Source organism: Melanotaenia boesemani, chromosome 8, assembly GCF_017639745.1.
Source record: "Melanotaenia boesemani isolate fMelBoe1 chromosome 8, fMelBoe1.pri, whole genome shotgun sequence".
Classification (NCBI taxonomy): Eukaryota; Metazoa; Chordata; class Actinopteri; order Atheriniformes; family Melanotaeniidae; genus Melanotaenia; species Melanotaenia boesemani.
Window position 1 is genome coordinate 5140576 of NC_055689.1, and position 141325 is coordinate 5281900.

The following is a 141325-nucleotide window of genomic DNA, read 5'->3' on the forward strand; positions in this document are numbered from 1 at the left end:
GCTAAGAGAGGGATTTAAGTGTGTGTGGATGCTGTGTGTATCTGTCACATTTACCTGTGGTACTGAGCAGGTGGGAAGAGTGTGAGAGCTGCACAAACACTTGTCCCATTTTCTGATTGGCCAGCTGCCTGCTGACGTTAGCGCACAGATGCTCCGTCCCTGACCAAACACAGAACCAATCATGTGCCCCCCTGGATTTTTCAGTCATCGTGGTTTCTTCATCATCGCTGATGTCCAAACCTTCTGCAGTTTCTTGCTGATGTCTCAGCTCCACACTGTGTATAGTGTCCATCATCCTGATTCTCAGCTGTCCTGCAACAACACACATACAAACGAGGAGATTCTGTCATCTGCTATCAAACTTTTTTTTTGTACTTTCAGTCCAAATTTAATCTACTTTTACTTTTTAGAGTTATTTCACTTGAGTAATTCCTAAAATTACAGAAGTATGTTGCATTTATGTGTTTAAAACTCCTTTTTTTATGGATTAATGAGATAATTTAGCAAAAAAAAAAAAAAAAAATCCGCCCTTCTGAAAAAAAAGTAGAATTTGGAGAATTATCTCATTAAACAAAACAAAACAAAATAAAACTCATTGCAGACTAAAAGACTGACAGGGATAGTAAAGCCAGGAAGATATAGAGGAGCTGGAACACGACTGATAAGGGACTGGGGATGAGTAAAGGAAATCAGGGAGCTAATGATTAAACAAGGAAAAGGTAATTTAGCAACTAAGGTGAAACAAGGAAGCAGGAGGTCAAGTAAACATAGTAAAAAGATCACTTGAATCAGGAATCAAACAACTAATCAAACAAAAAACCAAAAACCCAGAAACCATGACATTAGAGATGTCTCACAATGTTTTATCAGCCTCTTTGTTTCCTCACATAAATTTCCCCCAAATCTTGTGGTAACGCCTCTGTTTTTTACAGTTCTTCCACCCACCTCAACCCTCTGAAAATTGTTCAGAACATAATTTAGTTTAATTTGTTAGAGATGAGGTGAAATCGGGAGGGATTTGTTCACTTTGATACTTGTTTTTTTGTTTTGGTTAGGTTTTTCTCTGTTAGCATTTTGAAAAGCAGTTTGTCCAACATTCAGTTTTGTATGAAAAATGCCACAAAGACTAATAATAATTGAATTTGACATTTATTAATAACTGTTTGCATATGTAGATCTACCTTTGATTAAAGCGTCCGACTGCCACAGTACCCCATCCAGCCCCACGACTGGAGGCAAAACACTTAAACTGCTCATGGAGTGCCTCAAGTCCCCCAACACAGCAAGCTGGAGACCCTGGAAGTTTTTAAGAGACCCGGTGACCTGAGCCATCAGAGCTTCCTGTTCCTGCGTTAAAGAGCCATGTAGAAATACTCTACAGGACATAAGAGGGAAACAAAAAGGCAAAAGATTTAAAAACATCATAAAGGAACTATCCAGGATTATTTGTACTGTAGTTAGTATACAGCTAACAAGTAAATAATGATGGACAAACCTGTCTGAGGACATGTTGGCAGCAATGTTTACATGCAGGTCAGTGGATGTGGGCAGCAGGTTCTGGGATAGGTTCATTCTGAGTCCCATGGCTCTCTCTCCCCTCCAGAAGGAGTGGGATATCTGGGTATTCAGCATCACTCTGTCCTTCCCATCAGCCTGCACATGTACCGAGCTGCTGCCTTTTCCAGGCACCGAGATGTCTGCAGCGGCCTTTACCTGAACAGACCAACAACATCATATACAGTTAAGATGCTGCAAATATTATCTGCAAAGTTTTAAATCCGAGGTTTCTATTGTGGGAAGAAGGCTGCCCACCTGTAGTTTTTTGGGAATCTTTGATTTAAAGGGATGACTGAGAGACGACTGCAGTCCGATTCCATGTGACGTCCCGTTCAGCTGTACTGAAAGCTGAACAGAAATTCATCAGAAACATTAAAGAATCAGCCATTTTAAAACGAGTTGTTTATGTTTCACTCACTAGGCATTCTTGTCGCTCTATCCTCAGCTTCCCTCTGGCCTGATAATCAAACTCGTTGTTTTTTGGGTTCCAACATACTTCTCCCTCCATTATAGCCGAGGAGGGGAGCTGCAGCTGTAAAAGCAATAACAGATGACCTGGTCACAAGTCAGTCCTTATCTGCTGTAAACTGTTTCGCTCGCAGTTGGAGGAGATCTGCATCACTTTTTAAAACGCAGGCAGAAGTCACCACACAGTGAATCATGCACATCAGCATGTTGTGCTACTTAAGCATGAAATATGAAAGCACATTGCTACATCATGTAAATAATTGTTGTACAGGCTGACCTGGAGCTGATGGATGAAGCTGGCTTTAAGTTTTACAGCTTGATGAGTTGAATGAGAAGGGTTCAGCTGAACCTGCCCAAAGAAAGTCATTCTCTCGTTGCTCCCCACCCGTAACCTCCCTCCTACACCTTTATGGGTCTGAAGGACAAAATAGAATATAGAGAGGAAAATCTTAATAAAAGGAACGTTTCCCAAAGGTTTTAACCAGCATTTTTGTCTAAGTTTTGTTCTTGTTTGTGTTGTATTGTTTCCTCAGACTTTTCCAAAGTTTTCAGTTTAGACTGTTTTGAGATTTAGGTTGAGGTTTCTGAGTATTAGTTCTGCTTCCGGTTATATGTGGTGGACTTGCTCTTCTTGTGTACTCTGGTGTGTTCACTTCTTGCTCCAGTGTTTCCCCTGGTTCTCAGTCACTGATCGACACACCTGCTCCTCGTTCCTGTTTCCTTTGTTTTCTGTCAGTTCTGCTGCATTTGTCAATTTGGTCCTGATTTTGAGGGTTTACTTCTTTTTTTTTTTCTTTTTTTTTCACAAACTTCCTGCTTCTGCAGCACTGTTTCTTCATTATTCAATAAAATATAAGTTCTTGGCTTCATGTGCCTCTTGCCTCATAGTTCTGTATTTGAGTCCTTCCTCCTCACCTTTTTGCCATGAATAATGGTAGCTTTTCCTCTATTTTCTCTCACAGTTCAAAAATATGCATGTTAGGTTGATTAGTCCTACTAAATTCTCCTCAGGAGTGAGTGTGTGGTTGTTTGACTCTCTGTGTTGGTTCTGTGATGGACTGGCAACCTGTCAGGGAGGCAACTCACCTCCTCTGCATGCACAAGGCGAAGGGAGAGTAAAAAGAGAAGAAAAACCTCTAGCCCAGTCAGACTCAGGAGTGGTGGACCTTTCAGCTGCCCTTTACATTCATTAGCGTCTTTCCTGTAAACTGTATATTCATAGACCTGAATTCCCATTATGTTTTTACTTTTGTTTTTGTTGTTTTTAATCTGAATCTATTCTTTTAAATATAATATTAATTAATTTTCTCTACTGCTTAGTTCAATTAAGGGTTGCAGGAAGCTGGAGTCCCAGCAATTAGCAGGTGAGAGGCAGATACACTTGGAAAGGTCGCCAGTCCATCGCAGGGCCAAACAACCACTGACACTCACACCTATGGAGAATTTAGAGCGACCAGTTAACCTTACATCATGTCTTTGGACGGTGGGAGTAGGCCAGATTACCCGGAGAGAACCCACACATACACGGGGACAACATGGAAATTTCCCACAGAAAGGCTGCTGTTCAAATTTCCCCCCAGCCAAGGCTCGAACCTCACGTAAACTTTTTGCTGTGAGTAAAAAAGGTCAATATTTATTTATTTAGGGTTGTTGAAAGTAGTGTTTTTCTTTATATATGATTAGAAATCATAAACAGCCATATTGATAAGATTTCATAGAGATTTTAAATATATATGAAAAAAACACCCCTTACAACAAACTGCAATAGTTTAATGTATTACACTTTCCTTCAGGGATTAATAAAATGTGTTTTGTCAGACAAAACATCTATCTAAACCATTTTTCAACTTAGTCCATACCCTCTGAACACAACACAAATACACAGAAACTCTGTAGATGTGCAAGCTGCTCTGTTCAACTGACCAGACGGAAAAAGGTTTTCCTGTAAGGAAGTAAAGTTTATTTAAAGTTTATTTTTATTTTATTTAAACTGGTCTGAGATCTGTCAGTCAGCATCTCTGAACAGACAACTCTGCACATTTTCTAGTGATTTCAAAACCAATTTTGTCCTTTTTTTTAAATAGTACAGAAAGTTTACCTGGTTTCTGGTAACAGTGACGCAGATTTCTGAGTCGGATGGAATCAAGTCAGAGCTAAACGTGTGGATCAGTGCAGAACAAACCTAAATAATAATAAATAATAATTAAAAAACTTTAATTTTATCATCAAAACAATTTTTCCACTGTCCCTTTGGTAAGGAAATGAGTTGACATGCACTTAGCTTACAAATGGACTTGGTGGTTTATAGCCCAGAGTCAGGGTGTGGATGATTTCTCTGTTGTCATAGATACCAGCTTTAGTCTCCAGGATGTAGAGGCCTTTGAGCAAGTCAACAGTGAAGGTTTCCCGCAGGAGGATGGTCTGAGGAAAGATCTGGAGGGGCTGTCTGTGTGTGAAAGTTGCAGCAATGATCAACACTGTTCTCACTGCTAGATTTAACAAATAAATAAATAACTGCTTTTAACCAGCATATTCCTTTCAGGTGAGTCAGTTTGGGACACAGACCTAAGCTGTAGCATTGCAGTTTTCTGATACGTGTTCTTGTCCTTCCTCAGCTCCTCCACCACTCCCTCCAACATCACTTCAGTAGCTAAACTCTGGGGCTTCGATAAGCTCATCTTCAGAATCACCTGCCTCTTTTTCAAACCCTTAAATGGGTCCATAAGCAGACATGAGCCAAAACATTTAACAAAAAAATTAACATACAACAAAAGAATGACACCTTAACTCTATAAATAAATTAGCATTCAACACACAGATGGAGCGCAGTGCCCCCACCCACCTTATCAGAGGTGTTCAGTGCAGCAGCAAAGCTGGCATTTTGTTTGCCGTAGGTGGTGCTCATGTGCAGGGTGTGGCTAAATTTAGAGGCCTCCAGAGACATGTTTCCTCTCAGAGGAAGGGTCCAGAGTGAGCTCAAGGAGCCAGAGGCCTTTACACTCCACTTCCCCACCACACCGCGCAATCCTACCTGCCAACAGACACGGGGTGAATTTTGGGATGCATCCACAAGTTCAGTTGTGACGTTTGCTGAAAGAAATTATATCTGATTTTATATTGATAATAATATACTGATACTTAGGTTTTGACTTCAGTGTGTGTAGATAATATATTATAAATATACTGTCCATAAATATTTTTAAAAATGTGTATAAAGCAAATACTTCCTTTCCATAAAACGAGGACACTATCAAAATTGTAAATAAAAACAGAATGCAAAGATCTGCAAAGCTCATGAAAAATTACTTAAAACATTAGCACATAAAAACATTTTAACCCCTTAACACCTGAATTTTTTTGCATACATAATTAACACAGTAAGAAATAAGTAAAAAATAACAAACACACTAGAGTAAAAAGTCCAATTAAATAGCAAATTAATTATTAACAATGAAAAGTAGTAACAAATAATAAATTAACTATATGAAAATAAATACAATAAATTATTTAGAATAAGAGATTTTTTTTAAAGACCAGAAGCAGTTTGGAGAAAATTTGTGACAATCAATGCTGAAAATCAGATATTTTGCTATTTCATGGAAAATATTAGCAAATCATACTTTTAAAAAAGTTGGACAAAAAGAACTAAAATGCTGACAAAGTAAAGTTACTAACAAGTGAAAACTAACCAGGGTAATTGGCAACAGGAAGGTTACATGTTTAGGTCTAAAATGAGCACCTTCAAGAGGCAGAGCCTCACAAAAGTAAGATGGGCTTAAAAAAATCTTCTGTACATATTTTCATCAAAACAAGTCAGAGAATCTGTTGACTTCACTGTGCAGGCCCTCAGGCACTGCTGCATTAAAAACAGGATGTTGTGTTTTCTGGACTTAAGTGGAGAGCTGAAAGATAGACATAGGTTTTAGAGGAACATCTGCTCCCATAGGGAAGCGAGATGATGTTAAACCGCATACTGCCTCCATTACAACAGCATGGATTCTGGCCTGCCTGCAGTCCGGACCTTTCACCAGTTATAACTTAACTTAACTTATATTAAACAAAAAAGACCCAGGACAGATTATTAGCTAAATTCATGCAAGAATGGGACCTCCCCCAAAGGTCCAGGAGTTAGACTACAGTGAACATGCTCCTGTCCCAACTTTTTTGAGGCATGCTGATGTCATCAAATATTGTAAGCTAATATTGTATATGTGATAGTAACTTTTAACACATGGTATGTTTTGTTGTGAGTGAAAGATGGTTTTTCAAATGATTTTTCAAATGATTTACAATCATTGTATTCGGTTTTTATATACTTTTTCACAGTGTACCAACAAAAATAAAATGTTTTCAAGGAAAATTAAATGATACTTCTTTGACTGTTCAGACTAAGCAAACTATTTGCTCCTTACTTGGAGAAAGGTGGCAGCTGGTGTGTAAAGCTCCAGACGGGCCTCCTTCTCTTTGTCCCTGTCCTTGTACAAACCCTCCAGGATGAGGTTACGGATGACCAGCCACTTGCTGGCTGTCAGCTCTGATGTGAGCTGCAAGGTGTGGCGGTGCAGCCGGCTCAGCTTGTGGGTGGTGTAAATGTACTGCCATGGTGTGTCCATGTTAAATGTAGCTGGATGACAATAAGGGATCATCATTAGTGCTCCTGTGCAAATACTTAACTGTTTCAATTTATACATCCTAATATTTATGCAAAGATGACATGGAGGTAGGTATACCTTCCCATTTTTTTTGCACAGAGTCTTTAGGAGAGCTTTTCCAGTGTAATCCAGCCACAAGTGGCATCAAGTCATTGTAGTTGATTTTTAAGTGCGTGCTACTCTCAGATCCTAACTGCTTCAGGTGAGAGTGCATTAGCTGAGTCCTGTAGTTTAAATTTTTCTCTGGTACCTGGAGATTGAACTGGAAAACATAGAGAGAGAGTGAGTTATTTCTAGACATAAAAAAAATCTATGATACAACTTGTATAATACAATGTTTGAAAATGTTCAAAAAAAAAAATTTTGCAGGTAGATTTACCTCCATGGTGTAGCTGGTGTGATTTTGTGTAGACTGGTTTTTGAAGGACTGGCTGAGGAGAAGTATGTTTTTGTTGTTTATCTCATCCCAGTGTTTGCCATAGCTCATATCCAAGACAGATTTGATGTGCCTGGAGCTTTCTTCATGCCTAAGGTGGATCTGAGAAGTATTCATCATATCGTATCACATCGTATTTTATTGTACCGTATCATATTGTATTGTAATGTAAAAGCAAAAGATTTTTTTTTTGAATAATTGAAAATGCAAAACATTCTGAGTTTTGTTAAATTTTTACATGAAAGCTGCCAGAATTTTCCCTCTTTTTTTACACACTTGCATCGTGCCTGCAGTCACCTTATGGTTGACAGGAGCAGTGTTGGTGCAGTAGAATTCATGATCAGCTCTCATGATGTACGTGAGGTTGGAGTCCCTCTCACTCCTCAGTCTCTGGGATGTGTAGCACTCCTGTCGCAGGTACTTAACATTAGCTGTGAACGGGTGAAACATTAAAAAAAGGTGTAATAAAACTGAATACTTTCTCATTACGTTTGCATTAATACTCATTGAAAATTGCTGTGGAACTTGTGTTTCTCCTGAGCCATCATAAGGTTCTATTCAAATTGGCTTTTCTAAATTGCAGAGAAAGGTGATGCTTCATTGTTGGAACATTTGTAATTAAAGCTTTGCCGGTTGATGATTTGACAGTCTGTCTTGTACAGTCCTCTACTAATGACTGGCTTCATGCTCTTGACTCCTCCCTCCTGGTACCTCAGATTAGACTGATCATTGTGATCTTCCATCTATCATCAAGGAAGGCCTGGTCTCAGTGTTATATAGGTACGGTAATTATGAGATTTGTATGATAATTTAGCCCTCTGTGCGATGTGCAATCAATAATGCCAAAAATTCCATAATGTGCAAAAATTTAACCCTGTCATGTCAAAACGTACTTTCTCATCAATCACTATGAGGATATGAATCCTGTGGCTGCACACAGCATCCACCTCATACGGCTCTACAACCAAATGATGCTTGACATAGCATGTGGTGATGTGAAATAATATGGCTGTGGTGGTGGGCGTGGCTCCGGCTCAGCTGTGGGGAGGAGGGGTGAAGCTGTGGTTCAGGGAGCAGCAGCAGGTAAGGCAGATTAGCACAGCTTTACTGCTTGTCTAATTATGATCTACATCTGCAGAAGTGTGCTGAGGCTTCAAGGGAAGACACAGATCTGGGAGCAGGCAGCCAGGCTAGCTGTCCTGGTCTTTCTTCCATACAATGAAATAAACCACATACAAATCTGTGCTGTATCTGTATCTTACAACGGCTTATAGCTTATATAACAACAATGCAATGAGAGCCCCAGACCATTTTGTGAATGTTTTTGTTGAGAGGACTTTTTTCATGTTAAAAGCAATTGTAGCAAAATGTTTTAGAGCCTGTTTTGCACCTCAGCACAGGTTTTCAGGTAATTTTGAAATGGTTAAATATAGGCTGTGATGTTTTATATATGTAATTTTCTTTGTATGTTTGAGCTTGATATTTAGTGGGAGAAATGTGTTCTGTTATGATGAGACCAAGGTTGAACTTTAAGGCCACAAACAATTCAAAACACTCACATCCCTTAATGAGCAGCATACCCACAGTGAAGCATGGTGATGGCTGTATCATGCTTTGGGATTGCTTTTCTTTAGTTGGAACTGGGGCTTTAGTCAAGGTGGAGGGAATTATGAACATTTCCAAATACCAGATTTACTTTTGGACCAAAATCTTCAGACGTCTGCGTGAAAGTCGAAGATGAAGAGGAATTTCATCTTTCAACATGACAATGATCCCAAACAAATGTTCAGATCAAGAACATCAGAAATCAAAGTTCTGAAACGGCCCAGCAAGAGCCCTGAACCTAAATATAACAGAAAACCAGTGTCGTGACCTAAAGAGGACTAAGAACAAGAGATGTCCCCATTATCGGACAGATTTGGAGCTAGTTTGTGAGGAAGAGTGGGAAATATTACCAAGTCAAGATGTTCCATGATGATAAGACTCTGACCAAGGAGATTGAATGCTGGGATTAAATAAATTGATGGTTCAACATAGTTTTAGTTTAAGGGTGTCCACATTAATGCAACCAGCTTATTGTACATTTTTATTTATTATACTTTTTTATCCTAACAGATTTACCTTACACAACTGAGCTTTACTCCTCAAACCAGTTTATTCTCACCTCCAAGGCCATATTTGAGTCTAAGTATGGAGTTCCATAGTGACCCCCTCTGCTCCATCAGTCCCAGCATCCTGCTGCCAACCACCCCAGGTAAGAGGAGCTCCGCCTCCACGGAGTACTGCCTGCTGCTGCTGTCCTGTCGGCGCTCCAGAGACACTGAACACAAATAACTGCAGGTTTACTGGAGGTGTAAAAATACATCGATACAATGATCAATGAGCAAACAACATCCATCCAATGGAAACATTGATCAAAAATTGATACAGTAATAATCTTTAAGATGTATTTAAGCAAGAACATATAGTTTCTATTTTCTTTTATCTAACAAACAAAATTTCTTATTTTAATCTGACTATGAAAATACTGAAATCCAAAGGTGTGGGGAAAAGTTATTGTTATTGGTTATTGTAACATCAAAGTCGATACTTTAATTTCTGCAAGTTAAAATATCATTTGATACTTTTTTTGCTATTGATATGACACTAGACTGATTAAAAATATGCAATTTATTTTCACTTTTGAGAGTTTTAAAAAATAAAATTAGGTGTGAAACCCAGCCAGGATGTATTCCTTCTGTGTCACATGATTATGGGAGCCTATCAAAGGCCATGATGATGCTGCCAGTATTAGTGATGATAAATCTGTGTTTTAATATTTAAGTAGTTCATGCAGGTTCTTGTGTTTTATTACATTTATTTTATTTCTATTATAAATTATATTTTATTTATTCAATTTCACAAATTTAAATAATTTTACATTGTATTCTTATTATATTATAATTTCAGAAAGATCTATTTATATTTTTTATGCAATTTATTCATTATGTTTTTTATCATTCACAAACTTTTTAAATTATTTATTTTAATGTATTATTCAAATTCCATATTGCTCTTGCAATAAAGATATTAATGCAAATTGTACAATAGAATAATTTTGCTTTAATGAGCAAAAAGGATTGGTATCGGTGTCAGTGTCGGTATTGATGAAAAAGTACCATGAACTAAAGGTATTGCATCGACAGGAAAACTTGTGGTATCACCCTTCCCTATTAATATTAAGTGATGAATATTTGGTTTGAGACTCTAAACAGAAGTTAATTTTACACTATGCTCTGCTTTAATGTCTACAAATAAAACTGTATTCTTTCAGTTTTCTTTTACATGATGTGAACAAATGTTTCTCATTTAAATGTCTGATTGAGTTTAGGAAGAAAATTAGATTTTGATATTTTAGGTCCTTTTGGGAACTTATAGCGATTTGATCAACTGTATCGGGGGCATCTGCATCTGTGACACCCGCAGACATTAAATCATTATCCACTGAAATAATATAACATCTCACTGTGATCATATTGTTATTTACACCGTTAATGTCTACTGATGTCTGAAAAAACTCATGTTTTGTAAATAATTCCATAGTAAAATAAAGTCACCTGAGAATGATGCAGTTTCTCTGAACACGTTCTTCACAGTGGCAGAAAAGCTGGTCCTTCTGCCCAGTCCACGAGTCACATTTACAGACAGGATCATTGGATGTTCATCAGAAGCCGTCTTAGCTTCAAAGTGGTAGCGTGTCCTCTGCTCAGACAGGACCGTTTGGGTGCTGGCTAAACCCTGTAAGGGATAAAAGTCAGATTAAGTCTATCCAGGATGAACAACCTCAAAAAGTTCCATTATAGAAATCTTCATTGGAGCACTCACCATGATGTAATAGTGAACGCTGTCAATAACAAGTTCTAGCTTCCCTGATTTAATATTCCTTTCTTGTTCAAGTTCTCCTGAGAAAACAAAAAGGTTTTGAAAATTAAATCTCAGTTATTTGAAAGATATACTCTTGTCAACAGGGTTCCTCTGGAAACAACCTTGGATGAGAATGGTTTTCAGAGGATGGGTGATCCTAAGCAGCACTCTATGAGGACTGAAGGCCAGGTCCACAGACATGTCCCTGGGGATGGAGGACTGAGGAGTGGCTAGTAGGAGGTGGATGGAGGCCTGCTTGGGCAGCCAGGTGCCTCTCTGAAACACAACACATGAGACTTATTGAGGCACAATATGAAATTTCAAATAACTAAATTGCTGTGGGTACATCTTCTAATAGTCAACCACCTGATGGTGTAATGAGTAAGCAGCCTCCAGTAGATAATAACGCAGGCCTCGATCCAGCTTCAGCAGCCTGAGGTTGAAATGGACCGGTCCAGAAGGAGGGAACGTCAGACCAGAGTTGGGTGATGGGTAGGAGGCATTGGAGCATAACTGCCAGCCAATCAATTTAGACCCTGCAAAGAAGCATGGATCAATGAGAGTGTTAAAAAATAAATAAATAAATGAATCCACCGGCCAGTTAAATCTTTTATATACACATCCACAACATGATGAAGAAATACTACACAGGAATCTTGTCAGCTTTGATATGTAGAAAAATGTCAAAATATATTAATTGTAATTATGGTTCAGTTCACATTTGGAAAGATGGAGCACAAATGCCCCATTCACATCACACTTTACTTCATTTTCTTATTCATTACTTTATGAGCTCTGTCTTTTCTTTTGTAGTTTTTATGTATTATGTCTTGCGGTCAGACCAACAAACTCAGTAAAAAACAAAAAGCAGAAACTGCCAAAGCAGAACCTTAAAAGAACATAAATGTCACATCTTATCAATGTTTAGTTTCTCTCAACAAACTCAACATGTAGCATCAACAGTGGGGTAGAGCTCACAGGTTTTTGGTGTGCAGGTAGTCTGTTGGACTCGACTCTTTGGCCCCTTTATCTCCTCCCTGTGGTCTCCACTGAGCTGAAACACTCTGGAGCTGGGGATCACAAAATAACTTTTGAGAAACCATCATTCATATCTAAAACATTCTAAATTTATATAATTATCTAGGTACTTCGTTTGACTCTAAATTGACATTTAATGTAAACACTGAGGTAGTTGGACTCTTTTACTGTTTCTATTTTATGCACTTTTTATAGTTTGTTTATTTAAAGTCTTTTTACTTTTTATTTATCTATTCGTTTTATGGACTCTGTTAAAAGTCCTTTCATTTCAGGCAAGTCCGTGTCTTGCCTGAAATGAACAGCAGTCCTCTGGAGTGCTCTCTGCTCCAAGAGTTAGCTTTTAGCATTTAGCTTTAGCTTAACGCTACTCAGAACAGGACCACCAAATCATGCAAGTTGCATCACCCTGTGGCAACACAGACCTTGCAACCATCTAATGCAGAAATAATACTGTCTAACAGTCCACATTGCAGCACTCAACTAAAATGTTCTTTGTTTGTTTGTTTGTTTTCTAAATGGCAAAAGCTTGTATCTTCTGGTCACTCCTTTCCTAATTACATTTGGTTTTAACTTGCATGATAGGAAAGCTTTGTTTCATGCTCTAAACTTAGAGGGCTCTTGCCACTGTTTACTACAAGCAAGGGACTACTTAGAAGTACTACACACAACTCTTAAACAGAAACAAAGCCTAAATTATGATTAAATGTCTTCTTGACTAGGCCTAATTTTTCTGCCTCCAGTCTGAAATGACAAACCCAAAATATAGTATAGTATAGTATAAAAGTATAGTAAAATTTCAAAGTTGTCCTACGAATGAGTAAAGTAATGTTTGATGAGGAACTGTGCAAACGTAGAAGCTAAAAAGTGAAACCGAGCCATTTTACACCTGTTTTAATAGAGGTATTAGCAGGTAAATATTTCAGGAAGCCATTGGTTGATGTTGATGATGAAGACCCCCATCAATGGTCAGGGTCAGGAGAATCCAGGGATAGCCCCTACGTTTACCTAAGAAACACCATGAGAACCCAGAAAGACATGAAGCCCAAGATAGTCCATGATAGGAAGAGTGAATACTTCACTATAAAACCTCCTTCATCTCCATGGAAACTTCCAGGACCTTCACATTAACAGAGGTTTTAGAGCTGGAATAAAACTCTTGATCACAAAACAGCATCAGTAAGACATGATTTCTGATTCTGGCTGCTAGCTCCCAGAGTTTTTGTCCTGCAGTGATGAGACAGTCATCTTTGTAATCATCAGCGTCTCTGCTTTCAGATGACAACTTGAGAAATTAGCAGAAGCTCTAAAGTGGGCCAAACTGGGCTCTAGTCAAGGAAAGGTTAAACATCAGCTAGAATGATGGTGTCAGAGCGTCACTGGTTTTGGACCAGACCCAGTGGAAGGAGGGAAATCACACAAATTAACTCACAGAGGGGATTTTGTATTTAGGTATGTTTGGAGATGATATTATTAGATTATTTACCCACACTTACCTGAGAGAGATGATGTCCATTACATCCTCCGGTGTGTTCAATGCAACCCTGACGTCCCGCCCTTCCTGCAACTGAATGCTACCATCCAGACTGGTGGAGCTCTTCATCTCAGCAACCCACTCCACTGCAGCCTGACCCAAAGCACCTTCGACTCCCATCCTGGCTGACAGGGCAACATATGCACTGAGAGCAAAGACACCAGTTACACTCTAACGCACCAACCATCCTGGACACAGATGGACATGAAACATTGAAGCTGTGCACACGGTTACGTTTGAAAACCAAAACGTACTTGGGTTTGATGTATCCATTCAGGAAGAAGTGAGATAAATCTCTGTAATTAATGTTGCCCTTCAGATTCAGAGAAAGAAGGAAGGTCATGTTGATGCCCAGTTTGATGGGTCCACCAGACAGAGACGGTAAAACCAGCTCCTCTGTCATTAATACAGCCCTGTGGCTCAGCTGAACCTCATAACCCTGAAGGACAAAGAGGGAGGAGGGGAGAAGGTTACAGGAGAGTAAACAGAAGTAAGACTCAAAATCTTAACAACTGCCATCTTACCTTAAGCAGTTTCACAACCAGTTCAGCCATGCTGAGTGACAACTGGTCAATTTGATTGTAGAGATCATCACAAGTAAACACACTCAGCTCGTTCCCAAACACCTTCACACCAACCCAACATTTGGGCCTGTCCTCCATTTTCCTTCTTCCAAACAGCTGCAAAAACCCATAACTAAATAAAACATCCAGCAATCCCTGCAGTTTGCACAGTGCTTTATATTTCTGCATAAATATAAATTAATCATTAATAATAACCATTTAATTAACCCTTAATTAATTTAGGTGCATTAATAACAACCCTTAAACTTTTCAAATAATTGCTTGGAGAAATTTTAGCCTGTTCTCTCTGGGTTGTTGGTTGGTTTCGTCACATGAACCATTTCTTTTAGGTCCTTCTTCAACATTTCTATTGGATTAAGGTCAGGATGTTGGTCACTGACTCGGCCATTCCACAAGATTAACTTTATTCTTCTCTGGCCATTCTTTGGTTGAACGCCTTGTGTGCTTAGGGTCATTGTGTGACCCACTTTCTCTTGTGATTAAGCTCAGACAGATGTCCTGGAGGTTTTCTTTAAAACGGCTAGTATCATGTTACATTTATTGCTCCTTAACAATGCTGACTGTTCTGGCCCTGAATGCAGCAAAAACTGGCCCAAACTATATGGCCTCCACTGTGCTTCATACAAGAATAAAGTGCTTTCTTCTCCAAACATAATAATAATAATAATAATGGATTAGATTTATATATATATATAACATTCCTCAGCAAAACCCAAAGAAGAAACCTACTTTGGTATCATGACACAATATACCAAAGCTGGTCCTGAACACCAGTGTATATTATCATGGTTGTTGTGGCTCAAAAAATTTGGAAACTACTGAACTTGAGAAATTAGGCTGTGGAAATTGCTGTGCTCTGCATGTTGAGGATGGCAGATCCACAACAGGACCAAGTGAACTCAGCATATGAGTCAGCAGAATGATAAACAAAGGTCCAGTTCTTACCAGCATGCACACATGGGCAGTAAATGTGCCACAATATTTGCTGCATGCACACAAATGATGCATGTGTGAAATTGGCTTTCCTGTGTTATTAATAGTGTATAATGTGAAAGACAACAGTACAGCTCAATGTCTCAGCTTACCACATTCATATGTTCAAATGAATGCCCCAATTTCCTGTGATAATGAGCTGTTGACTGTTTTATAACATCCACAGAAACCTTACCATGGCCCTGGCCTGGGTCAGGTAACTGTTGGTGGTAGACAAACACTTTTCTTTTTCTCTCTTGTTTTCAACATCTGCTTTTTTTCTGCTCCTGTTTGCTTCATGTTTTCCATCATGATTGGTAGGCTCACTCTCTTTCTGATGACCAAAAAAGTTCCTCAGAAGTGGTTCAGCATTCTCAACATGAAGGCCCACCTGAGTTAAGGAACAACAGTGTGTTTATTCAGCAGAAGCTTTCAGCTTATTCTGTTTAGGATTCACATACTGTCATGAACAGAAATCCATCAGATATCAAACTCACTTCCAGAAGGTTGTGGGCTCTACCATGAAAATACATTGTCAAGTTAGCAGAGGCAGATCTGGGTAGAAATGATTTTGGAGAGAAAATCAGTGATGTTTCCACATTTTTGAGTCCAATACCTGAAAAATAAATAGAGCAGAATAGAAACGTGGCTGTGGGATGCTTCTAGTACACCTACTACACACTAGCACCACCACCGTAATCTCATTATCTTCACAAGAGCATCAGCTTTAATTATAATTTCTGTAACTATGGGCTGAAGTTATTTTTACCTGAGGCATAGGTGTGATCTGAATAGGAGGAGTATTTTAAAAACTCTGCTTCAAAATCTCTGCTGATAATGTCATCAGGCAGTGACTGGATTAAGGCCTGCTTCATGGGGTCCTCACTCCTCAGGACATTAGTCAGATGGCTCCACACAAATGAACCCACTACATAAACATAAGAAGAAAAAGCACTCAGATTATGCATGTAGATTAAGAAATCTTGTCTTGCTTCAGCATCCTTAGTCACCTCCATGTAACATTTTGACAGGTGGAACATGTTATGGCAAACTTTCTAACAACATAAAGGTCCAAATCATCAAACCTTGGCTGGATGTCTCGCTCCTCAGTGTCGCCTTCACCACTTCAAACACTTGCTGGTCAGGGCAGAGCATGAGCTGCTGGTATGCAGCGATTCTGACCTCAGTATCCTCCTGGGAAGAGCTGAACAGCTGCAACAGCACAGACCGCTGCTGGAAGGAAACTGCTGTCAGTAACCGATGCAAGACTTCTACTCATCTCCTCACCTCTTCACCTCTAATCATCATGTACCAATTATCACTTCATTTAGACATTCAGTTTTTGAAGAATTGTCAACATTAAATCTCAACTTGAACGATTAAGTTCATGCTTGTATATGTCATTTTCCTCAGAACAGTAATTACAGTGTATCCAACAAATCAATTTACTACCAGCCTGGCGATTATTTTCATAATCAACTCACTTCAGAAGAGCAGGGGAAGCGTCTGAAAGCCTGAATGGCAGCAAGTCTCAGCTCCAGTGAAGATGTAAAGCCCAGTATGCACCGTTTTAGCAGAGGAATGAAGATTGAAGCAGATAAACCAGTGTTTCCCACTGATTTCAGCACATAAAAAAGCTGTTGGGAAACATACAGTAATAAATTAGGCATAAAATGCTGATGAGGAAGTGTTTCTGTGTCAACTGATCTATGTCAATTAAAATATATGCACAGCAAAAACAAGAAAACAAAAAACGTTAATATTCTGGCAGCCCTGGTGCCAGAAAAATACTGTGAAAAAAAAAGAAAACGGGGAAAAAAAACAAATTGTAAAATTTAAAGTTTAAAGTTTCATAATAAAATACCATTTATACCTTTTCTTTTACAGGGGGTCTTTTGTTTTACTTTTTCTCATGTTTTTATGTTTAATGTATATATATATATGTATATATATATATATATATATATATACATATTAGGGGTGGGACTTTAGGGGTGGATTGAAAGTTATCTTGGTAATTGTGAGTACACAGTCTATTTTAATGGTAGATTTTCTGAGGTTGAAGAGATGAGTTGTGGGGTGCATCAGAGCAGCTGTTTAGGACCCCTTTTATTTTTTGGTTTTTACAAATGATTTTTCACTTATAATTAAATGTACAACCAATGTCCATATATGCAGATGACACAGCATTATATTTATTGGCAAAAAATGTAGATCAACTTAATATCTTCTTAAATCAGAAGTTGGACTTCGCCACACAATGGATTACTAATAATAAATTAGTTATAAATGCAGGTAAAACTAAATGTATGGTAGTTGGGTCAAAATATGTTTTTAAGGTGTCACCAACATTGCACTTGACTATAGGGGAAAACATAATTGAACAAGTAAAAGTAGCTAACTTATTGGATGTAATTGTGACTAGCACACTGTCTTAGAACAGTCAAATAAATTGCATATTGCGAAAAAATGGGTCGTAGTGTGGGCATAATCAGACACTGCAAGAAATTCATTCCCCAATGATTGACCAAACAATTAGCTAAATCAGTAGTATTATCTTATCTAGATTCTGCATCAGTTGTTTGGTCAAGTACTAATAAATAAATCATTTGTGTGTAAATAATTGTAATGTAATGTAGAGGAGACCCAGGGAAGAATAGCAACTGTTTCAGTCGCTAATGGGTATCTTCAAAAATAAATGAAAAAATAATAATAAATAAAATCTAGTAACTGTACTTCAAAGAAGTGACTAGCCATTAATCTAGCAACTTTTTCTAATGTTATTGGAGACTTTTGGAAATTTACTTGAAAGTATGTTTACTTCTTCTCAATGAGCAGTGCTTCCACAGGCCTCTCCCCATCCATTGGTGCTTACAGCTGCAGTCAGAGCAGAAGACATTCACCTCTGCTCCTCTACCAGACTGCAAATAACATGCAAAGCTGCTGCTGACTGATGCCACCCTGGCTTACTGTCAGACATTGATGCCTGTTAACGAAGATTGTGGATGAAAACATTTAAAAAGTTAAAAGTACTGTATCACCTTGTAGACTCTTAATCAAAGAACAAGTGAAGCTGCTAGTTAAAGTAATTAAAATGGCACTTTAACTTTAGGTCTGTTCATTTTGGGCCAGGGATATTTTCTATTTCTTTTTCTACTTTTTGTAATTGAAATGCAATTAAATGCATTTTATCAGATATTAGGGCTTGAGTTTACAATATTAACGTGTCTATTATTTGATTCAGTCATCCACTAAAATCCATTTAAATAAAAAATATTTGCTTTTTTGGGCAAATATTGTTATGTGATTAAAATGTAATTAATCAAGATGGATTAATTACAAAGCCTAATTTATTAGATTAATTTTTTAATCAAGTCCCACCCCTAATACATACATACATTACAGTACAATATATTGCATGATCACTGACTCCAGATAAAAATACTGTACCTCCTTGACTTGACTGTGTTCTTCAACCTCACATCCGGCGTTCAGGGTTTTCTCAAGTGTCTGCATGAAGATCTGTACCTGAGGTATGTCTCTACAGGAAGTTGGAGACCTTTGGCATAACTGATAGGTTAGAGATGATGCCACCAGCAGCGCCTTGGACTGCAGCTCTGGGTTCTGCAACAAGGCCTAACAGATACACAACAGATATGACCAGTTTGACCACAATAACTTATTAGTGAATACTGGAGTTTTGATGAGAATAAGTAAGTGATCGTCAATGTCACCCAGAGGTTCCTACAGTGATGGCACCAATGATCTGTGGGGATGGATGAGGGATGAGGGCTATGCTGGTAAGGAAAGAGTAAGCCTGCCCCTCCTCCAGTTCTTTGTTCCTAATCAGGTCAGTCAGTAGTATAATGCAGTTTTCAGATCCACATGCTGGTAATGCATCCACTAGTGGTTGCCTATAAAAACAATTCATCACAATCAATCATAGATATTCTGTAACCTCTGTTGTTTTTAGTGTAAAAAAATGGTAGTTTAACGTTGATATAATTCACTGCAAAAAGAAAATGGTTTTGGAGCAGCTTTACATTGACAGCATATTTTCCACTGATTTCGCAGAGGACATTTTAGAAGAAACAAACAACTTTAAATAACTAACACACTCACAGAATTGCTTGATATTTTAGAAAATAAGCTGTTTTTTTTTTTCTTCTAAAAGTTACCAGTCTCATGTCTGTGCAGTAATTGACTGTTTTGTATTAAACTGTATAGGCCTACATTGTGTTGACATTTGATTATATTTTCAACATTTATCTATTCTATAGTCATTCTATTCTACAGTAATTTGGCAGATGCTTTTATCCAAAGTGACTTACATCTGAGAGTAAGAACAACATAAGCAAAAAATAAAACAGGATGGGACATCATAATTAAGTAGTAGTCAGACTGAGAGTTCAGTTGGACCCAGGTGCTGTCATGTAATAATAGATTTTTTTTTTATCTTACACAGAACAGGGAAGTTACAGTGTCATTTAATTGCTACTGTGGGGTCATTGGGCATTTGCAAGATCTTGAATTTTGAATCTTAAATATGAAACTATAGAAAGCTGAAAATTAGCTTAGCTTATTTAGCTTGATATATTAAAATAAACGCAGAGCGATAGCAGTATGTGAGCCTCGGTGCTTATAGCATTGGCACCCAGAATAAAGGGAAATGGATAGCTTAGCTCTGTCTAAAATCATTGGAAGTAGCTAACAGCACTGCCATTTTACTTATAGTGTAGGCTGCTTGTACAATTGTATCTAACAAATGACTTTGTAACAAAGGACCCAGGACTTTGAATCTTAAATCCTAAATTTGATGCTACAGCCAACTGAAAATTGGCTTAACTAGCTCAAAAGTTAAAAACAAAGGGAAAGAGCTAGCTTATCTCTATTTAAAAGCTTGAAAAGTAGCTAACAGCACTGTCATTTCACTGAGAGTGTAAGCCACTTGTACTCTGGCATGTGGTAAATAAATTTGACAATTAACCATAATGTTACAGTCAGTTGAAAATTAAGTTTGCTTACTTAGCTAAACAGCGGCAGTGCGCAAACAAAAGCTCACAAGGCAATTGTTCATAAGACAAATGCTCACAAATGGTTTTACATATTGTTTTTCAAATAATAAAAAGCAACTTAACATTCTGTTATATGTCACACAGGCCTAAGCATGTGAGAGGGGTCATATCTTCCTGACAAATTAAATGGTGGTTTTAAAGATAATCATCAATGTGACTGACTACCTGTAAGTCCTGTTATCCTAATATATGGACACATCCTAATTTATCATATACCGGAACTATTTAAAAGTACTCAACACACTGAGTATCCAAAACTGCTTTAATGACTCAGTAGGTGTTTTTCTTCTGAAGAACTCATCTATAAAGAGACCAAAGCCTTGTGATGATGTCATGGCAATACTCAAAACAATAGGTGTGATATGTGATGAATAAAGTGTGAAATGGGGTAGATAAGGCAACCCTAAGAAGTATAAAAGCAACATCCATAAAGGGGTCAAAGCCTTGTTAACTTTATTTTACCCATGTGTGAAATAAAGTGTGACCCTAGGTGTGCTAGAACTATAAAAGAAATCACTTACATACATGTATACTAGTGCTTTGGGTTTTGAAAGTGTTTGTACACTTTTTCATAATTAAATCAATATGTGAACATATTTCATATTTTCATACTGCAAATATAGATTTTAAAACTATTTGTGAGCATTTGTCCCTTTTTCTTTTAGTGGTGTGAGCAGCTTGGGAGCATATCTCATGGAATCTGGGAGACAGGTAGCCAAGATCTGTGTAAAAGCCTGAAAAAGTGCCCAGCAGTACCTCAGCTAGGGCTAGAGCTTCCTGTAGAGGGTACAATATTTACTGTTAGTGTGTGTCAAAATGTAACTTAAAGTGTAAACTGTACACCCCTTACTTTTTGCGCAACTCCACCCACTACCAGATTTTGAAAAATGCCAGAAACGGCAAGTGTTGTGTTGCATCCGTAATCAGGGGGCAGAAAATGGGCATGCTGGAAATACACAGGCAGAATGAGTGACAGCAGCTCAGCACCTGCTAGCAAGATGGAAAGCTAAAGCCTTTAAAGTTACACTTTAAAGGGTAGTTAGGTTTCTAACTAAGTTAAATGCATCATGAAAATAAGACACATTAAGGAAAAAAAGAGAACCAAAACCTGGAGCCATAAACTGTCCATATTGTTTCAAAAGTAGAAAAAACTGAGCTAAGCTAATGATTACTAATCCACTTTTTTATGCATATTAGGCTGTAGTTTAATGCCAAGTTATGTGTGTGATTATTTTCTTGCTGGTCCATCTTCCTGTATCCTCAGATGTTTATATATATATATATATATATATATATATATATATATATATATATATATATATATATATATATATATATATATATATATATATATATATATATATTGTTAACACATGAGAGCCTTGTCTGGGCTTTGTCTTAAAGACAGTCTCCATCCTTTTTAGTTATGCAAGAAGATTGTGCACTGAACCAACTAAATTGCTTGTCACATATTTTTAGAAAGTTGCAGTTGCTGATGTAATTTTTTAAGCTTTCTTGTACTTGCATTTGACAAGTAAAACATGTCAATTTTTGTGGACAAATGACACAACCATGTCTTCTCTGGCAAGCTGTGTCATCTGTGTCTGACTAGTTTCTGATTAGACTGGTTTCTGTCCAACAACTGGCCTTTCTTTTACTTATTGACTTTTATTAATGGAAACCTATACATTTCCCAATTTATTTGTAGCAAAACACATTTTAATTAATTATGATATACAGTATGAAGACATGTTAGAGATTAATACTGAAGGCCCACCCAAAAACTAATAATTCATTATAAGACATTGGGGAAATACTTGCCAGTCATTGCGGCACTTGTAAGATGCCTCTTGCCAAAGTGTCTTGAGTTGAGACAGAGTCATAGCTTTAAGTTTGAAAACCAGCTGAAGGAACTCTTGTGATACCTTTGAGAAGATACAGTAAAATCCAAGAACATAAATGAACTTGTGCTGTCAGCATCATTCAATGCAAGTTATACTTAAGTACTCAGCCAGAACTAATCAGGTCCTGACAGACTGCAAATACAGTTGGGTTCTGGGTCTGGTACCTTTGAAATCCATCCCATGTATGGTAAATAGACTATGATTAAAGTTGCCAGATTGGGTTTGACTAACCTTTCCAAGAGGCTCGGGAGCCTCAGAAAAACTCAGGACATGACTCTAAATACAAACAAGCAATCAGTGGTCTGGCGGAGTAAAAGCAATGTTAATATATTCATATTCTGAAAGTAACTTGAAGTATGAGGTAGGTAAAGCGAAACACAAAAAGCCTCACAGTTAAATAAAGTTAAAAGCAGAGTAAAGCACATCAAGGACTGATGCATTTGTGGCCTACCAGCTGAGGGTCTGCGGTGAGGCTGCATAGCAATCTGACAGTCTGACCAACTTCTTGTGGTGTTGATGCTCTGGTTTTTCCCAGCCTTGAAGCCCCTTCATCCTCAAACTGCAGGTCAGTCAGCACACCAGTACTTACGGACTCTGCTGGAGTAATAAGGAATGAAGGCATTGAGGTCTATGGCTGTCAAAGGGGGGTGTTAGTAAGGGGAATGAAAAAGTTCTGATGAACAGTAAGCTAACCTTCTGCTGAAGAAGCTCCTGGCTGGGCTCTGAGTAAGAGTAATGTGGACATGATCTGGGTCTTCACTAGCCCGGAAGTGCCAGACCAAGTTTCCAAAGACACAGCTTCAGTACAGTTAACCTCTTCCATCACTGTCACTCCATGACGCTGAACACAGTGTAGCTCCATCTGCACTGACTGGAAACAGAAAATAGGGGGAAAAAAAACTATGTTTTTCATATACAAATTTGACATAAAAACAGTTGCTTGAACTATTGCAATCAACCCATAATAATGTCCTCAATCAAACCTACCACTGTAACGCCTCCAAACCTTTAATGAAGACAGAAAATGCACAAACTTACTGTGTCTTCAGTTATAGGAACTGAGTGAGGCCAGAAGTTGGCCAGCCTGGGCTGATGGCACTTTTTCAGATCCCTGGTCTTCAGCAGATAAAGTTCCTGCCTCTCATACCTAGTGCTGCAAGTACCATAAATGTCAGTCTGAGGAAGAAACACAAGAAAAGTCTATTAAAAAAAACTTTGATAATCCGTGAGTCTGATTTACAGTGGCAAACTGAAATTAGTAGAAATAACTGTTTGTAACTCAAGTGAAATTATTTAATTAAATGAGTTGCTGTGCATAATCTCATCTATATATATATATGTATATATATATATATACATATATATATATAATTGATTTGAGACCCTGTGGTTTTTATCTGTATATTTTACCTATATTTTTACCCTTCACTGATTGAGTATGTTTACTTTTCATTACTTTTCATGAAGCTTCATGAGCCCAAAGCCAAAAAGGAGCATCCAGAATGTTGTCAGGAAAAGTCTAAAATCCAGGTTTTGTGGTGGTATGGGATTTTATCAGTGCTCTTCCAAAGCTCATTTATGCTTACTTGATTGGCAGCAATAATACAGAAAAGATACAGAGATTTTATAGCGAGACATAACCATGCATGTTTTAAACAAAACAATGCAAAGATGCATTGAAGGCATAGCTGAGCTTGAGGAGAATTTGAGTACTGGTCTGGCCTGCCTCCTGTGTTGATGCAGAAAAATATTTATCAAAATATGCAACAATAACAACCCCTGTTCAACACCTTAAGATATTTATGTATGAATTTTAAAAAATTATAATTTCTTCCTCATTGTCAGATTTTTTCAAAATGTTGGTAAATAGGAAGACAGCATTAGAAAGTAGTAAAAACTCCATTGTCCAAAGCTATTTTACCTTTTTGCAGGCCTGAAATGAAAAAACTGTCCATCAACCCACCTCCTTTTCTTCTTTCAGTGCAGTGACCATGGGGGAGGTCTGGAGCATGCTCAGTAGAGCCCGTTTAACGTTAAGAGCCCACACCTGCTCCCCCTCCTGGAGACAGAGGGCCGTGACCTTTCCCCCCTGGAGGGAGAACTTGAGGCGCGTTCTCTCCAGCGACTCCCTGGGAAACAAAAACACCAGATGAGCCACCCCCCTGCCAAAAACCAGACAGCACACACAAGTGGAGCATCTGACCAAAGTTCCTCATTCACAAGAATAATAGATGTAGCATTCCAAGATGATCCAGCATTCCAACGTTCCAACAGAGCACAGACACAACTAAAACAATGGAAGCAAAATAAGATAAAATGGATAAAAAAAAAAACAACAAGCCAAGTGAAATCTATAGGGTGTTACCTCAAACTCTTCAAACGCAGCACAGAGTGTTCCCTCTGAGGGGAGAGCCGCTTTATCTGTGGATTCCTTATCTGTAGGATAAGCATGCACATTAAACCACAGCATAATTTGTTTATTAGATAAACAACTTATAAACAAGTTAATTAAAGTTGACCTGCATCGTTAGGTGACACTTGGAGACCACTTCAATATCAACCACGCAGTCCAGAGCCAGTCCATTCCTGCCACCACCAGAACCATGAAGGGTGGTGGCAACTGTTGTCCTATACCTGTAAGTGTACCTTACATTCTTTTGATACAGCAAGTCAGATACAGGAAACCCTGAGGATACAGAATAGTTCACATTTAAAATGTAAAACTGCTTGAGAGTAAAAAAGAAGATTACAACTTGTCTGTTTATCTATGACAGGGGTCTGCAACCTTTACAATCCAAAGAGCCATATTTCCCTCAGCTAGCTAAATGAAGCTCATTTACAGCCGCAAATTTTACCTAACCTTTTGAAAAAAGACAACTTAAAATTTTTTATAAATATTCACTATATGACATTTGTTGTCATTTTTGAAGAATCACATTTTTATTTCTATTTTTAGGTTTTAAAACAAAGAAAAACACAAAACTTGCAAAAAGAGGATAGACAGACTTTCTTCTTTGGACGGAGTATATAATTAAAAAAAAATTAAAATAGTTTCATAACCATAGTTTCCAACCTAATGGCAAGAAAAAAAGATACAACAAGATACAAAATATTACTGATACTTTTAGTGCCACTATCTTACGGAAATTCAATGCAATTATTATATGAAAAAAAAGAATTGTAAAAACCTGCATGTGTTATTATATCTAGATTTAAAAACATTAGTTAGTTCTTAAGCATTTGTAGCCATGTATTAAGAGCCATTGTGGAAGGTCCAGAGAGCCACTTGCTGCTCCGGAGCCACAGGTATCGGACCCCTGGTCTATGAACATTAATCAAGTGTGTGATGCATTACACTATACAACAGATGAAATTCTTACCAGCACAACTTGGATCACAGAGATCTGGTTCCACTTCAAGGCCTACGCCTCCTGAACAGAAGATCCAGTTAGAAAAAATAATTGCAAGTCTTCTTAAGGAAAGCTTATTAATCATCTGTGCTGAACATCTACACACCTACAGATGTATAAACTGTGATTAAAGGGCACACTGAGATTTCTCAGCACAGATTACCATAAAACAACAGTTTAAATCTTACCACGAAGCAGGAGAAAAGTTAATATCACACGTGCATAACCAAGCAGCAACACAGCCATGACAACCTAGAATCACTGCAGGTTCGGCTTCCTCAGAACCTCCACATGCATGAAAGAGATGAAAGCCAAGCACTGTTCACAGCCACTGAATGACCAGGCTTGTATGGGGGCTTTTCACAGCGTCCCACTCTGCTCACAGCAACCAATCAGGAAATACCTTCTAAACTGGAGCTACAAACATTCACTGAGCCAATCACTGGACACGCTGGGTCTCAGAAAACATTAAGGTTTTCTTATGAAAGTGAAGACTTGTACTGACATCAGACATGAGTCATTTATTTGTTTATTGCAAAGATGTTTAACAGTTTGAAAGCTAGCAGGCTACTGGATGATGGCTGAGATATGGACAAAATACTCTCTGGCTCCGACCTGTTAGACGTGGCAGCTGACATTAGGAGGGGCACCGGTAGCTTACAGAGCATCCCCCTTCAACTCAGAAACGATGTGTATGCTTCACAGACTGAAGTCACTTTTGTTTTCATGTCTTTTCTATGTTTTGAGTGAATTGGCAGACAGTTGTGTGAATGTTGAGGCCGTGCAGAGTTTTATACGAGATATGAACATTTCACTGTGTTATAACTTAAAATGTCTGATCAACAAAACAAAACTGTCACCGTGAATGTTAACGAGTTACGTAATACTATTAAAAAGAGTAAAGTAACTTTTAAAATGAAAAAAGAAAACCAAGATAACATTTTTTCAAGAAACGCATTTCAGTGACCTTGAACATGAGAAGTTGAAGAAATTTGAATTTTAACATATACATTATATATAATGTATATATAAAAAGGGAAAGATCAGGGGATTGATTTAAAATAGAATGAATTTACAGTTTTGTACACAAAGTAGTGATAAGGATGTACGTTATGTAACAGTAAGAAGCTTTATGGTCGGTGTTGGCCACCAGGAAATTAAAACAATCTGATTAAGAAAGTGTTTGATTTAATGTCTTTAAGTGTAGATGGAGTATTGATATGTGTGGATGATTGGAAAGTCAATTTTCACACTATTTTGGATTTGTTTTAAGGGAAAAAGAAATTAAACCCTCAAACAAATTGGGCAGCATAGAAGAGAAAGGAGAAAGATAAACAAATCCAAGATCTGACTTAGTGACTAAAATATATAGAAATGCTCTATGTTGAACAAAATAATGCAAACATATTTAAACAGACTCAAGATACACAACAAACTTTGAATGCAATACATGAAATACAGCTAGAAAAAAAGGCAAAAACATTAAAACAGACATTTCATGAAAATTGTCCCCAAATTAAAAAATGGAGAAGACTTAAACTTCAAGTAGTGAGAAATATTTAAGAAAGAAGACATAAGAAAAATGAGAGGCACTATAAATTAAAAGAGATTCAAAACATATTTGAAGTATATTATATATTACTACTTTCAGTCTACAGCAGCTGAACTACCAGTAGTGTCTAACTTTTTAACATCTTTAGATTTACCCTCAATAGGAATGTTGCAGAATAAAATACTATTAGCCAAAACAAGAGAGGATGAAACAGACCAAGCTATCTCAAGATTAAAACGAATAAAATATGAGAATATGGTTATTCTGCTGAATGGTATAAAATATATAGAGAAATTATTATACTACTGCTTAATGATTGTTTTATATGTTATATTCTTGAAGACATCCTGAAGACAGGCATTAATTTCAGTTATCTCTAAACCATGTAAGGATAAGACAGAATGCAGCTCATAAAGGCCTATTTAAGTTTTAAACCAACTATTTGCTTTCATTATGGCTAAAAGATTGTAAAATATTATCCCGAAGCTTATAGATTTAGATCAGACAGGCTCTGTATTAAAAAAAATTAAAAAAAATGTAGATTTAACAAAACCAATAGCCCTGCAGATGGGTTGTAAACAAGGGAGCCCACTCAGCCCCACACAGTCTGCTCTTTGAATAGAGCCTTTGGCACAAGCTATTAGAAAAGATCATGATGTAAACAGAATTGTGGCAGGAAAAACAGAAAATAAAGATTAAAAATAACATTTATTTATATGCAGATGACCCTTCTGACCCTCACCAATGTGAATAGAAGTTTGTCCAAACTTCTATCCTGATTAGTTTGGGTCATACACCGGCAATAAACCTGTATAAAATCCAAACTTTGTCATTTACTTATGAACTGTCAAAGGATATTTATAAAGTGTGCCAATTTAAATGAAGAGATAAATCAATTAAATACTTGGGAATACTAATACCTAATTATGTAACCACAATTATTTAACCAAATTGTGTCCCTATAAAAGAATTATAATGAGATCCAAACAGATGGTCACTACTCCTCTGAATATGCATAATCATACCAGACAAATATATTACATTGATTATTTTTTCAGTCATTACCTGTTGTTTTACCACTTACGCAATTTAGTGAGTGGAATAAAAAAATTTATCTTTTATTTGGGGAAAACAACAAACAAGAGTGAAATTCCAGACATAAACAATCAGGCTAAAGATGAAGGCTTTACCCTCGCTAAAGGGTTATCACCAAGCTGCACAACTGAGAGTTTTGCTACACTGGTATGAAGCTAAATGGAAAACTTTGGAGGAGAATTTGTTGAAGGTACCTCCATCCACATTACTGGGAGATAAATCTCTTATGAAGATAAGATAAGTAATGGGATCTCAGTAACTTTAGGCATCTCGTACGAGACACTAAAAGAGCTCAAGTTTGAGAGAAAGACACAAATGTTGGGTTGGCCAGGACATGCAGATTTCCCACCTTCCAAAATTGACAACAGATTTAAGTAATGAGCAAGAAATATATCATATTTTATAACATCATCAGAAACAGCAATAAAGACTTACACAACTTATATGACATTTTCACAAAAATATAAAATCCAAAGATGATTCAGAATCTGAAATGGCCCTTACAGAGTTATTAGTTAGCTCATACAAAAGTTCATCTAGAAATAAGTTTATTTCAAAGATTTATTTGGCCTTGCAATCTGAGGAAGGACGTTGCACAAGTCACATCAAATAAAAATGGGAGAAAGGGGCCAAGGTGATGTTATCTAATGAAGACTGGACAAATATTTGGAAATCCAAATTCACTACTTTAAACTCAGATCTATGGGAGGAATTTGGTTAGAAGAAAATTATTAGATATTTCCTGAATCCTGAAGAAGGAAAAAAATGATAGAAAATGGTTAGTGTTGGAAAAAATATGGTAATTTATCAGCAAACCATTTTCATATATTTGGGAATGTCCAACCGTTATAAGATACTGGGTGCAGGTGGTGGGGGAAATTAACGAAGTTATAGGATCTGAATTGGATCTGACCTTAAGTATTATTCATTTGGGTAAGTTACCTGAAAACATGATAGGAAGGAAAAGATACTTAAAACAAATACTGCTGATGGCCAGTAAAAAAAATCATTAATCTGGTCGTATAAAGAGATCCCAGTCATGAATGGTTGGAAATAGTTAACAAAATTCATGTAATGGAAGAAAATGACATTTTCTCTTCAACATATAAGTGCAAAATTTGAAAGATACTGGAGTGATTGGAGTAATTATGCAGGAAAAGAGAAGAAGAAAATTCTGGTTTGGAATTTAGGGGTTATGTCCCAAATATTAAAAATAAATGGATTAAAAAAGGACGTTTTACTTTGGGAAAGACTGAACAATGAGACGACGTTAGGTCTATTATGAAAATGGACACTTATTTAGGGACTGTGTCTTTGAGAAATAAGGAGGTTGGTAGGCTCCATTTATTTTTACAGCTGTCACCCCTGGTTTATGTTTTCTGTTTTCTCTTTGTTGTTTGTTTGGTTTTTTTTTTGTTTTGTTTTGTTTTGTTTGTTTGTTTGTTTATTTTTACTTTCCCTTTTGTCTCTGTTTTTGTTGATGTAATCAATGTGGTTGTTTTTATGAACATATAATCTGAAAAGATTAATGAAAATAAGTTTAAAAAATAATAATGAGAACACCTTGAACGGGTGTTCACATCAAAACAGGTACTGTATATAGCTGCATGCAACTCCTGCAAAGCAGGATAAACAACCACACACATACACAACGCCCATTTAAAGAATAACCACAATACTATACAATCTTCTAATGAGTTGAAAGCTGATTCATACACTTTCCAAAATAGTACAAATAGAGTGTGTATTGTTTAATTGTTATGGATTTAAAAACCCATTTAAAATGTAAAGAAAAGCAGAATGCTGTGATTTGTAAATCTCATCAAGTCCTATTTTATTCCCAATAGATCATAAACAATATATCAGATATTAAAACTGAAACATTTTACCATCTGATGGAGAAAAAATAGAAATATTCAAGCGAACGCAGACCTCTGTCAAGCCATTGTAACTGATTGCGGGCAAGCGTTTTTGAGTTAGAAGCTCTGAAGGCAAAATAATTCCTGTCCCCCCATGAGCAGGCGCAAATATCATAAACTGCTTGCCGGTGAAAACAGACCCCGAATCATCCCAGCATCCGTGTTGAATTGTGCAACTTGTTCTTATAGTTTTAAGTCTTCTCCATCGGTTTTTGATTGAAAATGATCCATATCTTCATCCAGTTATATTGATCCCCTCAGTGTCAAGACTAGCAAAAGATATGAGGTGAAGCTAGTGGCCGTAGGACTGAACGAATGTCCTGATGTCCCTCTGATGGCACATTGTGAAGGAGCTGCTAACAAGAAACATTAAGAACTTCACAAAAACCACCGGATGTTTGTCATTGTTACTGTAACAATTATTGGCATCTATACAAAACAACCATAGGTTTTAAACTGTGATAAATGTTTCACTCACCAGTCACAAAATGATCTGAACACACTGTCGGATATTTTGAAGAACTCCAAGGATGTCGGCATTAACAGGCTTGATAGCCGGTGGATAGTTGTCACATCTTTCTGGGCTTCTGTGTCTTTCTGATAGTTTGAAGAACAATCTCTTGTCATCTGTGGAACAATTACGTTTATGGCAGCCAACCACAATGCAGCAGGAAACTATGAAAATCAAAGAAAAGTTTTTGAGGGGTGACAGTGAAAATCCAGTCTTACACTGCAGCAACCTTTTGTTTTCACTGGTGAAAGACCCGGATATGACAAAGTTCAGCAATGTTCGCAGATGTTTGCACCTGCCCTGCACCTGTAAAGAATCCCTTTGAAAAAGCCTGGATCAAGGCAGTGATCCAGATCATCCCCAAAACGGAATCACTTGTTTCTTAGATTTCATGAAAATTGAATCAAAATCTGCCCCTAACTTTTTGAGTTATGTTGTTAAGAGACAGACAAACCAAAACCAATCAAAACCAAACCTCTGCCTTGACGGCGGTAATTAGCTCATTTTTAAGGCAGCAACACATCTCTACAAAGTTGGAACAGGGGCAACAAAAAGCTACAAAAGTAGCAAAAGCAAAAACTGGAGGAGCATTTGACAACTCATTCATTCATTCATTCATTCATTCATTCATTCATTCATTCATTCATTTATTCATCCTCTATACACTTAGTCCAATAGTCATGGGGAATCTGGAGCCTATCTCAGCAGTTAGCTGGCTAAAGGAAGGTACAACTTGGACAGTCCATTACGTCATTTGACAACTAATAAGGTTAATTGCCAACAGGTCAGTAATATGACTGGGTATAAAAGGAGGATTTCAGAGAGGCAGAGTCTGTCAGATGGGCAGGCATTCACCAAAACATCGAAAGATTCAGAAAATTAGGATGAATCTCTGTGTGCTTTGGACAAAATCAAAGGTCAAACTGGATGCTGGTGATCTTGGGGCCCTCAGGCAGCACTGCATTAACCTGAAATGTTTCTCTATTGAAAATCACTACGTGGACTCAGGAAGACTTCCAGAAATCATTGTCTGTGAACACAGTTCACCCTGAAATCCACAAATGCAGGTTAAATCATGCAAAGAAGAAGCCATGTGTGAACAGGATCCAGAAACACCACCATCTTCTCTGGAACAAAGCTCATTAAAACGATCTGAGAAAAAGAGGAAAACCATTCTGTGGTCAGATGGATGAAAATGTGAAATTCCTTCTGCAAAGCATGGACACTGTGTCCTGCAGACTAAAGAGGAGAGGGAGCATCCAGCTTGTTATCAGTGGACAGGTGAAAAGCTGCATCTCTGATGGGATGGGGCTGCATTAGTGTCTATGGCGTGGGCAGCTTCCACATCTGTGAAGCTCCATCAATGCTGAAAAGTACATGGAGGTTTTAGGGCAACATCTGCTCCCATCCAGACAACGTCTCTTTCAGGGAAGACCTTGCAGATTTCAGCAAGACGATACTGAACCACATCCTGCATCCATCACAACAGCATGGCTTCACAGGAGAAGAGTCCAGTTGCTGAACTGGCCTGCCTGCAGTCCAGACCTTTCACCAGTACACAACATCTGGAGCATCATGGAAGCAAGAATCCAGCAACCAAGGTCCAGGACTGTAGAGCAGCTAGAATCCTGCATCAGACCAGAATGGGACAACATTCCTCTCCTAAAACTCCAGCAGCTGGTCTCCTCACTTTCCAGACATTTACAGACAGATGTTAAAAGAAGAGGAGATGCTACACCAAGCTAAAAAATCATCCTGTTCCAACATCTGCTATATTGTTAATGTTCTATTGGGAATAAAATATGAGTTAAGAGACTGACAATTAACTGTATTCAGTTTTTATTTACATTTTACACAGCATCCGGGCTTTTTGGAGTTGGGTTGTAGAATAAAAAATAGATAAATATAAAGAATAAAGGATGTGAAAAAAGCTGATTTCACGTAATGATTTTATTATTATTATGTTATTTGGATCCCACCACTCAGCCACGTCCTCCAGTCTCCGGCTGTGCAGACTAAACTAAACTACCCATCAGGCCTTTCATCCTCATCTCTTCCCCCCCATCATTAACTTGCCGCACAGTGCCACCTACTTTCCACGATTCACCCGCCACCGTGGTCCACGCCCGTGCTTTCCTTGCGCCTGCTTCAAGCTGCCTTCACGTAACAGGGAAATATCGCCTTCAGAGATTTCCATTTTGTAAAAACAAATATATAAATAAAATTAAAAAGACCATTAGTTTATTTTATTCCATCATGTAGTGCATAAAATAGTCTCGGTTGATTGTTTGATACCCTTGTTACGCTAAATATCATTAAGAATGCAGAAATATAAGTGTTCATATATCTAAAGTACAGATTGTATCCGATGTTTAATCAGAGAACGTATTTCTGTTGGATTCATATCTACTGTTTAAAATTTAAGTTATATGTATCCCATTCCGGATTAAATGGTAATACCAATAATAATAAAAGCATAAAATATAAATGGTACATTTAAGAACATTTGGAATTATAGATGTGACATTGCTTTTTCCGATTGCTTTTGAATGCATCTTTAGTCCGGACCAGGGGGCGTGGGTTTGACCGGCTTTCTCGAGGCTCAGACACAATGAACCGTCAGACAGAGAGGGGCATGCACGTTGGGCCCGTGGTATTAGCCTGATATTAGCATATAATTATTCAGATTTGTGCCTTTTCTCCGATTTAGTAAGTATTTTTTAAACTACTGAAACGTTTTATGGCGGTTACGAAACTCAACTGGAAACAGCTTGTTCGTCGAGTTTGATGAAAAGGAGGTCCGGTTCAGAAAAACCTTGTCGTTAGCCCCAACTGTCGTAATTTTATTTTTTCAAGTTGGAAACTACGAAACTGAGTAGTCAACAATGTCTTTGACTGCTTCGTCTGATTATTTTGCTGCGGAGTGTTTGGTTTCGATATCTAGCGGTCCCGTTCTGCACAAACCCACCCCGGTCGCCCCCGCCAGCCAGCCTGCCATGGTGGGCCTTCTCCCCGGGGATCCCGACGGGTCGAGCGAGGACAGGGAAGTGCGAGAGACGATGAGGCTGGAAGGGACGAACATGATGACGGTGGCTGGCATCCTCACCGACTTGCACAGCAAGTTCCGTCCCATGTCGACCTACTCGGAGAGCAGCAACTCCTCATGCGGCGGTGAGAGCGGTTACACCACGTTGTCCGACCCAACCACCCCTACCATCACCCCCTCCGCTACGCCGGTGCCCGGACAACAGCAGCCGTTCAGGGGGGCAAGAGCAGTTGGGTCCCCCGTGAAGCGGCACCAGTGCACTTTTGACGGATGCGACAGAGTTTACGGGAAATCATCCCACCTGAAAGCACACATCCGGACACACACAGGTACGACAACTGTGAACGTACACAGTTAGCTAGCTTCAGACAAAACTAAACGTTGCTCCCTCTTTGTTTTTTTTCTGTATTTTGTCACTGCATATATACACATTTTATATATATATATATATATATATATATATATATATATATATATATATATAAAAATTGGGTGTTATTGCTGGGTTAAACAAACGTTAAAACGTTAAATGGCAGTTTTTGCCTCTTTTACCAGCGGTTTGGTGCAACAATGTGTCCACACAAAAAGTGGAAAAACAAAAAAACACGGAGTGACTCTGACAAAGAAGTAAACTAACAAAAGAACTGGGCTGGACGTTAAAACCTGTGACGAAGGTCTTCCTTCCCGCTGGATTTGCATATGAAATGAACGTAAGACGAAACCTTAACGTCGGGAGCGTTGAGTTCACAGTTGGACAGATTTGAGGCAGCAACAAGTGTGGGGGTGCTGGTTATTTCTTCTCAAGACACAACCCTTTACTCCTAGTTATCCTGTGAAAAGACATTATTATTGGAAGATGTTGTGAGGATGATATTTGCGTCACTTCCATGTATAATCAACGCATTTCTCGCCACAATGGTTGTTGGCTCAACAAATACTCTGCTGCACCTTAATTTACCCAACCCTTAAGGCAACTTCAACTCGCATCTAGACCGTGCAAAGCTTACTAAAAATCTATATTTGATCTTAAATGGGCGGGTCCATGCTGGAAAGTTGGAGCTGTACCGCTCCAGCTGAATTGTGCATGTTATTTTTAAATTAGGGGGGGTTATCAGCGTGTCACTGAGCAGGCGCAAATGGATTAAGGGCAGGAAACGGCTGAAAAGAAACTGTGATGGGAACGCCCACGGGGAGTTCTGTATCAACAACGTGGCCATGCTTTGTGATCCTGAAAATGGCACCGAGCATCCTATTTATTCACTTATCCTGGGTTTGACTTGTGTGGCCTGCAGGGCATCAAAGCTAAGACTAATCTAGAGTTTTTAACTTCTAGATGTGCTTAATTTAACTTTTAAATTGTTGACCTAAGAATGCAAGCTGAGATTTTTTTAACCAATAATTTGACAGAAACCTTTAAAAATCTTTATTAATTTAAAAATATGTGTATTATATTTGCTTCAAGCCACAAGCTTTTTTTTTTTTTTTTTATCCGTTCAGTTTTGTCCATGTAAAAAATGCCTGTATAAACTAAACATTTTTCACCCTAGTGAACCCAGTCCCAGAGATTATTTTTTAGGATGGTCTCAGTTGTCAGATTTTGAGGCTACAATTATGTGAAATTAATGTATCAATAGGTAAAGCACCATAAAACTTAATTTTTGTCTGCATATCATTTTCTCAAATCTTGGCTTTCAGGTGAAAAAAAATTACTGGCATCAAAACAAACACAACAGAAACTATTTACATATTTACACTTTTTCCTCCAGCTTTTATTGTATTTATGCTATTATTTACCTACTATTCTCACTAAAGCAACTCAGATAAATTTTTGCCCACTGCATCAAAAATGTCTTTTTGGCTTTATTCAAGCCATAGAGGACCATTATTTTTCTTCTTTTCAGACACACTTAAGTCCCGTTTCTACAGAGCAGTTTGGGCCCGTACGGTTTGGAAGATTTAGAATGGTCCAGTCAACGCAGGTGAGCGTTCCTGCTTTAAGTCGGACCGCCACTGGGCATGCGGTGTTGTTCCACGCACTTGTCGTGGGCAGTGGTGTTTTTTTTGTCCACCAATTGATGGGTTTTATGGTCAGAGAGCTGTAGCTCTGCCTTAACCGTACGCTAGCATTTTCCTGTGGATCTACTACTGATGGGGGTCCATAAAAGGTGCGGTATGGTTCAGTTGTATAGGCCTTTATAATGGAAACACAACAAAAAGCGTATTGGACCACACCGGCCCGAACTGAACCAGGCTGCTCAGTGGAAACGTGACTACAGAACTACCAACTTGTTGATCTTTTGCTGCTCCTGATTGGACGTTACTGTAAATTTAAGTTCTCCGATTTGTGGAAAGTTCGACAGGAAGTGATGTCATCATAATTTCCATGGCAAAATAAAGGTCTTCTAGATTTATAATAGTGACAGTGATCTTTTCTATTATGAAAATGGGATAAATAATGATGTTGTCATGGATCACTCATTGTAGATTTACAATATAGTCTCAGAATAAACACTGCAAACACTGGATTGTAAAGTTCCTTGAAGGGATGTCATTCCTGGAAAACCTCACAGAGTTACTACTAATTTTGATAATTGTTGACAATATAAGTGACAGCGCTCAGGGATCCCAGGGATCTAGTGGAGTTTAAAGAGTTAAGACTACTCTGGTGCTGTTCCTTTGATCATGTCACTAAAATGTCTAAATTAAGCTACATTAATGTAAAAGCTGTTGTGTACAATAGTCTAATTAAACTGGAGTTTCACTCAAATGCTTTCAGCTTCTCAAATAAAAGGGTTTGTTGCTTTTATTTTAAGTCACTGTGAAGTGAATATTTTTGCAGTTTTACTAAGATGTGTGTTGTGTGCTAAGCGTGGTGTTTCAGGCTGAATGAAGCAGTTGTTAACAGATCTCGCTTCGCTGCAGGTGAGAGGCCCTTCCCCTGCGCCTGGCCCAGCTGCGAGAAGAAGTTCGCCCGCTCCGATGAGCTTGCACGCCACACCCGCACCCACACGGGGGAGAAACGCTTCCTGTGCCCGCTGTGTGACAAGCGCTTCATGCGCAGCGACCACCTGATCAAGCACGCCCGCCGCCACCCCGACTTCCAGCCCTCCATGCTGAGACGCAGCAAGGTTGCATCTTCAGCTTCGGATCAAACCATGTGTAATTAATAGGGTTTGAGTCGCAGGTGTCTGACCTACTAAGATTGAGAGAATTAGGGGAGGTCAGACTGGTATTTAGTTAACCAGCTACATTTAAATCCAAACGATTGTGATTTCAGCCTTGCTGTGTTCTACTCCAACATGTGCATATACGCAAACCAGTTCTCACATGGCAAGATTTTACACAAATGACTAATTAGACTACCTTCTCCCCTGGTCGGAGCAACAAGGGTTGGGGTTAGACAATGTTCCCTTTTTCATTCCAGTCATTGTTTCCTGAAGGCAACACTTTTTGGACCTATCACACGTCCGCTTGCATCCCTGGTAGCACGCGTCAAAGCGTGTAGTGTTTATAAAATGTTGAACTGAAGCGAACCCTGAAAACTGTTGCATAGCTTCACAAAAGCCCAGCATAAAACACGATTAAACTAACATGCAAGGGAAAGTGACAAAATAATAAATGTGAGGATCGTTATACCCCATAGACGTAGAAGAATGCATTTAAATATAAGAATGTATTAACACTGAATCTAAACTTTTTTTTGTTGTTAATTTGTTGAATTAGAAAAGCCTAGCTTATCATTCAAGATACTTCATGCAAAATCTCTATAATAAACATTTATGTCCAAAACAACAGCCCTAAAATTTGCTTTGTACCACAATATTATTATATTTACAAGAAAACACAGCTGGCATATAAAATAAATTATTTTTTTAACCAAAATAAATCACAAAATACCTCATTTTTTATTACAGGTTTATGGCAGCACCGTTTTTTCTTTCTATTACTACTTACTCATTTCAGGATGTGATAAGTAAAATCACAAAACAGATTTCATGCAACCACATAACCTCGTTGTGAAACACTTTCACAAGTACCAGGGATATTTCTTTTTTCTTTTTTAAATCTGCACATTCATCATCAGCCAAAAGTCCTCCGGTTTCTTGTGATCATTTCATTTTATAGATCGTTTTTGTGCTGTTTAGTACCATTTATTTACTTTAAGTAATGTTGTGTTATTAGGTAGCTTGGCAAAGACTAGAAGCTTTTTCTTTTATTATTTAAGTTGTTTATTTTTAGGATTTAGTTGTGACACATTCCTTTAATTAATTTTAATATAGTTTTTCCATTTTTATTTCCAATTAAACTATAGATCAAACATTGTTTTTGCCAGAAAGTGGATCAAATTTCACTGTAGAAGAGCAGTTTGCACGGGGCTCTGAAGGCTAGGTTAGTGATCATCCACAAAATTCTCACACATAATATGCAGCAGTATTATGTCTAATCTTGATGCAAATGTATATAAGCTTTAAGCTTTTCAGTGTAGAGAAATGGTAATGCTACTAGCAGCAGAAGTAACGTGTGATGAATCGTAGTCTTTATATTAGGGGTAAGAAATGCTTGATAGGATGGCATTGCCTGTGTGAGTTGGTGTGTATGTTAGAGATAGAACTGGGGAAAGTGTGTACGCAGTGGAATTAAAATGTCTTTTTCTTTGTTTTTTAGAGGGGGGGTGACATGAGGTGAGCTCAGTTTTCAGCCTGCTGCCTTCATAAGTGAAAGCATTCACTTCACTGTTCTGGGATGTGGGGTCAGATGGGAGAATGTGGGAACGTTTCTCTTATTTCTTCTAACGGCAGAGTGACGACTTTTACAAGCTGAATTTCTAAAAACCCTTTACAATAAGATGGTTTTTGAGGAAAACTAAATTAGGCCAAAACTTTGTTTATGGACATTTTAATCACCAACAAGATGGTTATCAATGTTATCACTTCTATCTGAGGAAAATATTATGAACAAAAGAGGATTTATTTGACAATAATTTGTCATGTTTACCAAAATATTCTTGTTTTTAAGACCACATTCATACTGCAGGCAAAATTTACCTAAGTCTGACTTTTTACTTTTTTTCTTCTTTTCTTTTTTTGATAGTCTGAATAGTACAGTTTTTTTTTTTTTTTGTCCTTCACATTCAGCCCAGTTCACTTTCATGTGTGGTTGAAAATCAGATCCATATCTGATGTCTTTCAAAGCATCCTCAATCTGAAATATTGTCTATTTCATCCAAGTTTTACATCGTCAAAGCGAGACAGACATCACATTTCCGCGCCAGAAGAAGCGGAAACGTGGCATGCTGGGTCACGCGGGAGTCTGATGGCAGATGCACCTGTTAAAGACTGATCCAAGAAATAATGGGCAAAAAAAATTTAGGTCTTAATTAGACCCCTTTTAACTAAGTGTTAAAATACAAAATTAATTAAAACAAAAATCATCTCCCTATATGCTCCAGTTGTTACCATGTGATGTCAGATTTATTGCAATGCAAAAGGTATCCACCAGGGGGCAGAAGACAGGTCTCAGATTGGATACAACAGGGTTTCAAACAAAGTTTTTACCACAAAGTGATGGAAAAGGCCTCAAATATGATATGCAACAACTTAAAGGGTTAAGTTATAATGAAACAACCACGTATTGAGTTGTAAGACTTGCAGTGTGAATGTAGCCTAATTTGAGTGCATGTACTGTATAGTCCAGGTCTGATTTCTCTTAACTGGTACCCACACCGTTTGGCCCACTCATGGATATATTCCTTTTATCTCAGTGGCAACACTTCAGGAAATTCTAAAAGCCTTAATCTCACATCAGAACTGCTTTGCACCATGTTTACAGTCAGACCTTTTGTGAGTGTATCACAGAAACTCATGCAATATGGCACTTTTTTTCCAAAAGGTGTGTTTGGCTGAAGAGTGTAAAGGTTACTGTTTCTACATGCAAGCACTGTGGACCTTTGCTTATATGTTTATAACCAATGGTTTGTTTAAAAAAAAAGAAAAAATGTTTTGTTTAGTTTCGTTGTTTACTTTAATGTTTGCTTAGTTATCCAGGACATCTTTTGATTTTTAGCGTTTTTATTTTTATTTTTTTCCTAGATTGACCATGTTTCATTGTTGTTCCAGATCTATTGACTGTCTCTTCCAAACTAAGATCAAAGACAGAAACTGCAGATGTCTTCCTCTTTTATGTCTAACCATTTTGGTATACAGCCGCAGTTCATCATTGCTTCCATTTTAATGGGAGCTGCTCTCATTCAAGCGAATGCAGCGCTTTGAAGTTTTCTACACAACTTTTCTCTGGAAGTTCAAACGTTTTTGGTTGCTGCTGGCAGTGGCCTTCAACACCTGGACTGTTTTTCACTAAAGGACAAATGCAGTAATCTCGTGTATTTGTTTTCATATGGAAATCTTTACTTTCGTCTGATCACAGATGGAAGCAGCGCCGGATTCTTTCAAAGCTAAATCACAAAATACCTCACTTTTTTCTTTTTTTTTACAGTAGCTACAGATTCCATCCAACCTGTCTGACAGAAATGTTTCTTTTCAATGGTGAGATGCTCTGTAATTAACTATATGCAACATTTTTACTACCTGTGTAGCAACAGATCTCCGTAGTAAATGGATATATCCTCTACTTGCTACTTTATTTAGTCTATTTTTTCAAAAATAGAGGGTTAAACCCAACTGCTGGCTGGGGTACAGGCTGAAAAGGGGCATTTAAATACAAAGTATAAATAAATACATGTAGACTGTCATTTAATTAAACATGCTGGTTGAAAAGTTCAGTCAAAATCTATTTCTTCATATCATCAAATGTGGCTTGTAACAGCAGAGCATTATTTTTTTGTTTTTGCTAAGCTGCCCCATTAAGTGGAGGGAAAAGCCACACTAATTCAGATATGCACACTGTACAGATGTGGATGTTTTTTCTTAATCAATGGCTAATTTTTTATAAAATTTTATGTAATTTTTAAACTCCTCTTATCAAAGCTTTAGTTCAGAGAAATAGGAGGAACTGTGGAACTAAGTAATTGCTGCATCATGCTGTTTTTTATATTTATATTCTCAGGCGTCTTAAAATTTGAGCATTGGAGTTTCAGCATTTCCTGTGTGACAGCGACATATAAGCGTGTTCTTATTTCTTTATTTTGCTGATTAATTTATTATGTATCACAACCGTATCATTTGTGTGGTTCAGTTGTTATTTTCAGAACCTTTTTTTGTGATATGAAACAGTACTAATATTAAATGGATCCAATGTCTGCTGGAGTATTGCTTTTTTTTCCCTTTTTGTCAAAATAAAAATTCTCAAGTTGATAGCTTAAATTTTATGTGTTTCTTCTTATGCTTGAAATGTAAACTGGTGTTACAAAAAAAAGGAAGTGTGGAAATGTACTAAAAGTGACTCCAGTCAGAAAGCATCAAACATGGTTTTTCTTCTCTTACTGAAAAATTAAACAAAAGATGAGTTCATGTATGTAACAGAATTGTTTGATCAAATCTGCCTTCATGGACCAGAAGCTAGCTCTGCTCTTAAATGGTTACTCCTCTAGTGGGCCTTCCACCGGCCACAGCTTCACCTTAACACAAACATCTAATCAGCCAATCACAGGGAAGCAACTTGGCTACCTGGATGAGCTGCACTACCTGAGCCAGTTGTGTGGTTGTAGACTCCGTCTCATGCTACCACTAGAGTGAAAGCACGGCCAGCATTCAAAAGTGACCAAAACATCAGCCAGAAAGCAGAACTGAGAAGGTGTCTGTGGTCACCACCTGCAGAACCACTACTTTATTAGGGGTGTCTTGCTAATTGCCTTTAATTTCCACCTGTTGTCTGTTCCATTTACACAACAACATGTGGAACTGATGGTCAGTCAGTGTTGCATCCTAAGTGGACAGTTTGATTTCACACAAGTCTGACTGACTTGGAATTACACCGTGTTGTTTAAGTGTTCCCTTTATTTTTTTTATTTTATTTTATTTTATTTTATTTGAGCAGTGTATATGGAAAATATTGGGAATATACCAGTATGTATATATATATATATGTATACATACATATATATATATATACATATATATATATATATATATGTGTGTGTGTGTGTTATTGTTTTTTTTTTTTGTTTGTTTTGTTTTGTTTTTATTATGTTTTTTTGTAAAATGAAAAAGACTGAATTAAATAAATAGTAAGAAAAGTCAATTCAAAGCAATTCAAAACATCAAAAATTTTAACTGCACATGTGAGACACTGACTTGCACAAAAAAGAGGAAAATAAAGTGAATAACGTTTGAATGAAATCATTGTGACTTACATTCCACCTTATCACACAGTATCACTCCTTAAGTCAATGCATGCACAGTTTGAACAAACTTTATGTATAACTTTGTATGTAGTTGGTTTTCTCTCTTCTGGTCTTTTACCCTCAATCTGTTTTATGTGCTTACTGCTTATATTGTTTAACCTAAATTATACAGCATAACCCTGAACAGTCTTCAAGGTTGGTTTTCTAAAATTAAAAGCTCCGTTACCCTCCTCCTTTATCCGGCTTGGGACCGGCAAAGTGACACAAATGAGACACTTTGGCAGAGTTACTTAGTTTTTTTTTTATTTTATTATTTTTTTTAATAGTTTTTTTCTTTTATTTAGTTTTTTTATTCTTTTTTAAATTATTGATTTTATTGTAGTATAGATTTGAGTTTGTTTAGTTTTCTGTTTCCTTCTGTTTCTTTCCAAGTTGCTGGAGAAAGCTGTTTTATCCAACTTCAGGCATTTTTAAATGATCTTAACAATGTCTGCTAGACAGGTTTTTAAAAAAACCATGGCATCTCGTATCACTGCAGACAATATACTGATATACATCCCTCTGAAGCGAATCAGCCAGACTCCTAAAAACTCCTTGTTAAACTGTTTAGAAGATGTTAAGTCCTGGATGGTTAAAATGTCTTTTTAAATGAGGAAAAGACTGAAGTCCTGTTGCTTGGGACTCCAGGCTACCACACTGTTGATCTTGATATTGGGCCTTTATACCAGTATACACTGCAATGGCTAACTGTTTCTTTAGAGTTGAGTTTAAGATTGTGTTGTTTGTTTTTAGATCTTTAAATCTTGTTTGAAGACTTATTTTTACTCATGTTCTTCAGCATTGGCCCCCATTTTAAGGATTAAATGTAATTTATTTAGTCCTAGGAGGCCAACAAGAGCTTGACAGTTTTCGACGTCTCGGTGGTGTGATGCTGGGTGGGATGACTCCTGTTGTCGTTTTATTGACAGTTTTCCCTGGTTAGTGTAAGCTTTTGGGAGAGTGGTGTAATGGTTGCTTGGCTGTGGTTGTCCTGCTGTTCAAAGTGTTTGTATTCCTTGTAACAAGGTTGGGGAGAGGACTGTAAGGATTCCGTTCTTTGGCGGTTTTTGGGACAGTTGTCCTGTCATTTGCACCTGCAACTATATCCCTTACTGTAACTATGTGTCTGGCTTGTCTTTTAACAGCAGGCAACATGGCGGTGTTTTTGTTTGGCAGTGGGACAGACATGTTCCTAACTGCCTGCAACCGTTTCACGGCACGCGTCTCGGGAGTATCATACCGGCCTAATGGTTTTCCTCTCGGAAGTGAACTAAGATGCATATTTGGCTTGATGTTATCATTTAGAAGACGTTCAACATTAAGCCCATTCTGTACAGCCTTGACAAAATCAGCAGTTATATAATCCTTACGTTCTCTTTCCATTTCCTCACGCTCTTTTTCAGCTATCTGAATACGTTTTTCTTTTTCAATTCTATTCTGATTTTCTATAAATGTGCATCTTTCTTTATGAAGTGTCATATTTTCTAGACAATATGAATCACTAGTTTCTTTTTCAACTCGACGCTTCTTCTCTTGTTCAAGATTATATAATCTATCAGATTAAAATACCCTTAGACCTTCTAGGTATTAGTTTGTACAATATATATATGGAGAAATAAACAGAATGAAGAGGAAAAAATATAAAATAAAATACAGTATATATACTAAACAAATATAAATTAAGAAAAAACTGGCGTGACAGACTTCATAATATTGAATATATAATAACAATAGTATTTGTGACAGTTTATTGGTTGAAAACCTCTGAATGAATATCAGTGATATAAATTTGCCTTGCCTTGCCTTGCCTTCCCACCAAGTTTGGAGTCACTCGCACAAATCCCCTCAGACTAGTTCGTTCAAATACCATGCGTATAAAGTGAAAAAAAGGGGAAAAAAATGGACATACACTCCAAGATGGCGGGCACCCTGTTGCCATGGCAACATGTCTTCAATTGACTTTTTTGCTTGACTTGGGGTCCTACACCTGTGTGCCGAGTTCTGTCTTCCTAGTTCGAAGTAGACGTTCAGGACCCCATTCATTTTGGGATTTTTTCGCCGGGCTTGACGTGTGTGCCAAATTTCACAATTTTTCATGGGTGTTTAGGAGGTCATATTTGGCCTCAAAGCTCTCAGAAAAATAATTCCATACTTCGTATGGCTCGGACCCTAATAAACATTTCAACAACAATAGGGTCCTTCCGTACTTCGGTTGGTTGGGTGTGGGGGCACTGATGGGTGGTTTGTCCCTAGCCAGGACCGCCTCTGGGCAAACAACAGTGAAGAACAGGTCGGGAGGCCTCTCCATCAGCATCAGCCCCATTGAATCATATGCTGCAGATGGAGAGCCAACGGCTTTGGTCAGAAGAACAGTGACGAGTCACATACAGAGCTTCTTCTGTTCCGTCACTCCTGACATGATTCAAACTATTCGGGGATTTTGAAACATCTTTTTCACAGTAATGGCAAAATCTTTCCATTCGTTTCCTTTTCCTTTCCCCCTCCGACATACTGCTTTTTAAGGCAAAAAAATTGAGCAAAAAAATAAATAAATAAAAATAAAATAAAATAAAATAAATAAATAAATAAATAAACAATCAAATTACTCCAAACTTAGGCTATTAATTCTCTGCAGAAGAAATCCTGAACCACTTTCTTAAAGGTCTGGGGAATAAGATGTTTAATGGGAGGGAAGGAGGTAGTGTCACTGAGTACTTGAAATGACTGCAATGCTGTGACCAAAAAAGGACAAAAGAAGTTAAATATGTTAACTATATTTATACATATGTTAACTGTATAAAGAGTGGTTTACTCAGTGGGGTCACTCTAAATGTAACCTCATTATTATTATTTGTAATTGTTATCCTTTTCAAACAATTCTGAATATTTAAAAAACCTTTTTTTGAACAGTGAACAGTAAATCCAGAATAAGTACAACAAGTACACAATGTCATAAAAATTCTTAAATTCATGAAAATTCCTGACATGGACTGCAGGCCTTTAGATGGCATGAAATAATTCACACACACTGTAGCCACAATGACAAAAAAGAGCCAATTTTTCTGAAAAGAACTGCACAAAATATAGTCATTATATTAAGAAAGTAATTTGTTTGGAAACTGACGATGACCGTCATTATCTCGAGATTATAGGAATTGTTTTCTTAAGATAACAGAATCATTTATGTTGTACAGTTTAGTTCTTTTTACAAATTAGGACAAAACAAGGAGTCTGTTTTTTAGAATTCATAAAGCCATTGGTCAGATTAGAATAAAACATTTATGTTTCAATTCACTATTATATATTCCGAGCACCTGAAAGCAAATAAAATCAAATTAAAATGAAAACTATTTATCCCAGAAGAAAATTGCAAATAGGGACCATTACCACTTAAATTAGGTGCTAACTGTATATTTTTGAGCTCACCCTGATCTTGAGAAAACAAAACTTGTTATGTCGGTGGTCCTCTTGAGAACATTTCTCTACACAATGATGAAATATGAACTAATCAAGAGAAACAAGCTAAACAAACTCAAAATGACAAAACAATTAAATTGTGATCTGGAGATAAAGACATTAAGAATAAATAAATACAGTCCTGACTTTTCTAGGCTTCAATCAATTTCAGTGTAACCACGTGACTAAAGACAATCCAGACAATTTTTCCAAAAAAAAAAAGAAAAAGTATGTTTTGTAGAATGGGATATTAGTAGAATTTAATAGTAACTCAGTCCAGATGTGTCATGTGACATGGCACAGTCCGACTACTGTCCATCCACTTCAGATTTTACTGTTACTGCCAACAGAGAGAGAGTGGGGCCCAGGCTGACACCTTACGTCCTCAGACTGGGGTTCACGGCTGTGCTTAGCTGTGCGTCTGTCCCAGTCTGTCATCCCAGATGTTTGACATCTCCGTGTCGCTGAAGTATCCGGGCTCACCGGTGTAGTGTGTGGGGAAGAGCAACAGAGGCTCCACTGAAAATGCTTTCACGTCCCTTTGCTTATAATACTGCATGTACTCGTCTCTGATGGGACACAAGGGTGGACATATTACGTCTTATACAAAAACCTTAGACTGGTATTCAGGGCATCATAGTTAAAGATTTCATAGGTGAGACTCACTTGGGGTGTTTGTTGAACATGATCGGTAGGAACTCATCGACAGGCAGCATCTTATTCAGGGGTTCAGCCTGCAACAGCTTCTTGGCTCCGCTCAGGGACAGGCTGTAACCCAGTGTCCAGTAGGAGTAGCCAGGGTGCACCAGGTTTCTGACTCCCTTCACCCAGTGCTCTGGCTCCTTTATCTGCAGCCGCTTACGACCCACATAACTACAGGAAGACATGACAAATCAGCACTAAATCTTAAGGTGGAGGTGAAATTAGGAAAATGAGAAGAAAAACCTTGCTGACATCAGATCCCAGTCAAGCCCCACTCTCTGCACATTGTCCATTACAGCAGCCAACCGCCTGTAAAACCTAGGCTCAAATCTGACGTCATCCTCCAGGACAAACACCTGCTGTAGTTCCTGCTGCACCACCTAGGGGGCGACACACGGCAGCCTCAAGAGTCACTGAATCATTTCTGCAAAACTGAAAAGTGGCCCATGCACCACTCAAGTTTATACCTGCTTCCAGATGTTGAAGTGGCTGAGGAAGCAGCCGATCTCCCCTTTGGTCAGCACACGGTCTGAATAAAGGTCTTTGTAGCCGGGCAGCATGTCTATACCCATGGCCTGCAGCTGAGAGGAGTTCAAGGCTCTGTGGAAAAATGAGACAACAAATACATTTTTGTTTTCTTCATTAAATGTTTGTTTATTTCAGTCAGTTATTCCTACAGTTTTACAGCTCAAGAATGATTGTGGAAACATTAAAGGTACTGTGATTAAAACCAAAAAAAAAGGAGTTTTGTATTTCTTAATAGAGATTGTTAAGAAAACCTCAGTTTCTAACTGACTATAATGCATAGAATAAGTTACACAAGCATATTAGAGTTCAGACGATATGCCAAATGCCAAAAAATGCAGAATCTTAACTTTACTTCAACTTCAATATCCAATTAACCAATCACATGACAGCAACTCAACACATTTAGTCATGTAGACATGGTGAAGAGGACTTGCTGAAGTTCAAATTGAACATCAGAATGAGTAAGAAAGGGGATTAAAGGGACTTTGAACGTGGCATGGCTCCTGGTCTGAATGTTTCAGAAACTGACCAGGAGATTCTCATCATGGATGCAGCCAACAAACCTGCAACAACTGTGTGAAGCTGTCATGTCAATATGAAACAAAACCTCTGAGGACTGTTTCAAACACCTTGTTGAATCTATGACACCAAGAATTAAGGCAGTTCTGAAGGGAAAAGGGGGTCCAACCCGGTACTAGCAAGATGGACCTGATAAAGTGACAGACTAGTGACATGCAGCAGTTTGAACTGATGAATTAAAAAGATTCTACCAGTTTTCATCATTTAGATTAAAATATTTTGTTTGTAATAAATTAAAATCCAAGCTAAATGTGCATATCTTTTTCATTTCACCATTTTAACTTTTACTTCTAAAGCTTGAGTTTATCGAGGTGTTTAGACCACTGAATGCCCTACTTGCCATCCACGGCTTCAGTTAGCGTAACATTAATTCCAAGGACAGCCAGAGAACTCAGCATCCTCTCCCTCCGGTTGGCACGCCGCTTCAAATTAATCAGAAATATCTGAAAAGGGGAGAACAGCTGCTCACTGAGACACTTCATGTCTGGAAAAGAGTCACAAACTGTATCTTGTATCTGTACCTCATCAAATCCCATCTTCCGAGCTTCTTTAGCTGTAGTGTGCAAGTACTTTGAAGGCTCCATCATGTAGTCGACTGGAAATAAAGATTTTATATTCAGATTTTACGTGAGAAAAGTCATTTTCTCTTACAGTCTTTTCTTAAGGAATTGGTTGCATATGTTCAGCACAAACAGATGTTAGATGTTAAGATCTCAAATTTCAGAACAGACGGGTGAAGTGAGGGGCGGTTTTTGTCAGAGGAGTGAGGCATGTGTCATGGCTGCGAGAGCTGAACAGGACAAACATGCAACCATTGAGAAAAGACTGATGTTAAAAAGAGCTGTGGAGATGTCAGTCATAGGGTCAATCATGTTATTATATACACAGAATAAATACTTACTGAGAGCCTCTGTCAGTGTGTGGGTGAAACTCTCCTTTTCTTCCTCCAGAGTCTGGTCTTGTCTAAGGGGAACTGGTAAATATCCATAATGGTCTTTGTTGCACACATACATCTGAACGCCTGCAGCGGTGCACAGGAATGAAGACTTGTTGCATTTTTTCTCCCCAAATAATAGAATTTCAGAAATAATCTAGCTAGAGTGTTCTAATTTTATGTAAGAAACATCATCAGATGAACAATGACATAAAAATGCAAAAGCAGTGCATCTTCTTTTCAACTTTGCTTCAGTTCATGAGATTTATGGGTTTTTATTTATGTACAGTTCTCTTAAGGTCTTACTGTGGCTTTTCTGATGGGCTGACATCATGTCAATAGTTTGATTCATTTCTTTTTCGGCCATTCTGCTGTGTTTGGTTTATTGTCCTGCTTCATGAGCCAGATGGACTCACATTTGACTCTATAATACTTTGGTATCCAGAGGAGTTCATGGTCCACTCAATGGGCTTCATTTACTAACCGTTAGGAAAATATTGGCTCTGAAGTCCAGACTTGTTCTTAGAACAAATCTTACAAACTCTCAGGAATACTCTTAGGAACATTTTCTGTTCTGAAGCGTGAACAAAGTCAGAGTTTGTATTGTTTTCTGCTCTTCAGTTCATTAGATACAACAATAAATTTACAATAATGTTTCTTGTCAGCTGCGATGGACTGGTGGCCTGTCCAGTGTGGGATAGGCTCCAGCTTCCCTGCAACCCTTAACTGGACAAAGCAGTACAGAAAGTAGATGGATGGAGGGTCAAATATATACCTAGATATCATAGATCATGTTCTAACGTCAAAATTTCCCTCAGTGGAAAAATAAACAATTTTTTATTGATTTGATTAATATTTTAAAAAAGTTGCAATCCAGAGGGGATTCATTTCTATTCCTGGTCTTCCTGAAACCATCAATGCAACAGACTGTGAACAAGCCAGATCCATTCCTTCAAGAATATCACCCCAGAAATCTCCAAGTCACCTGAGATTCCCACATCCCACATGAATGTGGTTTTTGATAATTAAAAATAACTACAATAGTGTTATTTTATTATACTGGTTAGGTTTCTCAGAAATGTCCTGACCTCTTTTTTCAGAACAACTTAAGAACAAATTTAAGAGGGTTTGTAAAAAGATCTTGGAGAATGAGGTCCTGTAGCTACAGAACAAGCCCAGATCATCATCCCTCCACCACTGTGCTGACTGCTAGTATGAGATGTTTGTGCTGATAAGCTGTTTGTTTTTTTCTGCATTCTGATCAAACATCTCTACTTTAACTTCTTCTGTCCAAAGGACATTGTTCCAGAAGTCTTGTATTTTGTTCAGATGCAGCTTTGCAAACTTAAGCCGCGCTGTCATGTTCTTTTTAGATAGAAGCAGCTTTCCCCTCTGACCTTTTAAACAAGCCATACTTGTTCAGTCTTCTAAGTGGATTATTATGAACTTAAACATTTACATGCCAACGGAGGTCTGGAGAGTCTGAGATGTACTGAAGCTCTTGGATATGCAATTGCAATGCAATTTCTCTGATTATTGCATGGTCTGACTTTAGACTGAACTTGCTGGGACGTCCACTGCGTGGTTCATTGGCAGCTGTCTTGGATGTTTTCCATTTGTGAATAATCTGCTCTTTGTAGAATATTGGACTCCAAATAGTTTGGATTTCGGATGTATTTCCTCCTTAGTATTGTGTCAACAGAAACCCAAAAGCTCCAGATCAGCAAACTCTCAAAGCCTCTGCTCTAGCAAATAGTTTACACTGATGATGATCAATTAATCAAGTGCATTGATCAGCAGCACCTGGCTGCTTCTCTTTAGTCCTGTGGAAGAAGTAAAGGGTAGACTTGTTGGGGCTCTTGCACTGCTTCTGCATTTTTGGCTTAACTTTTGTTCAGTAAATACTGACATAATGTCATCATTTCTTGTTCTTCTGATGCTGCATTCAACACATTTCAGGACCTGATAAGGACCTGATGAGCTTTTAATATTTACTGATATGAAAAACATTAGAATTGTGTAAATCTAATTGAGGATTTATTTGAATCTGTGGAGTATTTCCTGCTGATTTCCAGTGACTGCCACTTGACCAGTATTGTTAAAGTCACATAGGAAAAAATCTGACCTGCTTTCCTTGCAGAGAAAGCAAAGGCTATGATGTCATCTAAATGGTAAGGGTACTCAGGATGAGGAGGGTAGAAGGCCAGATCTCGGCTGGCTTTGCGTCTCAGATCCAGCAGGTAGGTGGAGTGCACCATGGGGACAGCAAAGCAACCCTGTTGCTCCCTCTTATGGATGGGAATATACTCCGGAGTTCGTCTGTAGTAGCCCTTTGTGTTCATTCAAATAATAATAATAAAAAAGATTTTTCAAAGGTTTTCATTGAACATTCTGCACAACCAGCTTATTCAGTAGACTGTGTTTACCTGGGGAGTTATGCCACACCAGAAATTGGAGTAAAGGCTTTTTGATTCCAACATGGGTGCCACGATGGTTAAGTTCTCTGAGATCAGGTCAGTTAGGACATGGCGGTTTGTTAGTAAGTTGTCGCTGTCCACAAACTGACAACAAACAGGTAACATAAACAGATTAGTTTAAATCTGACACACAGTAACTCAATAAAACAATCAGACTTATCTTCATCTTTGACTGTCTCACCAGTATATAGTCTGTCCAAAGATGCTTGGCAGCTTTTAGAGCCGCCTGCTTTATCTTCATCACATGGGTGAACCGGGAGCTGGACCAGTGTTTTGGTCCCTCCTCATCTTCATAGGAGCTGAGGATGAAACAAAGGAACAGTCCTATTACTCAGGTACAGGGGTGTACATCACAAGTTTGATCAGGATGCAACATTATAGTTATTCAATGGAAGGCCACTTTATGTTTGCCAATATAAATTCTGCCATGATACCATTTGGATGTCATTCAGGATCTAGTGATCAATGTGGGATGATGTCACATGCTGATTTAATTCAGTAGTGATAGTGATCTTTTTATTACAAAAATGTGATAAATAATGGCGTTACTATGCCTCACTCATTGTGGATTAACCATATAGTGTCTCTGAATAAACATTACATTTTGTGGCTGGACGGGATATAAATACCTGGAAAATTTCCATAGATTGCCTAAAGGGTAAGTTATCCATCACAATTTACCATACAGAGTTACACACCACCGTTTCTGAGAAACTGTTGCCAATGTAAGTGATAGCGCTGGGTGTACAGTGTGTGAAATTACTTGCATCTAGCAGTAAAGATGGACTTTAAATTCCAAACAAAGTTGTGATCAGTGGCCCTCAGTGGCCAAACTTCCAGACATAAACATGTTTTCATCTGTGAGTGGATCTAGTGGCCTCAGGTGCAGCGATGACTGCACTGCAGGTAATTACTTCCCAACTGTGTACGCTGTCTTCTTCTATGATCCTTATATGGTGTTACTTATCCCAAACGGTGTTCTAGGATCTATTAAATAAATCTGCAGTTTTAAAGCTTAGAGAGTTCTCACGTCACACAGTTGTTTGTCCATTCAGAGACACTGTAGAAAAAATGGTTGCACAAATATGGCAGCTTTAATAGTTTATTCTAAGAGAATAAAAGACAAGTTATTTTAGTAAAGTGATTAGAAAACACACCAATAGAAACACAGTTTTTAATGATGTATTAAAATTTTCTGTCATTGACCTTTGACTTGATTACACACTGCATCTTTGAAATATTCACATCACATAAAATAAAAGTGTGTATCGATGTTCGAGATCGTTTGTTTGGATCAATTCTATTAGTTTATCACTGAATTGATGTATTATTACTAGGGCAGGCAACTGATTAAGATTTTTCATCAGATTAATCACAGTTTATAAATTAATTAATCATGATAAATCATCATTCGTGTCTTTGCCTGAAATCTGCCCATTTTTACTGTATTGTATCAACAGAAAGAGCCAATGCTCGCTTGGGTTTTTCTTCACATTTTTACATTAGATGATCACTTTAGTTGTAATGACCCTTAAAAGAAATATATCTCATTTGTGCCAGCCTTTTCCTGGTCAGTGCCCCTGTCTGGCCCTCCACCGGTCAGCTAGTTTGTTAGTGAAGGGTCCTGCTCTGATTGTATTTTAGAACCTGATCAATTTCTCTCACCGCAACCATGGCCCATAAACAATCAGACCTGTGTCTCCAACATGATTTAGAGAAGACGTCCCCTTGTTTCCTTTTGCTGTTTTACTCTCACTAGATATCTGAACTTGTTCTATCTTCATAGATGTGCATGGCTGTATTATCACTAGTAGATTTTACAGCTGTGTCACTAAAACCTCATTAATACTGAAAAGTTATATGAAATAAATGCAAACAACATCTAAATGAAATAGGTTGTTATCAACATTTTTCATTCTTCAGCTTCATGTGACAGTGACATGAATCTGATTGACACGAGACTGACGTGTCCAAGAACAATACTTTTGGTTAAATATGTGCTGGTGTGAACTATGAATCGCTAGTTATCTACTTCTCAGCTAAACGATAAACAAACGCAAAAAGAGAGATGGTGCTAACTACAGAAAAGCTGATTAGCTGATCACGACAGTCGTGGTATTTGCAGCAAGAGATGGAGGAGGAGGAGGAGGAGGAGGCAGCACTGGGCAGACACAGAGAGGACCAGGACAGTGACGTTTGTTCAAAACCACATGAAAAGTAAATAAATAAATAAATATGGGAAAAGTACAGGTGTTGAACTGTCTCACCAGGAAAAGTGTGGGTGTTAAAACATCCTCATCCCCCACGAGTGTGATGCCCTCGAATCCATCCATAGAGCAAGCTAGCTCACCGCCTCCATGTCTCGCCATCATAAATTACGGATGCTGCGCATGCATCAATGCATTAAACTTTTAATGTAATTAACTACATAAATTAGTTATCGCCATTAACGTGATATTTTTTTTAAATCATTAATTCTTACGTCTCCAAAAACAACTTCAGTTACGCATCCAGTGGAAAGACTTAGGGTCCAAAATGCAGGATGACAAGGCAGGAAGCAGGTGGGTGTAGGACAAGATAATTTAGCAAACGGTGCAGCAGTGGCAGAATAAAGACCAACAAGAACCAATGTCTAACCATAATAAACTTAAAATGGACTACGAGAAAAACTGTCAGGCTGCATGGACAGGTGAACGAGGATGGCTGAAGATCTGGCAAGGAACTAGAGAACCCAAGGAGCAAGTGAGACAATAAACAATGGTGAACAGAAATTAAATAAATAAATCAAGAGAAACCTAACAAGAACCAAACCAAAAACAAAAGCACACCCCACAGATCATGACAATAGCTTTGATTTTAGAGGCTTTATTTAGCTAAACTCACCTGGGTTGCTCCGTGGGTCTCCACTCCACAGAGTGATACAGGTGCTGAACTCCTCTGAGCCACTCCTGGAGGACGGCTGTGCTGTTGTCCACGCTGTGATCAGATGCTGCCCTGAGATCACACAGAACAGATCTTATTTGTCCAGTTCTTTCTTCCATTTATTAACCGATATAAAGCCTGACCTAGACGCTGAAGTTAAACATGCCTCAAAATTGTGCTGTCTTATATCAGCAACTTCCCATAAGTCTAAATTTTATTAAATATGCTATACATTTATTTTTTAAAACAAATCCAGAAAGATAAACACGTTTGTAAATTAAACAGCTACTACAAATAAATCTACCAGATGGCAATGCGGTTCTTTGGATAGTCCAGCCTTTCGATGCATCCCAAGAAGTAAGGCAGGCTGTGCTGTGCGTTGCGTGCGAGGATGGTGATCATTACTGTGGGCTTCAGAAAGGAGGACTCCCCCCGCGGAGCTGGTGGAAGGAGCCGATCAGCTGGCAGCTCTTCTGAGCTGCTGCTCAGGAACAAACATCCAGCCAAAAGCATAAAATAAAAACTGAGCACCTTGAAATCAAAATCCATATTTCCACCAGTAGAAAACTGCGTCTGTGAAGTCAAACTGGTATGTTTGAGGACGAGAGGTAGCCTCACACACACATGATAAAACACACATGAGAGACAGAAGAGAAATTACACAGATATGAGGAAGGTTAGTCTTTAAATAATAAAAGAAAAGCAGAGAAAATCTACTTATCATGACCTTATCTTTCATGTAATCTAACCTAATATTAACATTGATATTGTAATGGTTGGTTACATTCTGAGGTGTTTTATCTCTGATACGAATGTTTATAACTTTTGTTTTAACAGAACTCATCTGAATCAGTGTGTCCTTCAGCTAAGAACATCCAGCACATGGTGACAGATAAGATGGTGACTATGATGTGACACAAGCAAGAACCAGATGTGATTAAGAATAATAAGTTATCAGTCAGGTCTGTTGCATGAGATACACGCCTAAATACAATATTCACACACATTGTACAGCACACCCTAATCTACTGTGTGAGCAGTGGGTGGCCTGCTTACGTCTATCACTGGCCAATTACGAAGTTGCGTGTCAAGCCATCCCATTGCACGAGGCAATCTCCTGGCCTAAGAAGACAAAATGTGATGACATCCATTGTTCGGGGCTCAGCTGGATGACCAGTCTTCTGAGCCCAGCGCTGCATTGCTTTACCTGAATTAAAACAAATCTTTGCTGAATTATCAAGAGATTCTCTCTTGTCTCTTCTCTATCTATCTATCTATCTATCTATCTATCTATCTATCTATCTATCTATCTATCTATCTATCTATCTATCTATCTATCTATCTATCTATCTATCTGTCTGTCTGTCTGTCTGTCTGTCTGTCTGTCTGTCTATCTGTATAAATAGATTGGTTTATTTATCCATGTTAATATTAGATTAGATTACGTGAAAGGGGCTGAGTGTGGACTTAAATGTATATTAGAAATTTTAAAAGAAACTGAAAAGTTTTATATCTAACTTTTATTCGCCCTTTTGATGCCCTGACTTCAGGCTGAGCGGGAAAAAAATTTCCATGTTTCCACCCGGACGACCTTTAATGCAGCACGCCGGCAAACCTGAAAAACAGCCCAGCCAGGACGCGTTAACAGCTGTAGTCGCCGTGGTTTAAGGGGCTGATGCAGATGAAATGAATGAAAATGTCTTCATCGCCGGATGGAGCGGAAGTGTCCAAGAAAGCGTCACCTGCGAACTGGATCCTGCAGCATCCGGTGGTGAGTGGAACACCACGAGCAGCAGCCTGACGTGATGGAGGAAAGTTAGCAGCGTTTCTTCTCTTTTCTAGCAAAGAGTACACATCAACCATGTGGGTTTACTTGTTCATGAAGTTATGGAGGAAATTATCTGAAAGTCCTCTGATTGGCTCATCTGGAGTCTCATAAACAGAAAGATGGAGACTCTGGGTAGGAGTTCTGTTTCAGGATGTCAGTGATCCCAGCTGACTAAAGACCCCCTCCAGATGGTACCTGGGGGGGTTATATGAAGAAAAAGTTGAGATGGGGTAAAGAATGAGGGATGAAGAGGATGAGGGAGAGAGGAGGATGGACGGACAAGGGAGGGGTTGATGGTTTAGAGGTTAGTGGAGGAAGGACGGAAGTGTGAATTGGGGAAAGGGAGCGGGAGGAATGATGGAAGGATTTAGGAGGGAGGGCCAGGATGGACAGTGAGGGATGATGTAATGCTAAAAGGGTGAGGGAGATGGGAGACAATCAACAAGAGACAATGAGGGGAAGGATGAAGGGATGAAGAATGAAAGGCAAGGGAGCAAGAGGAAGCATGGAAAGGATATATGAAGGAGGACAAATGGGAAGGGTGGATGGAAGAATGAAGGTATAAGAAAGGGGGAAGATCAACGAAATTGAAAAGGATGGATGGCAGATGGGAGAAGGATGGAAAGAAGAAAGGGAAAGGGAGGGAGAACAAACAGATAAATTAATGAGAGAAGATATTGACTGATGAATGAATGAGAGGGTGAAGCTGGATGAGTGAGGGGGAAAGGAGGGATGATGGAAGGATGGACTGAAAAATGGACCTGAGTTAACAACTTCCTGTATTAGTACCAACAGATGAAAGAGCTGGAGATCGGAGATGGCGCACAGCTGCACGCAGCTTTCCTGGTGTACATGGACCTCACTGAGGGTGAGTATCATCATCATCATCATCATATCAGGGTCATTTAAGGGGGTCTAGAGCTCTACTTAAATCGTTCATATTATTAACCTGTGTTAAACATGGATGAGGGTAAAAACAATAACTTCACTTCAACATTCTGCCTTTAGTACACTATAAAAAATGCCTCCACCTTCACCAACACGTCGATTTGAAGCTAAAATCATTAAAAACCTTCTGAAAACCTGGAGAACTGCTTCACAGGACCTCTTCAAAGGTTACAATAAAGTACCACGGTGACTGTTGCGTTTCCTGCAGTGCGTCGGTGGACAGAGGTGTCATGTGTCAAAAGTCCTGAACTACAGGCTGTTCTGCTGGAGGGGAGGGAGAAGGAAGGAGCTCCCGTACAGACCGTCCTTCCTCTTCCTGTTCAGCAATCTCTGAGCCACAAAAGGTGATCAGACTTTTTCCTTAAAGGGTGCTTTCCCCACATTTCTGTAAAATTACACCTTCTCCATCTCTGCTGCTGCAGCATTCGCCACGGGCTGGACAGAGGCTTTCCCATGCTGTTGTGCGCTGTGGCATCTGACTCCACCTTGGTCTATCAGAGGATGACGGATGGGTTGGTGACACCAGACCCACCTGTGGGCCCTTTTAAGGACGTGGGACGCCGGCAGCACCGGAAGAGACGGCAGCAGCACTGAGAGGACGATGAACCAGAGAGGAAAAGCTGGAAGCCAGCTGGTTGATCTGTGCTTCTAGAAGAGCTACAGGCAGCATCAAACAATCCCAGTAAACATCTTGAAGCCTCTTAAACCAACAGATGATGGATGATGGGTGGAAATGGAGTTCAGGAAGATTTCTGGTTTCTGTTTGTAGCCTGAGCTGCATCAACCAGTCACACTGAAGGGTTTTTATGGTTGCTTGCAGGTAAAAAAATCCACAAATGAGCTGATGTTTTATCATTTTATTAAATTTTTTATTCATCTGCATCATGTCATTTCTTGGCCTGGGTCTCAGATGGATGGTAACTAAATCCTTGATAGATTTGTTATTCTTTTTTGATGTTAGCTAATCAGCTGCCTTTTTGTGGCATCACTGTTTTTGTTGTATAAAAATAAAAAAAACAATGTCATCTTTCATGTTTGGGAAGTTTGTTGTTGTGTGTGGGCCCTACAATTTGGATCAGGTGTGTTTTCAGTGCAGCCAGCAGTGATGAAACTGATCACACATCTTCATCAGAACATGTGAGACATGAACCAGCACGATGTGGTTGAAGTTATGAGATTTGAAAGTAATAAAATGGTACCTGAATTAGAGAAATAGATTAAACGAGGGATGAGAAAGTTGAGATGGGGTAAAAGATGAAGAGGATGATGATGGATGGAGGGAGGGATGAGGGGAGGATGAAGAGATTAAAGCATGGTGGGGTTAGCAGGGAGGGAGGGTGAATGATGAATAATAGATGAATGAGAGGGAAGGTGATAAACATGGCAGAGAGAGGAAGGATGGATGGATGAGTGAGAGAATGTGAGTGAGGAAAGGGATGAAGAGGGTGTGGTGAAGAGAATATGGAAAGCTTGTTAAAGTCTTCCCAGGTTAATTATTAAACAGGTTATTAATCTAAACAGAAAAACAGACGGTATTAATCCCCCTCATGACTGGTAGGCAGTCCTGTATATTAACCATAATAATTGCTTATTTTTTTGTTTTTATATTTCTTTACTTACTTTTGCTCAACAAATGGAAGTGTCCAAAATTCAGATTTCCTAATTAAATTTAATCATAATTTTTTTTAAAAAACTACCAACTTGGTGTCATATGACAGAAAACATATTTTATAATTAGATGTGAGCATATGAAGACATCAGCGTTGATGTGTGAGAGTAAAAATAGATCTAAACACAGTAACTCTGGTCTGGCTGCAGACGTCCACCGTGGAACGAGTTACAGAAAACCTCAGTGTTTCTTTGGCTGCTCCCATCATGCATCTGGCCTCCAAAATAAACTGAAACTTCATTCTGGATTGATTTTCATGGCATTTTTTTGGTTAAACACAGCAAACTTATGTCAGTTACTCAGTGGAGCTATAGATGGGGGATATAATGTATCCTGAGACATGGCTTTGTGTGACTTCACCTTCACATTTACTTAGTGTTTTATCCTCTGAATATTCCTGCTTTATAATCGATTTAAAGTCTCACTTGTTTGTTTTGAAGTTCCTCCACAGTTTCACCCCACAGTATCAGATTCAGAAAACTTTATTTATCCTGTAGGGGCAATCCATTTGCAGCTTGCCACAGACACCAGTCAGCATTCAAAGTGCAAAGTGTCCGAGATAATTAGCACAGAGTACCTATAAGGTCGTTGGAAGGCATGACAAATAAATACATTAAAGAATCAACAATAAGACAATAAATATTAATACAGGCTAAGAAACCTGTTAGCTCAGCTAAAATAAAGCAATGACAGAATAAAAGATGTAGAATATTGGTTCTCCTTTGAGGAGCATGGTGGTGCTGGCCTGATTGCATCAAAGCGAACTCATTGGACAACACATGGTGAGGATGATGATGATGGTCTTTGCTTTCTTAATAACCTGAAGCTCCCAGAGGGAAGAAAAGTCTCTTTGTCTGACTCCAATAGTCTTAGACCAAGTTTTTACAATGAAGGTTGTTCCTTCAGAGTTAAACCACTGAACCAACAGATAAAGAGAAATGTTAAGATGCTTTTAACATAAAACTACCCACTACAACTACTGCTGGTCTTGCCAGGTGACTGAGCGACTGTTTACCATAAGTGTCATTTCCCGCCTGTGGACAGCAGAGTTTTTTTTGTTCCTTGGATATTATGTTTTGTCTGCAGTGTAGCAGTTTGTTGGTCATGGTTGGGCCGGCCTGCATCAACTCTGCCTTTTCCAGGCGAACCGGCTCTCTCAATTCCTGCAGTAGCTTGGCATCAGGCCAAATTGCCTTCCTCTTCATCCTCCAGGAGTTTGGTGTCTGGCTGCAGTTCCTTTCCTCCTTCTGGTGGGGGAGGCTTCACTCACCAGTAGGACACCTAACCCTTCATACCACATAGTTTAAATATGAATGAACTCACCTAATTTTGTGCTTTTGTAGGCACATTTTATATCCTCTCACTCATCCCTCACACCACACATGTTCACAGAAGCAAAAATGATAAGAGTTTGTTTCAGGGTTTCTGTCTTTTCTTTGGTTTCAAACCTAATGTAGTTTTCACAAGAATCTGTCTGGTATGAGCAGCAGGAGAGGCAGCGAGCTATCCAGCATGTTGCTCCACATCACTTCTCTCTTTGGTTCACTGGATATTCTGTTTGCATTCGCACAGTAAGCAACCAAGTTTCAACCCTGCTCCCATTTCACCACAAAGGGGGTCATTACTGCTGTCGAAGCACTGATCCCCCATTCTGCCGTTACCTGTAAACAAGATCCTGACGTGGAGGGAGCATTCCAGCCTTTTCCCAGTTCAGAGCCGTGGTGTAGGATTATGAGGGGTTGTCATTCATCCCAGCGTGTGTCATCTAGTGTGTACTGAAGGTCGTAGCTCTAAACGCCAATGAAACCACATCTGTAATAAAAAAGTAGAGCAGCAGTCCTGACACTTCCAAACCAGATGCTCATCTCTACCCAGCTATAACTCCAAGTGCACGGGGAGATGTCCTCTATTGTTTTTTATCACCCAGAGGAATCTTTTCCATCGTCTCCAGTACAAGTTTTATGTTTATAATTAGTATTTATAGTAAAACCATAGCTGTAATAACTGGACACAATTATTCCATTTATTGCTTGCAATCGTCTCGCAGGCTGTGGCCTTACGACTGTTTTTTCAGTTCTATTCAAAACAAGAGTGTAACTTAGTGGGACAAATTACTGGAAACCAGTTTAATGTTTCTAATAAAAAAAAAACAGAAAACAGAACACAATGACATAACACTGGTGAATAAAATACATAATCAGACATATGTGGCTTTGCAGCGCCCACCTCGTAGGGTTACATGGAGCAGATACTGAAACAGGGATCATCAGTAACCCCGATGTGTGAGTGCATGAGTATTGTTTGTGGTGCAACAGTGTCTTAATGAGAGGAAGAACTAGACTACATGAGACAGAGATTACAACACTTAAACCCTGAGCCTTATTCAACGTAAATAGAATACATCTTAACAGAAACAGACATGGACAGACAAACACGCTGCACTGGCCCACTTTCTGTAGGAAAAGAGGTTCATATGTGTCTTGGAATGCAGGAGGTTTCCAACCCGATGACTTGTCAGGGAGGCATTCAAGGATGAAATCTTCTAGATAATGAAGATGTTCCTCTCATGATGAGTCGGTTCCTACTGCTGCATGAAATTTCTACAGACAGTAGTTCACATTTCAGATGTCTACAACAAGTCTCTGCCACGTATATGGAAAGAAAAACTCCTGCTTCGTTCAGGACGTAAACCTAAAACATCTCCCCCTCTGGAGCGCTTGCCATTGATTTCAGTTCTAATCTGTCTGAGTTGATTCAACAAACTGGTTGTGAGCAGGGGGGCAAAAAAAGGTGCTTGTTTCAAGCCAGAGATCCATTCTTCTCAGGTGTGTTTTATAAAGGGGACAATCAAAACAATATGGACGCTCCCTGAACATGGTGTTCAGTCCCCATCGTCCTAGGACTGTTGGATCCACGGCCACGGGGCTATGTCACGTCCTCCTCCTCTGAGCAGTAGTCCCGGCCCTGGATACAACACACACATCGTCAATCACTAAAGGTTGATGAGCAGGTAGAGCTGAAACTTTTTTTCCTTACTGTCTAAAGTTAAATCAGACTAAATTTTTCCTCTTTTAGGTCAGTTAGTGAAGTGTCTGATCCTCAGCATTGCATGGGTTTATAACTGTATTTTCTAAACATTGCGTAGGTTATTGCTATATTTGGGTGCAGCTGTAAGCAGACTACCTTTTGCTAAGTCTTTGAATTCTGGGCTGCATGTATGGACAGGGTTATAAGTTCCTAGTATGGGTCCATAAATAGCATTTTGTGTTTCTATTTGTAAACCATTTTAAAGGAAGGCTGATACAGACAGCCAGGGGCATTGGCTTTAGAGACCTCACAGATGCTGCAGAAGAGTTTAAGAAGCCACTTTTTGTAATAAAAGCTTTATTATCATTATTATTATTATACATCAAGCTGGTGTCCAGAGCTTGTTTTACCTCCAATTAATTTTTGTCACATCATCTGTTTAAAATAATTCACATCAAAACGGCATAACGAACCAGAAAAGTCACCACACAATGGTGTCACGAAGAGTGACCACATTAGGATAACCTAAATTATTTCTGTTTGCTAAAAGATTACAAAGATGCTCCAGGACAACAAAATCCGTGCTTTGGCATGGCCACCACAAAGCTCTGATATCAGTCCCGATAAAATTTGTTGTCAGAACTAAAAAGACGTGTGCAAGAGAGACCTGACCAGGTTTAACCGGTTCTGTCTGGAGGAATGGGCCAGAAGTCAAGCAAACTATTGTAAGAAGATTTTGAAAGGAAACTCAAAACATTTGACCCAGTTCAATTAGTTTAAAGGCAATTCTACCAAATAAAGGCGTATGCTCATTTTCTGGGAAAGCTGAACAGAACGCAACGCATTTGTAATTAAAAAACTTTTAACTTGTTAAGATTATGTGAGGTCCTGTAACAGCGACTGTTTAGATTTTCACTGACGCTACGCCGATACTACCTTACCCACCACGCATTGCGCACTCTGGCATAACAAACCTGTATCGGTGCAGTCCCGCTCTGAAATGGCAAGCGGGAGTGAAAGGAGAGAAGTGGTGGTCATCACACGCTTTGTGTGCTTATGATTACTTACGGGAATATGACGACCTGTCTGCAGAAGATTCAGACAGTAAAAATCCATAATTTCTGAGCAGGTTAGGTCTGCCTGCGCTTAGAAAGCAAGCTAGAACATCAGCATTTCATTCTAATTAAAAAGATAAGTTGTCTTCGCCATTAAAAAAAAAAAAACATTAGGGAAGGGCAAGACCGCCTGCCAACAGCTCCAAACAACCCCGATCACACCGCCTGCCAGTGACGTGCGGTCAGGAGAGGCAGGTGAGGCAGTGCCTCACCTGTCATGATAAAGAAAAAAACATACAATAAATATTAATGTTTTCCACTGGTCTGTGTTAAAAATGCATTTTCAGTATGACTGTAACACGTTTTTGATAGTTTATTTAGTAAAAATTGCCAAATTTAAGTATTTCCCGATCAAATCCAGTGCAGAAACCCCGGTGGAGGCAGGGCGAGCTGTGCCTCAGCTCTGACTGTGCCATCCAAAAAAAAACTGGGTTGCATGACACGTGCTGTTTTCTGTTCCTCAGCATATCGCCAATATGAACTTTACAGAAATATTTGTTATGTACAATGACTCTATACGGTCTGTGTAATGTATTTAATGTATTTGTGAGAGAAATATTCCCGTTTATCGTACAATAAAGTGCAGAGAAAAGTCAGCAGGTGAGGCAAACAGTACTCTGCCTCACCTCAAGGGGGCGCACTGAGTGTTGCCAACTTAGCGACCTTTTTTTTGTTTCTTTTTTTAAAGCGACCAGCGACAAATCTGGTGACTTTTTCAGTTTTGGAGACTTTTGTAGACGGACGTATATGAAAGTAGTTTATTCTTCTCAGTGAGGAGGGGGTGCTGCTGTGCAGGCCCCTCCCTGTCCAAAAGCAACCAGAAGAGGCTTCATGCAGCAGCAGCAGCTGCATTCAGAGCAGGAGATGATCACCTGTTCCATGACCTGAAAATGAAACGTTCAAAGCTGCTGCAGGATGATCTCGAGCTGGCTTACCGTCTGATATTAATGTCTATTAATGAAGAGTGTGGAGGAAAACAAGTGTTGTGAAATGTTGCAGCCTCCTAATTAGAAAACAACCTACACTTAATAAAATTAAACTAGAATAAAAGAAAAAAGTAACCAAAGAATTTGTTTTATTTTTATTAGTTTTGCCTTTTTAAACATTTTTAGCTTGTCTTTTCATCCATCTTTGCCTTTCCCATGACATTCCTCTCCACAGCAGCCTCCATTACTATGTCTATTTGCACATTAGATGATGTCATTTAGTGATTTCTAGCGACTTTGAGGACAGCCAGTAGCTACTTTTCTCACAGATGAGTTAGTAACAGTGGGTGTGTGAGTGTAATTAAAATGGTAAATGGTAATTAAAAGATGATAGGATATGAAGCAATATCAGTAGTTGCATGCTGTTGAATGAATGCTGAAATAAGATGCTCTTTTCAGTTCTTACAATTGTAAATTAGTGCCTCACCAACCATAAACTTCACCGCACGTCTGCCTGCAGCCTTCAGGGTTAGTTGGTTAGTTACGGGTTTCTCATCTTTAGTCTTTCATACTCACTTCTAATTTAAAACAACTGAAATAAACTGAACTTTGAACTAGTTTTAACATTAAAATGGTGAACTATGAACATGAACTATTCATTTTAAACTGAATGAACTGAACTTTGAGAAGCATGAACTTTAACACTGTACTAAAGGAATGTATGAAAACTTCTGACTGAAGGAAGTAATAAAAAATATACTGAAATATTATCTCTGCTTATTGTGGCTTTTATTAAATAGAAATAATTTTAGTCCTAACTGACCTTTAAACAGGAGAAATTTAGTCTGATTTACCTTCAGACAGTGAGAAAAATAGACCTTTTAATGTAAACCTCTGGCTTTAACCCCTTAATGCTTGAATTTATTTACAATATACTATAAATCCAGAAAAAATCAGGAAAAATAATTTAAGAAAAATACTGTAATAGAATAAAGTACAATGAAATAGTACATAATTTAAAAACAATTAATATATAAAGATGTGTTGGTTCTGCGATGGTTTGGTGACCCGCCTCTAGCCTGCTACAGACTCCAGATAGACTCCAGCTTCCCCTGTGACCCTGAACAGGACTAAACGGTATAGAAAATGAATGAATAAATATAAAGATAAGGAATAAATTATATAAAATAATTGCATGAGATTGAATCAATTCAAATAAAATAAATTAGTTTGATTAAAAAAAAACAGACATAAAAAAAGTGGTTTGTCGCAAAATGGGGTAACCAGTCATCAAGAGGTTAATTATATGTTATCCCTTTAACACTGAGTATCATATTTAACACATACATTTTCTGACACCTATTGCATCACTTTATGGTAAAAACAAAACAGCTTAAAACCTGGGTGTTTACCATCTGATACTTCTGACATATCACCAAGTAATAAATGGTACATATAGCAAGTTACTTTTATTTACTTTTTTGACATATTGTTTAAAGGTCGAATAAAGACTTCAGATTTAAAAATGACTTTCTTATTGCTTGGGTCAGGCTTTTAAGCGTAAAGCTGTCTCAAAGTAGTTAACTCTTGTTGTGTTTAAGTTTAAAGAGGCTGAGCCACAGTTGCTGGAAATGTCTTTAAGCATTTGGAAAGACTGTGAAGGTTTATTATTTATTTAGTTATTTATCAACCTTCCAAGTAGTCCCACGAAGACGTGCAATCTTATGTACAAGAGAGACCTGTTCATCCAGCCTAACATGCGTGTCTTTATCTGAACATACTTCTTAATCAATCATTTATATCAGTTTCTAAATCTCTTAATTTTATATTTGTTTTTTAGTTGTTAGGATTTTTATAGCTTTCATACTTTTTACAGCTTTTAGTACTTTTTTTTTTTTTTTTTATCTTTTCTAATTTTCTAATTTTACTTTAACTTAAGTAACTTGGAGTGTTGGTCTGGGATGGATTTTAAAGGTGCACTGTGCAACAAAATCAAAGGTCAGTGACAGAAACATGTGTAAACTATTTAATCACTTTACTAAAATAACTTATGGTTTTATCCCCATAGAATGAACCATTTATATCTACTTAAAGTGGGTCCACACACATGGCAGCTGCAATATTTGTGCCACCATTTTTACTATGGTGTCTCTGAATGGACAAATAACTGTGTATGAAATGAGAACACTCTGAGCTCTAAAACTGCAGTACCAGCTTTGTTTGATAGGAGCTAGAGCACCGTTAGGGATAAGTAGCAGTAAGACGACTGTACAAATAAACAGTGTTGAAGTAGTTACCTGAAGTGTAGTCACAGCTGCACCTGCAGCCACTGGATACACTCAGATGAAAACATGTTTATGTCTTGAGGAATTTTGGCCACTGATGGCCACCATACTTTCACAACCTCGCTTGGTATTTGAAGTTATTACTATGTCCATGTTTACAACTAGGTGTCAGTAATTATAACACAGTGTACCTTTAAAATGTGAGACATGAATCCTTCATCAGATAGTTTGGATAAAACACCACACTAACTCCACTTTTCATTTTAGGTTTGCTCATTTCCTGGAATGCATGTGGGATTATTTTTATGTCGTTTTATTCCCAACTTCATCCCCCCCTCACCTCAACTCAGATGAGTTTATCTACTTTTTATTCAGGCCTGTGAGAATTAATGCTTAGAGTTGATGTATTTGACTGATGAGTTGGTTTTCTTTTATTGTTGTTTGTATTTTGTTTGTATTTTTGTCTGTTTAATCTTTAAGGCATATTCCTGGAAGTTTTGTGGAGAAAGTGATGAAGTCGACAAGCCACAATATGTTGGACAAGCCAAGAAAAACTGTTCTATCCTCTACAAATATCTACATATATAAAGTATATAACCAAAATGAAAGTGTGTAGTATAACTTACCATACTGCTCCTAGATTTGACTTGTAAGTTATTTCAGAATAATAACAGAGAATAAAAACTTCCTTCTTATTTTTGTTTACCTGCCATTCATAAAATCCCAGATTGGTCAGAGTTGATGGCAGCTGCATGGAAATTAACCAGCATGTAACACCAACATGTGGTATGTTTATCACATAACACTTATTACTTATTATTCAGTTCACCAAGAATATTGCAAATATCTCCATGTATTCCCTGTTCTCCTTCTGGACTCTCCTTTATTTTGCATGTTGATGCATAGGCACAGGGAAGGTAGCGCCATCAAAGGGTGCTTTTTAGGAGGAGAGGAGGATCATCACACCTCAACATCCATGATAGACCAAGTCTGTTATTCAGCCTCATTACATCAACTGCTGTTTCCTCCCTGAATGCACATCTACTGCAGCAGTAGGATTAATCTACATTATGTCATTGAGACGAGGCTTTTTGCACAGAAAAGTGACGCCTCGCTGACGGTTTGTCATTATTTACCTTTTCAATTTTCTCATCCAGCATCCGGAAGAATTCCTGCTGGCTCTCTGAGGAGTGGATGCTCCTGGGAGGAAAGTCAGACTGCTGGTTAGAGTCACACTGAACAACTTGGGACAAAAACTTGTTAAAGATTTATCAATTACAGACACTTACAGAATCTTTCCGTTTGGTCCAGACTCATTCGTGTGTTGGCCTTTACCAAGAAGTGCACTTTTCTCCTGCGGGACAACAAACACAAATGAGCAAATCAAGATGGACAAACTGTCTTCTGGCTTTTTGATGTCACAGTTCTTTATTAGAGAAATAAGAGAATTTCCTGTTTGGATTGATGCTACTGGCTCATAATCATTTCAGGCTCAGTAAGAATGGACACAAATCTTTTGAATAACTTCCTCTATTACACTCACTGGCCACTTTATTAGTTCCATCTGTTCAATTACTTGTTAACACAAATATCTAATCAGCCAATCACATGGCAGCAACTCAACTCATCTAGTCATGTAGACGTGGTGGAGACGACTTGCTGGAGTTCAAACTGAGCATCAGAATGAGGAAGAAAGGAGATTTAAGGGACTTTGAATGTGACATGGTTGTTGGTCTGAGTATTTACTGGGATTTTCACACACAACCATCTCTAGGGTTTACAGAGAATGGTCTGAAGAAGAGAAAATATCCAGCAAGCAGCGGTTGTCTGGACCAGAATGTCTTGTTGATGTCAGAGGTCAGAGGAGAATGGACAGACTGGTTGGAGATGATAGAAAGACAACAGGAAGTCAAATAAGCACTGGTTCCTACCAAGGTCTGCAGACCAGCATCTCTGAACACACAACACGTCCAACCTTGAAGCAGATGGGCTACAGCAGCAGAAGACACACCGGGTGCCTCCTGTCCGCTAAGAACAGGAAACTGAGGCTACAATTCACACACACTCACCAACACTGGAAACAGAAGATGGAGAAACGTTGCTGGTCTGATGAGTCTCCATTTCAGCTCCACATTCAGATGCTAGGATCAGAATTTGGTGGAAACATCATGAAAACATGGATCCGTCTTGGATCAAAGCTTCAGGCTGCTGCTGGTGTAATAGTGGGGGGATATTTTCTTGGCCCACTTTGGGCTCCTTAGTACCAACATGTCCTGGTTTAACCAGCACAGCCTCCCTGAGTATTGTTACTGACCATGTCCATCCCTTTATGACCACAGTGGAGCATCTTCTGATGCTACTTCCAGCAGGATAATGCACCATGTCACAAAGCTCAGATCATCTCTACTTGCTTTCTAGAACATGACGATGAGTTCACTGGACTCCAACGGCCTCCACAGCCACCAGATCTCAGTCCAGTAGAGCAGCTTTGGGATGTGGTGGAACGGGAGATTCTCATCAAGGATGCAGCCGACAAACCTGCAGCAACTGTGTGATGCTGTCATGTTAATATGGAGAAAACCTCTGAGGAAGGTTTCCACCACCTGCTTCCATCTATGACACCAAGAATTAAAGTAGTTCTGTAGGAAAAAGTGGATCCAACCCGGTCCTAGAAGGTGGACTTGATAAAGTAGCCAGTGAGTATATATATCTATATTAATCTAAACTACATATGGCAGATTTATTCAATCGACATATTATTTTTTAGACAAATAATAAAATGAAACCAATAACTAAAGTAAATGTTCTTCAAATACATGAAACACAAATAGAAAAAAAAAATATCAGAAGAGGAATTACGCACTGTGCCATCATGTCCATCCACCCCAGCATCTTCTCCGCAGATGTACTTGACTTTCTCCACTTCTTTCATCTTGTACTCATCTGTAACAGAGTGGAGACACAGAGGAGCACATCTCTTCCTATTAAACTCACGACACAGATCAAGGAGGAGCCACTCGCTGCCGCCCTGATCAGCATCAGCCCTCTGAGGTTAAGAGTTCTCACAGTTCAGTTCTTGGCAAAGTAATTATGTGCTCGAGATCTCACGCTGCAGACTAAATCCTCTTGTAACAATGGTTGGCAAGCAGCGAAACACATGAGCTGACAGCCTCATTCTCCTCTTTACCCAGGCCTCTCATTTCCCTCCTTCACCCTTCTCCCACGCTTTTAGAAAAAGAGGAAATGAAAGTAGAGATATTATGTATAGAAATGACATCAGGTTAATGTGTACAGCATTATTTTGCTGGTTATTATTTCTACTTAGCATGCCATTAAGCTGGTAATAAGTGAGCAGTTTATTAGGAACACCTGTGCACCTTCTTTTTTTTAATTATCCAGACAACCAATCACGTGGCATTAGATTGAGAGATGTTCTCGTGCAGATACACATAAGCAGAACCAGTTTGTCCAAAAAGAAGGAAAAAAACAGTGAGATGATTATTAGAGGCAGTTGGGAAGGTTTGTGTTTGATCTCCGGTAATTTTCACCTCCACAGCTTCAGAGAAAACCAAACTCATTCATGAAAATGAGTTGCTGTTGGGAGGTTAAAGGAGAACGATGAGGATGGCTGAAACAAATGTGGAGCTCCAGCGTGACGGACATTTTTTTCAGAGCAGTATAGGTTGAGATGCCGACATGTAAAACAGTTTAAAGCTCAGCATGTTTAAAGATGAATATGTGCAAAGACAACTTCCACTTTACGGTTACAGCAAAAGCAGATTTGACTTCTGCACCAGGGAAACTATTTCTGCTCGCACATAGCAGTTCTCATCACTTGTACCGAAATATTCAAGCGGCACCTGCTTGCACAAGCAACCTTGAACACAGAAGTTTCAGTCCCCCCCTCCTGTGCGTAACGTTGTTTGTCTTTCCTGTGCTTTGTGGATAACAAGTGTAGACACATCTTTGTTAGTCCGAGTTTTCATTGTGATGTCCTGTGACTGTGTGGAGACTCTCCTTATGCATAAGATTTTTCATAAACTCATGAATGGATCCTTTTCATCAAGACTCTTTGTTAATTAGTGCTTCCCCTACCATTAAACGGGGAGGGGGGGTTATCAGTATTTTGAAACATCATACTCTACTGAAACCTAACATTCACCGACCGCTTATTAAAATGTTTTTAAGAAACGCAGTGTTACATTTATTGTGCTGAAGATCACGACGTTTTTCCTTCTTCCTATTAAAAATGGACAACTTGCCAGGACCAATATGGCGGCTCCATCGACATACAAAGCGGGGACCAATGCGGTGTCTATGTATATATGTCTATGGGGATTTACACCCTGTTCATTAAGCCTGTTACACGTATGAAACTAACAAGTCAAAACAGAATAATTGTTATTTGCCGATGGATGGATGTGGGTAAGTGTAGCCTCTGAAACACCCCCTTCCCCAAAAAAATCATGTCTGAAAAGAATTACATTATATTACAAAATAATAAATAGATAGATAGATAGATAGATAGATAGATAGATAGATAGATAGATAGATAGATAGATAGATAGATAGATAGATAGATAGATAGATAGATAGATAGATAGATAGATAAAATCTATGTGAAAACAGACATAAGGAGCCTATGTAATAACATCAATAGAAACTAGTGTTTGGTAGATTATTCCTTTGTTGTAACAATATATCTTATACTGTTGAGAAGTCTGTTCATTTGTTTTTAAATTAAGCCACATTTGTAAGGAAAATGCATTTGTGGGATGAGCAGCAGAGTTGAGGATGTGGGTTTTGTCCATGAAAAACTGAAAAACTGTTCAATTGCCAGACTTCAATTATGCAATATAATTAATGACACCAAACAAGAATCAGCTGTTTATCAGATGTATTTATATATACATATATATATATATATATATATATATATATATATATATATATATATAACAGGCAGACCAAAAATAGCAAAAAAGGCTAAAATGGATTACAAGTGAATAAGTACAGGATGAATTTTGTACATCTATTCATACCTGGGGACTGCATTTCCTTAAACCCTCCTTCCTTTATTAGCAAAAGGTCACAGAATTTCATCGAAAGGTAGCTGCACATAGAAAATGTGAATCAGGACTGACCAGAGAGAAGGTCCCCGTTGCTGTAGGCTTTATTCTGGCCCTCCTCGCCGTTGGGCACGGCAGACACCTGCTTAGCAGAGGTGCAGCCCATCTCCTTCTCCTCTGCTGCTCTCCCCTTCAGCCCAGAGCATGACAAGCACACCTGGGGACAAGTAAGAGGGTGTATGCAGAAGTTCAGAATCTTTAAATATGAGCAGACCTCAGATCTCTGTAAGACATTAATGTGGCCTCCAGTACTACAGAAAGAAACCTTGGAGTTATTTTGGACCAGGATCCATCCATTGGCTTGAATATATGACAGGTTTCTAGGACCGCCTTCTTTCACCTACAAATTAGTAACGAGGACTCTCTGGTCCTCAAGGACCGCTGTCCTGCAGTTAGATAACTGGACTTCAATAAAAATGGATTCAATTGAACTGTGTCTGTAAAAGTGCCCTGAGATGAATTTGTTGTGAATTTGTGCTATGTGAAATAGATCTTGGTTTAATTAGATCCCACACAGGTCTCTGAAAAAAGTCTTGCTCTTCAAGGGATCTACATGGGTTCAGGGATCACTTTATTACCAGAGGGCCAAATCCCTTATGTATGTATATATATATATATGTATATATATGTGTGTGTGTGTGTGTGTGTGTGTGTGTGTGTGTGTGTGTGTGTGTGTGTGTGTGTGTGTGTGTGAACGAGGATAAATTCCTAATTATGAGTTAGCATGGGGATTTTTATTTACACAATCAATTAGTCATGAAGGGCCCCGCCCTGGAATTAAGACACGCAGGCCTCATAACCTATTCTTGACTGGACAATAAAGTAGATGTTTGAGTCTGGCTGGGTAGTCACGCACGAGTCGGTGCTGGGGAAAGCACCAATCACAACGAGCGCGTGGTGGTGCCTGCTGCAGCGCAACAATGAGGCCTTTCAGGATGTTGGGATGCCACCGTGCCAAGTCGCCGGGTCATTTTACCAGAGAGTGGGGGGTTTCTGTGGAGCTCAGGGGATTAAACCGACTGCACACGAGTGCTGCCATCTCCACGTTATAGGGCTGCAGCAATATGACTAAAACAGTGGCGACAGACCCAAATGATTGAAAAGCAGGGGGAATGTTTTGGATTAGAGTTCATATTTATCTGTAATCCATCCCCATGTCGTGTGGTTGATCCTGAGCAGCGGAGTCCAGCTGCGGAGTCAGCTGCTACATTACCTCCCCCCTACCGTTGGCTTTAATTATACCTATCTACCCCTATAATAGCTAAATACTGAAAACGAAGCGATGTTGTATCATGCAGATGTGGACAATATAATACAGTTCCCTTTAAAATTGGGGTGTTGGGATAAAGGTTCCTACAGTAGTAACAAAAGATGCGAAAAACCAAAGCAAGCTGGGAATCCTGTTAAGGTATTACACAGGCGAAGACAAAGTATTTGTTAAAAAATAAAAGTATGATTACTGAATCATATTTACCTCTCCGGTGAGTCCATTTTCAGGGATTCTTCCTCTGCTTTTAGTCCAGACGGAGGACCCGCTCAGGCAGCATCTGCATGTCTCGGCTCGATCAGCAGCGGAGTCAGTCGGTCCGTCTGCCCGCTGTCTGCTCCGACTGCACGAGCCCATGGCCTAATTATCTGTCAAAGTCAAAACAAAGAACAAAAATGTGATGGAAATAAATACTATTATCATAACATACACAAAAACACACAAAAATATTTTTTAATGAAATTTAAATACACACAGCATACTTAAACGCGTTGTATGTTGCCAGTCGGACCGAATTCTCCGGTACACCATACACTTCCGTCCAGTGCATTCCTTCTGCATCATCAAAGTAAATAGCCAAAAGTTTTTGAAGTTTATACTGTCAAACTGAACTGACAGCAGTTGACCTCCATCAGTATGATCTTACTGACGATGATAGTTCGTGTAGCGGACGGACTTCCGCTGGCCGCGTCCATACAGGAGGATGAACAGGTATGAATGAGAGCTAGCTTCCTCAGGTAGCCGCTCCACGGAGACCTGCCCACGCAGAAAAAATAGTTTATTTCCCATGCTGGCGATTTTTTTGCTGGGGGGGTGGTTAATACACAACATTTCACGTAAGAATGTTACTCAAATCTCCAACGTAATAGTCAGTGGTGTGTAAATAAATTTATTTAAAACTAAAGAAAAGCATGGTTAGAGCAGTTAGGTACCAAAGTTAGCTTGATTATTTTTGTGCGAGGATCCTCCCATACCACTCTATTAAAACCCGTTAGGTGCCCCATGAAAACTTTCCTAGACATCTACTGGTAAATTTATTTTAAAAGGGGTTAAAAAGAAACTATTACGACTGCACTAAAAACACAGATCATGTCTAAACTGGGGAGGTAGCTGCAGGACAGTTTACAGTGAGGAGGAACATTGAACATCACTACAGGCTACTACGTTATGCAAGCTGGTGCATGATGGTGCATATGCAAAAACAATAGTGCTGTAGTTTTTCCTGCATGTATTCTCAAAGTCTGTATTTTTAACTTGAATTTTATTGGTATATTATTAGTAAATGTGTTTTATTTTAAAGACTGTTACACTTGCATTTGTCTTTCACCACCACACTCAGCACTGGGGCACCACAAGGTTGTGTGCTGAGTCCATTACTCTACTGTCTGTACACATATGATTGCACACCAGCTCATCCCACCAACACCATTATAAAATTTGCTGATGACACAACCATCATTGGACTCATCACGTGAGGGACGAGATCCACAGACTGAGTGGTGTTCAGTGAACAATCTTTCATTGAACACCACAAGAACAAAAGAATTTATAGAGGATTTAAGGAAAACATGCAGAACAGACTCGTCCCTGCTTTTCATCAAGGGGGTCTGCATGGAGAGGGTTCATGTCTTTACGTTCCCTCATCTCAGACAACCTCTCATGGTCCGCCAACACAGCAGCAATAGTAAAAGGCACATCAAAGACTCCATTTCTTGAGGGTGCTTAGGAGAAATAACCTGGAGAGGAAGCTGCTCGTGGCCTTTCACCGGACAGCAACTGAGAGCATCTTCTCTGTCTGGTATGCTGGCTGCTCGGCCGCTGATAAGAAAGCTCTGCAGAGGGTAGTGAAGCCAGCTCAACAAATTATCGGCTGCCCTCTGCCCTTGTTGTTTCACCTGCTGCCCTCTGGCAGGCGCTACAGGTCTGTCAAGGCATATATATGATTTTATCTATATTCAGCACTTTTTAAAAAATTTTATCTTATACTATTTTTAGTGTTATTCATCATTCCCTGTATTGATTATTGTCAATTGTTGTGTTATCTTTGTATTTTATTTTGTACATGAAGTGGAGTTGTACCTCCAGTCTTGTTGCTCTGCTACAATGAAAATAAAGCTCTCGCAAAAAAAACAAGTTTATTTTAACTCTGTACTTATGGTTTTATACCACTGCTGGGACTCTTAATTTCCCAGAGGGAACCTGCCCAAAAGGATCAATACAGTTATATCATATTTGATCTAATCTAAGATAAACTATTTTTAAAGACAGTTTATGCTTTGCAGCAAGTCATTTAACAAATGTTAAGTCAGGACTTGACACAGAGAACCGTTTCATTCCTCAGATGGTCAAAATCATGGCTGCTTGTTTAAAAAAAAAAAAAAAAAAAAAGTTTCAGTGAATTTGCTTTGTTGCTTAGAGTGTTAATGTTTCCTCAGTGGTAGAAAAAAAATTATATAGTGATTCTGAAGTGACCTTAGGAGACTCTGCACTTTTACTTCCACAACTGCCTTAATTCTTGGTGTCAAAGATTTAACAAGATGTTGGAAACCTTCCTCAGAGGTTTTCTCCATACTGACATGACAGCATCACACAGTTGCTGCAGGTTTGTCGGCTGCATCCATGATGAGAATCTCCCGTTCCACCACATCCCAAAGCTGCTCTACTGGACTGAGATCTGGTGGCTGTGGAGGCCGTTGGAGTCCAGTGAACTCATTGTCATGTTTTAGAAAGCAGGTGGAGATGATCTGAGCTTTGAGAAGCTAATGTGCTAACTGCTAACAAACTTTGATCTGCTTTTGCTTCTCTGCCAGTCTGGAAGAGACCTACAGCAGTACCAGAGCCAGGCCAAGCAGCTGTGCCGTAAATTGAATGGTCAGAGTCCGGACCGCTGCACACTGGAGGCCGGGGCCATGAACTTCCAGTAAGAAAACACAACAATTCATGTGTCCCGTCTGTGATTCTATATTAAACAAACATTTTTTACCATTAGTTTGACCTTAAATGTCTTTCAGTTATGTAATAGCCCGGGGTGTTTGCTACCTGTCCCTCTGTGAGGCGTCCTTTCCTAAAAAGATGGCTTTTGCGTATCTCGAAGACCTCCACAACGAATTCTATGACCAGTACGGAAGAAGAGTGCCCACAGTAACGAGGCCGTACTCCTTCATTGAGTTTGGTAAGACCGAGCTAATTTGTGGTACGCTGAGGAGAATATTTCAGTGTTTATCCTGTGCTTAGAGAAGAAAAACCTTGATTCTTCATCGTTCCAGATACGTACATCCAGAAAGCAAAGAAGATGTACGTGGACAGCAGAGCCCGGAGGAACTTGGGCAATATTAACACGGAGCTGCAGGACGTCCAGAGGATTATGGTAGCAAATATTGAGGAAGTTCTGCAGAGAGGAGAAGCTCTTTCTGGTAAGTTTAGTCCTAAAACACGAAGCAGCTGGTGAAAGAATCTCATTATTCTTTCTTCCTGGTTCTTCATTGTGTTTTTCAGTTTAGCTACTCATTGTTTTGTTTCTCCTGTAGCTCTGGACACGAAAGCCAGCAATCTGTCCAGCTTGTCGAAAAAGTACCGCAGCGATGCCAAATACCTCAACACCCGCTCCACGTATGCCAAGGTGGCCGCCATAGCCGTGGTCTTCCTCACACTCATCATCTATGTGCGGTTCTGGTGGCTTTGATGGATGCCGACAAGGACTGTGACATGAAAGAAGAATTTTCTCTCTTTTAACTGTGAAACTAAACCTGTTACATATCGCTTATACACCAGGGTGCCTTGAAGGGGTCTTACAGCTTTGTTCTAGCTTCAGGTTCTGCTGCTTATTTGTTGGTAAACTGAGCCGTAGGTCTATGCAGGACTTCTGTTTGTATGAAAGCAGATGTTTTATTGCAGGTTCATGCAGCTCTGTGTAGCAGAGAAGTGGGAGGTAAAAGCATCATGCTGAAATTTGAGTTTCATCCTAAAGAAGCAGCTGATCTATTCATAAGCAGAGGTTCTGTGAAAGTTTTCACACTGATGAGAAGATTATTGTTTACAAAGTTTGCACACTTATAAGAAAGTCTTATTGAAAATATTCAATATTTCTCAACTTGTCAGTTTCTTTTTTTGTATATAAGACACTAAAGCTGCACGCTGCAACTAAAAGGCCGTTTTCACAGCAGACATTTAGAATTAAAATCTTAAGACAAGCTTTAAGCTCAGGTCATGTGTGCATGTTGGCTGAAGAACACGCTTTCATCCACACAGACTGGTATGGAGAAGGGACACACTGCACATAAACCCCCGTAGAGCAGTTGGAAATCTCACACGATTAACAGAAAAAAGACAAAGTAATTACAATGTCACACTAATGTAGATTTTTTTCTATAATCTTATTTAATGACAGGCTTTAAATAACAGCAGTCGAGGACGGCTGTGGAAAACTTTACAAAAGAAAAAGATTTTGTAGGATCATCTCACTCTTAACATCCACTTTATCAGGTCCACCTTCGAGGACCAGGTTGGACCCCATTTTTATCTAGAACTTAATTCTTGGCGTCATAGATTCAACAAGGTGTTGGAAACATTCCTCGGAGATTTTGTCCATATTGACCTGACAGCATCACAGCTGCTGCAGGTTTGTTGGCACCACAGAATCTGGCATGAAAATGAGGATCACATGCAGACTTCTTAGTGCAAAGTAGTTTCGTTTTATAACTAAACCAGATATGGAATTGTGGTCTGCAAGGTTTTCCTGCTTCAAGATCCCAATTAAATGATGCATTCATTAGAAAATCATCTAAAACCTGCAGTACCTGGTCCTTGAGGGCCAGATGGACGTCTCTGAACTACAGTGTTTAATGCATCTGGGATCAGGACTCTTGCTTTCCAACATGATAGAACACGGAGCTTTCACTCTAGTTTTATCAACGCCAACCTTCACATTTTAGGTCAAGCACTCAGAAATCAGAATACATAGTAAACAAAACAGTTTTATTTTTATTTATAAACATTACAGTTATTTAGCATGTTTAGTCTTTTCCTTCAGTTAACTGAACATTTTGTTGTTTGCAACCAAGTAATTCTCTCGTTTGTGCATCAAACACGAATATAAACCTTTTTACCTACTTCAGATTCATCAGAATGGAAGCAGCTGCAGCTCATCAGGTTGTTGGGGTCCAGCAACTCTTGGGCTTTTTTTTTTTTTTTTGAAGGGTCTTCCACTTTATGTTTTACATCTTGTGGCTGCATCTATCTTTCATATGACCTGTGTGTAGCTAATCAGTCATAACCTGACCTGCACAACTAGTTTATCACCAAACACTGTAAAATATACAGCTTCTGTTTCCACATATTTGATCACCCATCACATCACAGTTCAGCTCAGTTTTCTGATATTTAGTGTCTTTACTGAGCAGGGTGCTTTGCTTTTGTAAGTTTTTAAGGAGATTAGAGCCCATTCTTTCTCCAGTGTCCACGCTGGTGGGAGATTCCCACTGGGTGACAGTAAGCAGACTTATGCCGTCAGATCAAAGTCGTCCCTCTGCAAAACAAACACAGCCTGACTTTAGAATCAAGCTTTAATCCAGGAACATGACTTATGGGTGCTTATCATGACCAGTTAAAACGTTACAGCGTAGATTCTTAAAGAATGAGCCACGGGCAGCTCATGTTAGCGCGTTTTAATGATGCTCACAATAACCCGTCTTCTCATTTCTTCAAGGCAGGCTATGTAAGAGCTCATATTCACAAGAAGATGTTTTTGTTTCTGTCCGACAGGCTGTGAAACCCAACACTCAGTCATCAAAGTTTTAACAAACCCTGCTCTAGATTTACATTTACTTTGCAACCGTTGTTGCCTCCTCACTAGCTTAAACTCTGGAGAGCGACTCACCTCCTCATTATAATTCATGACATGCTGTTTGATCTTCGAGGAGTCCACCCAGGTGACAAAGTCTTCCATATTTCTAAAGAATATGAAAAAATAATCGTGTCATGTTTGATCATCTCAGATGCATTTGCACAGTTTTCTGTTTTACTGAGAAACAGGTTGAATTAAAAAAAAAAAAAAACATGGCAACCGACCTGGTAACTAGAAACGCTGGGTCTGTGACAATGTCTGGGCCAACACGCACATCTGTCACTGACTTAAGAAAAATCACAACTACGTTTCTGATTTAGACAAATCTATTCAGTCTGACAGAAGACAGTGAAATGGTCAAGGTTTTGGACACTGAAACTTGCTGTGATGCAGCAGTGAAGGATACGTCCTTGCTCTATGAAAGTAATGGCCGTCTTCAGGTTCTGAGCCATACTGAGGCTCAGCATGATGCAGGGCAGCCGCCTCCTGTAGGAACACACAGCCAGCAGGTAAGGTGACAGAGACGATGAATGGCTGCTTCAAACCTCTCAGTTAAAATGTTTATTTACCTGCAGAATGAGGAAGCTGTGACTTTCTCTGTGAGTGCCAGATTCTGTCTGGTGGGGATGAGGCCAATGCTGTACCTAAAGGGCAGAAATAATGAAACCAGGGTTATATCAATAAAGGGATTAGAGTGGGAATGTCATTTTTACAAAGGTTAAAAGTGGATTCAGTCATCAAACCAAACCACAAAATTAACAGAAACTCACAGCTTTTCTAATAACTGGTGTGTGCTCTGAGCTCTGAAGCCATCCTTCTCATCCAGGTCTCTGATTTTCTTCACCAGATCTCTGATGTTACGGCTCAACTTGTTGTACCTGCAGAAACCAAAAATACTAACATCACACTTTGGGTTTGTTTCAGTAAAATATATATCACTATCAGCTTATAAAGACAGCTAATTCAGCATCCAGTCTCTTCTCTGAGTTCTCTTCAGCAAATAAAACTTAGTCTGGTGTTATCTCTTTTCTTATAATATCATTTCTTAGCTGACTGCCACGGTGGACGTTCAAAACAGTCGACGCATTGATATCCAGTTCCTATTGTGTGACATGGGTTGTATTGAGGCCACTTTCCCCGTTGAGATCCATTCCCCCTCCAGCTCGAGTCAGAAGCACAAGGCTGGAAAGTTACATAGTCCTAAATTAATTTTAGTACTGTATTTAGTCAAAGAAAATGAAAACTTTACAGATCTGAGACCAGAAACAAGCCACCTTTAGGACAACCTGGAATATTTTGCGCCTGTTAAGCACTTCTATGTACAACTTTGAATATGACTTTTGTGCTTTCCTATAGGAAGAATATCTTTATTTTATTTAGCTAATTTGTTACATTCTTTAAAAAAATAAATACGTCTTTAAATGTTTGGGTTATGTGATGGCAGCCGGCTACTAACGGACGTTACTCACTTGGTGTAGTCTTCCCTCTTTTCGATGTGAAACCTCCGCAACACCCTAACCTCGTGGAGGTTGTTGTCGACCTCCCAGTTGATGAAATCAACTTTTTTTAACAGCTTCTGTTCATGATATTTTAATTTACGAACCATTTCCACTCCGTTCGTAAGGAACTTGTCTACAAAATAGCCTTTTTTGCAGAGTGGAAGTAGAAAACCGGAAACACGTGTTTCTCTTCTTCGGCTCAAACCTATGGCTCAAACTCAAATGTCAAGTCCTTAACAACACCGCCATCTAGCGGCAGTCTGATTAGTCACGCTACATGTTTTTGTTACACGCAGTTTTTGTTAGGTGGGATGTTGAGACGAGAAACAGTCAATATATTTAAAATAAATAAATAAATAAATAAATAATATAGCCGGCTGTCACAAACAACTTTTTGCAAATATAGTGAATAACAATTATTTTAAAACATTATCTTTGCCTGTACACAAATATGTAGCACCATTAAAAAGAAAAAAAAAATAATCGTCTGAATATTAACATGCTTAATTTAAATGGTATAAACTGGTTATTCAGTTAGTTACACACACACACACACACACACACACACACACACACACACACAGACAGACAGACAGACAGACAGATAGATAGATAGATAGATAGATAGATAGATAGATAGATAGATAGATAGATAGATAGATAGATAGATAGATAGATAGAAAAAAGCGAAATTTTGTCCAAAGCTTTATTCCAGCATGGTGAAAAAATTAAAGAAAGAAGACAGGGAAAAAAAAGATGGCTCCATTTGATATGCTGCTTCAACTTTCCAGGTTTTTCTGAGCTGCTATATTCAGTAGGCCTCACCGACCATTTAATAATAGACCCATTCATGAAGTCGAGAAGGAGGGAGGGACTCCTTCCAGAAAGCGAGAGAAAGAAAATCATGTTCTGTACATGTAATTTGCGGAGGACACTTTGTCGTCTCTCAGTCACGATCGGATTAACATGTTATGTTGGCAATCCAGAAAAACAGCTTTACATAAATGAAAGTCCGCAGACTGACGTCCACGTCCTCAGCTCAGACTCCTGCAGGTAAATTTTCTCTTATATGACGAGACTATTTTTAGGCACCAACGGAGCTACATAAATAATCTAAAGACGATAAAAGCTCCGTTTTAGCCACCGGATCTTCCTTTTAGAAGCTGAAATTCAATGCCTGTATAATTAAATAATAATTAAATAATAAAATGTCCGGCTTTCTGATATATATATATATATATATATATATATATATATATATATATATATATATATATATAGTTTACTACAACAAAGGAATATAAAATGTAGGAATTAAAATAAAAATGATAAATGTAGACCAGAATATCTGAGAAGTCCAAAAGAATTACATGAACAAAAAGCTGTCTCAGATAAGTTTAATGTCATGATCATGGGCTGTGTTTGTGTATTGATCATGTATGTTGTTTTTTAGTTATGGTATTGGTTTATAGTTCTGGTTTTTGTCATGTTTAGTTTCTGTTTTAAGATCATGGTTTGGGATTTGTCATGTTAAGTTCAGTTTGTAGTTTTCACTCATGTGCTCTGTATTTTCGTTAGATCACCTGGTCTATTCACTTCACCTGTTCCTCATTACTCCCTCTGTGTATATATGCCCCTTGGTTTTCAGTTACTCCTTGTCAGATCCTTATGTTTTATGGTTTATCCCTGTTGTGTATGTGGTTCCCTGTCTTGAGTTTTGGGAAAATAAACCTTGTCACCTCCACCGATTCTGCCTAATGCCTTGACTGCCTGCAATTGGGTCCTCACCTCCACCCCCATTCATGACATTTAAACTCATTTTAAAGCTTTAACACGTCTTTGTCTTGCATACAAACTGGGAAATGGTTCCATAAAAGAGGGGTCTGAAAGCTAGTGACTCCCATTCTTGTTCTTGAAACTCCAGGAACCACAAGGATACCAGCACTCTGGGAATGGCGATGTCATTGGAGTTGATGGGATGAGTTCTTTTTTACTTAAGATTGGCCTTGACCATTAAGGACTTTGTAGGTAATAAGAAATACAGGTACTCATCATAAAATTGGAATATCATGAAAGTTTATTTCAGTAATTCCATTCAAAAAGTGAAACATATAATTTCTTTTCATTTTGATGATTCTCACTGACAGCTACTGAAAATCCCAAATTCAATGCCCCATAAAATTAGAATATTAAGACCAATACAGAAAAAAGGATTTCTAGAAATGTTGGCTAGCTGAAAAGTATGAGCATGTACAGCACTCAGTACTTAGTTGGGGCTCCTTTTATCTGAATTACTGCAGCATGCAGCGTGGCACGGAGTCCATCAGTCTGTGGTACTGCTCAGGTGTTATGAGAGCCCAGGTTGCTCTGATAGTCGCCTTCAGCTCTTCTGCATTGTTGGGTCTGGTGCATCTTCCTCTTCACAATACCCCATAGATGTTCTATGGGGTTAAGGTCAGGCCAGTTTGCTGGCCAATTAAGACCAGGGATACCATGGTCCTTAAACCAGGTACTGGTAGCTTTGGCACTGTGTGCATGTGCCAAGTCCTGTTGGCAAATGAAATCTGCATCTCTATAAAGTTGGTCAGCGGCAGGAAGCATGAAGTGCTCTAAAACTTCTTGGTAGATGGTTGCGTTGACCGTGGACCTAAGAAAACAAAGTGGACCAACACCAGCAGATGACATGGTACCCAAAACCATCACTGACTGGAAACTCTACACTCCACCTGAAGCAACGTGGATTCTGAGCCTCTCCTCTCTTCCTCCAGACTCTGGGACTTTGATTTCCAAAGAACATGCAACATTTCCTTTAATCAGAGAACATAACTTTGGACCACTCAGCAGCAATCCTGTCCTTTTGGTCTTTAGCCCAGGAGAGACGCTTCTGACGCTGTCTCTTGTTCCAGAGTGGCTCGACACAAGGAATGTGACAGCTGAAACCATGTCTTGCATACGTCTATGCTGGTGGTTCCTGAAGCTCTGACTCCAGCTACAGTCCACTCTTTGTGAATTTCCCCCACATTTTTGAATGGTTTCGTTTCACAATCCTCTCCAGGGTGCAGTTATTCTTATTGCTTGTACATCTTTTCCTACCACATCTTTTCCTTCCCTTCACCTCTCTATTAATATGCTTGGACACAGAGCTCTGTAAACAAGCCAGCCTCTTTAGCAATGAACTTCTGTGTCTTGCCCTCCTTGTGCAAGGTGTCAATGGTCGTCTTTTGGACAACTGTCAGATCAGCAGTCTTCCCCATGACTGCCATGCCAACAGAACTAGACTGAGAGACCATTTAAAGGCCTTTGCAGGTGTTTTGAGTTAATTAGGTGATTAGAGTGTGGCACCAGGTGTCTTCAATATTGAATCTTTCTAATTTTCTGAGATATTCAATTTGGGGTTTTCATTAGTTGTCAGTTATTATCATAAAAATTAAAGGAAATAAACATTTGAAATATGTCAGTCTGTGAGGAATGAATGTCTACATTATAAAAGTTTCACTTTTTGAATGGAATTACTCAAATAAATAAACTTTTTCATATTCTAATTTTATGATGAGCTCCTGTATTTTGTATTTAACTCTGATTTTAACAGGAAACCAGCGAAGAGAAGCTAAAACTGGAGAGATATAATTAAATTTGGATGTGCCGGTCAGAACTGAGTTTTGGATCCAATGAAGGATTTTAAAATATGTATTTGTACAACCAAATACATCTAACATCAAATTACATCTAAAATGACCTTGCATTGCATCAAGCGTTGATAAAAGCATGTCTATGTTTCCCTGCTTCCCTCTAGGAAAGAATGTTCCTGATCTTGGTTATGAAAATCTATTATGGATTCCTGTGTAATGGGGAAGAAAAGGTAAATCTTGGTCAAAGATGACCCCAAGATTTCTCACTGTTGAAGTCAACATGATGCCTTCCAACAATAGAAAGTGGAACACAGTGGATCTCTGATATGTTCGCAGCATCTTATCTTATCAACTCCCTTCATCAGTTCTTGGTATTTTTCCAGCTTCTCGTTTCCTTCTTCTTGATGCTGTTGATCTCTACATCTATCACTGCTGCCTTCTTCTGCAGCTTGTTGACCACTGTGATGTCTGGTTGGCCAACACCAGTTTATCAGTCTGGATCTGGAAGTCCTGCAGGATCTTAGCTTAACATTTCCCACCACCTGCGACCGTGTCTTCCACCTTGACCCTGGAACTTCCAGCCTGAACTGAGTACAGATGTTGCTGTGTACTAGTCCATCCTCCTGGTTATGGAGCTCCATGTTTGCCTTACCGGCCTGAATCTTCCTACGGTGTTCTGGACTGTCTCAGAAGCCTCTCTTTACAGCCTGCACCTGGAGTCCTTGAACTTAATCTCTGTTCCTGGGCAGCTTTCCAGACCAGGCCTCTGTCGTCTTGATGTCAGCCACTACCCTGATAGCCACTAATCTGTCTGTGATACATGTGGGGTTTACCCTTACATGTTGGGTTTTAGCTTCCTGCAGCATCTTACAGATCTACATCCTGGTGATGATGATGAAATTCAGTATATAAATGAGCCAGCTCCTGTTCAACAAATGAGTAAAAGTCTCCTGGAGATGAAAGTCTAATATTTGTCTTTACTGCAGAGATCCACGACATCAGAAGCAGACCCACACAGTTATTTTTTTCCCTTGCAGAAGAGCAAACATTAACCTGAATCACCCCTCCAGTTCTTTACAGGTTGAAATGTCTGTCTCAGTGCAGCAGAGGAACTCCATCAGAAGGATTCTCAGAATACAGCGTGGGCAAGAAAGCTGCAGCAAAGCTAAGTTAGCATGTTGATCCTGAGGGAAAAAGCTCGCTGCAGCCAGATGAAAGGGAGACTCTTAGCGGCTGTTAAACCATCCATGTGGCAAAAACTTGCAGCCAGACTCATTTTCTTTTATTAGTTGAAGTCAAAATAAGACGCCCCACCAAAACCTCTTTGGCTTCTTATGCAATATCAGATATTTTGTAGATATTCCCTATGAATCAGAAGGATTTTCACACAGAGCTGAAGCTTCCGGATGGATTTCAATCTTCTGGATGTTTTCGAGTTTTGACACCTTAAGGGAACTGATGAAGGATTTCTTTTCTCAGTTGTGAAAATCTTTATCACTACGCTAGAAAAACATGTTTTTAACAATGAAATATTGAACTATTTTAGTCTTATTTATTTTTCTGCAGCATTGATCCGTAGTCCTCAGCGGCCTCAGCAGAGACTTACAGTTCGATGGCTTCAAAGAAATGTATGTATTTCCACTCTGCTCAGATTCTGCTGCAGTTTTCTTCTAAGCCCCTAAATTCTCTCTTATCTAAACCCGCCAACATTACAGATCATAAAATTCATCAGCCGCTTGAATTCAGATGGCTGTTTTAGGAAAAAGATCCTCACAGCGAAAAGATGTGTGCTTCTTGAGGGATCTGTAAAAGTATTTATTTGTCTCCTCCGTACAAAAGACTGGACAGTTTTACAGGTTTTACACCTGCTGTCTGCTTTAACGTCTGAAACTGATTCAAAGCCGTTTAAAAATCAGAGATAATAAAATAAAATCCTTTAGCGTTTTTTTTTTTTTGTTTGTTTGTTTTGTTTGTTTTTTTCATTTGATACTGAGTGAATATAATCAGAATAACTTTTCTTTTTGTCTAAATTCTGCTTCTCTTTAGTTTGAAATATGAACCTTGTCATACATAGTGGTCACTACAGTGAACACAAACTCTATTTTTAAGTATATGTTTGGGTGAGGATGTTGTATTTGTAAATGAACTGTTTCAGTGGACCTCAGCGAGTCATTCAGTACATGGCCATTCACTGCAGAATAAATAGATATATAAACCCATGCACAGAAAAAGAAAATGATGCAGCTATATTTTAAAGAATACTTATAGAGATTTTAAATACGATTTTATGAATATCAAATAAAATAGATATAAATATATTCAATAATTTAATATAATTAGGAAATAAAAAATCATTACTGTACATGTCTGTAGAAGTAAAATATTGTATGGAAAAATTTGTTCTTTGTGTTCACGATGAAAAGTCAGATTGAGAAAAAAACTAAAACCTGAAATCCTTCACGCAGAATCATTTGCAACTTTTTTTTTTTTTTTTAGTTTGCATCTATTGAAATTTTCTTAGAAATCTCCTTTCGGACCATTTTTGTCACAGACATATTTATTTAACTAAGCTTGTTTATTCAGCTGAAGGCCGTCTGCAGAGCGAACGGCTTCAGACTGAGTCTTGTTGAAGACATTTGCTGGACATGTCCACACAGGTCAGTGCAGGAAATGTGTGCGTCCTGGTGAGAGCTCAGAAAGTTTGTGCTGCTGTGAAATGTTTGAACGTGGCGAGCTGAGCCGGATCTGGTCAGAGAACTGTCTCTGACTTCTTAATTCACAAAAAACCTGTCAACTCCTATACTTGGGTTGAAACGGCATCACACACCTTCACCATATTTATCAGAATAACATCTTCATCCCATTTCCACAGGTGGTCCAGAGGTATGACATCGGGAGCAAACACTTTTTACAATATCTACAAATGAAATGTTGTCAATATTTATTTATTATCATTAGTATACTTTCAAAGTTATTATTTTTACTGTCTCTCATAACTATCATCCTAAACACTTAAAAGTATTTTAAGTAAAACCTTTTTTTTTGTTTGTTTTTTTCTCTTTTTTCTCTCTCGCTTCTTGAATAATAGCAGGTATAATCATGCACCTACCCCTTTACTGTTTCTGTCACATATCAGCTAGCTAAGTTGACAGGGCATCTGTCTCCCAAGTGGGAGACCTGAGTTTGAATCCAACAGGGGACATGTTAAATATTATGGATGTTAAATATTAACGCCTTCCAGTTGGGTCATTGGGCAAGGCCCTTAATGCTACTGCCTTCTCTAAGATGTTAGTGACTTTGGAGAAAAGTGTCTGCTAAATAACAACCACGTTACATTTCTTTTGTTAATGTTCATGACTTAAAAAAAGAAGAGGAAAAAATCTGCTCGGACCAAATATTCACTTTCATCTGAATATTATACTTTTTTTTTTATTCCCCTGCCTTTATTTCTAGTTTTCTTGGAAATATATAAAGAAATTAAGTGTGTCTTTGCTCATAAAACAGAACAGAAACTTGACTGTGGTCACTTGGCTGCAAGTAGAAGTTTTTCCCAAAAAGGAAACATGAATGATTGAGTCATCAGATGTTTTGACTTTACAGTGATAAACCCTTTAACACTGAAACATGGAGTGTTTGTTCTTTAGAAGTAAATTTTGCCAAACATAGAGAGCAAAAATGGCTCCTAACATAAAAAAAACAGTTCTTAAAATGTTCTTAGTGAGAGCTTATTTTGGTAATTGTGCAGCCAAGCCCTATGAGCACAGCTGCCACATAAGGAAGTCCGTGTGTAAAGAAACCACACCTCCTGTTCTGTCAACACTGTTTTGGCCTGCACGACTTGTTGTACATTCTCTTTGCAGTACAGCACAGTGTATGCAACAGCAAAACTCATCCAAATCAATTCTGTTAAGGAAATTAAATTCTAGTCATTAAAATAAGACAATAAAGCTTAACAGCGAGAGTGGAGAGGAATTACAAGCCTAGTAAGATCTACTAAACCACCATTTTCTGAAAACAGTAGTTATACAAAGGTTGTGATATCAGCAGGGACAAAAGAAAAAACACACAATGCGAGCTGCCCATCTGAACCAACCCAGCCGGTTTATCTTGAAAGAACTATACGAGCTACTTAAACCCCTCCCACCACTAACACGGCTCTCCTCAGCAGCACAGGTTTAGCGTCGTTAGTCTGTTTTACTAAACTGTTCTGTGTGTGAGGAATCTCTCAGTTTTGAGGGCCATGTGGGTGAGGTGACAGAGAAAAGCGGAGCTTACACAGAAAGCTGTAAAGGGATAAGATGCTGCTTCCAGGAAACGCGCGACCGATGACTGAAGAATGTCAGTCTGCAGACTTCCAGGATGCCGGAAATATGAAACTGGTAATGCTTAACTTCCATCTGTTAAGTTTCCTGTTTGTTCGTGGTCATGTGTGAGCAACACACACACACACACACGGCTGTAGCTCAGGAGGAAGATCAGTCGTCTTTCGACCGGAAGGTTCACTGACTACATGCCGAAGTGTCTTTGGGCAAGACACTTAACCCCACGTTGCCTCCCGATGTGCCTATCGGGGTGTGAATGTGTGTATGAATGTGATAAGTAGTGTAAAGCGCTTTGAGTGGTCAAACTGGCTGGAAAAGCGCTATATAAGTACAAGTCCATTTACCATTACACACACACACACACACACACACACACACACACACACACACACACACACACACACACACACACACAGGAAAAGGTTTACTGTCTTTTCCATTTCTTCAAGTTTAAGTGAAAGCATAAGTAAATTTGCTGACTGGTGGCTGTATTCAAGCCCTGCATATTAATCACACATGCGGGTTTCTCTCTGTGTGTGTGTGGATACTTAAGAGAGATTTTGTGGTGAAAACACACAACCTGTGCAGACCTGTAGTCGTGATAAGAGTCATGATTTGGGTTAAGTCGGCCATCCTGTTAAACCTGCGTTTATATGTGTGTTTATCCACGTTTGCTAAACCTGACAGGGCTAGGCTGATCAGTAGTAGTTTCCTCAGAGGAATATGTGTGAAAGCAGGTGTGTCTTTGTATTTTCTTTTTTTAAATTCCATCTTTGGCATCTTTTCTTGTTTCATCCAGGATTCTATTGTGACCAGTTGTTCCAGTAAGGGCTCAAGCTGGTTCTCATGTGGCAAAATGTCATTTCTGGTTCCTGGTTCCTGTCAGGGATCAGATGAAATATGAGTGAGATTAGAACTTATATTCCAAAAACTGGCTGTCTAACCAAGTCTTACAACTTTATATCCAGCCAAACGGTTTTGAGGGTTTATGTCCTTTTTTTCTTAAGTTACTAAATCCTAAAATTGTTTATTTTACAGGCATAATATAGTAAATCATCTCATGGAGACACTGTTTGAGATCCCACTGTATCTTTCACTTCCAATTTTAGCTTTAAAAACTTGTTTTAAGATCTCCCCATACCAATTCGCACACAGACAGACTATAATCAAGTCAAATAATTAGTGCAATTAACTCAGTAAGATTTCCTGAAATAATAATATCTAGGATTTAGACCAGGGGTCTGCAACCTGTGGCTCCAGAGCTCTGAGAAGCTCTTTGGACCTTCCACAATGGCTCTTAATAACACTGGCCAAAAATGATAAAGAAACAACTAATGCTTTTAAATATAGATGTTTAAAAATGCAGGATTTAGCATTTTTCTGTGTTTTTTTTTATAATTGCATTGAATTTCCACAACATAGTGCCAATAAAAGTGCCAGCAATATCTATTTTACTTGTCATTAGGTTGGAAACTATGGGCTTATCTACATCCCATAAAAGATAATGTATCTATCCTTTTTTTTTTTAGCAATGAGATGTGCTTTTTTCTTTATTTTAAAACCTAAAAATAGAAATAAATTAGTGGTTCTTTACAAATGACAACAAATTTCCTGTTATAGATATTTATCAAAAATTACAAGCTGTCCTTTTTCAAAAGGTCTCATAACATTTGGGTCTCTAAACGTAAAGTAAAAAAACAAAAGAAACAAAAAAAATGCAAATGCAGCTTTTAGTGCTGTTTCTTTCTCACTTTGAGAGAAAAATCTTCAGTGATTTTCTTCATTCTAGAATTGCTTGTGCAGCAATGCACACAGACAGTCGGGGGTGGCAGCGGCTCAGGCGGTAGAGCGGGAATGTCGGTGGTTCATCTCACCCTTCATCCCAGTTAAACTGTCCTTGAGCAAGACTGTTCACCCCCTTGCGTCTGTTCTGGTGTATGACTGGTGGTGGTCAGAGAGGCTACTGGAACAGATTCTGTCTATGGAGCTGTGGCTTCATGTAGCATACCTCCACCAGTATGAATGAGAATAGAATAGAAATACTTTATTAATCCCTTTGGAGAGTCCTCAGGGAAATTTGGGTACCAGCAGCAATACAACACCAACAGTAAAGCAGGACAAGCACAAGACACAATATATACAGGTACAACGCAAAATAGAGGCAACAAGGTGCAAGAAAAGTATAAATAGAATGCAATAAATAACAATAAGATAAGTTAATAAAACAATATAAACAAGCATTGCACACAGTAGAGGTGGTACAGATTCCCAGTTCACTATTGCACATATAAGTTATTGCAACTGTTTGTATGGGTTATTGTGCATGTGTTGTATCAGGCGGACTGCATACCTCCCTCTCCCCCCTCCTTCTCCCCTTCCTGTCTAATGCAGAGTTGTACAGTTTGATGGCTCGGGGGACAAAGGAGTCTCTGAGCCGGTTGGTCCTACTCTTGGGGAGGAGCAGCCTGTTACTGGTCAGGCTTCTCTGTGCACTGATGACAGTGTGCAGAGGGTGACTGGCATCATTCACAATAGCCAGTAGTTTTTTAGTGTTCTCCTCTCTGCCACTGTCACCAGGGAGTCCAGCTTCATGCCAACCACAGAGCCCGCCCGCCTGATGAGTTTTTCCAGCCTGTTAGCACACCTTTTTGTCATGTTACCCCCCCCAGCAGACAACAGCATAAAAAAGTGTACTAGCCACTATGTGGCGTGAATGAGTGATAATGATGGATTCAGTGTAAAGTGCTTTGGGTGGTTTGAAAAGCACTGAATAAATCTGATCCATTATTATTTATTTCAGTCAGTGAGTGAGCATTTGGCATCTTATTTTTATTTCTCCCTTGTCTAAATGAAAATTTCTTTTATATCAGGAAATCTTAACAAGTGTAATTATCTCACTGTACTAGCAGATTATTTCACTTGATTATAGTTTAAATCAGGGGTGCCCAAGTTCGGTCCTCGAGATCTACCATCCTGCAACTTTTAGATGCAACCCTTCTCCAACACACTTGAATCAGATGTCATCTGCATGCCATTCCGCTTTGCAGAGGCCTGGTAACGAGCCAGTCATTTGATTCAGGTGTGTTGGAGAAGGGTTGCATCTAAAAGTTGCAGGATGGTAGATCTCGAGGACCGGACCTGGGCACCCCTGGTTTAAATCTTCTCAGCTTAAAGGTAAAGTGTGTAGAATTATTGACATCTAGAGGTGAAGCTGGGCATAGAAATAACCAAGCACAAGCATGGTGGCCGTCAGTGGCCAAAATCCCTCTAAACATTAACATGTTTTCATATGTATGTGGCTTCAGGTGCAGCAGGAAACTCCTTCACTGTGTACATGTGTACTAGAGCTGGGGAAAGTAGTTTTTTTAGATGCATTCTGATGTGGACGTGGCCGTGGATAATTCTGATTTGATGTACTAATTTAAAAAAAAAAAAAAAAAAAATTTTAAATCCTAAAAAAGATCAAAGAAGCAAACTCTGGTCCACCTACAAGTGTCAAGTGAACCAAATACAGGAAGCCGACTACAACACAGAGGATGTTATGGGTTCAACTCAAGGCATTGTGGGTAAACACAACTAAAGCAAATGTTTGTCTCAGACGCTTGGTGGCTTTTTCTGGGAGAAATCGTTCACTGTCAGATGTGGAAGAACACGGTAAAAGTTCTCATGAGCTGAAATATGACCAACCCAAGGCCGCTAGGATCTGATGCATCTCCATGCTTTGTTCTGATGGAAACAAGTTGTTCTGCATTAACCAAACAAACAGGTTTTCTTCTTTGTGTTTTGTTACAACAAATATGTGAAACCATCTTACATGTTTCCACTGGGAAGGTAGTCTTAGTCGAGTAGTCACACAAAGAAAAAAGATGCATAAATAATTGCTGTCTAATCGCATCGCAGCCATCTGAATTTTTCCCACACCTAATGTGTACTGTCCTCTTCTATGGTCATTTTAAGCTGTTACTTATTCCAAATGGTGCTCTAACAGCTATCAAACAAAGCTGGTACTGCAGTTTTAAAGCTCAGAGTTTTCACTTCACACACAGTTGTTTGTCCATTAGAGACACCGTAGTAAAATGGTGGCACAAAAATGGCAGCTGCCATGTAAGTGGATCCCCGGTAAATAAATATAAATGGATCATTCTAAGACAATAAAAACATAAGTTATTTTAATAAAAATGATTACATAGCAATAAAAAACACAATATTAAATGATAAATGACATTTTTTGCCGCTGACCCTTTATTTGGTTTCACGCTGCTCCTTTAAATGTTTTTTTTTTTCCTTCCTTATAATAAGATAGCTCTTTGTTGTAGTGCAGATTGGCCTGCCAGCTGATGGTCTGTAATGACAGAGCTCAAAAGCAGGGCTAGAACCCTTTAACACTGAAGATGAGTAGATTGGTGGGACAAACTTGGACAAGCATGACAAAACCAATCAAACCTACTCTTCCTCTGACTGAATCTGTCTCATTTTGTCTTGTATGCATCCTCAAGACTCATCCGTTGCTGGGTAACTCAAAAGAAGGGCCACCCAAAATGGTCTCATCACATTCCTCGCGGCTAAAGTACCTGTCTCTAGGTGTATTGGTGCTGCAGACCACCTCACTGGTGCTCACCATGCGCTACTCCCGCACGCTGAAGGAGGACGGTCCTCGCTACCTGGCCTCCTCGGCTGTTGTGTTAGCCGAAGTGCTCAAGATCTTCGCCTGCATCTGTCTTGTCTTCATGGAGAACAGTGAGTGGGAAAGAGAGGGAATGGGGTGTGTGTGACTTACTTTCAGTAATTATCTGATTTGATATTGCAACATAACATAAAAACTCCCTTGTCTTTATAACACACTCTACAGTTGAGTTACTAACAATGTTTTCTTTGTCAGATTTCAGCTTGCGGGCCATGAACCTGCTGCTGGAGGAGGAGATTGTGAAGAAGCCCGTGGAGACCATGAAGCTGGCCGTGCCCGCAGGGATCTACACGCTGCAGAACAATCTGCTCTATGTTGCCTTGTCCAATCTCGATGCAGCCACTTATCAGGTAACACACCAAGGGACAGCCACAAATTCACTGTGTGTGTCACTGAAAGACATGCGATTTGTTTCACAGACTTTAGAGTTTAGTCAAGAGAAGGCACAAACACCACAGACAGAAGGCAACGACCCTTCATTCCACACTATCACCAGACAAACTGTTACACTTACACACCAGAAAATTTCCTACGGCTTTTACTGAAAAACAGAGCTGGCAGTGATTAAGAGTTCTTAAATAATAACCAAATCAAAAAGACATTTCACAAGTCTCCAATATCCAAGTTTTTCTGGAGGTGGGGGACAGATGGCCAACCTGGAAGGACAGCCTTCTGTCTGGACCAGTTTGAGGTGGCGAGGACAGGGAATACTGGTCGACAAGCAGCATAACTCTAAGCCAGAGATGTCTACTGAGAAAGAAGAAGAGAAACACATGAATGACAACAACAATGTCAGATATTTCTACATGGAGATTAAAGAGAGCAGAGAGGAGCCTAGTGCATCATGGGACATTCTCCAGCAGTCTAAGCTTATAGCAGCATATCTAAAGTGATGGATAAACTTGATCTATAAGCTTTATAAGTTTGATCTTAAAGGTAGAGAGGGTGTCTGTTTCCTGAAGCCAAACTGGGAGCTGGTGTCTGATTGCTGAAGGTTCTGCCTCCCATTCTACTTTTAGAACCTCTAGGACCCACATGTAAACCTGCAGTCTGAGACTGAAGTGCTTTGTTGGGGAAATATGGAACTATGAGACTTTTAAGATCCAATAGAGCTCTGTCACTAAGAGCTTTATATGTAAGGAGAAGAATTTAAAATTGGATTGACAGTGAGCCGATGGAGAGAAGTTAAAATGAGAGAAATCTGATCAGAGCATTTGAAGCAGTATTTTGGATCAGCTGGAGTCATTTTCTGAACATTTTTAGAACAGAACAATAATCAGGAATTACAGAAATCCAATCTGGAAGTAAAAACATCATGGACTAGTATTTCTGCATCACTCTGGGACAGGATGATCCTTAATTTGGCATTATTATGCAGGTGGAAGAAGGTGGCCCTAGTAATGCGTTTTATGTATGATTTTAAGGACAGATCCTGGTCTTCACTGCGCTTAACTTTAGTACTGGAAGCCAAGTTAATACCATGCAGAATAGTTTTTTGTGTGTTTTCTGTAGTCGAACTACTTCTGCCAGTGGCTGCTCACACAAACCTGCTGGCAAACGTGTGGTCATGAGTGTCTTTGGTGTACACAGGTCACGTATCAGCTGAAGATCCTCACCACAGCGCTGTTCTCCATCTCCATGCTTGGGAAGAAACTGGGCCTCTACCAGTGGCTCTCCCTGCTCCTCCTCATGGCCGGAGTCGCTCTGGTGCAGGTACAAGAAGAACCCAGTACATACACCACTCACAAAAAGTTTGGGATTAAAACTTCTGGGTGAAATTTATAGAAAATCTCTAACCCTGTATAGTGTATGTTGATTAAAAGTTTAGAAAAAGTCTAATTAAAAACCACCTGGAAAGGTTATAGTGCGTTTTAAGCTCATTCTGACATCACATAAAAAAAGATAATACCCCTGACTTTTGTGGGCAGTGTAGATAAAAGTTTGAACTGGTCTGTGGATATGCAGCACTCTGTCTCTCCTCCTGAGTGTTATCGCCCATGGTTTTGATCCGCAGTGGCCTGCAGATTCTGGAAAAGACTCCGAGCAGAAGATCCTGACGGCGGGCTCCCAGTTTGTGGGATTCATGGCTGTGCTGATGGCCTGCGTGTCCAGTGGTTTTGCCGGAGTTTACTTTGAGAAGATCCTCAAGGAGACAAAGCAGAGTGTGTGGGTCCGAAACATCCAGCTGGGTGAGAGTGTGTCAGGCTGGAATGACGTGCTTATCTATGAATAGTCTGTTATTTTGTTAGCAAGGCAAAAAATGAAGAGAAAATGTAACATAACATAAACATAAATAAGCAATGGTTCCTGCAAATTATACTTCTTAAAAGGTAAAAATCCACTTTGTAGCTCGGTGAATCTCACTTAATGAAACAAAAGGAAAAATCAAAGCTCTGGAATTACGTTAACATGTTAATTGTTGCAGCTTCTGTTCTTATTGTTTAATGTTATGTTGATATTCGTAAAGATATCAAGGTGACTTTGCTTAAGATAACGATCTGTCTGGAAAACTGCATCAGCTACACACTTTACTCTTCTTAGTTCAGGCTGAACATTTTTTGTCTGTCCTTCGTTTGTGTCTGTTCCAGTGAATAGTACCTTCGTTAGGTGCAATGAAACAAACAGGTTTTACAGACTCAGCCACCTTGAAGGCTTTTCAGGTTTAATCTGTTTACATTGAGGAGAAAGGAGACGTGTCGACTCTCTGTGGCAGTGTGACATTTCAGGGTGGTTGTTTTGTTTAATGGTAGCAGAATTACAACATGACTGTAAATATCTCTAACAAACAACTCACCTCTGCTCTCTTTTGTTCCTTTTAGGTGTGTTCAGCTTTGTGTTTGGCTTTATAGGAATGATGGTGTACGACGGCCACAGTGTGATGAAGTCAGGAATATTTCAGGGCTACAGTGCTATTACCTGTATAGTTATACTACTGCAGGTTTGTTATCTTTGTGGTTCATTCTCGTTTCGTCATCTACACTTACCAGCCACTTCATCAGGTCCACCTTGCTAGCACCTGGTTGGACCCTGTTTTTCCTTCAGAACTGCCTTAATTCTCGGTGTCATAGATTCAACAAGGTGTTGGAAACCTTCCTCAGAAGTTTTGCTCCATGTTGACATGACAGCATCACACAGTTGCTGCATCCATGATGAGAATCTCCCGTTCCACCACATCCCAAACTGCTCTATTGCAGTGGTTCCCACTTGGGTTAAAATATCCCTTACACAAGTACACAAGTTTGAACTTCAAGTCGTCTTCACCATGTCTACATGACTAGATGTACTGAGTTGCTGCCTTGTGAATGGCTGATTAGATGTTTGTGTTAAGAAGCAGTTGAACAGGTGGACCTTTTAACACGGATGATGACATGTTTGTGAAGTTGTGGATAAAATGAACATTATCAGTAGCTCTAAGTTTCAAGCTGAGAGCATCTTTAATGTGTTTTAACATGTGTTATCTTTTTCTGCAGGCTCTGGGGGGGCTGGTGATTGCAGTGGTGATTAAATATGCGGACAACATCCTCAAAGGATTTGCCACCTCTCTGTCAATCATCTTTTCAACACTCATTTCATGTTTCCTCTTGAGGGACTTTAACCCCACAGGGTAATCTTCTGAACAAACTAACTTTATATGATTCTTTTTTTTAACTAAATTGTTTTTCATTCTCTTTCTGCTTCTTCTCCAGGGTGTTTTTCTTTGGGGCAGTGCTGGTTATTGCTGCCACATTTCTTTACAGCTGCCCGGGCAAACCTGCTAGCGGCAGCAGCTCCATCAAAGTGTAGTCTCGGAGCTCTGGGAGCTGCACCACCTACCAGATGGAGCAGGACTCTACAAGCTGTGGCCAAGACTTTGCCTTGTTGAACTCTAAAAAACAAAAAGATGCAAGAAATGAAGAGAGTACCACCGCTTCTTACTGCCAAATGACCACATCTGTGGTGCTGCTTTGCACAAAAGATGGAGGCAAATATTTTTTATAAGTTCAGTATTTTAGCTGTGTTTTTATATGATATGGGAAATGGGAATGGGATTATATTATATATTATATTTACAAAAAGGGGTATCAACGGAGATGCCGACGTCAAAGAGAAAAGAACATATCTGCCATCTGGTGGTGGAATGAGGAGCAAACCTGCTGCAAAGAGGAGGGGTTTCCTCTATCCAGACACTGAATGTCCTTTGTTTTATTTATTTTTTTTTAGATGAAATAAATCTAAAATGAAAGGAAAATTTCTGCTTTCACTTCGCTGCTCACAGTCTTATTATTTATACCCAAAACATTTGTTCTGCAGTTATATAAATGCATATTAAAGCTCTTTATAAATAAGTGCATTAAAGCATCTTTCATGTTTAAAAGAAAAGACAGCCATGCCTTGATCTTCTCTTACATCAAAGTGTGTGTCATTGTGTGTGTGCACCCTGGCACTGATGCATGCACACATACAGAGCCAGGCACACCCATGAATATCTATCTGTTTTCAGTTCCAGTTGCAGAGTGATCTGGAAAAACTATACCAGTCTCTATAGCAACAGATGGCTGACTGAGCCGAGGTGTTGCAGCGTATGTAGACACGCTGAATTAATGTGGCCTTTTTTAACCTCTGAGTAATTTAAAATGGTTGTTAGGAGCGTTTTCATCCAGCAATGAGGCTGACATGAGCAGAACTGAAACTGTTGCACGCTGGGTTCAGCAGATATATGTTCACATTGTTGAGAGGATTTGGGAATTTGCCACAATGAGAGTGTGTGTGTGTGTGACAAGCTGGACAGACGGGAAGAAGAAGTGAGACCACATGGAAGGTGAGGCAGGAACCTGGAGAGAAAGCACAGATGGCACATGAGTCATGTGACTTTCATGTGGAGTGGCAGGCGAGGACCTGGACAGACTATAACCTAACAAAGAAGCAGCTCAGTTCCACACCAAGAAAACTTCCAAGAAAACATTTAGATTCCTTTTTTGCAGGAAGATGGTAGTGGCGAAGCTAGACTATTATATATGGGGTGACCAGAGGCTGGGCAAGACTTTGTCATCGGGGCCATAGGAAATAATTGTGTGAAATGAGAGATAAAACATGAGAAATAAAACATCTTTACATTAATAATTTAGATCACCAAATGGAAATATTTACAAGTTAAAAAAAAGCTCCAGAAAAAGGTAAGTTGGTTGTTTTGGGGTGCAGTATGTGGAGCTTGATGTGGTAGGTGGATTACTGGCTTTTCCACCTAGTAGTTCTGGTTTACTGGCTGGTGGTGGTGGTAGACTGGATCCTTGTATTTGCCCACAGTGACTTGTGTGGCCAGCTCCACAATGGGAGCTGTTGGGCTGCTGACATTAGGGCTGGGATCTGTCTCGACCTAAGCTGTCTCCTTTCTATTTGCAAAAACCTTGTAAATATTCCTTAATGTACCCCTAAATACCATCACTGATAACTAAATGTGTCATGGCTTTTCCGACATTATCTCAAAACTATGCAAGCATATAACTAGATTAGCACTGCTACGTAGCTTCATGCTAACATCAGGTTATTAGCCTTATATAACATTAGTAGTTGTACTTGCCCAGGGACAAAATCTTTTCTAGAAATGTGCAGCTAGATGCCAAAGAAGATTAATTAGGAAACTATTTTAAAATTTACCACAGACTAGTGTAGTGACATTGGTGATCCATTTCTGGAAAGATGTTTCAGTCCTCCTTTCAGTAACCTTTCAGTCACAGAAGGTAGCATTTGGGGTGTCCAAACAGATTTCAGAGGTGGCCAGTGCCACCCTGTCTAACATCTCTAGCTCTACACCTGGAAGATAGGCTTAACATCCTCTAAATGATTAGCCCCACATCCAGTCTAAAACTTGGTCTGAAAACAGCTCCAGCTATGATAAATGTGGCCTGATCATCACCCTCCTGTTTTAAATGGGTTGTATGGCTGTTTTCCAAGTCATTTACACCGCACTTATTGAAAGTATGTCTGTCAGGATTTATTTAATGCAGTAACAGAGCCAGCTCATCTCTCTAATGATTTGTCACCCATCTGAATACAACATCAGATGCACGACAGAGGTGTGTGTAGCTAAGACGCAGGTGCCTAAGTTTGGTGTATAAGCAAAAACTCCACTGAAAACCAAAGCAGATTCTTGCTTAATCACTTTTTTATGCAAAGTGGGTGCTCTTAATACAATCTGATGGATGTAGGAGTTTAATCTTAACCTATAAAGACTCATATAATATTATGTCTCTTTGTAAATTATTCGATATATCCTTCAATACTGGTACTGAGTGTGCTGAAGGCCTTTGTTGGCACATATGTGATTTAACCAGCCTGCAGCATATTTTTTTTTTTTTTGTTTTTTTTTTGTTTTGGCTGATTTTTTCAATCAAAATGTCTTCAGGTATCAAGTTATACAAAAAATGCTTTTCTTAGACTTCTTCAGGACAGTTTTTTTCTTTTCTTTTAATAGTCTTCTTCTTGCTCTCATGCAATAAAATCTACATAAGGATGCAGGATGCAGTTCTCATCGTTGGCTAATACCTCTGTGGTACTTTTAAAAAGTATGTTTCTTCTTTGCTAAAATGCAGGCAGAGCTCTTTATGCAGTCCAAAACTTAGTGGGCTTCAAACAAGCCTGGATGCCACTCCAGGTCCTTAACAGTAACTTTTGTAGGGTTATTTTTCTGACGTTGTGCTGTGTCAGATCAAAGATATCCACTTTGGCTTATCATAACGGTCCATGTGAAGAACTTGGAGATTAGGAGCCACAGCTTTAATGAGGTATTGTAACCTCATTGCCATCTTCTCCTATTACATCCCCCTTTTTTCATCTAAAGGGTAACACCTGTACTTCACTGCACTGATTTGGCCCCGTTATTTAGGAGGTATGACCACGAGTGGCGCCCCTCTCCGAGGCCTCCACATCAGCACTTGGGCATCATTAGCGTTGGGTCTTCCCAGTGCATTGGGTGGGATGGGCTCCTGGTAGTTGAGGATGTGTGGCTGTTCCTGGTAGGGACGACCCACCAATGAGGCTCGAGAGCCCAGAGGCATGTCCGGATCCACAGCAATGTCGACCCGCATCCGCCATCGAACTGTCTGCAACACAATACGCTCCTGAAGAAGGAAGGAAAGATAAGATAAGATAAGATAAGATAAGATAAGATAAGATAAGATAAGATAAGATAAGATAAGATACGATAAGATAAGATAAGATAAGATAAGATAAGATAAGATAAGATAAGATAAGATAAGGAGATCAGGTATGCTCAAGTGCTGAATTGATCATCCCTGAGTCTGTTTGTCCGTGACCTCGATGCCCTAAATCTCCTTCTAGAGGACAGCAGCTCCAACACCTGTCCTGGGTTTGAATTCAGAGTGCCCTGACACCACTTCATTGCTTACATCATTATGTCTTCAGCTGCTAATAAATGTGTGGTTAATGCACCCAGTAGAAGACAAAATGATCCCTTATCATTTCGTTTAATCCAGGATTTTATTTAAAATTTTCTGACTGCAGAACGTTCATGTAAATGGAACCAAACTGTATGATACACCTGTTATTAGCTTATTGATCATAAAGAAAATGCATTTTTCACAACTGGGTTTTTATGGCCACTGCAGGAGCTGTATTGAGGAGAGATTGAGGAAATGATGAGGTCATTTGTAACTATACACCAGAAAGGAAAAGCACAGAAGGAGCTGATTACAACACAGATGGTCTGTTTGAAATATGGATGCGTAGTTTGAACTTTTGTTTGAACTTGAATAACACATGATTTGTTGATATGAAAATAAAAGAAACTGAAAGTTCTGTCAACAAATATGTAATCTGCTCTCTGTATTTTGTTCCCACCTTGGTGATGGAGTTCATGGCGACCAGCCAGGTGATGAAGCTCTGGTCCCTGGTGATGTGGGTCAGCATAGGTGTATTGCTGTTGCTGATGGGGACTGCCCAAGTCACGCTGGGGTAGAAGTTGTCATTCATGCTGACTGTCAGTCGAGATGGTTTGGATGTGGGGCCGGTTAGGGTGACTGTCTCTGTAGTGTTGCCATACCAGGGGTAGCTCACCCCATCGGAGTCGCTGATGGCTTTAACCCGACCCTCCCGCAGCTCTGGTAGCTCCCAGCTGGACCTGTGGAGGACAGAAAGGGAGATGAGTACAAACATCTACACACAGGTTTATCAAGTTAAAGTCTGATGGTGTCTTCTAATGCACTTACATGCCAACATCACCATAGGTATTGTAGAACTCCATCTGTGTACAAGCTTGGATCCAGCCCACCACCCAGGTTTCATTGCGGGGCACTGGAGGCATCACAACTCCTGCTGAAGCCCTGAAGTAGGGCGTCTTGTAACGGAGCACAATTGGTGAGTTCTCTTCAACGATTGTGGGACACTGGTCAATAGAGGCAGACACCTCATAAACCACAATGTTCTCCCGTCTGATGCGGGGCTTGCATGCGATGCTCTGAAGACAGCCCATAGTGCAGGCGACAAGCAAAATGAGCAAAGCCAGAGAAGAAGGGAGCAAGTGATACCTTGCCAGTATGCTCATCAGTCCCCTCAGGGTTCCACCCTTGCCTGAAGAGCAGATCTAATCTTTTAATTGCACATCATCAGTGATTGGCTGGGAAGTAACAGAAGAGAACATAGAGTACCACAGTCACCACGGATCAAGTGTACAAACGCCATCATATTTTAAGGGTGATATGGAGGTTTGACTGGAGGGGAGAGTATATCACAGATCTCTGCAGCCTCCTCCCCCCGGTCTGTCTGCTGACTGCCGCACTGCCCTTGGCGCTCGTCCCCAGAAACTGCAATTCGGCCTCTCCTGGGCTGCTGCCTCCTCTCCACCGAACGTCCGCAGGCTCCTCTGCTCCTTGTCGAGTCCGTGCGTCCGGCCGCACGTCGGTGCCCCTTGATCCTGCTGCTCTGCTCCCGGCTCTGCGCTGTCATGTCAAGCAGCGACAGGGCAGCCAGGTGCGTCAGAGGAGGAGGGCTGGATGCCTTTTGTTTGCCTGGCTTTCCCCCGTATGAGCCCTGTATTCACACGGCGCCCTCAAAAGACAAAATCGGGGTCTTCATCACTTTGACCTACATGAAAAGAAGCGTCATCAAACGGAACGAGAACGTGTGCTCACGTGAAGGAGAGTCGGCGGGGCTGGAACGAGCTGTTTTAATGTTTTCCATTCGCGAGGATGCATGAATGGTGCACCATGAATGGAGGCAGCGAGGCAGCATAAACGTGCATGAAGCATACCGTTAGCCTGCCGGTTAGCCGTCTCATCGTCGGGATATGTCTCCTCGAGCTACTGAGATTACCAGAGACCGGAGAGCATCCTCTTCTAGCGGCTAGTCGCCTTGTTCGTTTTTGAGGTGCTGATGCTGTAGAGGCAGGGGAGGGGCGTCACCCGACCTCTGCATTGAAAAAAATAACAAGTGCATGTGGGCGTGGTTACTTGCCTACATCACTTCTATCCTGAATCCCATTGGTCGGTGAAGTCAATTGCGGAAGTGGTGTCGTTTGGCCCATCGACCGACTCTGACACGCAATCACCGGTCATCACGGCGCTTTGCTGTACCGTACCGGTGTTGGTTTATGTTCGGCCGTTTGTTTGCTAACGTGTCTCAGAGGGTGCCGATCTTGTTGAACCGGGTGTCGCTGATAATGAAGCCGCAGGTTGTGTTCGTTCTGGGCGGGCCTGGCGCCGGCAAAGGGACCCAGTGCTCCAAAATCGTGGAGGTAGGAGAGAAAGACAATGAAAACTGTCGACTTTGGGGGTCAGAATTGATCGTGCCATGGTGAGAATGGTGTTCCGTTAAATTCAGAGTGGCTGTGCCTTCTGTTTACATTATTATTATGATGTAATTACCTAAATTAATTGACTTCCGGTTGTCCTCTAAAAATGAACCTGTATGTTAGCAAGCCAGCTAGCTAGGTAGCCACACAGAATAAACAGTTGTATGATTAGTAACAAGCAAAGACTAACTTTTAGGAGTTACAAAACACATCTTCAATGTGTTTTATCCTTCAGAAACCCTTTATCGTTATTTTCTGATTAAAAAAAGCAGGAAATGTGATTTACCTCCCTAAGTTATTCTGTACTAACACCTGAATGAATGAGTTAGATTGATATCTGTTGGTGAACTTGACCCACAACAAACCGATCCAACAGGATATCCCTTATCGACACGTCTTCATTGCTGTAGCCCTATCATTGATTTATCTATACAGCTGGAGTTATGTAAGAGTGAGACCAAGTTAGTGACTACCCATCACCTTTGAACAGTGATATCATGAAGAGAGATTGATTGATACAGTGGATATAAAATGTCCACACCGCTGTTATTCTGTTCCCACCTTAAATGTGACCTCTAAGCTGTACAAGTCTATTAAGAAGCAAATACATCTGGCAAGGGAAACGTATAAAACTAAAAAATACTAAATAAGCTAATTGCAGTTTGGACGCCCTTAAACTTAGTGTTGAATCACATTTTAATTTAATTCCATCATTCAGTTCTTTTATAGCAGATATCTGAAAATTTTGGACCAAAAGTGAATCTGGTATTTGGAGCTGTTCAGAATTGGTTGTAGCTCAGAAAGAAGAGCAGTTGTCTGCCAACCAGAAAGTCGGTGGATCGATTTCAGGCTTCCCCTGACTACATGTTGAAGCGTCCTCACATTGCCCACCGATGTGTGTATCAGGGCTATAAATGTGTGATAGGAAAAAACACTTAGTTTATAACTATACAAGTGCTTTATGCGTGAATGGGTGAATTACATGTAATGTGACCCATTGTTACATTACAATGGGTGAATATAACATCTAGTGTTGAAACGCTTTGTTTTTCGTCCATTTACTGTGGGTATGCTGTTCTTTTCTGGATGAAAAATGTTCTTTTTTTAAGGACTATGTCTCAAAAGTTCAACCTTGGTCTTGAAACATTTTCTTGCATGCTTTTGAGAGGCTTGGTGTTTGTTTTTTTTATTGTTTGTTTGTTTTTTCACCATTTCTTTGTCAAGCTCTGACTTGCAACCCAACCCCATAGTCCAGACCACAGGACATTTTGTCACATGTAGGACACAACCAGAACAAATTTGTACATTGAATTGGTTGGGTTATAAGTCACATTAAATGTCGGCTAAGTTTTAAATGATTTGTTGTGGTTTCAACTTTTTTAATGTCATAAAAATCTATTTTTTTTATGTCCAGTAGATAGATAGACAGACAGTTCCTCATCTTGTTTTGCCATTAAGTCACTGAACTGGCTTTTGCTTTAGAACAAGGCTAATTCTGAGCACAGCAAATATTTGAATTGGCAAATATGTTGTGTATCAAGTGACCTTTTCCCTCCCTCATAGTGTATTTGTTCACTGGGGATAGTCAGAAACTGATGTTCACTAAGTAATCCATCAGTTTGAAAAGCCTGAAATCTGCGGCTGGATGTTGTTTTGGTATTTTCCTGACAGTCGTTTTTTTCTTTCTTTCTTTCTTTCTTTCTTTCTTTTTCTCTCTCTTCCTTCCTTCCTTCCTTATACATATACAGTATATAATTTAAAGTGTGTGTCTCTTTGGTACAGAGAAGTTTTTTGCAGACGTTACTGGGTGTTTGCTATCATTCCTCAAGTGCGGTGGATAGATCATAGAGGCTCCTTTCATTCTGAACACAAGGGTCAGCTTTTTCCTGGTCTGAGGGGAAGGATTTATTTGTGTATATAAAGCTTTTTACTAACTAGACAAGTTCACTGTTAATATAAAATGTGCAAATTTGTGGAAAAATAAAACCTACACGTTTTTATCACCAGAAATTCCCTTGATGATTGTCTTTATTTGGGATGCTTTTAGAACACATGATCAATGTATCAAAGGAAAAATATGTATTATTTTCATGTGTGTGTGTGTGTGTGTGTGTGTGTGTGTGTTTCTCAGAGCTACAACTACACTCATCTGTCAGCCGGGGATTTGCTCAGGGCAGAGCGAGCTAGAGAAGGTTCGGAGTTCGGACAGCTCATCTCTAACTACATCAAGGAAGGAAAAATCGTCCCTGTGGAGATTACCATCAACCTACTCAGGAAGGTGTGTATCAGATGCTGGCTGGATATCCAGACTGCTGGAAAATCCTGATGTGTTTGCCACATGCCAGAACAAAATCTCTTCTCAGGTCCAGCTACAAGACATGAGCACCGTTCCCACTATCGAGTCTGGCTTGGTACGGTACGGGTGGACACACTATTTTGTGTTTCCACAGGCAAAATCTGTAAAAGATGCCAGAATATCTGATCTGAGCTTTCCTACTTTTTTGGGACCCCTCCGTTGGGGTTCCACAATCTTACCAATCCAACCCTAACGAGTGGAGCTTCTTCTTCTGCAGTTTATTGGCTGTTGGCAAACAACGCTTAGTGTGCATTTCCACCCCTACAGGTAAGGAGTGTGGGACAGGACAGACAACAAGTGGAGCTTGACCCACTGCAAACTGTTGATTGGTCAAAAGAATTGTCACTTCCTGTGCAATTTGAGAATAAGAACGAAGCAGGAACAGCTCTATTTTTAACTATACAGCGGTTTATTTATTATTTAAAGCCACATGCCAAGAAGAAAGAACACAAACTCCTGGACGTCCACCATTCTCCTCCTGTGTTTGTGTCATGTTCTACTTTATAATTCAAGGAAGGTGTCGCGCTGCTATGACGTCTTGCTTTTACATCATTGATGCATATATCCCTACCCGGTTTATACGCCGCCTACCAAGCTAATACCCAACTTATCACACGTTGACTGTGGAACCTCAACAGAGATCGAAGTTTGCTATAGCAAACCATCTCATCCCGTCCCGACCCGACCCAGACCTCTTGGTGGGAACAGGGCTTTACTGACATTGTCTACTTAATTAACATTAAATAACAATAGTTTCTCAATTTCGTTTGGTGCTTTAACTACCAAATGGATTAATCCTTTTGGGGATGTCAAACAGTTATTATGCTTTTTTTTTTTTTTTTTTTTTTAAATACCGAAAATTTTTTCTTCTCCAGACTGTGGTGAATGTGAGGATTTAGATGAAGCTTTTTCTTGTTTGGTTTTGATTTATTATTGCAATTTATTAATTATATTTTACAGCAACATTATGCAACTTTCTGACCTTCAAACTCTGCTTCTGACTTGTTTTGATGCCACACTGACATTTATTATGCACATTCCTGAAGCCGTCATCCTTCACCATCCTGAGGCTGACAAACACATTTTTTTTCCAGCCCATAGCATCACATGACAGCAGTTTTTCACTTTACAGCACCACATCACACACCAGCAACTGATTACCAACAGTTGTTGATGGCTGTTTTAAATGCGCACCGTTACGCCTGTAAATAATAAGAAATTGAACGTATGAAAACAAGTTAACATGCACTCATGCCTGGCACGATAACAAATTTTGCTGTGTGATAAATTTTCTCAGAAATGATCGCAATAAACGATAATATTGCACAAAGCCATAATGTTGTCATTTTGAGACCATTTTCAACTAATATAATGACAATGCCATAATAATGCAAGTACACCCTTTCAAAGATCAATAATCTTTCATTTCTAAAGAACATTTTACACTGGACCTGGAAGAAATTTTAAATAACAAAACAAAAACAAATAGAATGGACTCTCAGTCTCATTAACAATGAATGAAAACCAAACACAACGAAACACAAAAAGTATGATAGATAATAAAGTCTGTTCTGTAAACAAAATTGCCTTTAAAAAAATATATTAAAAAAATATTAAACATGAGGCTGAGACAGGGAAAACCGTCAAAACTGCCAGTTAGTATAATTTTATTACAATAAAATAATATATAAATACATAGTGCGCATCATTTGTAAAGCTGAAATATATCCCCTCATTGCTGCATGTCAGACTGATCTATGAGCAGTGAGTGAACCATGCTGCTGCGACGCCACGCTGCTGCGATGCCACGCTGCGCCTTTTTCACATACGCTGGGACACCAGCCCAAAAGTAATGCGGCACACTGGCAACCCTCCCAAACCTCTCAATTAGCCAGCATTGCTCTTGATGTGTATTTTGTCGTATACGGTAGTATATAGACCAGGAAGTGGGGGCTTTGTACTGACATCGTAGGCTACATGTGTGTGTTCTGCCTACATGTGGGGAGCAGCAAACCAATAAATAAGGAAGTACTCGCAGCTATTATTCCTCCGATCGACCTATTTACATATTTCAGCATGAGAATTGGAGGTTTAGCGCAAGAGCGTGAGAGTCTCACGGCCAATGTGTGTTGGCAGCCCTGCAAAACAAATGCCGCATACCGGCTCGCACAGGTGCTTCATCATGGTCTCGTGCTGCAACATGCTGCTGTCAAGTATGACACTAGAGAGATCCCTCCGACTAATAAAAATTATCGCAGCCTGCAAACTTATTGCACAAATTTTTTCTTACCTTGCAGTTAATTGATTTATTACTTATCGCGACAGGCCTACGCACCGTGGCGAAGACACCCAACGGGACATTATCAGAGAAAGAGAGAAAGGGGCAGAGCAAGACATAAGATAGAGACAACATCAGACTGACTTGTACTGGCTGGAGAGATCTCAGAGAAGAGATGGGATGAAGATGATGCTGAATCTTTCAAAAAGTGAAAATATGCCCGAGTTCAGTTACACTGCTTTAATACCATTAACATAGATCATTGTTAATGACATGGTAATAAACATGGCTGCACCAGAGTTTGAACTTGTTTGAACATATGTTTCGTCTTCTGAAAGTATTTGTAGAAGCCGTTTCCAGCTGCTCTGTGGGACTGAACAGTTTCCTTGTCTGAACCACAATCAAGCATGTTTTATGCAAACCTTGAACACCTCCAGGTAAGGTCTCACTAGTTGTCAAATTTTTAATTTTCATTGTTTTTTGTGCTTTATCAGGCCATGGAGGAGACCATGCAGCAAGACGAGAAAAAGTACCGTTTCCTCATAGACGGTTTCCCCCGTAACGAGGACAACCTGCAGGGCTGGAGCCGAGTCATGGATGGCAAAGCAGATGTCAAATTTGTGCTTTTCTTTGACTGTGGCAATGAGGTGCGTCATGGAAACTGGAGAGCTAAAACTCCTCCAGCTTTGTTTTTTCATGCTGTGCCTCTGAAACCCTCTGAGCTTCTTTTTGTGTGCAGGTCTGTATCAACAGATGTCTAGAAAGAGGGAAGAGCAGTGGACGCACAGACGACAACAGAGAGAGCTTGGAGAAAAGGTGCAGTCTGTTTTTGGTTGCAGACTTTAAGGACTGACCTCCTGGATAGAGATTAAGGCTAGTCCAAGATTTAAGTGGCTTTTTAGCGCAGACTAACAGCAATCTGCTTTCTCAGTCATGGTCTTAAACCTGTCCTGAACTGAAGCTGATTCCCTGAAGGAAGATCAGAGCTGCTTTGATTTGAAATGAAGTTTCCCAGAATACAGGTTTATCTTGACATTAAGTACATGTTTGGTGTTTGGAAAACCAATTTACACTGAGAAGATACTGCAGCAGCTCTTCCAAACACGAATCCAGATGTACCACAGAAATTTAGAGCTGTGGTTGCTTCGGGCCACTTAACCTTCTTCATGAGGCCTATAGACATGTGATATTGCTACAGAAGTGTCAGAATCAAGATATGTGTTATTGTATCCGAGTAAATTTACCTGGAGCACAGCTCCCACATTCACCTTAGAAACACCATGAGGATCCAGAAGGAAGTGAAGCCCAAGATAGTCAATGACAGGAAGAATGAATACTTCAATATAAACCTTCTTAATCTCCATGGAAACCAGCAGGACCTTCATGATTCGTTTCAAACAAATGCAGTCATAGGAGAACACATTAGCAGAGTTTTTAGAGCTAGAATGAAACTTTTCACCACAGAACAGCAAAAGTACGACATGGTTTTTGATTCTGGCTGCTAGCTCCCAAAGTTTTTGCCCCACAGTGAAGAGACAGACATGTTTGTAATCAGCAGAGTTTCTGCTTTCATATGACATCTTGTTTGTGTGGAGAAATCAGCAGAAGCTCTAAAGTGGACTGCGCTGTTCTTATGTTTTTGCCAAATTCCCATATAATAGCTTGGTGGTTGAACTGGGTTTGGTTTGGTGGAGTCTTCTAGCTGAGTTTCTCCCTGTTATTTTGCTATGCTACATGTTAGGATTGCTACTTCCTAGTGTGCAAACATCTTCTGTACTGCACGTATCTCATGCTTCCTCCTGTACAGGAGGCTTCAGTCCAGAAGAAGTTAATTGGTTATTTTTATTCCTATACTTGTAGAGCAGTGTTTCTCAGTCCTGGTCCCGGGGGACCTCCCTCCTGCATGTTTCATGACCAGGGTTGAGAAACACTGCTCTAGAGGGAACATATGTATTTCACACTTAAAGAGCTGATTTAATTTCTCTTCATTTCTCTCTTTAAATTTCATTGTACCATGTATAATGACAATAAAGGCTATTCTATTCTATTCTATTCTATTCTATTCTATTCTATTCTATTCTATTCTATTCTATTCTATTCTATTCTATGCTAATGAATATAAATACTAAAAGTGTAGATATTTTGTCCAATATTTTAAAGAAACACCTAAGATATGTAACATAAATTAATGAAGTAATATTCATATCAGATTTCAGCATTACTGTGATATTTGAAAGACCATCGTCTCTTTCTGTCTCCTTCATCTACAATTCCAGTATCTCCATTTTCATTTCACTCTCCTCCTTCAGATACTTTAACTTCTGTGTTCATGTGATTCCATCACCAGCCTTTCACGAACTGTGACTCTTTTGTTCCGGTGACCAGCACTGTCAGTCACTGGCACCAAGCTTCAGAGGATGTGGAGGATAAACCAAGATTAGAAATCCCCAGTTTTGTCTGTTTGAATCTGGTCATTAAATGACAAGTATTTCACAGAAGATGACACAGGAACAAGCAATATTTTGAAAGCGATGGAGAGGATGAAATGAAATGCACTTTCAATATGTGTGTGAGGGACCGAGCTAGTTAGACATGAGGACACGGCAGTGATTTTGGACAAAATGGGTTTTATTACCCCAAAAATTAAAAAAAAAAAATCTACCAACTACAAAGAGACATTAAAAGAATTCTCATGACCAGAACTGAAGTGAAATCATAACAACAAAGTAACTCCAAACTCGCAGTTTGATGCATGGGTACCCAACTGTCCTGCAGGTTTTAAATGTTTCCCTGCTAAAACACACCTGAGCCAAACAAAATGAATCCAACAGCTTGTTCTCAAGTTCTGCACAATGACCCATTCATTTTAATCAAGTGTGTTGAAGCAGGAAACATCCAAAACCTGCAGGACAGCGGCCCTGGAGGACTGACTTTGGACACCCCAAACTGGCCTCCCACACTAGAAACAAAGGAAACTTAAGATGCATTCACACCTAATAGCTCGGATGTTCGCTACGATTAGGGACTCCGTTAAACTGGGGGTTGCAACAGTCTTCTGATTCTCTCACACTGAGTCAAATGCATTCAGTTCACCTGAAGCCAACCATGACCAGCGGTTTCAGGCGGACTGGAGTTTGCTTCTTTGATGCGCACCGGACTTCGGTTACCTCCCCAAACAAACCGGTTTTTCTGAGCAATCAGCCTGTGACTCACTTTATAAAAGCTGGTGTGAAAGCATCCTGATACACAGGCTGATCCCTCCCCTCTGACGCATGAGGGGAAAGAAATACAAATAATTTAACAAATAAACAAAACTAAGTTACTTCAAATGAATAATGATTAAAGATGAGACAAATATAAGAAAGTACAATTACTTAATTTCAATAACTTAGTCATGATGGAGCTGTGCTTGGTGTGGCCATCTCAATATGAAACATTGGTGTGTGTGTGTGTGATTCCTCATCTAAACCATATCATCTGCTGTGTCCTCCCAGTAAATAAAACAGTAAAATGGTTGATAACTTTATTTGGAGTTCCTCAACCAGACTTGAGCCTTTAATAATAATTAAGCTGATCATTTTTATGTGAAGTTGTTGGATTGTGGATCGATGTTTATTCGTATTGATAGATTTCTGATCTGTCCTTTTCCTGGATTCCTCATCAGATGTTTCCTGTTTCCTCAGACTCCGTAAAGTTTCATGGTCACTGTCTTTTTCTGCTGCCGTTTTCCTTGGATTTGCTTCTCAACTTTGATTGTAAATCTCAACTTGGATTATAGATGTGATTTCTAATCTGAGTTTTATAGGCAGCCTCAAAGTCTTCATAGTTCTGGTGTTAGAAACTTTAATTCAGAAAGCTGTTTATTGTGACATACTATGTTAGATTGTGGTCTAATTTAAAGTATGTTTTGGATTTTTTGGGGGACTTTAAACTTTTAAATTAATGTTTTATTCCCTTCCGTTCTCCACCAGACGTGCCTGATCAGTATAGATTCCTTTGACCCATTTAACTCACTGCTGGATACCTGAATATGTGTATTTGACCTAATTTGCGTCTCTTTTGTGTCCCCTGTGTCGACCGACCCCAATAACCAGCCGTATTTCTCTCTCCGCATGCAGAATTCAAACCTATCTGCAGTCTACACGACCAATCATTGAGCTGTATGAGAAACACGGCAAGGTGCACACTATAGACGCCTCTCGCTCTGTGGATGAGGTGAGTAAATGAGGAGTTACTATAAGCAAATTATGCAGACATAAAATTTGTCTGTCTAACAACCAGCAAAAGAGCTGATAAATAAAAAGAACCTTTAGGAAATTTGCACTAAATAAATAATTTACTCTTAAAATATATACTTATCGACCACTTTATTAGGTGCACCTGGCTAGTAGTGGGTTGGACCCTCTTTTTCCTTCAGAACTGCCTTAATTCTTCGTGTCATTGATTCAGCAAGGAGTTGATTCCTCAGAGGTTTTGCTCCATATTGACATGATAGCATCACACAGTTGCTGCAGATGTGTCTAAGATGACTTGAGTTTTGTGACATGGTGCATTATCCTGCTGGAAGTAGCATCAGAAGATGCTCCACTGTGGTCATAAAGGGATGGACATGGTCAGTAACAATACTCAGGTAGGCTGTGCTGGTTAAACCAGGCCACGCTGGTACTAAGGGACCCAAAGTGGGCCAAGAAAATATCCTCCACACCATTACACCAGCAGCAGCCTGAAGCATTGATACAGTACAGGATCCATGTTTTCATCTTGTTTATGATAAATTCTGAGCCTAGCATGTGAAAGTGGAGCTGAAATGGAGACTCATCAGACCAGCAACGTTTCTCCATCTTCTATTGTCCAGTGTTGGTGAGTGTGTGTGAATTGTAGCCTCAGTTTCCTGTTCTTAGCTGACAGGAGATAAGTCTTGAACCAGGACTATTTTCTTTATATTATAATTCCTGGGAAGCTGGGAAAGTGCCCTTGAACAAACGTCCAGTTTTCTGAAGGTTTTTCAAAAGCTTTCTTAGGGAATTTTCTGCTTCTTCACTCTTTTTAGTCTAGTTACTCTATTTGAACATTTCTAGAGGAATATATGTCCTTTTTTGGCCATGTAACACTGACTTATGTCCTTTCAGTGTCAATGTCAGATTTATTTCTATATCACATTTAAAAACAACTGACTTGATCAAAGTGATGTACAAGTTCATTTAAAAACAAGAAACTAATGCAGAATGAAATAAACGGAATAAAATTAAGTGAGTTCAAACAACGAGGCATAAAAACGTGATGGTACTCAAACTAAACTAGAATAAAAAAAATAAAGTGACTTTTCAGACTGCTGTGTGAATATTGAGTGACAGTTTATTCCAGCGTTGATGGGTTTGCTAATGAAACTTGTTCCTGTTAACGCTTTAAACGAGAACTCGGCAGCACATGGAGCATCTGGTTGATCTCTGATTTTTTGGGGTTACGTAGGTGAAGCAGCTGTGTCACGTAGCTGGTTAACAACAATAATAACAGACAACCAGTTTAGACCTGGTCAAACTGGAGTAACGTTTTCAGAGATGCTATTCCGCATCCCTTGGTTTGAATCAATGACTTCCTGTTGCCTTTCTATCATGTCCAACCAGTCTGCCCATTCTCCTTTGACCTCTGACATCAACAAGACATTCTGGTCCAGACAACTGCGGCTCACTGGATATTTTCTCTTCTTCGGATCCTAGCTTATGGTTATGTGTGAAAATCCCAGCACGTCTACATGTCTAAAACATGTGATTTGCTGATTAGATATTAGATATTTATATTAACAAGAAATTGAACTGGTGTGCCTAATAAAGTGGCAGATGAGTATAATATTAAAGTAAATATGTCTCTGCATGAATAGATTTAAAGGACAAAATATCCCACGTTTATGAAACAAGTGAAAAGAGTGAATGTTTGAGTCCTGACAAATCAAAGCCTCTCTGCTGTTCCCTTCCAGGTGTTTGCTGATGTGAAAGCCATCCTAGACAAAGAAGGCTGAGCTTCTCCGGCCACCAGCAACATTCATTTACATTTTACTTTTCTTTTTATCAGCCGCAACTATACTTCTAATACATTTAAATGTCCATTTGTATGAGTTTTTATGTTGTTATTTTTGATTCTCATGACTTTTGTAAATGCCCCACTGTTTGTGAATGTGTACATGACGTGTGTTTGTCTGGATGGGAAGGTAAAGATGCCAAAAGCAGCCTCTTGTGTTCATGTAGGTCATGTTCTGAAGCGCCCACAGCTCTTTATCAATCATCAATAGTCTGAGGCCTTTGTGTTGGAGCTAAACGTATCTCTGCTTAGAGACTCTTGTTAAAAACACTTAAAGTAAAAATGGTGTTCTATCACTAATGTCTTCAGAGTATAATGTGATGCGAAGCAGCCCTCGTGCTTCAGACCAAATAGATGTGTGACCTGGTGACAAGGACCGAGTTCAATCTTCACAGAACAGACGATAAATAACATGTCTGGCATCTGAATAAAATGATTACAACATCCGTCTCATGTTTAAAGGAAAAGCACTACTACTTGGTTTTTATGCCATGAAGAAGCAGCTCATGTTTCTGGGATATCTTTGAAGATAAATATTTCACGGGTGCAGAACAGCTGTCACGCCTGGGACTATTTACAACTCGAGTTGAAAAAGAACTTTTAGGTAATAATATATGTTCATTCAGGAGGATGCGTAAAGCAGAAGTGTATTTTTCCCACTCTTTTGTACAGCATGACATGAGTTGGTGAGAAACATTTGGCTCATTTAAGCACAACTACAGTATTCATGAATGAATACAGCTTCACATCGATTGTAGATTTGAACCTGATCATCCAGCAGGGGGCGCTGAAAACAGCATAATACCGTAAGAGATCAACTTCAGCAGCTTTCACTGTTTAATTAAACAAGAAATGAGGAATCTAAAGATACTTCAAACAAATCTGTGCTGATCCATTTATTTTTGTTTTATACTTATTTAAATTTTTACATTAATATAAACAGCACTGTGTAAAGGTTTTGATCAGACATTTATTTTAAAATAATTTACTTCCAAGCAGCTAGACTATTGTAATATTTGTTGCATGTCGTCTTCAGCGACATCTTTAAAATTAAAAATTTGTCTTTGGACATAGGCTGCTTTTTCACTGTTTTTCTGTTCTTCAATTTTAGAGTTATGGAAACAAAGACATAATTCATTCTGACATATAACAGAAATCTTTGTAAAGAAACATTTTAACCTCTTAAGATTAAAATTAACCTCAGCTAGTTTCGATATATATGGTGTTTTATATATTTATATATATATATATATATGAATATATATATATACACACACACATATATATATAATGTTTTATGTTTAAATAAAGATTTAAATAAAGGATTGTTTAATGGCACCAAATGGCATCGTAACTGTCCATGTGTGTCTACAACAGCTTTCTTGTTACACACATTTAAATATAATGGTGCAGACAACAAAAAGAAATATTAGGTCAAAGGAGGATAAATTGGATCTTCAAGTTTGCCTGTAACAGCCTGTAACAAAGACACATAATTTGTTCCCTTTCTTTAGACTCAGTTTGATGTAACATAGTATTTTTTTAGTGAGATGATTTCCCGAAAGCTATTATCTGAAAACTGTAGAAGATGAGGACAAAAGAGATGTTGGGCCCAAAGAAAATGAAAAAAATCTCTCCAGCAGATACACAGTTTCTGAAAGGGATGTCCTTAAGAAATGGAAATAAATCCAGCAAAGACTTAAAGAGAGATGCATCTGGACCTTCAGTTGATCCATCTAGTGTTGGCTGAAGCCTCATCATTAATGGTCTCCATGGAAACATGGCTGTCAAGAAGTCATTCTTAAGGAAAGGAAACAGGGAGAAAAGGCTGAGATATGTCACACAACAATGAGTAGCAGTAGTTCTCATGGAGGGATGAATCCTCCCCAGAGCCCAGACCTCAACATTACTGACGCAGTGTGGGATCATCTGCACAGAGAATGGAACAAAGGGAGGAAACATCCAAAGAAGACCTTTGAAAAGTCCTTCAAGTCTGGAGAACTATTCCCGAAGACTTCTTCCTGTTCCTGAAGGACAGAAAGTTTTTCTTAGATGGTTCAGACAGAATAAAACTTTCAGACTCATTATATTTGTACAATCTGTTTTTTAAAACCTTATATCCTGTATGTCCATTTATATTTACACATTTAAATAAATCACTACACCTATTTTCTTTATTCCTGCTAGACTACATAATGAAGAAGTGATGGGCGATGGCTGCAGCAGAAAAAGTAGCTCTATTTTTCTGTTTTTGTTTTTCTTTTTTTTTATCTATATATTATAGTCCTTTTAGATGTTTATTGCTGTTTGTGTGATTGGGACTGTTTTACTGTTTGCTGTACAACAAATTACCCTCACGGGAAAATAAAGATTCCTTGATTCTTGATTGATGAGGTGTTGCTCAGGATTTTTGCATTATAATATTCTAATGCATATGAATATAGTCATTTTCAGCCTCTGTAGGAGCCGACTTTCCTTTCAACAGTCAAAACGAAACCCTCTGAGCTCACTCAAACGCTGAGTCAGTGTGAGCTGTTAAACGTGTGCTGTGTACGTTCCATTCACCCACAAAAAAAGAGATTATAATATTGTGTAAAGCATCAAACATTTTTTAGTAGCTCAAACCATCTCACAGTACCAGTTGTTGAAAATAACAAACCACAGTGATTTTACTATGTACATTTTATTACCATGATATATTTAAATAGAATTTATATATGCACAATCTGCTGTTACAAAGACATTTGCTTACATATCACTAATATTCCTGAGTGTTTTAGCTTGAGGCCTGGTGTCTGCATTTTAAGAGCTTCACATATACAATTATGAGCTTCCAAACCAATAGTACCTTAATATGCATACAATGTGTTGTATGACAGGACCAAGTACCAAAAAAATAGAAATACATCATCAAAGCAACTGATAACTACCAGGGGGCTTTCGTAATGTCACAATTAAAATGCATTAATCATCAGTCTGGAGAAATAACCAATACCATGAATGCTATGACTGTGCTATACAGGTTCGTGCAGTATGAAGCGTGAAGGTTATATAAAAAATCAAAGTTTGATGATCCCACTGTGAGTGGATCACTGCATCTCAACACCACAGAAAACGTACAAATATAATAAGACCACAAGTGCTGGAAATGGGGTTTAACGAGCTGTTGAGAACATTTTAAATGGAAATTATGAATAAACAGTATAAACATATATAGATTACAGCATCACCAGTATGTGCAAAATACAAACATCAACCTCAAAAATGATTGAAAAGGGAAAATATGTACAATACATTGCAAATCCTTAAACAAACCTCTACATATTACACTATGTACAACAAACCGTGACGGCAAAAAAAACTAGCCCTCGTGTTACTGACAGTGAAGCCTACTGCAGGTAAGAAAAAAAACATATTCAACATAAATATATTCGTACTCTGCCAGCAGATGGCAAATCTGAAAATATATATTATCTTATTTACAGAAACAGCCAAATGCAAAATAACTGCAAATGACTGCGTGAGACCACACGCAAAAAAAATCTGAAGCAAAAGTGTAACAGTGATTCTTGGCACGAAGGACAAGCGGGTCGGCCCTTCAGTGCAGACACTGTCCAGATATTTAACAAAAATAGAGAAAAACCTGTTAAAAAATTCACATTCAAGATGTACATTCTGTTTGGTAGACATTCAACATGAAAGCACTACAGTCTTTGAAATATCAAAGAGCTTACTTTAGGTAATGTGCACATAAAAGGCAAACATATATTAGATTTAAGTCGTTGGGTTTTTTTTGGCAGCGTTGTCGTCGGTGTCAGACAAACACCATGTCTGCAGCCAGCTCAGCAGGAGTTCACCGGGCCTGCTGTCAGGTTGCTGGGAGACCGGCGATACTGAGCCTTGGTGTTAGTAACGGCACCGTGCTTCTGTCGGAGATGAAGCCTGAGCTGACTCTTGTGTCTGAAGTGGAGGTCACATTTTTCACACTGAAAAAAAGGAGACAAAAAAGAAAAAGAAACATGATTTAGAACCAGGGCTTCGCACCTCGATGCAGCAGCAATAGTTCATAGCTCCTTTAGATTACCACTCAAGACTTTAAGCTATTCATAGGTGTATGAATCACATGGGGTGACGGGATTTACTCTCCATTTAGACGAAAGGCGTGGTGGATAAGGAAGGGCGACTGAGTAGGAAGCTTACATGATAAGGCTTCTCTCCGGTGTGAATACGCATGTGGCTCTTGAGCGTCTGAAGGTGGCGAAAGTGCGTTCCACAGATCTCACAGGGATAAGGTTTCTCTCCTGTATGAATCAGCACGTGTGCGCGAAGGTGAGCCACCTGGAGGGAAATTTAAAGAAAATCTTAACCATATTCAAATAAGCCACAATCTGGACTTTTTTTTGGAAGTTTTCCTTCTTTTCCTTTCTACCTGGACAAATCGGGAGCCGCATGTCTCACACTTGTAAGGCTTTTCTCCAGAGTGAATACGGATATGGGTTTTGAGATTGGCTGGTCGGTTAAACTGAGCACCACAAATGTTGCAGTGGTATGGCTTCGCTCCTGGAAGTTGACGGAAACAAGGTCAGCGATGAGGAGATACACTTGATCTTCTTGTTGGGACTTTAAAAAAGGGCTGAAATAAAAGACCTACCGGTGTGAACAGTTTTGTGGCTGGCCAGGTTTCCCTTGTAGCGGAAGGCTGCCTGGCAGCAGTCACATTTATATGGCTTGTCACTGTGGACCTGAACCATGTGGTCCTTGAGGGAATCCTCCTCTGTGAACTTGGAGTCACACCCATTGCAGAAGTAACTGTTTTCTTCAGAAAGAAATCAATCAAAAAGGGAAAAGGAATTTGATTATTATACATTTTAAAACCATAATGCAAGTTAACAGTATGGTTCTTGGTGAGTTCACTTACCACAGCTAGAAGAAGAGTAATCTGCATGCATCTTTGTAGTGTCATCCCTGCTGTATAAGTCCGGTGAGAGGCGACCAGCTTCCATACGCTCAGGGCTGTCGCAGTTACAGGAGGAGCACCTGTGAGGGCTGAGTTCAGGAGGAAAGTCAGGTTTTGTTCCATTAACAGATTAAGATTTACAGTTAATTCATTATTAGGTGTTATCAGTACCTGATGCTGCTGCAGGTGCTACTGCTGCTGCAGATGCTCTGATGCAAAGCTATTTCCTCCCTGTGCTCACTGTCTCCATCGTCTGTCTGGAGCTCACTGTGTCCACCTGCTGCGCTGCTCCTGGAGGGGCTCGGTGAGGGGGACGCCGCTCCGACATCTGCACTGCTTCCCTGAGCCTCCTTTCCACTCTCCCCAGAGGTCTGGTTCATTACAATGAACTTGTATTTCTTCCAGTTGCGGGCCTTGGCATCTTTGGGACAGTCTGTGGGCTGTTTGAGGCCCATGCTGGCATTTATGCTGCTGCTGGACTCAGTTGGTGAGTTTGGCTGGCAGTCAGATCTGAGGGGGCTTTGGGGGCTACAAATGACACTTTTGCTGAAGCTTGGGGATAATCTGAAATGGCCACTTTGTGGATGATGAATGTTGTCTTCATCCATGGGTGCAGCTGGGCCTTGAAAGCTGCCGTAAGCTACTGCCGGCGGGATGATGGCGGAGAGGAAAGTGGAGTGGGAGATGTTGGAAGTGGAATCATGGTGAGCTGTGCTGGGCAAGTGGCTGATCTTCTGAGACCCTTCAAGGTTTCCAGCAGGGATACAGAGGTCACCGTAGACATGATAGGAACCAGAGGTGTTGATCCCCCTGAAAACGTTGGGGATAAAAGCCCTGCCCTCCTGTAGCTGGGACATGCTTGATGAGTAGTTATGTCTAAAATCTGTCTCTTGCTCTTCAACAGGCCTCACAACAGAGATGTCATCAGCCTGATTTGTTGAGTTATTCTGTACCTTTTCTATGTGCATATTCAGAGATTGATGCCTGGAGAAACAAAGCCAACATCAAGTCAGATTTCTGACAGTTTTCATAGAAAAAGTAAAATGTGTCTCATTATAGTCTCTAGTTTCCTTTACCTGGACGTCATGAACCTGTGGCAGGTGTCAGCTACATGTTCCATCTGGAGGTAGATGGCTGTTTTCAAGGTCGCCAAGACAACACTGTCATTAAGGTTCAGGCAGGAACTGTACATGAAGTCCAGCAGGAGAGAGAAACCTTTGGGGTCCACTTTGGGATCCAAGCTGATGGCACTAAGGTTTGCATTTTCAGGTTGCATGAACACTGAATAGAAGAAGCCACTGTTGAAAGATAGAAATAAAAACAATGATCATTAACAAATATTTAACAATATTGGAAGTTTGTAAATTAAATGAAAATATGATGATCACACAGACCTGCAGGCCACTAGGATGGCCTTGTGAGCACGAAAACGCTGTCCGTCCACCTGAACGGTGACATCTGTCAACATGTCTCGGCTGCGCAGGCGGTGGAAGTTGAGCAAGACATCGCCTGCATGGCGTGTGAATTGAATGCAGCCATCTGCAGTCATGGCCATGCTGTTGCAATCTGTGCACATAAAAAAATAATAAATTATATATATATATATATATATATATAGATAGATAGATAGATAGATAGATAGATAGATAGATAGATAGATAGATAGATAGATAGATAGATAGAGAGAGAGATACATGTAATAGTATTGGTATGACTTCACATTGGAATATGCAAAGATTAGTTTTGTTTTTTTTATTTTACATTTGATGATGATATGAAGGAGAAAAACAGGCTTGCAGACTAGAATCCCTGCTTTATTATCTTCCGAGTAAAAAATAATAAGCTGTATTATTACGTAGTAGAATATTACCTCACTCATAACTGAATAATACAAGCCAGCAGCCTCTGAAACAAACAAGTGTTTTGACAGTGTTTGAGCAGAAGGTGGCGCCATTGCAAAGAAGAACGCTAAAAAAAAAGTTGTGGGGTGAGAAGGGGGGCGCTTTACCAATCTTTCATAACTTTCCTTATCTTTACTTGAGCTTAAAGACGGAGTAGTATACAGGGTACGATCATCATCAATACTTGTTTGTTTCAGAAATCATTTAGACAGAAGCAGTGTAACTACGTTATAAACAGAGGTTAAAACAAGTAGCGTTGCAATATATGATTACAAACCATTCAGACATAAATCCTACATTTATATCTTAGAATAACTGAAGCAGGGCTGTATCATCTTTGCTCCTGCAGATTTAAGGACTGCACACAAACAAGACCAAACTGTCTGCTGGCAGCCTGCAGTTTGACATTGAGCACATTCCGTCCTGCCTGCTCTGATTAACTTGCCAATGCCCCCTCCCGCCCCTCCATTAAGTAAAACTTATTTAGTCCCGTTAATATTTCACTTCCTTTTTACTTGAGTCAACCACCCGAATTATTTCTATACCTTTTAATATTAGATCAAACTGAGATGGTATCAGATTCATTTCGTTTTTAGGATTTTATTTCAGAGTCACGCTGCAAGCAGGCCAGCACAAGTCCTGTCAAGTTAAGAACCATTAAAATCTGCAGAAGCGTTGTCCCGATATTTACGTTTTTCTTTCTTTAATCCCGAAGTGTTTACAATAATTTCACGCGTCTGATTAAGTTAGCAAAAAGTAAATACACGAATAAACATATTTTATGTCCATGAGAGAAGAACTCAGAGGAAATAAAGCTGTGATCCAGCCTGTTGCGCCATTAGACGTCGAGCGGCCTGAAACTTGTGAAACTGTGTCAGCTGTAACGGCCGAAGGAAAAAACGAGGCAGACTAATAAGACGGCTAATAATAGCTTGTCTAATCTTACGGTTAACGTAGCAAAACAGCACTTTGTACCCTTAACGGCAGCGTTTACAGGTCTAACTCATGTATAAATGACAACAATAAAATCATTTAAACGTGTGCTTCCGTCTACTAACTACTCCGCTGTCAAAATCAGCCACCATAGTTCAAACATGTCAGATCACTTTTAGCGAAAGGCTACACACAATTCAGCAAAGGGGGGAAACAACAATTACAACAAAAAACAATTCGCCCTATTGAAGTCGAAGCAGCTACATGAACCACCTCTCACTTCATAACACTTCTGACCTAATGCTGAGAAAATAGGAAGGGGAAAAAAAAAGTCACCTTGTAAAAGTTTCCTCGAAACTCTGTGCATCACCAGTTCTGAGAATCCAGTTCTAAGAAACGCAGCAGCTTAATTCTCGGAATTTCAACAGAGGACTGAACCATTCTCACCAAGGTGGGGGAGCTGTTTGTGCCTTTTCTAACAAATTGCTCGCAATTTCGAGAAGCATCCAAATAAATTATTAAATAAACACGCCATCTAAACGAAAAAATTTTGTGTTAATTATGGACCTTTAAAAAATACAAAGACAATTTGTTTTATATTATAATAGACCAATACTACACGTAATGGATGAGTCCAAGTGCAAGGTCAGCTGACCAAGTTATAAATACCGTGGGGAATGGAGTGTATAGTGTTGCTGAACTGGCCCAAGGTCTGAGCAGTTAAATAGTTAAAAAGTCGGCTTCATATACTCCAAGAATAAACAACGCGGTGTCGCCCAGTTTGTATCATATTTATATTTCTCATATTGCTCTGCCACACGTTTGTATCACGCCTTCCATTTCTCTTTGCTGCATACTTGTGTTGAGTGCTTTACTTTCTCATGTAGACAGAACGTCTGGTCTTGAAAGTATATCTTAATCCACATAAATTATGTTGTGTGTGACTAAACGGATTGCACATCCTCGTGTGTGGCTCAGGAAACTATATCGAATGACATACTAGTCTGCTGTATCTGTCTGACGTAATGGATGCCAACTGTCTTTCTAAATAAAGTTTCATTTAACAGGTTAGATTTAAAGACGGGTAAAACCGTGTATTACTGAAATGCCTTCATTTGTAAATGTACATTATTTGCAAAAAATAAATAAAAAAAGTAAAAACCTCTGGTTTGTGGGTGTGTGTGACTGTTTCACTAACTGTTGTTTTAATGCCACACGTGCTGTAGAATGTAATGAGTTTGCATGTGTAAAGTCCTCAAGATTCGCACGTGTCTGCGCCCCCTTCACTTCCAGTCACACCACCACAGCTGTATATTAAACACTTATAATCAATCACTCAATCAATCAATCAATCAATAAAAGTTATAAATTCTTTCTAAATTAATTCGCCAACACACCAGGAATTAAATGAGCAACAAGAAGGCCTGAATCAAGACCTTGTTGTTGTTTTAACAATATGATTGAGTGATCATTTGGAGCAGGCTGCTACACATAAGGTAACATGTTCTTATACATAGTCAGTCAAAAGTATGGACATACTTTCCCATTTGAATTTAATGGGAAAGTGTATCCAAACCTTTGACTGGTACTGTGCTTCCTTTCCTTGTGACCTGATCCTGATTAGATAAAATCAGCCAACTCTTAACATATTACTGCTACTACTACCTCCTTATTAAACAGCGTATTTGCTGCTATTTTTGTACCCTTTTAGCATGTCATTTAGCTTATTAGTTCCACAGTAAGTGTTCAGGAATTTGTGTCTTATGTAAAGTGTTACTCAATCCAACCTGTTCATTCACACAAAACATGAGCACCTTATTAAAACTCTTTATCCAGGATCATGATGTGCAGGGTTTTTTCTTAAAATGTTGGCTCATGTGAAGCTAATTATGATGGATATTGTGTTACAGTACATTATTCTCTTTTTAAATGGACATAATGTCGTCCCCCTTAATTAAATTACCTTTGTTTTGACTAGTGACACATCATAAACAAGCACATGTTGACTTCCTGTAACTTACTTTCCTTCTTAGTAAAATGTAATGGTGTGAAAATGACAGTTTGACTTTCATTTGTTGACTTTGAAATATTCATATATGCTTTCAATAAATCCCAGTGAAGCTTCAAAACATGGCAGCTCACAAACAGGATGCAGTGCACAAGAAGTTTGAAGATAATAACATTAAAGATCATTTAGGAGGAAATAACTTTGGCTGATAAATTTATTTCTACACATTTAGGAAAAGAACAATTCTTTTTCATAAAATAAATGTGCAGTGCAGCTCAACAGGTAATTTAAAGCAGTTCATGTGGCTATGGCAACAAAGCAGTCTATTTGTAGTTCATGTTTTTAACAGAGTTTTTTATTCCCTTGTGGTTTCTGTGGCCCTTTTATCTCCACATTCTCTAAATGAGGCAGTATTTTCTGGTTTAAATGAGAGCAGACAAAACTTGGTCAGTCGACTGCAGAACTTTTGGAAAACATAAACATCTGATTTGGCTGTTCATTTGCAAGCAAAGAGGATGTGTAGATTTGATTAGCCAGTCGTTTGCTGCTTATATCAGCGCATCATCTTCGGCTTGACGTTAAGGGGTTTTGCAAGCTTGTGAAAGCAGACAGCAGACATGGAACAAAATGCTGCATGTGGTGGTTATCAGCACAAGAGGCCATCAGACATGATAGCATCATACAGACATGGCAGTTTTTGTTTATTTTGCAAGGTAAAAATGTACCTCTCTCTTTTTTTCCCTTTAAAGGAAGTTCACATTTTACTTTGCCAGAAAAATGCATTGTTGCATTTACTTTAAGCTAAAGGATACATTGCACTTAATCACACATTGATTTAATGTTGTTTTATTTATGCCTTTTTACAAGATATTCTCTTCATCAAGCATTTCCCATGATGCAACATGACTCTCTCTTCCATTAGTCCTTTGGTAAATGCCCTTTTCTTAAATCTTAAATCTTACATAGCCATGATGAGATCCTTATGACATTGCCATATTTATTTTGTAAAGGGGCCTCCAGAAGCAAAGACAGTATTTCACAATGATTCTTACTGATTGAGTGGTAATGATCATGACACACAGACTGTTATCATAGAAATAGGTGAAGTTTCCTTTAAAGAACAAAAAGTGAGCAATAAATAAATAAGTAATATGTAATAAACATGCAACTTGTTTCTGAGTATGAGTTGCATCTTGTTTCTCCTTTCATCAAGCAAAACTCTCTCCTCTCTAATCTTTCTGCAGGGCCCAGCTAAAGAATGCCATACATGTCATGAAAACAGCACTTTTTGGTGTTTTTTTTTTCCAGCCAACTCTGGAACAAATCTGTTCCTCTCTCCTGCTTGGCTGGTTAAAAAGGCTGCACTGTGTGTTAACAAGTACTCCCCACCCCCTCTCATGAACTCCTCTGACCTGGGGCCTAGACTCAGATGGATAGCAACATGCCTGTCCCAAAACATGATCCAGGCACATGGTTGCCTGACAGGGATCAAAGGTCATGTCAGTAAAATATGACTGAAATCTGCTCAATCTTTGCCCCCTTTTTTCCTTTGAGGAGGAAAGAGGAAAGTAGTTATCCCTGTTGAACTAGTAACATGCACTTGAATTTGGGGTGTAGCATCCATCAAAGGAAAAAAGAAAATCTGGCTTGGCAACATACATAAAGGCTGTTACCAAAACACATGGTAAACACCTGTCATATCAACATGTATAAGTTAAAGAAAAATACATTACAATAGTATAATTTATTTCAGTGTTGTGTTTTTCCAGAGACTGTTAAAAAAACACTACTGACGAAAACTGTTCTTATGGTACATGTGAGTAAAGCACAGTGAACTTTGAACTGCTTTGGTCTGTGTGAGGCTCACCAAGTCTATTTTTAAACTGCAGGTGGTAATAAATGCTGAACTTCAGATGACCCTAATGCATGAAGAATAGTGTGTCAAGCTACCAATAATGTGTTTTTGTGCATAGATAAGTAGAAGTTATCTCCAAACAGCACAGAAGATACAAACCCTGTTTCCAGAAAAGGTAGGTGTTTATAAAAAGTAGAACAATGGTCACAAGTACAAAGAAAAATATTTTCTGTCTTCACTGATTAACTCCATTGTTATCATAAAATATAAAAATCTGTAATCTGATTCAAACGACAGATTAAAAGGAGAAAAATGTTGGGAGAAATGCAAAGAAAAACAAGTTTAGAAGATATACAAGCCATCCAATTAATTAGTGACTGGTGTGGGTGCCAGGGTTGGGTAAAAAAAAAAAGAGAATCGACTCAAGACTTAGTCTTTCCAACAAAGGAAACTTTATTGGAACTTTGTGCTAAACTCCACAAAAGAAAATTTAATCAGCTTCAGGAAACATATTTCTCAATAATAAATTATAAAGATTTGATGCATACTGGTGCGTTCAAATTTGAAAAGCTTTGGAAACCTAATATATATTACCTTCCTTCAAGTTGTTAGAAACTGTAATGCCTCTATGATCAGCTAAACTAATTGGGCTCAGAAGTACCTTGGAAAACTATTTTCACTCAGCACAGTGTGCTGCATTCAGAAATGTGACCTGAAACAGTGAGCTTATTAACATGCACACCAAAAATCTGATCAATAACTAATTTTGGGAGATATAGATTATTTAAATGGTCATTTGTACAATATTATGTGATATCCTTTGTCAGAAATGGCAGTTATCTGATTGTGAAAAATCCGATTAATACCCCCAAATTTTTATCCTAATTTAGGAGTTTTAAGCTTTTATGCTCCTCAAATGTGGAACAAACTGCCAGAAAACTACAGGTCTGCTGAAAGTCCCAGCTGTTTTAAATCAGGGTTAAAAACTTTTATATTTACTGCCTTTTATCAAAACAACTGTTAATTCCTCGCACTGGAACTTTATGTTTTTCTTGCTGTTTTTATTCAGTTTCTTTTATTTTTTTCTAAAGTTAGTTTTAAATGTACATGGTATTGTTTCTGGTACCCTGCTGTAAGGCTTTTAATGTTTTATGTAAAGCACTTTGAAGTGTCTTGTACATGAAACGTGATATACAAAAACATTTGCCTTGCCTTGCCATTACTCCTATGTCTTTGTGCATGTGGACCTGTATATCTGATTTGTTTTGTTTTGCTTTTTTTTTATATTTGTGCATGTGCAAAAAACTGAGTCACCTCCGTCCTTTCAAAGACTTCCAATAAGAAGATGGAAACGATGGAAGCAGCAGTGGAAAGTTGGAAAACAAACTAAGTAAAATATTCATGTGTAGCCTAATTTGTAGCGTATTACCTCCCACAGTAGCAGCAAAGCTAAGACTGTGGGCCTCATCACCTTTAACAAAGATTAGGTGTTTTGAAAAAAACATCACTATCTACTCACATACATCCGTACGTAATCCAAAAGAAATTCAGTGGGTTGGAAAATATAAACAAGAAAATTTTAAATATGGCATTTCAGAAGAAGACATGTCAGATACAATTACTACAATTATCTGATTACCCTCAGACATCGGATGCTGATGGTCATGTAAATGGACTAACTGTTACCAAGTAGGAATCCATATATCACCTCTGCTTAGAAATGCTGATGAGATATCTGGACATAAGCTCCTCTCATATGGATAGAAAGACAGTGGACACCTGTTCAATGTTCTTTATAACATTTTTTTTCTCTCTTTTGACTGCCGAGCTCCAACTCCAGCACCAACACACAGGTGCTCTCCGGAGCAGGTATAGCGATTAATTAATTTAATTCAAGGCAAGCAAATTCAAGGTGCTTTACATAAAACACTAAAAGCATTACAGCAGGGTGCAGGAAGTATTAAAAAGCACAAACTTTAAAAAGAAATAAAAGGAATGAAAAAAAAACAAAAAAAAACAGAAAAAGCTAAAATAAATAGACAAAATGCATTAAATAATTAACAGCTGGTCTTATAAAAAGCAGCAAATACAAAAGTTTTTAACCCTGATGTAAAACTGCTGAGTCAGCAGACCTGCAGTTTTCTAGGAGTTTGTTCCACATGTGAGAAGCATAAAAGCTGAACGCTGTTTCTGCACGTTTAATTCTGGGAACAGAAAATAGCCTGGCCCTGATGACCTGAGAGATCTGGTTGGTTCATAAGAAACCAGAAGATCCTGAAGGTATTCTGGTCCTAAACCATTCAGGTCTTTGTAAACTAACAACAGGATGTTGAAGTCAGTTCTTTCAAAAGAAAGCCAATGTTCTAATAATAGCTGTTCTAAGATCTACGCTCCAGGTATTAATGAGGACTGGAGTTCTAGGATCTACGTGCCTGGTCTTAGTGACGACTGGAGTTCTAGGATCTACGTTCCTGGTATTAGTGAGGACTGGAGTTCTAGGATATACGTTCCTGGTCCTAGTGAGGACTGGAGTTCTAGGAATTACTTTCCTGGTCTAAGTGAGTACTGGAGTTCGAGGATCTACGTTCCTGGTCTAAGTGAGGACTGTAGTTCTAGGATCTACTCGTCTGTTCCTAGTGAGGACTGGAGTTCTAAAATCTACTTTCATGGTCTTAGTGACGACTGCAGTTCTAGGATCTACGTTCCTGGTCTTAGTAAGGACTGGAGTTCTAGGATCTACATTCCTGGTCTTAGCAAGGACAAAGTTATAGGATCTACGTTCCTGGTCTTAGTGAGGACTGGAGTTCTAGGATCTACATTCCTGGTCATAGTGAGGACTGGAGTTCTAGGATCTACTTTCCTGGTCTTAGTGAGGACTGGAGTTCTAGGATCTACTTTCCAGGTTTTAGTGAGGACTGGAGTTCTAGGATCTACTTTCCTGGTCTTAGTGAGGACTGTAGTTCTGGGATCTACGTTCCAGGTCTTAGTGAGGACTGGAGTTTTAAGATCTACGCTCCAGGTCTTAGTGAGGACTGGAGTTCTAGAATCTACTCTTCTGGTCTTAGTGAGGACTGGAGTTCTAGGATCTATGCTCCAGGTCTTAGTGAGGACTGGAGATTTAGAATCTGCCCGTCTGGTCCTAGTGAAGACTGGAGTTCTAGGATCTACTTTAATGCTCTTAGCAAGGACTAAGTTCTAGGATCTACGTTCCTGGTCTTAGTGAGGACTGTAGTACTAGGATCTGCTTTTTTGATCCTAGTGAGGACTGGTGTTCTAGACTCTACTTTCCTGGTCTTAGTGAGGACTGGAGTACTAGGATCTACGTTCCTGGCATTAGTGAGGACTGAGTTCTAGGATCTGCGTTCCTGGTCTTAGTGAGGACTGGAGTTCTAGGATCTACTTTCCAGGTTTTAGTGAGGACCGGAATTCTAGGATCTACTTTCCTGGTCTTAGTGAGGACTGTAGTTCCAGGATCTACGCTCCAGGTCTTAGTGAGAAATATAGTTCTAAGATCATCTTTCCTGGTCTTAGTGAGGACCGGAATTCTAGGATCTACTTTCCTGGTCTTAGTGAGAACTCGAGTTCTAGGATCTACTTTCCTGGTCTTAGTAAGGACTGAGTTCTAGGATCTGCGTTCCTGGTCTTAGTGAGGACTGGAGTTCTAGGATCTACTTTCCAGGTTTTAGTGAGGATCGGAATTCTAGGATCTACTTTCCTGGTCTTAGTGAGGACTGTAGTTCTAGGATCTACGTTTCTGGTCTTAGTGAGGACTGGAGTTCTAGGATCTACGTGCCTGGTCTTAGTGAGGACTGGAGTTCTAGGATCTACGTTCCTGGTATTAGTGAGGACTGGAGTTCTAGGATCTACGTTCCTGGTCCTAGTGAGGACTGGAGTTCTAGGAATTACTTTCCTGGTCTAAGTGAGGACTGGAGTTCTAGGATCTACGTTCCTGGTCTAAGTGAGGACTGGAGTTCTAGGATCTACTCGTCTGGTCCTAGTGAGGACTGGAGTTCTAAAATCTACTTTCATGGTCTTAGTGACGACTGCAGTTCTAGGATCTACGTTCCTGGTCTTAGTAAGGACTGGAGTTCTAGGATCTACTTTCCTGGTCTTAGCAAGGACTAAGTTATAGGATCTACGTTCCTGGTCTTAGTGAGGACTGGAGTTCTAGGATCTACATTCCTAGTCATAGTGAGGACTGGAGTTCTAGGATCTACTTTCCTGGTCTTAGTGAGGACTGGAGTTCTAGGATCTACTTTCCAGGTTTTAGTGAGGACTGGAGTTCTAGGATCTACTTTCCTGGTCTTAGTGAGGACTGTAGTTCAGGGATCTACGTTCCAGGTCTTAGTGAGGACTGGAGTTTTAAGATCTACGCTCCAGGTCTTAGTGAGGACTGGAGTTCTAGAATCTACTCTTCTGGTCTTAGTGAGGACTGGAGTTCTAGGATCTATGCTCCAGGTCTTAGTGAGGACTGGAGATTTAGAATCTGCCCGTCTGGTCCTAGTGAAGACTGGAGTTCTAGGATCTACTTTAATGCTCTTAGCAAGGACTAAGTTCTAGGATCTACGTTCCTGGTCTTAGTGAGGACTGGAGTACTAGGATCTGCTTTTTTGATCCTAGTGAGGACTGGAGTTCTAGACTCTACTTCCCTGGTCTTAGTGAGGACTGGAGTACTATGATCTACTTTCCCGGCATTAGTGAGGACTTAGTTCTAGGATCTGCGTTCCTGGTCTTAGTGAGGACTGGAGTTCTAGGATCTACTTTCCAGGTTTTAGTGAGGACCGGAATTCTAGGATCTACTTTCCTGGTCTTAGTGAGGACTGTAGTTCCAGGATCTACGCTCCAGGTCTTAGTGAGAAATATAGTTCTAAGATCATCTTTCCTGGTCTTAGTGAGGACCGGAATTCTAGGATCTACTTTCCTGGTCTTAGTGAGGACTCGAGTTCTAGGATCTACTTTCCTGGTCTTAGTAAGGACTGTAGTTCTAGGATCTACGTTTCTGGTCTTAGTGAGGACTGGAGTTCTAGGATCTACGTGCCTGGTCTTAGTGAGGACTGGAGTTCTAGGATCTACGTTCCTGGTATTAGTGAGGACTGGAGTTCTAGGATCTACGTTCCTGGTCCTAGTGAGGACTGGAGTTCTAGGAATTACTTTCCTGGTCTAAGTGAGGACTGGAGTTCTAGGATCTACGTTCCTGGTCTAAGTGAGGACTGGAGTTCTAGGATCTACTCGTCTGGTCCTAGTGAGGACTGGAGTTCTAAAATCTACTTTCATGGTCTTAGTGACGACTGCAGTTCTAGGATCTACGTTCCTGGTCTTAGTAAGGACTGGAGTTCTAGGATCTACTTTCCTGGTCTTAGCAAGGACTAAGTTATAGGATCTACGTTCCTGGTCTTAGTGAGGACTGGAGTTCTAGGATCTACTCTCCTGGTCATAGTGAGGACTGGAGTTCTAGGATCTACTTTCCTGGACTAAGTGAGGACTATTATTTTTTTCTACACTGTCTTGTTTCTATAAATTAATGGCCAGATCCAACTTGCGTACTCCGTAATAGGGAGCCCTAGACCATTCTTTGGGAATTGGGTTGGTCTACCAGTGGGCTCTTGTGGTCCCGCCCCCAGTCACGATCCGGGCCCCATCTCCCCGTGTTACATGAGGACTGGAGTTCTAGGATCTACTTTCCTGGTTTTAGTGAGGACTGGAGTTCTAGAATCTACTTTCATGGTCTTAGTGAGGAATGGAGTTCTAAGATTAACTTTCCTAGTCTTAGTGAGGACTGGAATTTTAGGATCTACTTTCCTGGTCTTAGTGAGGACTGGAGTTCTAGGATCTACTTTCCAGGTTTTAGTGAGGACTGGAGTTCTAGGATCTACTTTCCTGGTCTTAGTGAGGACTGGAGTTTTAAGATCTACGCTCCAGGTCTTAGTGAGGACTGGAGTTCTAGAATCTGCCCGTCTGGTCCTAGTGAAGACTGGAGTTCTAGGAACTACTTTAATGCTCTTAGCAAGGACTAAGTTCTAGGATCTACGTTCCTGGTCTTAGTGAGGACTGGAGTACTAGGATCTGCTTTTTTGATCCTAGTGAGGACTGGAGTACTAGACTCTACTTTCCTGGTCTTAGTGAGAACTGGAGTACTAGGATCTACGTTCCTGGCATTAGTGAGGACTGAGTTCTAGGATCTGCGTTCCTGGTCTTAGTGAGGACTGGAGTTCTAGGATCTACTTTCCAGGTTTTAGTGAGGACCAGAATTCTAGGATCTACTTTCCTGGTCTTACTGAGGACTGTAGTTCCAGGATCTACGCTCCAGGTCTAAGTGAGAAATGTAGTTCTAAGATCATCTTTCCTGGTCTTAGTGAGGACCGGAATTCTAGGATCTACTTTCCTGGTCTTAGTGAGGACTCGAGTTCTAGGATCTACTTTCCTGGTCTTAGTAAGGACTGAGTTCTAGGATCTGCGTTCCTGGTCTTAGTGAGGACTGGAGTTCTAGGATCTACTTTCCAGGTTTTAGTGAGGACCGGAATTCTAGGATCTACTTTCCTGGTCTTAGTGAGGACTGTAGTTCTAGGATCTACGTTTCTGGTCTTAGTGAGGACTGGAGTTCTAGGATCTACGTGCCTGGTCTTAGTGAGGACTGGAGAGCTAGAATCTGCTCGTCTGGTCCTAGTGAGGACTGGAGTTCTAGAATCTACTCTCCTGGTCTTAGTCAGGACTGGAGTTCTAGGATCTACGCTCCAGGTCTTAGTGAGGACTGGAGTTCTAGAATCTGCTTTCATGTTCTTAGTAAGGACTGGAGTTCTAGTATATATTTTCCTGGTCTTAGTAAGGACTGAGTTTTAGGATCTGCGTTCCTGGTCTTAGTGAGGACTGGAGTTCTAGGATCTACTTTCCTGCTCTTAGCAAGGATTAAGTTCTAGGATCTACACTCCAGGTCTTAGTGAGGACTGGAGTTCTAGAATCAACTTTCCAGGTCTTAGTGAGGACTGCAGTTAAAGAATCTACGCTCCAGGTCTTAGTGAGGACTGGAGTTCTATAATCTGCTTTCATGGTCTCAGTGAGGACTGGAGTTCTAGGATCTACATTCCTGGTCTTAGTAAGGACTGAATTCTACGATCAACTTTCCTGGTCTTAGTGAGGACTCGAGTTCTAGGATCTACTTTCCTGGTCTTAGTGAGAACTGGAGTTCTAGGATCTACTTTTCTGGTCTTAGTAAGGACTGAATTCTATGATCTGCGTTCTTGGTCTTAGTGAGGACTGGAGTTCTAGGACCTACTTTAATGCTCTTAGCAAGGACTAAGTTCTAGGATCTACGTTCCTGGTCTTAGTGAGGACTGGAGTACTAGGATCTGCTTTTTTGATCCTAGTGAGGTCTGGAGTTCTAGACTCTACTTTCCTGGTCTTAGTGAGGACTGGAGTACTAGGATCTACGTTCCTGGCATTAGTGAGGACTGGAGTTCTAGGATTTACGTTCCTGGTATTAGTTAGGACTGGAGTTCTAAGATCTACTTCTCTGGTCTTAATGAGGACTGGAGTTCTAGGATCTACTTTCCTGGTCTTAGAAAGGACTGAGTTCTAGGATCTGCGTTCCTGGACTTAGTGAGGACTGGAGTTCTAGGATCTACTTTCCAGGTTTTAGTGAAGACCGGAATTCTAGGATCTACGTTCCAGGTCTTAGTGAGAACTGGAGTTCTAAGATCTACGCTCCAGGTCTTAGTGAGGACTGTAGTTCTAGAATCTACTCTTCTGGTCTTAGTGAGAACTGGAGTTCTATAATCTGCGCTCCAGGACTTAGTGAGGACTGGAGATCTAGAATCTATTTTCCAGGTTTTACTGAGGACCGGAATTCTAGGATCTACGTTCCAGGTCTTAGTGAGAACTGTAGTTCTAAGATCTACGCTCCAGGTCTTAGTGAGGAATGGAGTTCTAGAATCTACTCTTCTGGTCTTAGTGAGAACTGGAGTTCTATAATCTGCGCTCCAGGACTTAGTGAGGACTGGAGATCTAGAATCTGCTCGTCTGGTCCTAGTGAGGACTGGAGTTCTAGAATCTTCTTTCATGTTCTTTGTGAGGACTGGAGTTCCAGAATCTACGTTCATGGTCTCAGTGAGGAAAGGAGTTCTAGGATCTACGTTCCAGGTCTCAGTGAGAACTGTAGTTCTAAGATCTACGCTCCAGGTCTTAGTGAGGAATGGAGTTCTAGAATCTACTCTTCTGGTCTTAGTGAGAACTGGAGTTCTATAATCTGCGCTCCAGGACTTAGTGACGACTGGAGATCTAGAATCTGCTCGTCTGGTCCTAGTGAGGACTGGAGTTCTAGAATCTACTCTCCTGGTCTTAGTGAGGACTGGAGTTCTAGAATCTACTTTCCAGGTTTTAGTGAGGACTCGAGTTCTAGGATCTACTTTCCTGGTCTTAGTGAGGACTGTAGTTCTGGGATCTACGTTCCAGGTCTTAGTGAGAACTGGAGTTTTAAGATCTACGCTCCAGGTCTTAGTGAGGACTGGAGTTCTAGAATCTACTCTTCTGGTCTTAGTGAGGACTGGAGTTCTAGGATCTATGCTCCAGGTCTTAGTGAGTACTGGAGATTTAGAATCTGCCCGTCTGGTCCTAGTGAGGACTGGAGTTCTAGAATCTACTTTCATGGTCTTAGTGAGGAATGTAGTTCTAAGATCATCTTTACTGGTCTTAGTGAGGACCGGAATTCTAGGATCTACTTTCCTGGTCTTAGTGAGGACTCGAGTTCTAGGATCTACTTTCCTGGTCTTAGTAAGGACTGAGTTCTAGGATCTGCGTTCCTGGTCTTAGTGAGGACTGGAGTTCTAGGATCTACTTTCCAGGTTTTAGTGAGGACCGGAATTCTAGGATCTACTTTCCTGGTCTTAGTGAGGACTGTAGTTCTAGGATCTACGTTTCAGGTCTTAGTGAGGACTGGAGTTCTAAGATCTACGCTCCAGGTCTTAGTGAGGAATGTAGTTCTAAGATCATCTTTCGCGGTCTTAGTGAGGACCGGAATTCTAGGATCTACTTTCCTGGTCTTAGTGAGGACTCAAGTTCTAGGATCTACTTTCCTGGTCTTAGTAAGGACTGAGTTCTAGCATCTGCGTTCCTGGTCTTAGTGAGGACTGGAGTTCTAGAATCTACTTTCCAGGTTTTAGTGAGGACCGGAATTCTAGGATCTACTTTCCTGGTCTTAGTGAGGACTGTAGTTCTAGGATCTACGTTTCTGGTGTTAGTGAGGACTGGAGATCTAGAATCTGCTCGTCTGGTCCTAGTGAGCACTGGAGTTCTAGAATCTACTTTCCAGGTTTTAGTGAGGACTGGAGTTCTAGGATCTACGCTCCAGGTCTTAGTGAGGACTGGAGTTCAAGAATCTACGCTCCAGGTCTTAGTGAGGACTGGAGTTCTATAATCTGCTTTCATGGTCTCAGTGAGGAATGGAGTACTAGGATCAACTTTCCTGGTCTTAGTGATTACTGGAGTTCTAGGATCTACTTTCCTGGTCTTAGTGAGGACTGGAGTTCTAGGATCTACTTTCCTGGTCTTAGTAAGGACTGAATTCTATGATCTGCGTTCCTGGTCTTAGTGAGGACTGGAGTTCTAGGATCTACTTTAATGCTCTTAGCAAGGACTAAGTTCTAGGATCTACGTTCCTGGTGTTAGTGAGGACTGGAGTACTAGGATCTGCTTTTTTGATCCTAGTGAGGACTGGAGTTCTAGACTCTACTTTCCTGGTCTTAGTGAGGACTGGAGTACTGGGATCTACGTTCCTGGCATTAGTGAGGACTGGAGTTCTAGGATTTACGTTCCTGGTATCAGTGAGGACTGGAGTTCTAAGATCTACTTCTCTGGTCTTAATGAGGACTGGAGTTCTAGGATCTACTTTCCTGGTTTTGGTAAGGACTGAGTTCTAGGATCTGCGTTCCTGGTCTTAGTGAGGACTGGAGTTCTAGGATCTACTCTCCTGGTCTTAGTGAGGACTGGAGTTCTAGGATCTATGCTCCAGGTCTTAGTGAGGACTGGAGTTCTAGTATTGACTTTCCTGGTCTTACTGAGGACTAGAGTTCTAGTATTGACTTTCCTGGTCTTAGTGAGGACTAGAGTTCTAGGATCTACGTTCCTGCTCTTAGTGAGGACTGGAGTTCGAAGTTCTACTTTCCTGGTCGTAGTAAGGACTGGAGTTCAAAGATCTTCGTCCGTTTGTCTTAGTGAGAACTGGAGATCTGAGATCAACGCTGCAGCTCGTAGTGAGGACTGAAGTTCTAGGGTCTACGCTCCTGGTCTTAGTGAGGACTGGAGATCTAGGATCTACTTTTCTGGTTCTAGTGAGAACTGGAGTTCTGAGATCTACGTTCCAGGTCTTAGTGAGGACTAGAGTTCTAGGATCTACGTTCCAGGTCTTAGTGAGGACTGGAGTTCTAAGATTTACGCTCCAGGACTTAGTGAGGACTGGAGTTCTAAAATCTACTCTTCTGGTCTTAGTGAGGACTGGAACTCTAGCATCTACGCTCCAGGTCTTTGTGAGGACTGGAGATCTAGAATCTGCTTCCATGGTCTTAGTGAGGACTTGAGACCTAAAATCTCCTTCCATGGTTATAGTGAGGACTGGAGTTCTAGGATCTACTTTCCTGGTCTTAGTGAGGAGTGGAGTTCTAGAATCTACTTTTCTAATCTTAGTGAGGACTAGAGACCTAGGATCTACGTTTCTGGTCTTTGTGAGGACTGGAGTTCTAGAATCTACTTTCATGGTCTTAGTGAGGACTGGAGTTCTAGGATCTACGCTCCAGGTCTTAGTGAGGACTGGAGTTCTAGAATCTGCTTTCATGTTGTTAGTGAGGACTGGAGTTCAAGAATCTACTGCCCTGGTCCTAGTGAGGAATGGAGTTTTTGGATCTACTTTCCTGGTCTTAGTTAGAACTGGAGTTCTAGGATCTACGTTCCTCGTCCTAGTGAGGACTGGAGTACTAGTATTGACTTTCCTGGTTTTAGTGAGGACTCGAGTTCTAGGATCTACATTCCTGGTCCTAGTGAGGACTGGAGTTCTAGTATTGACTGTCCTGGGCTTAGTGAGGACTAGAGTTCTAACATCTACGTTCCTGCCCTTAGTGAGGACTGGAACTCGAGCATCTATGCTCCAGGTCTTTGTGAGGACTGGAGATCTAGAATCTGCTTTCATGGTCTTAGTGAGGACTGGAGTTCTAGGGTCTACGTTCCTGGTCTTAGTCAGGACTGGAGTTCTAGGATCTACTTTTCTGGTTCTAGTGAGAACTGGAGTTCTAGGATCAACGTTCCAGGTCTTAGTGAGGACTAGAGTTCTAGGATCTACGTTCCAGGTCTTAGTGAGGACTGGAGTTCTAAGATCTACGCTCCAGGTCTTAGTGAGGACTGGAGTTCTAGAATCTACTCTTCTGGTCTTAGTGAGGACTGGAACTCTAGGATCTACGCTTCAGGTCGTAGTGAGGACTGGAGATCTAGAATCTGCTTTCATGGTCTTAGTGAGGACTGGAGTTCTAGGTTCTACTTTACTGCTCTTAGCAAGGACTAAGTTCTAGGATCTACGCTCCTGGTCTTACTGAAGACTGGAGTTCTATAATCTGTTTTCATGGTCTTAGTGAGGACTGGAGTTCTAGGATCTGCTTTTCTGGTCCTAGTGAGGACTGGAGTTCTAGACTCTACTTTCCTGGTCTTAGTGAGGACTGGAGTACTAGGATCTATGTTCCTGGTATTAGTGAGGACCGGAGTTCTAGTAACTACGTTCCTGGTCTTAGTGAGGACTGGAGTTCTATGATCTACTTTCCTTGTCTTAGTGAGGAGGGGAGTTCTAGGATCTACGTACCTGGTCTTAGTGAGAACTGGAGTTCACAAAATCTACTTTCATGGTCTTAGTGACGACTGCAGTTCTAGGATCTATGTTCCTGTTCTTAGTAAGGACTGTAGTTCTAGGATCTACTTTCCTGGTCTTAGCAAGGACAATGTTATAGGATCTACGTTCCTGGTCTTAGTGAGGACTGGAGTTCTAAGATCTACATTCCTGGTCCTAGTGAGGACTGGAGTTTTTGGATCTACTTTCCTGGTCTTAGTGAGGTCTGGAGTTCTAGGATCTACGTTCCTGGTCCTAGTGACAACTGGAGTTCTAGGATCTACGTTCCAGGTCTTAGTGAGGACTGGAATTCTATTTTCTACGTTCTAGGTCTTAGTGAGGACTGGAGTTCTAAGATCTACGCTCCAGGTCTTAGTGAGGACTGGAGTTCTAGAATCTACTTTCCTGGTCTTACTGAGGACTGGAGTTTTGGGATCTACGCTCCAGGTCTTAGTGAGGACTGAAGTTCTAGGGTCTACTTTCCTGGTCTTAGTGAGGACTGGAGTTTTAGGATCTACGCTCCAGGTCTTATTGAGGACTGGAGTTCTAGAATCTGCTTTCATGGTTTCAGTGAGGACTGGAGTTCTATGATATACTTTCCTGGTCTTAGTGAGGACTGGAGATGTTGAATCTTCTTCCATGGTCTTAGTGAGGACTTCAGACCTAGAATCTACTTCCATGGTCTTAGTGAGTACTGGAGTTCTAGGATCTACTTTCCTGGTTTTAGTGAGGACTGGAGTTCTAGAATCTACGTTCCTGGTCTTAGTGAGGACTGGAGTTCTAGAATCTACTTTCATGGTCTTAGTGAAGACTGGAGTTCTAGAATCTACTTTCATGGTCTCAGTGAGGAATGGAGTTCTAGGATCAACTTTCCTGGTCTTAGTGAGGACTGGAGTACTAGGATCAACTTTCCTGGTCTTAGTGAGGACTGGAGTTCTAGGATCTACTTTACTGCTCTTATCAAGGACTAAGTTCTAGGATATACGTTCCTGGTCTTAGTGAGGACTGGAGTTCTAGAATCTTCTTTCATGTTCTTTGTGAGGACTGGAGTTCCAGAATCTACGTTCATGGTCTCAGTGAGGAATGGAGTTCTAGGATCAACTTTCCTGGTCTTAGTGAGGACTGGAGTTCTAGGATCAACTTTCAAGGTCTTAGTGAGGACTGGAGTTCAAGGATCTACGCTCCAGGTCTTAGTGAGGACTGGAGTTCTATAATCTGCTTTCATGGTCTTAGTGAGGACTGGAGTACTAGGATCTGCTTTTTCTGGTCCTAGTGAGGACTGGAGCTCTATACTCTACTTTCCTGGTCTTAGTGAGGACTGGAGTACTAGGATCTACATTCCTGGCATTAGTGAGGACTGGAGTTCTAAGATCTACTTTTCTGGTCTTAATGAGGAATGGAGTTCTGGGATGTACTTTCCTGGTCTTAGTAAGGACTGAGTTCTAGGATCTGCGTTCCTGGTCCTAGTGAGAATTGGAGTTCTAGAATCTACTATCATGTTCTTAGTGAGGAGTGCAGTTCTAGGATTTACTTTTCTGGTCCTAGTGAGGACTTGAGTTTCAGGATCTACTTTCCTGGTCTTAGTGAGGACTGGAGTTCTAGGATCTACTTTCGGGGTCTTAGTGAGGACTGGAGTTCTAGGATTTACTTTTCTGGTCCTAGTGAGGACTGGAGTTTCAGGATCTACTTTCCTGGTCTTTGTGAGGACTGGAGTTCTAACATCTACTTTTGTGGTCTTAGTGAGGACTGGAGTTCTAGGATTTACTTTCCTGGTCTTAGTGAGGACTGGAGTTCCAGGATCTACTTTCTCTGGTCTTAGTGAGGACTGGAGTTCTAGGATCTACTTTCCTAGTTTTAGCAAGGACTGGAGTTCTAGGATCTACTTCCTGGTATTATTGGGGACTGGAGTTATAGGATCTACTTTCCTGGTCTTAGTGAGGACTGGAGCAGCAGCGTTCTGGACTAACTGCAGGTGTCTGATGCACCCTTTAGGGAGACCTGTGAGGACAGCTTTACAGTGGTCCTGTCTACTAAACATAAATGCATGGACCAGTTTTTCCAAATCCTGTTGAGTGATCAGTCTTTTAATCCCGAATGAGTGATAAAAGTATGACTTCTTAGCTGTCTTAATATAACTATTAAAATCCATGTCTGAGTCCAGGACTACTCCCAGATTTCTGGCTTGGTTTTTAGTTTTGAACTTAGCTGTTTAAAACAGAGTACTGACTTTTAATCTTTTTTCCTTGGCTCCAAAAACTATTCAGTTTGTCTTCAACTGAAGGAAGTTCTGGCACATTCAGTCTTGAATTTGCATTTGATCAGTGTTTGGTCAAACAATATTCTCCTGGTGAGATGGTAGTGTAGATTTGTGTGTCATCAATATAACTATGGTAACATATTATGTTGTTTTTCATCACTTGAACAGCAGTAAGCCCAAGAAAGAGAATTGGAGAACTCCAAAGGTTATTTGAATTTGCTCAGATTTATTGTTACCTATAGACAGAAAGTAGCCCATATCTTTTATAAAGGACTCAAAGCAATTAATTGCACTGCTAGAAAGTCCTACTCACTTTTTTAGCTGGTCTAGTAAGGTGTGTCAAATGTCACGGTCAATTCAAGAAAGAACAAACAGAAAAGAAAAAAATTGAACTTTATAATGGATGTGAAATTAAAGTAGCAAAGAACATGAACTCAGTGACTGTCTTGTTTTTCTGCTGTTTCATATTTTCTATGGTCAGTTGTGTCTGTAAACGTAAATGCATCCTACTATAGAGCTGCATTCACAAACCCTGTTTGCAGATACATTTCAGCTAGATTAATGAACATCATCTTGTCTTTACAAAAAGTTAGCTGGTATTTATATATTTAACACTCAAAACATCCTATTGAAATCCTGTTTGCTTTTCTGTACATGAATATTGGTTAGTGTTTGGATATGCTATTTTGAATTACAGAGAACATCCACAAACTCACTGTTTTAAAGCTAGACTGGTGATACTGAGACATCAGTTTGCAGGTTAAACAAATGCTGTCATTTGTTATTGTTTTTGTGCAGATACACCATTTCCTTGTGTTGTGTTCCTTTACAAAAATTAACTTTACAGAAAACACACTGAAGTGAGATTCACACATCTTACAAGAGACATAATGACGTGGCTCTGTGGTTGTTCTCTGGTTGTGGAAAACAAACCAGTTTTTAGCTAGAACCAATTTAAAATCAGTCATGAACTGAACAGAGTCGTAAGCTGCTAGTTGAAAGAAAACCCTTATATTGCACTGCTTACAGTAGCATGGCTTTATTTTATACCAAAATCATCATGTGTAAGCAGCTTTTTAAATGTATGTACACATAAAACAAGCCAGTTAAATAATTTTTTACTACAACTATCATCAAAGGGGACAAGCCTATAACCATGACAACATGTAGGAATGGCATTGCAATGTATCCTGCAGGATGTGTTGAACCATATTTTCTGATAATATTGATTTTCTGAGATAATTAGTTTAGGTTATGATTATGAACATGACGATGGACATCAGCCTAAAACAGCAACACAGAACGTATTGCTGTTTTAGGTTGATGAAAAAAACCAGCTCATGACTTGTTTTTAGTGTTTTATCATTTCACTGCTCTTGTTTATGCTTTTACTTTGCATTTGATTTTACTTTTAAATGTATTTCTTCAACGCTGTCTTTTTCACTTTCTTCAACTGACGTGTTAAAGTGCTCTATAAATAAAGTTGAGAGTTGAGTTACAGAAGGTGATTGATTGATTGTCTGCAAGTTGTTGCTGTCAGTTTCAGTCTTCATGTTAGGCATCACGGTTGATCTACATGAAGAATTTTTGTGATTTCTGTAAAGAAGTAGTGGATTGCATCCATTCATGTAGCCCCAGCTGCAGCATCCTTAGTGAAAATTAGCACATGACCGTTATGTTCCCATTAGTGGCATGCCAAGCCAGAGTCTATACATCCCTGCTTGTACTGCAATAGTGGAACTGGACACCAGTATTAGTGGGTTTGTTTGTCCAGTGTGGGAAGGGCCAGAGGCAGTGTGTGTGTTTGACTTTTCTGCTGTCCAGATCAGAGACAAACACAGTCTGATGAGCAGCTGAAATCTGAAATTCAGCAAGAATGAACACAGATTCTACAACAACAACAAAAAATGGACAATTTGTATCCTCAGTTAAAAGAAAACAAAATAAAACAAAAACTTTTGATTTGCTCTTTTTTTTGCTCAGGTCTTTATTTCATTATGAGAAGAGTCTAGAAAGTAGACATTGTAAAAAAAAATAAAATTAAAGTTTGTTTTGTTTGTTAGTTAAAGAATATGTCAATGGTCAATTGACTGACAAAAGAAACTCCATATTTTCATGTAAAGAAATTATCTTCAAAGGTATTATCTGGGAAATAAAACCCTAAAAATAAACCTATTATTTGCATGGCTTCTGATGTGGTCTGCCAGGGGTAGAGGTAAAAGATAAGTCTAATATTAAAATGAATGTAGAAGAGTTTTCTTCTTTGGCATCAAATATTAATCCTGCTTTTCATGGTTCAAATATCTGTGGTTTCCAGAGCCTGGCACTGGAGCAGAGAAGCCACAGGGGATATACTTTTGCTAAGGCCAGATTTATGTTTCCTTGCAGATATGCAAACAAACAGCTGTGGACACCAGGGATGAATAGTTGTATTTATTATACTTTCTGCTCTTCTATGTGTCCACTTGCAGTAAGCACAATATAGCAACAGTTTAATACCTCCAGAGAAGCTGTTTCTTTCCCCCTTTTGAAATATGACTAATTATTGCTTAGAAAAATCATAGATCTACCACTGGATCCTCATGCCTGCACACATGTGAAACATTTAACATTAATGATATAAGTCAGTTTAGATTTTTCGAGCCTGTGATTAAATTTTAATCATCCATCCATTGTCTATAACTGCCTTATCCTTTAGAGTCAAGGTAGTTGGTGGCTGGAGACTAGATTCCAGCTGCTATCAGGCAAAAAATCAGGACACATCCTGAACAGGTTGCTAATATAAAACAATAATCTAAAATATTAAATAGATTACTTTCTGCAGCAGACAGCCAACAAAGTGCACCTGTAGCAAAAATCTGACCAAAGAACAGTGCTTTTACTGACTGTTCTGACTTGTGTCCTGCACCATTGCTAAATGTGTTGTCATCTGTTATTGTGTTCCCACACTAGAGTTTCTTAAGGACAGCAGTTTGGTTTGTTTTCTCAATGGCCCTCTCTTTTAACCATCTTTCTGTTGCTAGTTGTTTTGAAGTTGCATCCTTTCTGTTACTAAAGTTACCCCTGTGATACAGAGATTGAGCAGTTTGTCATATGGTCACTGTTGATCAATATGCTTTAAAGTATCACCATGTAAATTTCTGACCTTAAAAATACATCTTTCTGACTCATTTTGGTGGCACACAGACATTCATTATGTACATTCATTATGTGTGCCATTGCCCAGTAGTGTCAAGAGGCTGAGAAACTTTACACAGCACTACATCTCATTCTAGGAACTGGATATCAACACATTGACCATTTTGAGT

The 141325-nt window shown here is 39.5% G+C and overlaps 10 protein-coding genes across 15 annotated transcripts; 5 read left to right on the top strand and 5 right to left on the bottom strand.

Moving 5' to 3' along the window:
* Positions 1-33222: 33222 nt before the first annotated feature.
* zgc:153115 (uncharacterized protein LOC768186 homolog) lies at positions 33223-41310 on the top strand. Its single transcript, XM_041992845.1, has 2 exons — positions 33223-33982; positions 36576-41310. Exons 1-2 carry the CDS (start codon positions 33493-33495, stop codon positions 36818-36820), a joined length of 735 nt encoding a protein of 244 aa, XP_041848779.1. The 5' UTR covers positions 33223-33492; the 3' UTR covers positions 36821-41310.
* A 3861-nt stretch (positions 41311-45171) lies between these two features.
* On the bottom strand, positions 45172-54787 carry colgalt2a (collagen beta(1-O)galactosyltransferase 2a). 3 transcript variants are annotated; one of them, XM_041992799.1, is made up of 13 exons: positions 54646-54787; positions 53894-54070; positions 53551-53661; positions 50849-50966; positions 50617-50751; positions 50316-50520; positions 48158-48277; positions 47778-47851; positions 47593-47699; positions 46617-46749; positions 46393-46529; positions 46114-46320; positions 45172-46016 (listed from the first exon to the last, which is right to left on the bottom strand). In XM_041992799.1, exons 2-13 carry the CDS (start codon positions 53989-53991, stop codon positions 45857-45859), a joined length of 1605 nt encoding a protein of 534 aa, XP_041848733.1. In that variant the 5' UTR covers positions 53992-54070; positions 54646-54787; the 3' UTR covers positions 45172-45856. The 3 variants fall into 3 exon arrangements, with proteins under 3 accessions (XP_041848733.1, XP_041848732.1, XP_041848731.1); XM_041992798.1 differs by lacking the exon at positions 54646-54787 and having other exon boundaries at positions 46402-46529; positions 53894-54331; XM_041992797.1 differs by lacking the exon at positions 54646-54787 and having other exon boundaries at positions 53894-54331.
* Positions 54788-55178: 391 nt separating this feature from the next.
* tsen15 (TSEN15 tRNA splicing endonuclease subunit) lies at positions 55179-57390 on the top strand. The gene is made up of 4 exons (XM_041992857.1): positions 55179-55360; positions 56204-56285; positions 56574-56709; positions 56788-57390. The coding sequence occupies exons 1-4, from the start codon at positions 55280-55282 to the stop codon at positions 56957-56959; spliced, it is 471 nt and encodes a 156-aa protein (XP_041848791.1). The 5' UTR covers positions 55179-55279; the 3' UTR covers positions 56960-57390.
* A 2701-nt stretch (positions 57391-60091) lies between these two features.
* On the bottom strand, positions 60092-72334 carry zgc:55943 (uncharacterized protein LOC406337 homolog). Of its 2 annotated transcripts, none has more exons than XM_041992856.1 (7): positions 72266-72334; positions 71991-72151; positions 70532-70673; positions 68251-68330; positions 66677-66741; positions 66524-66587; positions 60092-60998 (listed from the first exon to the last, which is right to left on the bottom strand). In XM_041992856.1, exons 2-7 carry the CDS (start codon positions 72138-72140, stop codon positions 60960-60962), a joined length of 540 nt encoding a protein of 179 aa, XP_041848790.1. In that variant the 5' UTR covers positions 72141-72151; positions 72266-72334; the 3' UTR covers positions 60092-60959. The 2 variants fall into 2 exon arrangements, with proteins under 2 accessions (XP_041848790.1, XP_041848789.1); XM_041992855.1 differs by lacking the exon at positions 60092-60998 and adding an exon at positions 63782-64232.
* Positions 72318-75868, top strand: sec22ba (SEC22 homolog B, vesicle trafficking protein a). Its single transcript, XM_041992849.1, has 5 exons — positions 72318-72494; positions 74594-74703; positions 74795-74955; positions 75050-75196; positions 75311-75868. The coding sequence occupies exons 1-5, from the start codon at positions 72420-72422 to the stop codon at positions 75463-75465; spliced, it is 648 nt and encodes a 215-aa protein (XP_041848783.1). The 5' UTR covers positions 72318-72419; the 3' UTR covers positions 75466-75868.
* Positions 75869-76743: 875 nt separating this feature from the next.
* imp3 (IMP U3 small nucleolar ribonucleoprotein 3) lies at positions 76744-79314 on the bottom strand. Of its 2 annotated transcripts, XM_041992853.1 has the most exons (7): positions 79095-79312; positions 78396-78503; positions 78195-78269; positions 78032-78111; positions 77850-77901; positions 77659-77731; positions 76744-77307 (listed from the first exon to the last, which is right to left on the bottom strand). In XM_041992853.1, exons 1-7 carry the CDS (start codon positions 79229-79231, stop codon positions 77281-77283), a joined length of 552 nt encoding a protein of 183 aa, XP_041848787.1. In that variant the 5' UTR covers positions 79232-79312; the 3' UTR covers positions 76744-77280. The 2 variants fall into 2 exon arrangements, with proteins under 2 accessions (XP_041848787.1, XP_041848788.1); XM_041992854.1 differs by lacking the exon at positions 77659-77731 and having other exon boundaries at positions 79095-79314.
* Positions 79315-80028: 714 nt separating this feature from the next.
* On the top strand, positions 80029-96084 carry slc35a3b (solute carrier family 35 member A3b). Of its 2 annotated transcripts, none has more exons than XM_041992823.1 (8): positions 80029-80177; positions 91572-91812; positions 91955-92109; positions 93350-93472; positions 93774-93948; positions 94579-94697; positions 95230-95363; positions 95446-96084. In XM_041992823.1, exons 2-8 carry the CDS (start codon positions 91614-91616, stop codon positions 95540-95542), a joined length of 1002 nt encoding a protein of 333 aa, XP_041848757.1. In that variant the 5' UTR covers positions 80029-80177; positions 91572-91613; the 3' UTR covers positions 95543-96084. The 2 variants fall into 2 exon arrangements, with proteins under 2 accessions (XP_041848757.1, XP_041848756.1); XM_041992822.1 differs by lacking the exon at positions 80029-80177 and adding an exon at positions 86775-87132.
* Positions 96085-98613: 2529 nt separating this feature from the next.
* fam78ba (family with sequence similarity 78 member Ba) lies at positions 98614-101178 on the bottom strand. Its single transcript, XM_041992835.1, has 3 exons — positions 99964-101178; positions 99596-99875; positions 98614-98856 (listed from the first exon to the last, which is right to left on the bottom strand). Exons 1-3 carry the CDS (start codon positions 100296-100298, stop codon positions 98614-98616), a joined length of 858 nt encoding a protein of 285 aa, XP_041848769.1. The 5' UTR covers positions 100299-101178.
* Positions 101179-101249: 71 nt separating this feature from the next.
* cmpk (cytidylate kinase) lies at positions 101250-113326 on the top strand. The gene is made up of 6 exons (XM_041992848.1): positions 101250-101486; positions 103675-103821; positions 106672-106824; positions 106917-106993; positions 110296-110392; positions 112152-113326. The coding sequence occupies exons 1-6, from the start codon at positions 101343-101345 to the stop codon at positions 112191-112193; spliced, it is 660 nt and encodes a 219-aa protein (XP_041848782.1). The 5' UTR covers positions 101250-101342; the 3' UTR covers positions 112194-113326.
* A 1596-nt stretch (positions 113327-114922) lies between these two features.
* Positions 114923-120459, bottom strand: LOC121644673 (B-cell lymphoma 6 protein-like). Its single transcript, XM_041992795.1, has 9 exons — positions 120380-120459; positions 118604-118775; positions 118286-118507; positions 117381-118193; positions 117171-117298; positions 116904-117068; positions 116682-116812; positions 116453-116590; positions 114923-116238 (listed from the first exon to the last, which is right to left on the bottom strand). Exons 1-9 carry the CDS (start codon positions 120408-120410, stop codon positions 116095-116097), a joined length of 1944 nt encoding a protein of 647 aa, XP_041848729.1. The 5' UTR covers positions 120411-120459; the 3' UTR covers positions 114923-116094.
* Between the last annotated feature and the right edge of the window lie 20866 nt (positions 120460-141325).

Coding starts and splice junctions, on each gene's coding strand:
- LOC121644673 (XM_041992795.1), bottom strand. CDS start 120,410: ATGCACAGAGTTTCGAGGAAACTTTTACAAG. Junction 117,299..117,380: donor AGCACCTGCAGCAGCATCAG/GTACTGATAACA, acceptor TCCTGAACTCAG/CCCTCACAGGTGCTCCTCCT. Junction 116,813..116,903: donor CCACAAAACTGTTCACACCG/GTAGGTCTTTTA, acceptor GTCAACTTCCAG/GAGCGAAGCCATACCACTGC.
- fam78ba (XM_041992835.1), bottom strand. CDS start 100,298: ATGAGCATACTGGCAAGGTATCACTTGCTCCCTTCTTCTCTGGCTTTG. Junction 99,876..99,963: donor ACCTATGGTGATGTTGGCAT/GTAAGTGCATTA, acceptor TGTCCTCCACAG/GTCCAGCTGGGAGCTACCAG. Junction 98,857..99,595: donor CCATGAACTCCATCACCAAG/GTGGGAACAAAA, acceptor TTCCTTCTTCAG/GAGCGTATTGTGTTGCAGAC.
- zgc:153115 (XM_041992845.1), top strand. CDS start 33,493: ATGTCTTTGACTGCTTCGTCTGATTATTTTGCTGCGGAGTGTTTGGTT. Junction 33,983..36,575: donor ACACATCCGGACACACACAG/GTACGACAACTG, acceptor GCTTCGCTGCAG/GTGAGAGGCCCTTCCCCTGC.
- cmpk (XM_041992848.1), top strand. CDS start 101,343: ATGTTCGGCCGTTTGTTTGCTAACGTGTCTCAGAGGGTGCCGATCTTG. Junction 103,822..106,671: donor CCATCAACCTACTCAGGAAG/GTGTGTATCAGA, acceptor GTGCTTTATCAG/GCCATGGAGGAGACCATGCA. Junction 110,393..112,151: donor CCTCTCGCTCTGTGGATGAG/GTGAGTAAATGA, acceptor GTTCCCTTCCAG/GTGTTTGCTGATGTGAAAGC.
- sec22ba (XM_041992849.1), top strand. CDS start 72,420: ATGATCTTACTGACGATGATAGTTCGTGTAGCGGACGGACTTCCGCTG. Junction 74,704..74,794: donor GCCGGGGCCATGAACTTCCA/GTAAGAAAACAC, acceptor AATGTCTTTCAG/TTATGTAATAGCCCGGGGTG. Junction 75,197..75,310: donor GAGAGGAGAAGCTCTTTCTG/GTAAGTTTAGTC, acceptor TTTCTCCTGTAG/CTCTGGACACGAAAGCCAGC.
- colgalt2a (XM_041992797.1), bottom strand. CDS start 54,138: ATGGATTTTGATTTCAAGGTGCTCAGTTTTTATTTTATGCTTTTGGCT. Junction 50,752..50,848: donor TTTGGACAGACTATATACTG/GTGAGACAGTCA, acceptor GTTTGTTGTCAG/TTTGTGGACAGCGACAACTT. Junction 50,521..50,616: donor GGTGTGGCATAACTCCCCAG/GTAAACACAGTC, acceptor ATGAACACAAAG/GGCTACTACAGACGAACTCC.
- tsen15 (XM_041992857.1), top strand. CDS start 55,280: ATGAAAATGTCTTCATCGCCGGATGGAGCGGAAGTGTCCAAGAAAGCG. Junction 56,286..56,573: donor GTACATGGACCTCACTGAGG/GTGAGTATCATC, acceptor CGTTTCCTGCAG/TGCGTCGGTGGACAGAGGTG. Junction 56,710..56,787: donor CAATCTCTGAGCCACAAAAG/GTGATCAGACTT, acceptor CTGCTGCTGCAG/CATTCGCCACGGGCTGGACA.
- zgc:55943 (XM_041992855.1), bottom strand. CDS start 72,140: ATGGGCTCGTGCAGTCGGAGCAGACAGCGGGCAGACGGACCGACTGAC. Junction 66,742..68,250: donor TGGATGGACATGATGGCACA/GTGCGTAATTCC, acceptor GTTGTCCCGCAG/GAGAAAAGTGCACTTCTTGG. Junction 66,588..66,676: donor GGACCAAACGGAAAGATTCT/GTAAGTGTCTGT, acceptor CTTTCCTCCCAG/GAGCATCCACTCCTCAGAGA.
- slc35a3b (XM_041992822.1), top strand. CDS start 87,052: ATGCTGCTTCCAGGAAACGCGCGACCGATGACTGAAGAATGTCAGTCT. Junction 93,473..93,773: donor CCGGAGTCGCTCTGGTGCAG/GTACAAGAAGAA, acceptor TTTGATCCGCAG/TGGCCTGCAGATTCTGGAAA. Junction 95,364..95,445: donor AGGGACTTTAACCCCACAGG/GTAATCTTCTGA, acceptor CTTCTTCTCCAG/GGTGTTTTTCTTTGGGGCAG.
- imp3 (XM_041992853.1), bottom strand. CDS start 79,231: ATGGTTCGTAAATTAAAATATCATGAACAGAAGCTGTTAAAAAAAGTT. Junction 78,504..79,094: donor AAGAGGGAAGACTACACCAA/GTGAGTAACGTC, acceptor TGGTTTCTGCAG/GTACAACAAGTTGAGCCGTA. Junction 78,112..78,194: donor ACAGCTTCCTCATTCTGCAG/GTAAATAAACAT, acceptor GTGTTCCTACAG/GAGGCGGCTGCCCTGCATCA.